The sequence below is a fragment of the Dipteris shenzhenensis genome, chromosome 26 (genome assembly GCF_047967505.1).
Source record: "Dipteris shenzhenensis isolate YYH24624 ecotype China chromosome 26, Dip_SZ_1.0, whole genome shotgun sequence".
Taxonomy (NCBI): Eukaryota; Viridiplantae; Streptophyta; class Polypodiopsida; order Gleicheniales; family Dipteridaceae; genus Dipteris; species Dipteris shenzhenensis.
The window spans coordinates 49,491,485-49,619,569 of NC_141621.1; the positions used below are offsets into that span (position 1 = coordinate 49,491,485).

Here is a 128,085-nt window from a genome sequence, read left to right on the forward strand (position 1 = left end):
GATCTGTGTCAGCTCTTTGCTGTCCTAATCCCTAGTCAACCACATCTGATACCATGTTAAAGTAGCGCATATGCAGAAGCATGCAAGAACGGTAGAGAGAAAAATAGATACAGAAGTAGGCAATAGCAACTACATGTATCCAAGAATACAACCTCAGCCTAAGGTATGCCAAAGGGAAAGAATGTGAGACGAGAATGTGTGGGGGGAAACCTTTTATAGATCCCTACCCAGCCTGGTCGGCCAGCAAGGAGCTGACCAACTGGCCGACCAACAGGTTGGCCTGACCCGACCCAGACAGGATTGGATTAGATCGGTCGACTTGGTTCGGTGCCCAAACCGGGCCCCAACCCTGCCCAATCCTAGGGCCTATGTGGCATATGCCAACCAGTGGCCTTTGACAAGCCTCCAATCAGCCTAGAAGCTATCTCTACTCCTCTCTCTCCGAGTAGGGACACCCACAAAGAAGCCCTCTCTCACTATGAGATGCCACAACTTTAACGCCCTCTCTGCAGCTCAAGTATGCCAAATGATCCAAAGAAGCAAGCTGATGAAGAACCATGGACCCTCCAGCAGCGTGCCTACTGCATTCACCTCGATGATAGCACCTGAGAGCCTAGATCCTTGAAGCCGAATGCCACCTCAAACAGCAAACGAGACCTCCTCGGCTTTGATTTCCCATGCCAGTCTGCACCTTTCCAAAATGATGAGCTGTGGAACAGACCGCACCCCAATATCCCTTAGTGAACACATACACATCCAGGAATCTTGAACATCAATACACACTGCGTCCAAAGTCTTTGCGACGTCAAGCAATAAATCTTTGAACATATGTGGTCCATAGCTCCACAGCGTTGCTTTGCTTGCCAAACTTTCAAATGATAGGAGCTGCAATCAGCTCGCTCTCCCGCCCACACGTCCTCTCTGGCTTTGACACATGGGGAAAGTCTTCCTTGTTGTTAAAGGCTGGTACTATCTAGTATTCTCGAGTGATAGCTGCTGGCTTGGAACCACCTGTTTGGTTGGAAGATGAATCTGATGACGTGTCTTCTTCCTTAGCTTTTTCCTTGGATCGACAATCCTTAGCCAGATGCCTTCTCTTCCCACATGAATAGCACCTACTCTGTCCTTTCTTGTGTACTGTCGAAAGTGCTTCAACACCACCTTGAGTGACCCTTAGCTTTCCCTAAGATATGAGGACCGTTAGCTGCCTTGCTGTCTTATCCAAGATGAACCCCTATGCTGTCAACGCCTCAGGTTGGCTGTCCAATAAGATGCCGACCAGTAGGACTCCTTGGGCAGGCTGCTCCAAACAGACTGCCGACCAATAGAATGAGTCCACGCCTAGGCAGACTGCTCTGAACAGTGCCCTGCTGCCTCCGCCCAAATGGCCCAAACTCCTCTAGACATTGGTTCTATTGTCAAAGAATGCCTCATATGCACAAATCCCATTTTACAAATGGCCAAAGGTTTGTTTCATTTCAGTAACTTCTTTGGCCTTTGTCCACAAATATGATTCCACAATTAATAGCGCTTGCGACTCGCGAAGGAGTTCGCATTGGTCTTGACTCTGCATTAGAACCAACCAAGGCTAAGAACGTCATGGATTTGAGATATTCAATTTTATGCAAGTCCAAAGTAGTAAAATCAACAGTAAGGCTCATGAATTCAAGACAGCTAGTTTGCAGTCATGCATAGAAATTACTTTGATTTAGAGACATGATTGTGCTATCCTTGATTAGAGCGATAATCTTATTTGGGCATACTCGGCAAACAATCTCATTTTCATTAACTTCAGCTCCTTACATAATCTGCCACTTACTTTGGTCAAAAGCAGCCAAAACATTTGGAGATGAGTTGCTGACCTTTGTTATTTTACCCCTTCCAGGTCTGGCTGATTCAGACTTGATTGCTATGAACTGAAGATTTAGAAAACACCAACCGGCATTTAGCAACAGACAGCCCCTTACATAATCCATGACCCAATTTGGTCAAGCAGTACACATATAGAGATGATTGCTAATCTCAAAATTTTCACCCCTCTTTGGCTGCTTCTCACGTCCTTTCGTAGGAGGTCTGCTGATTCATGGAAATCACAGACAGGCATAGCAGATTTAGACATCATACCAGCCTGCTTTGGGCAACAGATTCACCATATTTACAACGCAGCTCACTATTCATCATATGACTCAATTTCATCCTTCGTTTGAGTTTGTTTGAGTGGATCTCACCTATCTTTCCGTCATGCTAGCAGGAACATCTCAAATATGAGGGACACTGGCTACTGCAGAGAGTCACCAAGAATCCCCAAAGTGCAATTTTCTTCCTTGAAGACATGACAGCAGTTTGCATCTATACTAAGAATAGTTCACTGCCCTTTGACACAAGAGCAGTGGCCGCATGACAGCCATTACAAACTCCCAGATTTTTTACAACACATATGGGTGTCCCCTTCAACATATTGATTAGAGCACATACAATAGCCAGCTTCTCAGTGTGCACACACAACAAATCTTTCTTTCCATCAATGGATATGTCCTGTAACAATCAATGGAGATGTGGAACATACCCTTCCTCCCACATTTTGAGGGAATGATCTTAGAGTTTCGCAAATATTTGTTTGCTTTGTGAATGTGTTGTATCCCCCACCAAAAAAGAATGAAAAATTCCACCATGGTCAGTCCACCAACTGTGTCCTGGCTTCTTCCATGCTTGTTCTTTCACTCTCAATGCCTCAACCTCCTCATCCTGCTGCATGTGAACATGTGCATAGATGTTAGACATCAAGATATAAGCTGCAGGATCCTTTTCATCCAACTGCAGTGCACGGTCAAAGGCCTGTCTTCCAAGCTCCACATTACCCCACTTTCGACAGGCACCCAACACATTATGCCACACCACACGATTAGGATGGAAAGGCATCTTCTTCACCATCGCTACTGCCTTGTCTAATTGACCTGCACGACCAAGCAGATCGACCATGCAAGTATGGTGCTCGATAGTTGGAGTGATGCCATAGTCTGTGCTCATGGTCTCAAAGTATTTCTCGCCTGTATCCACAGAACCTGTGTGACTGCAGACAGTGAGAACGATAAGGAATGTGACTTCTCCTGGATTTATGCCATCTCCTCTCATTCTCTCAAGCATATGGAAAACAGTGTCACTCTCTCCTAGATGGGCATATCCTGCTATTAATGCATTCCATGAGACCTCATCTCGAAGTGGAAGCTTGTCAAACACTTCTTGTGCTTCTCCAAGCCAGCCACATTTAGCATACATATCCACCAAAGTGTTGCCAACAAAAAGATCTCTTTCCAACCCCTTCCTTGCAATCACAGTGTGTATATATTGGGCCTTGTCTACGGCTCCTATGCTGCCACAAGCTTTCAAGCTGCAAACAAACGTGACAGCATCTGGTGAGAACCCCTCCAGTTGCATCCGTTCCAAACAGTTCAGAGCTTCCACACCAAACCCGTGCTCAGCGTATCCTGCGATCAGTGCATTCCATGACACCTCATTTCGAACTGGAAGCTTGTCAAGCACTTCCTGTGCGTTTGCAAGGGAGCTACATTTAGCATACATGTCCACCAAGGTGCTGCCAACAAAAAGATCTCTTTCCAGCCCCTTTCTGGCAATCTCAGCATGTATTTCTTGGCCCTTATCTATGGCTCCAACGCTGCCACAAGCTTTCAAGCTGGAAAGAAATGTGACAGCATTTGGAGAGACACCCTCCAGCTGCATCTGTTCGAAACAGTTCAGAGCTTCCTCAGCAAGCCCATGCTCAACATATCCTGTGATTAACGCAGTCCACGAGACCACATCTCGAGCTGGAAGCTTCTCGAACACTTCCCGTGCTCTTGCAAGTGAGCCACATTTGGCATACATATCCACCAAGGTGTTGCCAACAAAAAGGTCTTTTTCCAACCCCTTTCCAGCAATCTCCGCATATATTTCTCGGCCTCTTTCCACATCTTTCAACCTAGCACAAGCCTTCAGTACGGCCACAAACGTATACCTGCTAGGACGTACTGAATCCTCTTGCATTTTCCGGTAGAGGTTGAGTGCGTGCTGTGATTCCCCACATTCAATATAACCGATGATGAGAGATGTCCAAGAATACACATTCCGAACAACCAAGCTGTTAAAAACCTGCTCAGCATCACACATGCTTCCAACATGCACCAACATTGGGACAAGGTAGTTTCCAAGAGATCTATGATCTTCCAGTCCACTTTTACGCATGTAGGCATGCAAGCGCTTGGCACAAGTTAGATTTTTTTTCTCCCTGCATTTGTGCAAAATGTTTGCAAGGTTCTCAACCGAAGGCACCTGAGGCATGCGTTCCAAAGAAGTGAGTGCCTGCTCTAAGCTACCTATCTCCCAGCCAATATTCTCTCCCAGTTCTTGTGCATTAGAAGCATTCATTTGCACCTCAGACCCAAAAAAACCGGCCTTGCAACACGCCTCCACCAAGCAACCGTCTTGAAAGATTGTCCTGGCCTGAGCAATGGATGCTTTGGGCGTGTGCATTCCCTTGCTTTTGTTCTAGAGCATGTCTTTAGCCCAACCTGGAGCGTACCAGCCGTCTAAAGATAGCGAGGCCTTGGTAATCTTATGTAGAAATCTGGAGACCTTGGGTTTGCCTGTTAAATCCGCAACAGGCTCGTCAGAAAGGCATTGCAATCTACAGCTTTACCCGGTTCAATTCAGAATCGTGGCACACTTACTTTTCTCTTTCGGTTGTGATCCCGGGTACTCCTTCCATAAGCCTTCGGTACTTGAAAATTTGCCAAAAATGTATCGGTGCTCGTCGTGCGATACCGCCAACCACCGCTCCACTCCATGGAGCCATCGAAGAGTCTGGGGGTGGTCTTTCGTTCCTCCTAAGTTCTTCCCGAAGAGATGATGAGCGGTACATGGGAGCTCTCTAGGCACAAATATCCCTACCATGATCGTTGTTGTTACTCCGGAGGTTTAATATCAAGTTTACCTCACGACTATAATTTTCTCTCATTATGCGAGATGAACTCCTTCTTTGCATGGTTGCCACGCGGATTAGTACTAAGCGTCGTCGTCATCGTGATTCTCGCGAGGACAGTCACATGGTGAGCTTGGTGAATACTCAGTCATCGGGGAATCGTGGGATGGGCTCTGATGAGAGTGGACGTGCCTGACAAGACCAGCTCGTGCTCCTATGTGTCCAGGAAGCTACGTCGTCGATGAAAACAAAGGTTGGTTTGAGTCAAGGAAGAAGCAAGCAGTCTCCTGCAAAATGGCTTTCTACTACGGGCAGAATATAGCAACACGAACAGTTAGCACTGCCCCGCTAGGGGAAGAGCTTTCCAAAAAGGAACCTTGTGCGGTAAATAGTGTTTGGTTCCTATTTTTGTACGATTCCTCTTGGCAACTCCTTTCTGAAGGCCATTTTGCAGGCAATGCTTGAATCACCGTGTTTTTGTCCGATTCCTGTGCTTAATTCCGTCAGGTTAAGTTCAAATTTACTCAACGTTCTTCCACTTCTGTAAAATCTTTGGCGTTTCTGTCTTATTCCGGTGCACAAATCAATTATGAGGGCTCGAATTAACTGCGGTTTTTGAGAAACGGAGGATTGATTTCAGGAATTTTTGTTTGCTTCCTATTCTTGATCAGAGTTTGGGAGTCCTCAACTCTTCATCCACTTGTAGCAACCGCAAAATTCGTCTCTGGCTGTTGCTCTTCACGACTCTCCATTCAGAAGCAAGTTTCTAGTTTTCAATTGCGTTTTTGTAATGGAATGGGGAGAAAATGTGGTGTAGTAGCTCTCATCTTCATGCAACAGTATACAATAGACTGTGTATCTCTATCTTCTGCAGAAATCAATTCATCGATTGGACTATGCTCAACGCTTAACCTTCTAATTTGAGATCATTTCCTTCTCGAACATGTGTGTGCTTTTATTTGCTTGTTTGCGTGTAGAAACGAAGTAAAGAGGTATGGGTAAAATATGTCAAGCCAGGCTTTTTATCCTCCAAAAACTTCAGGTTATTTCATTTTCTAATATGAGTGAGAGAGAGAGAGAGAGAGAGAGAGAGGGTAGTGCTATCGGCACCTTGTCCCTCTTGTTTAGTTGAACGAATGTCTTTTTTATGATTGCCCTATATGGGTGGTAATATTCCAACTTAGTGTTAAGAGCAACGTGATAATGAAGCAACAATGCAGGACGCAGAATGCATAAAATACATGATACAAAAAGCGCACAGAATGGAAGAGACAAAGAGACACCGATATATGTGGTTTACCCAGTGTGGGCTACGTCCACGAAGAAACAGCCAATCTTGCATCTTTCTTATCCAGCAAGCGAGAAGATACAAGATACGCCCCCCCTTGGAACCCTCCGGTGACGTCCTACGAGGGGCATCGCACCCCGTACCCCCCTTCCATGGAATGGGTATAAGCACACTTGGGTCCAAAGCACGGCCAAAAAATAATATCTGGAAAAAAAGGTCAGGCTCCACATACAACACTTAGCTAGGGGATTTTGTGGAGCATTTGGTTGCATCTTTGGGAAAAGTTCTACTCATTCCCCTGTCAACAAAATCCCCGATGGGTCTTGAGAGGCTTGGATTCTTTAGGATAGAGGGCAAGATGTTTAAGACATTATCAAAGGCCTAGTCATTCCCCATAAGGTTAGGTTTGGCCCTTTCTCAGATTTGTGATTTATCAGTAGGACAACATGACACTTTGCACGTAATTGTCCATCCAAAGCTCAAAATGTGGCACTTGCAATTGGTGAAAAGATTTTTTGCATGCAAGATGGTTCAATTGATGTTTCAAAGCCGATGCAGGAGTCTGCATGCACCATGCAAGCTCCCTCAACATACAAATCATTTGGAGAAGAAAGATAGGGGCAGCGGCCGATACTGAAAAGACGATTAGGAGCATGGAAGAAAAGCAATGGAAGACGCTTGGTAAAAGGGGAAGGCAGTGGTGGAGTTATATGATAGACTGGAGTTCCCAAAGTCTTTGCAGAATCTCACCCAAAAGATCCAAGGAAAGATAAAAGAAGGTGGGGCTAGAGCTTTGTGTTACAAGCGTCGTGCAAGAGGCAGTGCCTGCATGGGGATGATTAGGAGGATGACTCTGCCCGAGGCAAAATCACAAGAAATGCCTACTTGAGGAGAAACCCTAGGATAAGAAGCCGCTCAAGGATATAGGCTCATGAATTCAACCTTTGGTGCATCCAAACATATCAAAGATGTGGCTACGAATTCTAGAGGTAAAGAACATAGCTTCCATTTCCTTAGAGATGCTTAAGACATATGTGAATAAGTGTAGAAAATAAGGTCTCGATTCTCTCTTGGAACCTGCATGGATGCTGTGAAAATACAAAATAGAAGGGCTTTGTGTCGCAAATGTGAGGGAGAAGAACCCAACATAGTCTTGCCCCTAGAATATAAATGTGGGGAGGGTGACAATTTCTTATTCTCTTTTCACCCATCCGGATTCGAGGTGCTCGTCAATTGTCTGTGTAGGGAGAAAGGGGGATCTGCCATTTTTGTTCACAATTCTTTGGGTGTTAAGGAACTTTTCTGAGATGATGAAGGTTGGTTCATTGCCGCATCAGTGTTGAATGATGGTTTTGGCTTTAATATATTGAATGTTTATGATGCCTCTAGCCCCCTCGAGAGAGTGAGTGTTGGTGGCGGATTGTAAATTCTAAGGTGTCAGGTAACATATGGATTCATGAGGGAGGGACGGGGGGGGACTCAAGTTTTACTGAGCTATATGATGATGATAGATGTCATTTTTATAAGCCCAAATTCAGTCTTGAGCTTGAGTCTTGGGAGGAACTTAGCTTGGATCAAGGTTGACTGATTGTGTAGATCTTGATCTTATGCATCTCAGGGGCTTCTTATGGAATAATCATCATAAGTGGGGGGATTTTAGGGTGGGTAGGATAGATAGGTTTAACTCCTTTGGTGAAGGGTGGTGGATACAAGCTTTGATGAGGGGGGAGTATGTGTTGACAACCAGTTTGTTGCCCTTCATGTTGAAAGAACTTTGAGAACTTTAAGTGTCATGGAAAAGGATCGATTACTTGGCTCAGATGGTTCACAACTAAATTTTTTACTGCTTTTTGGGATATTTTAGCATAGGATTTAGTGGTGATGGCTAATGCTACAATAAGCAAGGGATATATCTCTAAAGATGTGAGTGTTAGATTTGTTAAATTATTTCCAAAGTGATAGAAAAGAATAAAGGTGGGAGACGAGAGGCCCGCCTCAATGCGCAACATGTCTTATAAGATTATTGCTAAGGCATTAGCTCTAAGGATTCGGGAGATTTGTATGGTGGTCTTGATCCAGAGTAGAACAGGTTTGCCAAGAATCAAGATATCCTCAAAAATATCATGAATATTCTTGTTGCTCTAAACTATGCATGCCCCACTAGTTAGAGATGCCTACTTTTTGGGTTTGACCTCTATAAAGCCTACAATAGGATTAGATGGGACTTCATTTTGGTTGTGCATGACCGGTTGGGCTTTCAGTCTAGGTTCAACATGATGGTCTCACAGTATTCAAGAATGCATCTACGGTTCTCTACATGAGTAGAGGAGCTGTGGGTAAGGTTCGATGAGATAGTGATGTTTCCTAGTCCCATTATTGTCTATGATTAGCTTATCAATGAGATAGGGTTGTTCCCATTATTGTCTCGTGATTAGCTTGGGTCTATTGATCAATTTTGAAGCAAGGCTTTGGTGAACCAATCAATCTCTAGTCCTGAAGCTATACAAGAAACGGGTAATGTCGTGTAGCCCAGGATGGTGGAGGGCTATGTTCAAGGATGGGATATCAAGCTAGATAGATAGTCTTACAGGGAGTCATAAAAAATGACAACAAAATCATGCGAACGACAACATAACTCCTTTTTTACAAAAAATATAAAAAGTGTTTTTTTCCAAACTATGGGGACAAAATACACAATTTTATGTCAAATGTCTTTTTAAAATAGCTACTTTATGGAAAAAACATTACTTACATCTTACTCTAAAACCTAGAAACGTCCAATATTATGAATTGGAAAGAGTGTTCTAACCTATAATTTGGAAAACATGACAAATTACAAAGGAGAAGTAACTATTCTGTTCAACTCGGAAAGTCCTTGGACCTTTTGCTTTAATTTATCAATTAATTTTCAATGCTTAATTGTCCAAATTTTTATAACTCAAAACCATACACAAGAATTTCTACAGCTTTTAATTTAAACATTTCTACACATTAATGAATTCCACTTTTCTTTTATTTTTTCTTTCGTTGATGGGAATTTTTTGACGGATGGAAATTTTTCGATCGATGAAATTTTTGGACGATTTTTCCACATCAGCGGGAAATTTTGGCACTGAAAGTTTCATTGGATGAAAGTGAGATTTCACACATTTTGGAACGCTTCGTTTCCCCCTTTCTGGATGGAAATTTCACTCTCTTGACTGAAATTTCAATCCGTCACCCAATTTCGGATTCCAGAATTCAAGTTCACATCCCAATTTTCAAACAACAATTGTTCTTGTTTTCATGACTTAGAATTTATTTTTTATAAACTACTAGAAGTTATGTTTTTTCGATGGCGTAGATCGAATAAAATAAACTCAAAGCTTACTACCATCTAAATATTAACCATTAGGTGGAAATTGAACCATTTGGTCTGAATGACAATAGATTGTATTACTTTCTTCTGTAAACTTTGACCATTTAGATAGTTTAGTTACTATCTATATTTTAAGTTTTAATAAACCTCTTCTATGAGCATGGACTCCATATACTTATTTCTCTTAACATAAAAAATATACTCTTATTCAAATATTGGAATGAACTACATTGATTGAGATGATTTATTGTAGAAAATAAAGCATATTTTGGTAATTATAAGTAAAGGATGTATTATAAATTTCATAGTCATGCATGAATTACTAGTAGCTCTTAAAATATTAGATCATGTCATTGACTTGGTTTTTTTATTTTTTTTGTTTGACATGAAAAGCAAACAAAATCGCAGCTTTAAACTAGCAATATTTACATTTTAAAAAAAAGTTCAAAAGTATATTTAGTTTGCAAAATTTATGAATTTAGTTCTCTTTAATGTCACCAAAAGATTATAAATTTGATTAAAATTTAGGTGTAGCAAAAAATCTAGATAACGTGTTGCAAACAACAACTCATGACTTGTTGTCATTTTTCATGACTCGCTGCTAAGATAGATATATATATAGATAGAGAGAGAGAGAGAGAGAGAGAGAGAGAGAGAGGGATGCATTTACATTTACATACATACATACATACATACATACATATAGATATAGCTATGGATTTATATACCTAAGACTACCATTGTAACCGGGGGATGGAATGGGCTTCCTTGAGCTAGCTATCTTGAAGACACTTCCTTTTTCTAGAGAAAGCTAGGACCACAGCATAATTCCTCATGTTATTATGATTCATGAACTAGATAAAGTGATGCAAGCAAAAGGCCCTAGATTTATGGAGATGTAGATGGACCTATAACTTATCATACTTGCATAGCCATTATCAAGAATCATAGCAAGTATTTTGATTAGAATATATATGATTTGGCTTATGGAGGAATATGCTGGTGTATGTTTCATGCTTGTCTGAGTAACACCTAGGGAGTTTACCTTCTATATGTCTCCATTCCATCGTGCTCAATGATAGGGTCAAGCTTCTACCAAAAGTAGTGATCATCGTTGTGCCTTCCGAACCATGTGGAATAGTTGCCCATTATATGGCTCTTTAACTTGACTTTATTTGGTCGATATAAATATAGATACATAGATATGGATATAGGTATATGGCTAAAAATTTAGGAAATATGTTTGGCATGTTTGGTCAATTGTCAAGTGTGAGCGCTATTGTAAATTTTGAGGTGCTTTTCAATACTTAACGTAGACTTGAATTTCCTAGCAATATATTTGCATTGTTGACTTCCATGGCACATTCTATGTTTATGAGTAGCATTTTGTGTTATACTACTTGTGCCTATAAGTATGCATAAAGGTATCGCCATGTACACACTGTTTGAGCACTTTCCCAAAGAACTATCAAGTGAATTCGTAGCATTACAAAGATAAGAATCTCACACTCATTATTTATGTGCGTGGAGACGTGACATATGATCATTTTCTTAACCTCTTGCCTCTATCTTTATTTCCTAGCATGATATCAAAACAAATTTTCAAAGGATGCGGTTCAACAACCTATTACAACTCATGGTTTGGACCCTTGCTAGTGGCTATTAGGAAAATTAACTTTTATGGTTGTACTTCCTCCTAGACCTGTGAGCTTAAAGAGATCTTCATTTCACCATTGAATTTTTTTTAAATCTCTCCTTTAAGCTTCTTATGAATCTCTTACATCTATGTAGCTTAGGGTTGCAGGGCTATCTTGCAAATTTAATGAAAGAAACTAGGGAAGAGACCTTTAAAAATACTATAATGTAGCATCATGCATTGAGTGGTCAGAAGCAAAAATCACAGTCTAAAATTTCTCAAGATAGAGCTCATGAAATTCTATTCTCAATACAAAAGCTAAAAGAATGTAGATTCTTAAATAGTACAACAAGCTGAAAGAATCATCACCTATTTGGTTTGTAGAGGAAGTAAAAAAAGCTCAGCTAAGGAACAAAACCTATGTGGTTTGTAGAGGAAGCAACAAAAGCTTAGCTAAAGAACAAAACCTCAGAGCTTGAAAAGGCGAGGAAAGCCAACGAAGGCAAATGAGCTATCTTTCAAGATGGAAATGAATTGATTGAGGACCTTCAAAGATAAAATAATAGACCCTTAGTCTATAATTCTTTTTTTAACTTTGTCTTTTGGTTTATCAATGCTCGTTGAACTAGTTGTAGTAGGAACTTCAAGTTGCTTTCTTATATTTAAGAAATAATATCTAAATAAGAAATCTTGGGAAAAAAAGGTTATGGTACACCATGAATAGGCATGAAGTAATTGTATACTCGTTGTCCATAACATTTTTAGAAGACAAAGCATCATTTACATCTTATTGCTCTTATACTCGTTGTCCATAACATTTTTAGAAGACAAAGCATCATTTACATCTTATTGCTCTTATAACCCCTCTAGCAGTTATATTTTGATTTTGGTATGTGACTTGCTACACGTTTGTTTTTCACGCACTAAGCGAATGAACAAAAATTAGAAATGGAGTTGCTTGGTGATCAGCCTTGTAAACACAAAAATAGAGTCGCATAATGAGACAAGTATGGGAGGCTTTTCAAAAAGGTAAGTCACATAATCTCCTCCACCTTGTTCCCTCTCACTACTGCTCTACAGCTACCCTTTGAGTTTCACACATTTGGATGGTAGCCCTCATCCTCAAGTTCTTACAAGTGAAAATTAAAGGTTAATTCATTTCAAATCCCCTTTATTTATTAATATAGATAAGATAGAAATGGATTAACTCACCTTAATTTTAACTTTAAAAGAATTCCCATTGTATTAAGGGGATTACCTCTGGCAACAAGTAGCCCCTCCCTCACCCACCTTCTCTCTCTCTCTCTCTCTCTCTCATCAAGTCTTTTATATAGTCTTTCCTATAGGCATGCTAAAAAAGGAAATTTATGGGAGTTAAGCATGGTATTAACATAAAGTTTATATTCATACATATAAATCCCAAAATGTTTGAATTTTTATTTTATTCAATGTGCCCCTTCATTCATTGCCTTGTCTAATCTCTTTTAATGATCATACTGGCCCAAATCACAATCAGGTGTACCCTCTATTGTGAGGTTTAGGGAATATATTGCATATGAGTGACTTGCTTGATCAATAACTTTTATGTAGCTCGATGGATTTTGAAAAACTTGGTGTCTATGATAAACTTAGCCAAAAGTAATCTATACATTTCAAACTTGAATATGAGACAAAACATTAAACCACTTCCAATGCTATTTTTCTCATGAAGCATGTATCTATACTATAAAGGATATTAAAATTTATTCTAAGATATCAATGATTTGTCCTGCATATATATGCAAGCACTTGTTCATTGAAAATTGCATCAGTCGAGCTTCTCACAAACCAAAGGAAAAGTCTAATGCCATGTGCAGAGGTGTGCAATGTTAGGCAACAATTCCATGCACACATTTGAGGGTATGCTCCATAACTTGTCCATATTTTCTTGGAAAAGTATAATTAGTAATCTTTGCCATATGTAGAGGTGTGCAATGCTAGGGTGTAATTCCATGCACACATTTGAGGGCATGCTCTAAGTTTTCCATATTTTCTTAAAACTAGAAATTTGAAAAACAAATGCATGACACACTTATGGAGCTACTGTATGGTAGATTAAAAAAGTTGGTCTTTGATGACATTTATAGCTCAATCTACCTAAAATCCTAGAAAATATTAATTCATACATGTGCAATTCTCTTTGAATAAACAACATCATTAATGTTTTTGCATTGCTTTTGCATTGCTACCTTTTCCATTTACTTCCATGCAATGATGCCCATAAACATGTCCAAGGTGATAGGATTTGTGAATGCACAACATCAAACCCAATAGCACATCATTTTGTCTCTTGTTTTCTTCAACCATTTTATGTCTCTTTTTAACTATTTAGGGCTCAATAGTAGTTCCAATTTGGTGATGTATATGGTCAGAGGATGCAAACCATGGTCATTTCATTTCCCAAATTTTTAGATATCTTGCACTATTTTTTCCATCTATGCACCTATCCCTTTTCCTATATACTTGTGTCAATATGATTATTAGTTCATCTAGCTTGATAGAGTGCCCTTGCAATCAGTGTAGCCTCTGAGGCCTTCAAATGCTTGGGGGAAACTCTCGACTATGTGCTCCACAAACTTAGAGGCTCCCATATGAAAGGCATTTTAAATTAATCTACTCTTGATCACTTTCATCTTACTTTAACGATCCATGATTGCACCTTGATCAAGCATTCTAATATTTGTTAGTTTTGCCTTTAGATTAATGAGGGTCACCAATGTTTTGCCCTCATATATGGATGTCAATGTTAACTACACATTGGATGCTTTTGTTAGGTGCATCACTTGGACAAATACCATATTCATGTTGCATTTCATGCTTGATTATGCACGTTTCTATCAACAAGATCCCACAATCTCCTTCCCCATAAATTTATTCTTGGTTTGGCATTTTCATATGTGGAATTTGTTCCCATCAAATGCCAAGGTATCAGAACCCTAAAATCTACAACAAACATCATCTCGGTGATGATATTAATGCACTTGGGTGAGGAAAACCCAAATGATGCCCAAAGACCTAATATTTGGTGGTACATGGTATAATCACACCACTTGCTCAAATGTGGCCTTTGAATAATGTACACTGTAGACAAAATTGTCGGAGTTTGGGTAAAAAAGGATATGCCTCTCCAAAGATTGCATTTTATAATGCCAAATTGAAGTTGAGAAGTGCTTCTTCTTTGTAAACATTACATTCTTTAGGCATGCTATGATGCTTTTATTATATGTAGCACTTGGACAAATAAGCTGTCTTTGGGCATGTTGTGAAGACATCAACTACTTTGGCATTCATTTAATGACTAAACCAAAGAATTTAAAATAGGTTATATCATTCCTTGGGTTTCAAAGTTTTTATAGAATGCTCATCAAAAACTTTGACCATGTCTCCTAGACCTCTATATCATCTCACCCAAAAAGGAGAGAAATTTATATGGAACAAAAGTAAGCAAAAGCATTTCCTAATGTTCAAGCTTTGTTGTAAAGGCACCCATCTTAAGGGAACCCAAAGAGAACATCTCACATTCACATGGATGCTTTGAAAGTCACTATTGAATTCAATTCTAGCTCAATCAAATGGAAACCTTGAATCTTCTAATATTTTATACAAGGAAAATGTTATTTTACCCAGGATTAGAAATTATAGCCCTACCAAAAGGAAAAACTTGGGCATGGTGTATAGTGTGCAAAAGTTTAAACACTTTTTGTTGAAAAACCTTTTTGGATTCTATATAGATCATTAGTCCTTCTATCTTTGGCCAATAAAACTTTTACCCAATCCATGAGGTCAAAGGTGGATGCTACTATTTTAGGAGTTTACATTCACTATAATTCATATGGCAAGAAATTCTCATTGTGCTATTTATCAAGGATGGTATCCCAAACATCCTTGACAAATATCCTCAATTTGTTGTCAGATGTACAACCATTCTTAGTAGTGCATGTCTATAATAACCTTTCCCAAGGACATGAAAAAAAATCACTTGAAGAAAATATGTTATTAACCCTTTGGGGCACACTTTTATAGCATGAAAATTTTGTAGCAAAAATGCAAATGGATTGGTGCTAATTGAACACAATACGAAAACAATTTTATGGGAGGCACATCAAGGAGTTTTAAGTAACTAAGCAATAATTGTAGTTCAAAAATAATGTACAAAGAAATCCTTTCAAGCGGTTTATGGTTGTGCCCAATGTTGTACAAATGTGAAAAAATAGGATTTGGATTTCATGGTACCAGCTCTATGAAAACATTATATGTGTAAGTTTGGATGCCCAATTGTCATTGTTTGGAGCAAGGCTCACATGTCATTTGCTGATTCATTAATGGGCATTTGATGAAGAACCTTCTCATAGAATAAAAAACATCCACCACTTGTATAAGAGATTAAGAAAAAATCTTAAACAAGGTATTTAAACATTAAGTTATCGTGGTTTCCTTGACATGTAAAGTGTGATGGTGGCTATATTGTTAACTTTTTTGAGAGATTATCCTAATTCCATTTGTTGCATGTTGGACTCTTTCTCCCAAACCTTCATTTTTGAACATTATTTTTGCTTTGTTTGACTATTTAGCACCCGTGTGCAACTCCACCACCATCATCTAACCTTGGACTAGCTTGCACAAGCCTTTGCAAGCTTATTTATTGCTACCACTTAGCCTCAAAGGCCCCTCCTACATATCGTGAGAGGCTAGTGTGACTATTTGTGCCAAGGTGTCTTCTAGGTTCCAAGCTTGCCGATCTTTGTGCTTACCTTGTGTGTGTGTGTGTGTGTGTGTGTGTGTGTCCCAAGGGGGCCATTATGTGAAAACCCCATATAGCACATGCAATCAAGGGGTATTTAAAAACCCCCATACCTACATATTTTTATAACCTATATACACCCCTTTTGCAAGCTTTGAGATGATTAAAGTATCCCTTATGTATGAAAATTTTCACTTTTAAATTAAAAAACCCCTTATCTATGTATATTTTCTTTAAATCCATAACAATATAAAACCCCTTCTGTTGACTACATGTGCTATCTTATATATTTCTTAGTGACCTCCGTGAGGTGTGTGTGTGTGTGTGTGTGTGTGTTTGGAAGGGGGGACACACATTGTGCACGCAAGCGTGCACACAGGCATGCGCTTGTGTGTGTGTGTATGTGTGCATGTGTGCATGTGCGTGCATGCATGTGTGTGTGTGCGTGCATGCATGCAAAGCATGTGTGTGTGCATGTGTGCTTGTGTGTGTGCATGCAATTATGCATGTGCAAGTGCAAGTGCATATGCGTGCTCGTGCGTGTGTGTGCATGTGCTTATGCATATGCATGTGCATGTGCATGAGTGTGCGTGTGCATGTGCTTATGCATATGCATTTCTATGTGCATGTGCACACACACACACACACACACACATTGATTAGTAAATGTATCTCACACACACAAAAACTTATTTCTTTACACACACACACATGTATACTTCCCCAACTATGAATTATTATTTTATGTACCCCCCCATGACATCTCCCCTTTGCACTCTCTTTTTAACCACCCCACACACCAAGGCCACTAATCGTCCCATACCTCCTCTAATCCCTTCTCAACCCATGCACTCATTCTCTCCTTACTCCACTTGTGACTTAAACTTCACTTGTGACTTAAAATTTTTATATTTGATTTTTTACTTATCTAAGAATCCATATGGTTGTCTATATTCCTAAATAAAGCGATAACAAACCGGGGGAAACGGGTATTACCTATCTACCCAAACGTAACTACAATGTTCTAACACTTAGTTTGTTTAGATGTTGGCAGGTAAGTGGACCGCAACCTCAGAACCTAGACTGCCTGAGGGTTCGACATCTTTTTTCAATATTATGTTTGTCAAACTCAATATTATTAAAAATTCTTAATTTTGGTCGAAATTTTTGCAAACTCAGGTGTCTCAACATTTTTTTGTTATAAGTTTCGCTTTTTTTAACTTTTTATCCAATTGATATTATTAATTGTATGGCTCAATTATTGATGGCAAATTTTCACACACACACACACACACAATGTATACTTATATGCATACTTCTATATGTATATGCATATATATTTGTATATGTATATGTTCTAGAAATCATTCACTCCCTCTCTCAGTTTTCTACAAAAACATATGATAGCAAAGATCAATGGTGACATTGTAGATACACAAAAAGGACTCTAATATTGGACTGCAAAGTGGCTCACCCCTACCACGTTTGTTGCCATATACAAAAGACAAATACCATCCTACTATAGAATGAGGACAATCAATAGAGAATAAGCTAGAAGACTCAACTAGGACCCACTAGCCAATCAAGCGAAGTTGGCAAACCCATCAACCAACAATACAACACTTATGACAACTCTAATGTGCAATGTGCACTTGACCCATCGCACACAGTAGCTTGATATCAAGAAAGAACCATCACTTGATCAAAATGATGCCTTAAGCAACAAAACCACCTTTTCTTGATTGGATTTCCCCGTCGAAGTACACGCACACTCCCCTCAAACCATAATCCAAAGTAATAACACAATCAGGGCTACCCAACATAGCCCCCTTAATCCGAGGATGGGACAAAAGACAACTTTCATAAAATCTCTTGAACAAATGTGAAAGACACCTAAACAAAGTAGAAGATATTTGACCACATCGGGCCAAACACAAGCAGAATAAACCTGAATAGACAAAAGAATTAAAAGCTTGACCACCCACACAAGTCAAGGCCAAAAAAATTCCCCCACATAAGGCAAGATTCTCAAGAAAGATTGTTTGTCCGTTTTAAAAAGCCCTATCATCCTCATGGTCAGACCTTGATCAACCATAGGTAACCTTATAAAGTCTTCACTTGGTGGGATAATCTTTGACAAAGCAAGCCTTCTATCACTTATGCTGAGCATCAAAATCTTGCTTGTAAATAAACTTTGCCACATGTTCCTCTTTGCAATATTCGCACAATAGTTTCTCTTTGCTGTAATTACTCTTCACCTTCTTTCCTTCTTGGAGTTTTTCTTTGTTCACAACATATGCAAGCTTTGCTCCTAGTACTAGTGCCTTTTTTCTATGAGCTTCTTTTAATAGTAATGAAACAACATCATGGAAATCCATGCTAATGAGTTGACTCAGAGAATTGTCACCAACTTAGCATACCTTGGAGGCAAACTCAAAAGAAGAATGGATTTAGCATCATCGTCATCAACTCTTACTCCCAAAGCTGATGTTTCATTATTGACTACATGCAATTCAATTGCATACCCAAATACACACTTTCTCCCATGTGCAAGCCAAACAACTCCTGCTTCAACATGATTTTGGAAATTTTTATATTTGCTCCAAACAGAATCTCCAATGTACTTTGGTTCTATGCCACTATCTTTGGTGGAAATAATTAGCTTTAAAAGCTATTCCAACATAATCAATGATTTCTTGTCCTCCCATGCCTGGATCTATTCTCAGACCTAGTTTTTGCTAGGCTTGTTCTCTAAGCTAGAGCAGACTCCCCACAATCCCTTTTGTATGAAGAATAATTCAATAAACCACTACTAAGAATAATTCTTTTGTAGATCTTGTGATTGAAGATTCTACTACAATAGGATTGTCAACCTTTGACCAAGGTATTAATCCAACAAGCTTATCCAAATTTCACACACCCTTAGGATCTATTGCTCAAATACCATTATCACAAATTTTGAGAAACAAATCAAACACTAGAAATCATCAACTCCCTTTCCCAATTTCCTACAAAAAGGTATGACAATAGAGATCGATGGTGACATTGTAGATACATAAAAAAGACTTTGATATTAGACTATTAAGATCGATTACCCTTATCAATTTTGTTGCCAGATATAAGACACAAGATTGGATTCTTATTAGTAGCTAAGGACAATTAATAGAGCATCAGATAAATGACTCTACTAGAGCCTAATAGCCAATCAAGAGAAGGTGACAAACCTATCAACCACCAACGCAACACTCACAATGACTCTCGTGCGATATTCTCTCGATCCATGGCACAAGGTAGCTTGATATAATTGGTTTGCCATGTAACGGTATGTGCATGGTTTTTTAGCAAAAACCGATGAGCAGAAAAGTCCGAGCAATAATTTTTTGACACCAACCATGTTAGTATATTTCTCAAAGGAATATATAATTCTTTCTTAATTCCTCAAACATTATCTATACATGAACAAATAGTGAACACTTTAGAAACTCTTATAAATCCCTCCCTACCATACTCTCTTTTGAGGATTATGGTAATTCAATGAATTTAGAAGAGTTTCCCCCTAGCTTTGGCAATCCCATATTTGAAGTATTGAGATGCTCTCATGTAACAATGTATACCATGTTCCTTGGATGAGTAGGGAAGAGATATTGAAAACCCTCATACCTGTAGCCATTATAATTGATCATAAATTCACCTCTAGAATATTATCAAATATGTTAAGGCAAGGGAAGGATTTTCAAAATATTCCCAATTCTCCAAACCTAAATACTTTTAAGGAAATGTGGTCCTTCCTGAACTCCTTCCTACCATAATATGAATTAGGGAGAAGTTATATCTCTTATATACATCTTTAAATATCTCTTATATACATCAAAAAATTATACTTTAAATCCCACCATTTCATAGATTAAGAAATTTTAAACATTCTTCCTTTTTATAGCTCCTCAATCCAAGCTAAGGGGCAAAAGTTATGACCCCTTCTTTATAGGCCCTCCAAGGGTATTACGCCAATGGAATAGGGTTAGGGCTAGGGAATTTCCCTAAAAATGACTTGAGACTACATATTTTGGCCCCTCCCACCTTTTCTCCGCTCGTTGCCTAGGGGTTTTTGCTCAAAAAATGGAAACCCTCACCATGTAACTACCATGCAAGAGAATTGCCACATTGATGCATGGGCACCCCCATCAAACCATAATCCCCCTTGAGGATTACCCAACATATGTATGTGTATTATGCATGTGTGTGTGTGTGTGTGTGTGTGTGCATGTGTGTATGCACACAAGTGCACACACACGCATGTGTGTGTGTGTGTGGGTATGTGTATGTACATGTGCATGCATGCCCACACGCGCATGTGTGTGTGTTGTGTATGTGGGATACTTTATATTATTGGATATCTATTTGGTTATTGTTCATGCATGGATATTTGTTGAAAATCATGTATTGTTTTGAGTACATTTTTATATTTTTATGTAATTTTTGGATACATAAAAACTATTTTCTCAAATGATTGGACAAGATATCGGAGCACCCCATCCCTCCATGTTGTTGCCCAAAATTGGGCAAGGTTTGGATAATATACACACTGGGGTTCTCTAGGGTTGGTTCATTGCCTTGTGTAAAATATTTAGTCATAGGATCATTTGATCATTTAATATAGAGTTAGTAAGGCACAATGTGGTAGTTTCTTTTCTTTTTTTGTATTTTTTAGCCCGTTATATTGAGGATTTACTAAGGCTGAGAAGAGGATGGGTGGTGCTCAAAGACTCCTCCTTGGTTGAGACATTGGCTTCCTTATTTACTGGTAATATTTTATGTCTTTATCTCATTTATATAAGCCCAAGTAGCCCTTTCTTGCAAGCCCAACCTTACATTTCATATTCGAAGTGTGCTCATTTGTTATCGCAGTCTAACTATTTATTATCAAACATACCCAAGCTTGTACTCAAGCTTGGGATCATTGGTATTTGAGCAGTGATCACTTGTACCCAAGCTTGGGATCACTTGTACTTCATTTGTATTCTTTTTACTTCAAGTTGAAGGATTCCTTGCATGAACATAAGATGCTTCTCAAATACTTCCACTGATTTGACATACTGACACCAAGAAAACTGACCCTCTTGCTTGGGACCGTGATGGGACTGTTAGTTGTGAGTGGGAGTTTACCTACTCATGAAGAGTCATGCAAGTTTATACGAAAGAGTGCCTCTTCCTCCCTAGTTTTATTCCAAGATTGGGAAGTTCTCCAAAACAAGGCAACAAATATGCCTATCCTAGATCGAATTGAAGGTGCCTTAAAACTATTTTTGCTTTCACATGATATACACAAAGCCATCTACATTATCATGCCCTTTGATCTATAACCTTTGTTATGCCATTACATGTTGAATACTAGAGATGTGACATATTGAATGTTTGCTGAATATTAAATTGGATAGCGACTTGAATCTTCTTGATCTACAAAAACATTTGATCCTCTTTTGTAATGCCAATTACTACAATGAAGGATACACATCATGCACACAACCAATTATATTGAAAGTAAAACAATCAATTGGAGCAATCATTAACATCAAGAAAAGTCATCAAAGAGGCACCTCACTTGAGATTGAGAGAGAGAGAGAGAGAGAGAGAGAGAGAGAGGCAAAAAAGTTGTGTATTCATAATCAAGCTAAAAGATTTTTACACTATAACTTCTGTCAAAGTTGCCTCTCATGACAGACATATAGAGAAATCTATAAAAATTCCTAAAGCCACTACCACTTCATGTTAGGGGGAAGGGAATAGCACTTTGTATTTGGAGAAAGAGGGTAGAGAAAAATATTCTACATAATCCTCATCCTCCACTACCCAATGAACCCTCACCTCAACTTCTTACAAGGTCATCATCAAGGCACCCAAGTTCAAGGAGGCCTTGATTGAGGATGTTGATCTTCATGTCCATAGGTTATGCATGAAAATAAAAGGGACTGTGAGCGAGATTTTTCAAGCATTAACCATGGTCCTTGCTCTTGCTTCCACGTACATTGGCAACACACTTCACCATAAAAACAAAACCAAAAGAAGCACCCACATTAAGGCTACAATGCATATAGACAAAGCAATAAAACATTGGTTACGTCCATTTTGTGAAGCAACATAGATAGCCACTCTCATTAATAATCAACTACCATTTCACACAATTCAAAATCCAAAACCAAATTGAATATCCAAAAGCATCAATGTATATGTCTATAAAGTTAATGAAATGCCTTCCTATCCAAAAGTCATCAAAGCGGTTATATTATTTGCATTTTTGTCCACATCATCATCACCCGTACCTCTAATGTCCTCCCTACCTTGTTTCCTACTGCTAATTAAGGGTTGAAAATGGGATGTGAGTGGCCCCTCTAAAGAAAACATACTTTCTAGTCTCTATTCAGAAAAACATAACTTTCTAGCCTCTATCTTCACTTCCTCATAGTAATCAAACAATGTGCAATCAATAGGAACAACTATTCCTCTAGGGACCTCTAAAATCCTAAAGCAGCTACTGGGCCCTTTTCCATACTTTGTCTAGGAGCCCTTCTCTTAACCAAGTAAGACACAAGGTGGGTCAATGCATGATCCAATCGTTGTGGAACTATTTTAGGGACAGTTTTGGGGCCCCGACACGATTCGCTGGTAGGCAATATTTTGAATTTTGGGCATACTTGCACTCTTCCAGGAATTCTTCTTGACGTGATGATTGCCTTACTAGTGTAATAATGAGACACAATCTGTTAAAAGTTGTTGTTTTGAACACTATAGAGCTTGTCACATGTCACTACATGAGTAATCTTGCCCTCTTTGCACAATCTTTGTGCATCAGATTATTTAGAGTTTGTCTTGTCAGCTCGCTAACTGTCATCTACCCATAGCTCGACATCTATCATGTACGTGCAACTCTCCTATGCTAATCTAGATTTGTGACCACTGCGGTGACATTGGCTTGGTGCGACCACTACGCTGGTTCTTGGAGGTGGCTATAGCTACTCCTAATTAAACCAAAGAAAATATATTTCTGTTAATTGGCTTGAGACCCACATTGGAGTCCCACAATTGATCATATGTTTTTCATCAAGTTTAAGACAAGTGAACGTATGTCCTTGTGTGACCATCACATTGGTTCTATTTTAGTGTGGGTTGCAGTTAATCCTAAACCAAAGGAAATGTATTTCCTTGCAACCATCGCACTGGTCCTATTTTAGAGTGGTGGGTGCACAAAGTTAAACATTTTCCTTTGTGCAATCTCTGTGTTGCATATTTGTGCATCAGATTGTCCACGGTCTATCCTGTCATCTACCCATGGCAAGCCACTTGCCATTTATACCTAGCTTTTCCATGCTAATCTAGATTTACAACCACCACATTGATGTTGGCTTGGTGTTTCTTAGAGTTATTTTAGGTGGCTACTCCTTATTAAACCGAAGAAAATGTATTTACCTTATAAAGGAGAAACAAAGAAAAATAATTATAGCAATCTCCACAAGTAAGTAGGCTCTACAAAGAGCCAAATATGCCATTATAAAAACTATATTCTTCCTACTAGTATGACATAAAAGCCTTAATAAGTCCTACCTATCATCCTAGCAATGTATAAATGGAATAGGAACATGCTTGAAAACCACAACATTTTTTTGAGCCAAATCTTATGGACTACGATTGTGCGGAGAGTTCGATCTTGCTAGGAAACTTATCTGGAGTTATTAATTGGCTGGGGTTCCCTTTCATGTCGATATGGACTCCAGTGGCATGCCACATATGTATATTCTTGTGCAACTATCATGCTAGTTCTTTAAAATAAGGAAAATGTATAAGGATGGAGATAGTAATGTGTTTGAGAGATTATTGATTTGGAGAGTGCTTTTCACCTTTGGTTTGAATGAATATATAGATTCGACCGTAGCTTGACCTTCAGAATTATCCTCATGTGAAGTATTTTTCCTCTCCATAAATACACCGCCTTTTTTCTTATTCCATAATGTTTCTTGTGCTTTTCGAGACATCTGTTTTTCCCATGCCTCTTTGCATCATGCCTCCTCTTGCAATTCTTGTTATCATCAATTGCCCTGTTTGCAATTCTATGCCTAATTTTCCAGCCATGCAAAAATCTCTATGCATGCTATTTGGAAGGTGCAAGAGACATGATGTGATAGGACAAGTGGGGCATATTATGGAGAATGAGAAGACTTCACAGGAGGATCGTTTTGGTCAATTTGTTGTCAACTCTATAGATTTATTCAAACTAAAGGTGAAAAGCACTCTCCAAAAGTGATAATATCTCACTTACATTGCTAGCTTGATCATGACATTGTCTCTTTCTTTTGTCATTCACAAATACGGTTTGGTGGACAAGTTATGTTCTCATAGGGTTTTGGACCTAAACCAAGGAAAATGCATTCCTTCATGCTAGAACCAGCCCAAAATTAAACTAAACTAATTTAACTACTAGTAAAGTAAACTAATTCAACTACTTGGAAAGACAAAAATTTCAACCATTGGGATGGTCATCAATTCTTTGGGTTGCAAAACATATTTCTATTTCTATTTCTATTTCTATAATTATGCAATCACAAAACTCAGTTTAGGACAATCACATTAATCAATTGAATTATATACTGTTGTTCAAACGATCAGGTTGATTTTGAATGTGATGTACTAATTTCGCTACTACTAGCAAAAAGCTTGGAAGCTAAACTAAAAATTTTAGCTACTCTTAAACCAAACTAATTTAATTGGTTGGAAAACAAAACCATTGCTGGTCATCAAATGCCACCATGCTAGCATGCAATAGACATGAAATGGAGACTTATAACAATGATGGAGTGGAGAGTGAAATGATGCTGTGGTAAATGATTAAGTGGTGGCATTCAGAGCTTTAAGTGTGATGAATTAATGTGGCATCAGATCTTTAAGTGTGATGACTTAATGTGGCTTATTTTTAGCCACAGTGGGCTTGTAGCCAATTAAATAATCACCTAGCTTGCATGATGGGACAACCATTTGATCAACAAAGTTTGTAATTCCCTTGAGCCACTGCGGTGACTGGAGGCTTGATGGTGCCATCCAAATAATCATGAGCCATCTTAACAAGCCACCTTAAATTAATCAAAATTTGAGGTGCCATCCAAATAATAATGAGCCATCTTAATAAGCCATGTTAAATTAATCAAAATTTTAGCCAGTGAGGAGATTGGAGGCCTAGTGGTGCCATCCAAATAATAATGAGCCAATCTTCAATTAATCAAAATTGAGCTTCCAATTAATCAGATGCTTGGTCCGAGGGTGGTCCGAGGGTTGGGGGTTTTGTGCTTTCCCCTTGTCAAAATAAAGTGCCACGTTGGAAAATTTTATTATGATGCCCTTTCTAAAGTGATCAAGTAGCTAATTGCTGGCAATTTAATAGATGCAACTTAACTAGAAGGATGACAAGATTGTCAGGTGGCTCGGTGAGCACTGGATATTTAAGTGCCATGTAGATTCATCAACTTCACTGCTCCACCCTCATCTCCCACCTCATCTCCACCACCTTTGTCAAGTTCACGCTGGTTTACCATCGCCTCTACCACCCTCATCGACTTAAATATCAGTCTCATAAGAGAATTATAATGAAGATATGTATCCATCAATCTTACAACTTATCACCCACATGCTCTATTTTTTTTTTTTTTAAACTTGGTCATGCCCAAAAAAAGACCTTGTACAGAAATTGGTTGTTTAAAAAGGGCCACCGACCCACAGCCTATGCATGCTCTGTTTTAATAGCATTGAGAGCTAGTCTCAAAGAAAATTCTACTTCTTGAAAACAATACCCATGACTGTACTTATAGTAAAAAATCATCTTATTTCTCCTTCTCCATATTCAATTAATTATTGCTACATTGATGACCTACCACACCTTCCATAGCTCTTCGTTCATCCCACCCTTATCCCCCAAAAGTGCTACCATTTAAAGAGCATTTGTTGATCTCTTTGCCAGCAACATTTACAAATCCTCTCAAGCCCCGTCTAACCAAACAGGCCACATTACTTGGCTACTCATTTACAATGTTTCTTAAGAGACTCCGCATTATCTTATTTTGAGAACCTGAAAAGCCACACCACCTGGTAATCAAATCCTCTCCCAAACATTTACAACCGCTTGGGTTCCATATTCTCTTAAATTTAACCAATCCTTTTGCACACATCCTCTTTAACTTATAAGAAGCAATTACCATTGGACTAAATAAGCTTTTGTAAGCCCACTCTGAAAGCCAAAGTGAGCTACTAAGTGAAGCATCCCCTTGTAGCTGTCCCCCAACCAAATGACATCCTTAAAGATGAAATTCCACCTAACAATCATCTTACTATGTAGTTCAGATTCAGGAGTTTTGACTTCATAATTAGAGAGAATTATGTCTTGCCAAGGATCCTTGAACCCCCTAGGACCATTTAACTCAATCAAATACCTATCAAATATTGCCCATGGTTGACTCCAATGAAGTTTAAGCAATCATTTTCCCGTAGTTTTTGACCATACCCTCTAACCCAAGTCCACCCTCCTTCTTACTAGTAGCCACCATATAATTCCAATCTATGGCATGGCATTTCTCCCTCCATACAAGATTTCTAAGATACCTATCCATTTTATTTATTGCATTATCAGAGAAAGGAAAGGCAAAATCACATGTGACATAGACATCAGTACTTGTTTAGCAACAACTACCCTGCCAACACCGTATTAGATAAAGTGGGACAAAAGTTGCATTTTGGGAATTTTGAAATTGGTTGGATTTCATTAAATTTGGGAAAGGTTTCATTGATTGTAGGAATTTTGCCAATATCAAAATTTTACTGATATTTAGAAATTCCAGTGATTATGAAAACTTCATTGGTTGTGAAACCTTTCATTGGGTATAACAACCAAAACAAAGCTGTTGTGGCAGAATTTGAAAAATGTATTTGGTGGTGTTAATAAACACCGTTTGGGGATGACATGGATATTTTACTAAAGGTGTTAATAAACACCAGTTGGTGGTGTTAACAAACATCGTGCAAAGTGAACCACCAGAAACAAAGTACTTGTTGGTGAAAGACAGGTTCTGAAAATTGTCATATTAATAAGATCACAACAACTGAGAAACATCACATGAGATAACATATTACATTGGAAGTTTGGGAGATCAAGAAGAAGAAAATCATCACCATTTTCTATGGTCTAATACCACACTCTATGGAATCTTAATCTTCTTAGGTCTATTTATGGCTTTTGATGTCCACGACCAAGACCACGGCATCAACGCACTCCCATACTTGTGGATCCAACTTGTTCTCTACCCAATACTTGTTCCAACAGTCAACATACATATTTGCATCACTGAGGCCCTCTCTCTTTACCAATGGTGCCCAATATTGAATCAATAATTTCTTAAAGTTAGGAGATGTAGCATCCATCTTGACATCTGATATGGCAAGCCCACCCAACCCATATGGGCTATACAGGGTCTGATGGCCTCACCAAGATGAAGTCACCTTGCTTAATGTCCACCATTGGTCTAAAATCTTTCCTCGACTGACCTTTTAGAGGCCCAAAATAGTGATCATTCCATTCCTCATAGCCTTGGAACTCATTAATGCAAGCATCTATATCATCCTTGTCATCATGTGACTATGTTCTTGGCCAAAAATCTTTGTACACTCCTGTCTTTGAGATATTTTGCTATTCGAGCTCATTGATTATGTTTTCAGTAGTCTATCACTGGCCTAATGTAGAACTCATATGATGCATTCTTTCCACTTGCACATCTCTCCCAAAACTTAATGTAATCCTTCATCCCTGATATTACTTGGTCTCTCACAAATTCAGCCATTGGTAGTACATACGGACAACCTGTTGGCAACAATGGTTGTCCCTTTGTATCTTTCTTCCACAGGTCAATTCCCCCTTCAATGGGCATCTAGTTTGGTGATTTTGGATGCACCTTGTACTACATCATAGGTCTATCACCTTGCATGAAAAATCAAAATTGTAATGGCTTTGCATGTCCAACTAGCATTTCTTGCCCATCACATAGCTAGCCATCCACATAATCCTTGAAGTTAGGAACCCATGTAAGAAGAAATGGTGATGGTTAAGCTGATGTACATTTTTTGAATATGTCCATCAAATGAGGGAAAGTGAATGTTTGTCCCACTGGCAAACTCTTCGAGGACCTGCTAAACATTGCATCAATGTACTCATGTGTGTGCCCTACCATTAAGAAGCCCAATTGAACTATCTTGAAAATGCCCCTTGCTACAAGAAGAGAAAGATATGCAAAGAAGTATCTATTTTTGTTCTCTAGATCACAATTATCAAGCTGGAGTAGCAAGTTCTTTGGAAAATTTTGGTATGGTGCCTCAATAACGACACTTCTATTTGAAGAGGGTGGGATTTCACGTGTATGTGCAGCCCTTGCAATGGAAGTTGTCATGGAATCCATGTTAGACTTCGGGTCACCACTTGATACAGTCTCTAGATTTGCATTTGTGATCGTGGCATCTATAATTTCACACAAGCCAGGTCCCCTTGTGGAATACCTTTAGAACTGTAATGGGAGTCCAAAGCATTTCTTGAGCATAAAGCATTTAAAAGGCAAACACTACTTCTTACAATGCCATCAGTAGCAAGGTCTCCGAGGTCATGTGTATCCATCCTCTCGAGGTTGCGCAAACAAATTGAGAGCGATCCAATTGCTAGGTTGGGACCAGATGGGCACAAACCATTGAGGATGAAGTATCCATAATGACCATGTCCATGCCCATGGGTAATCATTCCAATGAATGAAACCTGTAATTGCCATGTGGAGTTGGTGTCCTTGGACCTCACCCAAAGTCTTGGAATTGCAGTCTTTTTTTGGTCCATCTTATCATGGATTATGCATACATACTTTTTTGGATCCATCTTGGAGTACCTACACCATGCATAGTATAGGTTCTTGCAACTTTGTTGCTGTATCATATGCATCTTTCTCTCCTCCATCAGTGAATTTTGCTCATCTTGACTTTTTGTGGCTAGCTAATTGAGCCTTGATCCAACTGCACAAGCTACATTTAGAGAATTCACTCGTCTTAACAAGTGCTACATTTTTAAGTCTGGTTTCCAAATCCTACCAAATGTGGACATGGATACGCTCTCATAACCACATTGATTAAGCGAAGCATTGACCTCATGCAAGATGTCTATCTTCTTATATACTTCAGGTATTACCTGTTGTGTCTCTCTAGAACCAACTTGCATGGTTCTACTCTTGTGAGGCATATGCTCCGTGCTATTATCCACAAAGTGTCGAACAAGAGCCCTACCCATACCTATGTGCTCCCTGCTCTTCCTCACAAACCCTGTATTCCCATGCACATATTGTTGCATGCCACCCTAGAATTGCTCCCTATATCGATAAAGTGATGTCCTTGGGATTCCATGCATCTCGTACCACATCCCGACCATTTACCTTAAAGTTGTAGTGTATTCTGCTAGCGCAGTCACAATGCCAAGCCATTGAAAACACTTCGTATATAAAGTTTGTTCGAGACTCCAAGGAGTTGCCTCAAAAGTTTTTCCTTACAATCATTAAGAAGTCTCGCTCAGCATGTTGGCAACACCTACTCCCATAGCAATCAATGGAAGAAACCTACTGCACCGACGCTAGTGACATTTTGTACATTGACGTGGGAGGATCTCTTTGCTTAGGCACCCTATTAGTGAAAGTGTATCTTCTTTTCTTTGAAGTTGGAGCATCATTTTTCAACATTTGATCGTTGACCACCTCATCTGTGCTAGTAACCTAGTCCATGGGCACATATTGTTGCAATGGGCTTCTATCAAGTAAGGCAATTTGCTTGATGGGCCACTTAACTAGGCTGAGAGAGCTGATCTCTTGCATAGAAGATCCTAAGTCACTTCTTGTAATTTGTTCTTTCTTCTCAATACCCACTAGAGTCACCTAGGAAAACATACAAGATCACATCTTCCCACAGGGTCTTTATTTTGCTCTCATCCCACAAGACAATTTTCTTCTCTTTCCAAGATTCCGAATGTGATTATCTATTTCCAATGAAGAAATTGGCATTACCTCAATGTAAGATTGCACAGGCTCAAGTGTTGGTGCAACCGACTCATCTAAAGAATCACCAACATGTTTCAGAGAGGTCTTAGGCCACTTGACAATGCTCGAGAGTGCCTCACTGATAAGCACTGCATCCATAGTGGGAAATGGCAAGAGCGTGTCACTATTGATATACTTCTCCACTATCACTGATACATTTTCTGCCCCAATCTTCACGCCACTGCAGTATCCCTCTTCACTGATACATTTCTACCCCAATCTTCACACCACTACAATAGCCCTTTGGATCTATTACACAGGCTGCACCAATTTATTGCACCACTTCGTTCCCCACCATCATCATGACCTTGTCCCCACACCTGATAGCCACCATCACCTACCATTACAATTATGATGTTGTGGAGAATGGCATCGGTGCCATTCTCCAACCATCATATGTTGTGGAGAATAGCACCAGTACCAATCTCCAATCATCATTTATTAGGTTCCTCCAAATTTTCTATGAGAAAACTCTCATATGACAACCTTGGCATCTGAAGAATGGGACTAGTTCCACTCTCTACAATCAATGTGTGCCACTCTCAACAATATCATGGAGGATGGCACCACTGCTATTTTGCATAAACTCTCATGGAGGATGGCATCAATGCCATTCTCTACAAACTCACAAGAACATTAGCATAAGTTTTGGTGAAAAGTCCACACGGAGGATGGCACTAGTGCCATTCTCCAAAATAATCATATGATGGTGGGGAGAATGGCACTTTTGACATTCATCACATAGAGAATGGAGAATGGCACTAGTTGTAGTTCTCTTCAATCCATATAATGAATGGTAGTGGTGCCATTCTCCACAACCTCATGTGATTAATTGGAGAATAACACCAATGGATGTTTGCTTCAATCCCTTTCTCCAAAGGATCAGATGAAGTTGTGGATAATGCCATTCTTCGCAATCCATGTGTTGAATGGTATTGGTGCCATTCTCCATGACATCATATGATTATTGTATAATGGCACCAAGGGGCCATTCTTCTTCATAAGCATGAAACCTTTTATAGTGTGAATATTTGCTTGATTGTGGGTGTAGTATTTCATAATGCATATATGATGTTCCTTCCCCTTGTCTCTTTTATTAATTGAAGTTACATTTTGATTGTAATATTTCCTAATAAAATTATGATTTTTTATTGTTCATTTCATTGCTCATTTTACTATGTTGTTTCCATTGGGGTTCTTTTGTTAATAGAAGATTGCAAGAATGGCTAGCAAAGGGAAGAGAAAGGTTTGAAAGGTGTCAATTTATAATGGAGTTAGTTCTAGAAGAGGATGGTATTTAGATATATACAAGGCTCCCTATAGTGCATTCCTTAATGAACATCCAAGGAACAACTTTTGAAAATGTGGGGAAAGTTAAGGAGATGGAGGATACCAAGGTTGAGAAAGATTCCTTGTCTCAATATTCATACATTGGATGGCACCATGTATCAATTGGATCTTGCTTGTTTTGATCATGCGAGGATGCATGCTATTGGAGAGCTGAGGTAAAAAAATTATTGCTTTAGCAATACCTTGAAATTTCTCAACCGTGCACCAAACAGTGTCTCTATGGCTATCCAATTGTTTGTTGCACTAGCTGTCAAGTAGAGGTGGTGATTATATCGAGCATCCAATGCCCTACCGATGATTCCAAGAGCATTTTGATTACGACTTTTCCATTGCAAGTGGCTACTATCTGATTCTTCCTTCTCTAATGGAGAAACCATGAGCCATAGCCCCTTCTCCGTCAAATACAACCAAATTGTCAGTTGCCATGTTGGAAAGTTTGCCCCGATGAAGGAAACTAGCTCACAGCATTTGACGTCAACTCCATGATGTGAGGACTACGTAGAATATCAGAGCATGCAATTGAGCAACTTCCTTACAACACACTCTATGACTGTATGTGCAGATCGACGTGCTCTGATACCATGTAAAACTCTAAAACAATACGAGTAAAATGATCACATAATGAAAGAGAAAGTTTCTTCTATTCTAGCACTGAGTAATGCAAACTGACTACATCTTGAGAGAGCGAGAGAGCTCAACAACACGAGCCATTTGAAGTAGAAATCCAATGAAGATGGCCAAAAATTAAGCACAAATCATGGGAGAACTGTCAGGAGAGAATTGCGCCATCATGTCCTCCAGAAACTCCTTCCACCCAACTCTATGCATGCAAGTGGCCATGCATGGAGTTCATGTGGTATCAACATAACCAGCCCCCATAAAGCCTAAGCCCACCAACCAAGGCTTGGTTTCAACACATATATGGTAAGGCTTTCGAGAATAGATAAGACTAGCACTCACTCTATAATGAAACATTTAATGAAAGAGAACGTGCACATTCATTGACTAGCTTTTGTGAATCCCATGTGCCATTTGAGCAACCCTTACGGGGATACCCAAAGCAGATGAGATGCACAAAAGCAGACTCATAAACAAAATCGAGGAATTATGAAGCACTTTATTTTAACAAAAAACCTCTTTTTAAATGAACAAACTCGTACTTGAAACAAAAAAAGAGGAAAACACATTAATAATTTCAGCCTCATATTCAAAGAGCACATGCCAAATAGAATGTACATGCACAAGCATATTGAAAACAATCACCCCAAACAATCCAAATTTCGTAAACCACCTAGGAAATAGTATAAAAAATTTCAACTTGTAATGCCGTACTTACATGGCCTCTCATGTGTGTCTCCTTAGGCATCAAGTTCATTCTGTCTATTTAATGTGGAATTGATCATTGCAGGAAAGACAAATTAACTTGTCAATTTTTATAGCCATATTGGAGGGCGCTTGAAAAAGCACATACAAGCTAAAAAAGCTGAAAAGCCAATAAAACAAAAATCTAATAGCCTAGAACGCTGAAGGACGGATGAACACCATGTGTCAATTTCTAAAAGAGGAATTTACCCATCCAAAAGTAGAGCTTAGGAATTTCAAAAAATCCCCCAAAAATTTGAATAATCATCAAACTTCACTCAATTGGATCCTTAATTCCTTTGGATCTACTTGAACGAAAGATATTAGCTCTGAAACCGGATCACTCAACCATTGAATTCCATATGCAGTATAAGCCCATTCTGTGAGTGGTTGTTTGATCTATACTCAAACGAAATTTATCGAGCATAAGTTGTCAAAAGAGATTTCCTATGTAGTACATTGATCAACGACCGTTTGGAGTATAAGCCCATTCAATGAGTGGTTGTTTGATCTATATTCAAACGAAATTCGTCGAGCATAAGTCGTCAAAAGAGATTTCCTACGTAGTACAGTACATCGTGTTTCCCATGTATGTGGTCCAATGTTTTATCCGATCCGTTAGCGATCGCCCTTTGTAAGGCATCATAGCCAATTGCACTCAATGCAGCCTAAAGGGATCTCTAAGATTGGGAGCTGATAGGAAGAACTATTATCGAGGTTGCCTTGTGGTGGAAATAGGAGAAGGTGACGAGGAGGTCAACAATGGGGAGCTAGTGTAGATACTTCTAATGGCTCGTCTAGCATTAGCTGTTGCTGCTCATGAGTTATTATATTGCAGGGCTTGAGTGTTGCAGGACTCTCTATCATGGGCTACTCATAGGTCTGACGTAGCTTGCAGGAGTAGAGATGGATGGAAATCTTTGCCTTATCTTTTATTATTGCTGCTCTCTTAAATTTTTTGTTGTGTGCAGACCTCTTTGCCGCAAACAAACTATGTGGCAAGTTGCTTGGGAGGCGCTACTGTGTGTGGCAACTCAACAAAACCGATCCAAGGTCCTTAGGGCTGAAATACCTCATAGGCTCAAGCATAGAGGTGTATGACTCCTTCAATCAACGAACTCTAGAGAACTGTGAAGAACTTGCAGAGAGGTAGGAGTGTTATAACCTTGTTAGAGAAAGCTAGAAAAAGCTCATGGAAGCTAGCTTGGAAGCTCAAAGGGGAGTTCACTCACCCAAAAGTAGAGCTTGAGAATTTCAAGAATTGCCCAAAAAAACTAAATAATCACAAAACTTTGCCCCAATTGAATCCTTAAGCACTGTCTCTAGGAGAGCTAGTGCTAACAAAGGAGAAATTGAAAGTAAGAAAATGTTATCCTTAGTATTCAAAAGCATTTGAACTCTCAACTTTAGAAGGCAATGCCCCTGATAATGGCACAGTTGACAACCTCTTCAACCCATGAAGGCATCTCACATGATAATGAAACACTTGTGAGATGACAAAGTGTTTGAATCATAAAGACATCTCATATGATGGAAGTGTACATATGTCTCCTCTTTGGTCTTTCTTTTAAAGTCGCTTTACTTTTTGTGCTTGAAATGCTTAATGGGAAGTTTAATGGTACCTACCCTTTTCCCCCACAAATCTAGTGAGCTCTTGTGGTGGTCAATGGTTTTGTCGAGAAAAAGACATTGTGAAGTGTTTGAGGGTTGAAAATGACATAAAATCCACATTTTCACCAAATGTTGTCTTTTAGGACCGGTTTTTGACAAGTGGCAGCTTGGAGGAGAAGAGTTTAGGAAACGTTGCCAAATGCTACCCTTGGACTCTTGGACTATCAATACCTCTTGGATTACCACCCTTGGACTCTTGGACTGTCAATACCTCTTGGATTACCACCCTTGGACTCTTGGACATTTATGGATTCATGAATTACCACAAGCTCTTAGATTACCACACATACACCCCTATACATAGTTGTACGCAACACACACTTTTTTTGGTGAAACCAGTGACTATAAAATTAACATAAAATCAATGTACATGACATTAGACTCCAAAAGAGAGCCTAATGGAAGCACTCAAAAACAGTGAGAAAACACTTCAAGGCTAGTAGCATCCAAATCCCTCACAGCATAACTATCATATAAAGATTGCTTGAGGGACATTCTGAAAAAAGCATATGCCTGAGGGAACTGTTGTCCCATCCTAAAATGCCATCTCTGTGTCCAAATAGTCCACAGTACCCAAAAACGAGCCCAGTGAAAGAAAAGGAGGAATGGAGACATCTGAGATGAGAAGCATCCAAAGATCTAGAAGAGTTTCCTGAATCTGATAGAGGGAAACAGAAGCCGCAGCAAATGAGAAACATGAGTGATCAATATCCGAGAGTGCGGGCAAGACCATAACAAATGGGGAGCTGTCTCACGATGATGAGAGCAACGGGGACAGGAAGAGGAAGCAATACGGCATGCTTCCAATTTCACCCCAATGGAAAAAGCTCCCACTATACATCTCGAAAAGAAAAGCCTCTGTTTCAATGGCAATTTAGCTTTCCAAATTTTCTTGAGTTTTGATTACCACCAAGATAAGGGCCTATCCAAATTCCAAAGAGTGTTGGCATGCTTATCAATCCATGGCGGTGGAAGAAGAAATGAGGATGTCAAATTGTGCATTGAAAGTGAACGGGTAGTAGGAGACAAGGAAGCCAGATTCCAGTCCAGTACAAACAACGGAGGAACATGAACACACACACACACACACGTGTATACATGCATACAAAAACACACGTGTACATAGTGGCTGTGGTGAGAGTTTACAAGACTTGCTAAAGGCTTAACCTGGTGATTAAATTGCATAGCATCCTTGGAGGGATTAAAAAAAAAAAAAAACCTTACTCGAGCCAACATCGCATACAGCAGGATTTGATTGCGGGCTGCCGCGGTGGTAGGCAAGCCCGCCGTGGTAGACACAGGCTAACCACACCACTCTAACCACTATTGGTTGAGGCGGGAGTGACGTGTAAAGTAGTAAAGGAAAATGAGGAGAGTGAGGGCTTATGCTATATCTAGAATTCCTTTACGTTGCATTGGTGTTGACGTTGGCGGAGCAACATGTTGATGTGTGTTCTCTTCACCAACACGGCCGGCAACATTCTTCTGGAGCGGTATGTCGTATGCCAGCCACTTATTGCCAAGGTTTGGATCGTGTTGGACAGGCTCCCCACGGCTGTTCCAATCATGAATGTGAATGCTTTTGCGCACTCGAATAAACCTATCCGTAGTCCTTTCTACGAGCTCTATGTTCAAGAAGTTCGGAAGTCAGCGCTGGGGCTTGTAGTTGTTAGATTGATTGCCTGGACAATTTTGCCTTTTCAAGGGAGCTCCGTCCAGGTCAAAGAACATCGCTAGGTGAAGAACTTGTGGGACGAGCGTTTATAAAAAATGTTAAATGTCGTTAAAGAAGCTACCGAGATGTTTATACTCTTCTGAGCGCAGACAATGTGTTCTGTAAATTTTGAGTGCGGTGTACATGCCTCAGACAGGTCCAGCCAAGTATAGAAAAGAGAGATATTCCTCGTGCACCGTAATACGATGTGGAGTGCATTCATCACAAGACGGAAGAGAAGACAGCTACAAATGTGTGTGTGTGTGTGTGTGTGTGTGTGTGTGTGTGAGAGAGAGAGAGAGAGAGAGAGAGAGAGGCTCTTAGATGTGCAAAAGAGGTCCAAGGCCCTATTCGAGTGCTTGGACTCTTCTAGGTGCTTGGGTAGATGTGGAAGGTATCAAAAAGCTCTATAAAGGTGAAGGACAATATGGTAGAGATGAAGAGAGAGAAATGGTTGGAAAAAGGTACAGTCATCAAAGATTGTGAGCTGTTAGCGTGGGAGGAATTCAAAGAGCACTGGCAGAGGGTAGATGCTGGCATACGAACCAGACAGCCTTGCTCGTGGCATGAAGCCAAGACCGGGATCCTTCTTGAAATTGAAGAGTGGAGTCCTTGCCGAGGAGGAAGGAGCTCTCACATTCAGAAGCCACTCACTCCGAACTTCAGAGAGATGAGGAAACTGGCGATCCAATTTGGAGAACATTTCTTTTTTATCCTCTACGTACTTGCCAGGAGGCATCTCTAGCCACCATGGACGGTTCCTACGCTTCAATTTTGAGAGGCATCCCCTTCCTTCATGAGCCTTAAGAAGGATTGTTGAATACATGCAAGCACCTAGATCCATTATAGTCCATGCTACCATGACTGGAGGCATTGCCTCCAACCTCCTAGATAGTAGAGCTTGTGGGTGGCCTAAAAATCTAGAGATTAAAAGGAGGAGCTCGATAACGTTGCATACAATATGAGAAGCTAGAAGCTGCTGTAATCTTCGTCTGTTGAGATTTATCCTTCTGATTTATCTCATGTATCGTTGGAAAGGAGCATACATGAGTTTTCTGTAACAAATGACGGTCCAATTGACAGATTACATAAGGCTTTGAAGGCCCCTTGGCTTTCCTCAGGTAATTGATGCAACCACATTTCCTTTGTCAACCATGAAACAAAGGCCCTATCGGCTTTGGGCATCCCATAAATCACATACATACTCTCTTTTGAGCCCAAAAGAGTCAGCCAATGCAGTCTCATCTTTTCAGACACTGATGCAATTGATAACTGATACGGAATAACCAGCCAACGAGCCCCTCTTTTTGCAGAGTGCTCCTTTCGTAGATTTGGAGCCGTTCGAGGGAGTTCAGGGGCTGGGCTGAGCCACTTCTGGCAACCAGAGAATCGTAATCGTTCTCTTTCACTCCCAAAAAATGAGGTTCATTCAATGCAACAAGGAATTCCGGCTTGGATCAGATCGTGAGGAATGACTTGAAGCTTGTAGAAGTTACACCTTGCAAGATTTACAGACAATAATATTTACAGCTGTGTCAATGGGACAACATAGTTTTATCAGTACAACTATGTCAACGCTTGGATTAGGATGATATACAGACAAAACCATTGTGGCAATGAACAACTTGGAGCTTGTAGATCTACAGCTTCCAACATAGCTCTGTCAATGGAACTATGCCAACGCTAGGACCATGGAGGAGAGACTGGGACAGTTGTGTTATCTGGTTCTACTCAGATAGGGGACTCTCTCTCTCTCTCTCTCTCTCTCTCTCTCTCTCTCTCTCTCTCTCCACTGTTAGAAATTGACCAATAGAGGGTACGCACAGCGGAAGACTGATAGAATAGCCCAGGAGCTCACACAGTGTGTGTGGTGAGTGCAATCACAAACTTCTTAAACTTATGTGCTTCAAATAGATGTGCAGACTCATCAATATACAATGATCCAAGTAGATATAGAAGCTATGAAAAGAATATATATTTCCGTCCAAAACTATGGACACAATACAAAGAGAGATAGATCCAAAGTTCCACCAAAGTGTGATCCTTTGATCTTACCACCACGTACTTCTACTATCTGCCGGATATCTCCAGAACTGGAGCCCACATGTTCCACCTCGAGCGTGTGTAGACTCTCTGTCCAGATCTCACCTCCTTGCGCCCTTGTAGACAGCCTAGGCTTCAGCCCTGTGTAGAGCTAAGTCTGCAGCACCTTTGCTCTTCCTTTGCCTCCTGGATGTAGTTGTAGGCCCAAGGAAGGGGCTCTGGCTGCTCCTTCTGCTCCCTTGTGTGCTGATTGCTGGATGATTTGTGAGGCTCCTAGATAGGCCCAAAGGCCTTATGAAATGACTGACTGGCAGCCCCTTGCTGGCAGACTCAGTCTGTCCCAAAACTGCCCCCCTGGGGCCTTCAAAACCGGGGCTTTTGCCCTCATTTCCATGCAGGGGCATAGCCCCTATGCAGGCCGACTTGTGCAGGCCGACCAGCCCTAACCAGCTGACCTGCTGGTTGGCCTGGTTGGCTGGTTCTTCTGCCCTATATAAGGGCCCTTATGGTGCTGCTGCCAGGCCCTAAGGTCAGCCCTCATTGGGCCCCAACCTTGGGCACTCCTATGCTCAGATGGCTGTTCATCCAAGGCCACCATCCCTGCCCCAACTTGCTGTAGCCCCTGTCCATTCAAGGCGCCATCTGTTGCAGCCATGCTGGTCCCCCAGGTACCTCTCTCTTCTCTCTTTGATTCCTGCCCACAACATGGCAGACAATACCCTGCCCATGTCTGAGTCTCTCAAGACCCAGGTCCACCCCCACAATGCTCTCCTCACACACACGCATGCATGCACGCACTCACTCATGCACGCATGCGAGTTGCCTCCAGTCCAAGGATAAAATAGGATGGATGGTATGCAAGCCACTTGTGATATAATTTTCGCAGTCATATGTGACAACCCACACATTTTTTCTGGGCACTGCAAGAAAAGTGTCTCGTTCAAGCCAGTTTAGATGTGGAAATGATACATATCCATATTTTATTCATGTTGGCGAGAGAAATGAGGCACAAGAGGCTAGAGACATGAGAGGGAAGCTTATTGTCGAAAAGGGAGCAATATGCAAGTCTGCAGATTCAAAAGTCAAGGATGTTTTGCAGTAATTTACCACGGCATCCCGAAGATGGAGGGCATGCATTGTCCTCAATGTGTGATTCATTGAGGCTCGGATGACCATCCTCTTGGTGGTCTGCAAAGTTTCGATCATTGTAATAAGATAAGAAAAATAGTTGCGGACAAGACCCACCAAGATTCCTGTTTGGGGGGCCCAAGGAATGTGGCACCAATGTGTTGCTGAAGATATTGTCATGAGTGGTTGCTTCTGAGGATGGTGTCCACATATCTAACGATACATTACAAGGCATTTCTGCAGCAATAGAATCTTTGAATGAAAAGAGGAGGTAACGTATATTAGGCCTATCTTTGTAGGGTTCATTTCATACAATTTAATGGTATGCCGTTTTTTGGACATTGAGCCCATGCTATAAAATGTTAAAATACAGCCTTGGTTGTTGGATACAACAAAGGTGTGCAGTGCGGCTGCGTGGGAGTGATGACTTCGTCAACATTCTTGGAACTAAAGAGGAGGTCCATGTATGAGTATATACATAGTGTGCTATTTCCTGGGCAATTAGATGACAATGAGAATGTTAGGCGATGTTGACAGTGGGACCAGCCTCACAAGTTGACTTGGTGAATAGATTTGCAGCCAAGAGGTAATTTAGATAAATTTTTGGATTTGCACTGATCATTGCCATTGGGCGGGCAACAATGGCTGCTCACATGTATAACCTATACATTCAAGAATTGCAAACTATTGCTATGTAGTTGAGGATCGCATAAATACCATCTTGGAATATTGAGTCAGGCTAAAGAAAAGTTATCCTAAATTACCTTTTAGAGGATATTTATTGCTGATGAGGCACAAGTAAATTTGAAGGCCATAAGGACAGTGGACTATGCCAACCCTGATATAGTAATCCCAGAGAAAGAAAAGTCATGTATCTTCTAGTTGATAATAAAGTATATTGAACACACATGAGGTTGCGTAAAAGACACATTTCAAGAGGAGCATAAAAAGAGGTGCAGACAATGGAAAAATGCAAGCTGCAGAACAAGCATTGAGGACTTTTCAAAGTTGGTGGTATTCAGTTCATGCACTAGAGTCCATGACTATAGGCATGGATGTATTGGTGGAACGCGCGAATTTCCCATTGGGGGTTTTCATGGTAAAGGTAAATATAAAATGCTAGGCGTCAACTTCCTGATCCTTGGCTGGGATTTGCCTCATTGATCATGGATGTTTCTGTAGCTTTTGGAAGATAATTATGTGGTCCCAAAGGCAAATTTGGCTACAGTCAATCCATGGTAGCTGGATAGCTGCAACGAACCAAAAGAAGAAGATTGAGCTATATTTTTCTGTGGTAACTGACATGACCACATCACTACTGCAATCATGTCACATGCACCCCTGCACTTGGGTGTAAGGCGACACATTGGCTACATCGACAAGTGCATTATAGTTCCCAGATAGGAGATTTTGTTATATGCTGTGACCCCTTTGTGAGCCCTTGTCTAGGGACAGTCAGGCACAAGCTACGTAGGTCAGTCTCTTTCACTAGTACCCACTGGAGAACAGTAGGTTGAGTGTTTCCATTTTATAGTTTAGGTCTTAGCCTAGGTTAGGAGTCCCTTTAGGGTCCCCAAAGGCTGGACAGGTAAGCAGGGAAGGCAGCCTGCAAAGGCTGCCCAAAAACTCCCCTGGCAAATGAGCCAGGGAGGGCTTTTTATAGGCTGGTTGTAGGCCAGCCAGTCTGTAAAACAGACTGAGTCGGTCTGTTTACAGGCTGGGTTGGCTCAGTCCAGCCTTATAAAAGGGCCCCTTGGCTGCCCTGTTTTCTCATTCAGTTTGCTCCTGCCTTCAGTCCTCCTACAGCTCCACTTGAGCCTCCTGTGCAGCCCCTGAGATCCTCAGATCTGGCCCTGCTCTAGCCTCAGTCCCTTGGCCATCAGTTCAGCCTGATCTGAAGGTGACCACGCAGCGCAACAGTCGGAGGTTTGGACCAGCAAACGGGGAGAGGTTTGGACACTGTTTCCTCAGCTTTCTCAGCTCTCTTTTACAGTTTACACAGCTCACTCTCAGCTCTATATTTCAGTCGTCTCTCAGTTCTCTCATAGGATCTATCACTTCTAGTTTTCACTCTCTCACTCATGCAGTAACCCTGCATTCCGGTAGACAGCACAAGCCTCTTCCTTGCCTTGCAGAAGCGTCCTACATCGCCAGTGTGGACAGCATCAAGGTCTCGGTATTGGTCGGCGTTGCCTCTCAGGTCCTTGGGTCTGCTATACGTGTGCACAGTGAGCTCTTCAGAAGCGCGTTCCGTGCTCTCTCGAAGAGTGTTCTTTGTATTTCTCAGTTCTCCAAGTATAAAGCAAATTCTCCCCTGATTGGGGGAGGGGGCCCTTAATGGGTACAGGGACCCAATCGGTTGTTGACTCTACTCTCTCTCTACCGTCATCTCCTTTCTCTCTCTATGGTAAACAACGCTCATTCCTCACTAAAGGTTTAAAGAAGGTCTTGTTGTGAATTACACGATCAAATAACCGTTGCATGTTACATTGGTATCAGAGCTTCGGTCTGTATCCAGCTTGACTACCGCGAGTGTATGGTTGTGCTGAGATCCGGAAAGGACACACAATCAAGCGCCATGGAAGGGTCAGGAAAAGATTTCAACTGCGAAGACTTTGAAGAGGAGAAAGACTACCAACAAGATACGCTTCCGCCAAATGCTCAAGAAGTGATGGTGAACCTTCTAGAGCAGAATTGGGTCCTGCTGCAGCAACTCGAAGAACATTCATCCCAGCTGGAAGACTCATCTTGGTATAATGCATTATACCTTTTTGTAAGCTCAATACATTGGTTAAGACCCTAGGCAGCTGGTGGCATCTAGTAATAATGAGGCTAGAAAACCTAGGAACATAGCTTGCCAAACACAATCTTAAGAGAAGATGCCTTGGGGAGATGAAGACAATTAGGACGAAAAGAGCCCAAGCATTGCAAGTATGGTAGATGATCTTGATAGCCACCAATTTGAATACATTTATGTCGCACGTCAAGAGGGAGGAAAGGATGCACAGTTTCATGGAGAAAATGCACAAGCTCATGGAGTAAATTCTTGTGGTGGAGGTTGATGTGAATTATGTCATTTGGGCAATTAAGGAAAACTAATCCAAATAGCAAGCTGAGAGGTTGTGGGTGTTTACAAGATACACAAGGGAAGTGTAACAAATTAGTTTTTTTTTTTCAAAGAAAGGAACCTTCTATTAATGCTTGAAAAAACCTCATACAAAACAGCAGCCCCGAAGGTGTTGAGTATGGGAAAAAACCCCAACTCACTGCCTAGGAAATCTACAGGAGCTAACAGCCAAGTGGGGGGGCTATACAACCAATGAATCCCCGCGGAGTGAATATCTAGAAAACTCATGCAGGCCAAGCCTTGCAGAAACGTGCGTGCCTCGTGACAATCGCCCTAGACATTGGGGTCCCGCGCTGCTCCCTGGTGGAGCACAGGGTGTAGATGATATCCTGCCAGATGACAACCAAGGTAGCCAAGGGTGGAACCGGACACTAGACTACAGCGAGCAACCCAAATGTTCCACGACGTGACAATAGCTACTACCTCCCACACGCTATCCTCTGGAGGGGAATGAGGATCCGGGCTATCAAGAGGGACCACCTCATGGAGCTCTATCCTCTGAATGCTCTAACCTTGTATTGAGTAAGTTGGAGAGACCTCATCAATCTGGAACGCGTGATAGTCCTCAGTCAACCAAGCCACCATCCCCCAGTTGTGGTCCGTTTGAAGGCTCTGCATGTGTGTCATAATCGTGAGGGCTCCCATTCAGATCCTCTCTGTGCTATGACAGCTCCAAAGACAATGAGGGATCGTCTCCAGAACGAAGCAGTAATTCACAGCTTTGCAACAAGTCTTTCTGGGAGAAGAGCCATGACCTCTATGCCTGGAGCTAATAATATGAAAGGCTCCCTTTTGTCACTTTCTTTTGTATTTTTGAAGGTCTGAAACTTCACACTGTAATGTGTTTGTTTATTGATGAGTGAATATGATTATTTATGGTTCAATCTTGGCAAATTATAGGCAAAGTTGCCATTTAAGTGAGGGAGTAAAGAATACAATGATGTTGGGATGTTTCTATTCAGTTACATTTTTTAGTGGATTTTTGCAAAGAGCTACTCTTATGCAGCACATATTTCCAGATTTCATGGTGTTCTGGCCGAGGAGCGCTTGCATTGGAGGTCATTTTTGGTGAAACTTGGCACAGACAACCTTAGCGGTGCTCACAACGAGGAGCTCTTTGTTGCATCCCACAAGTATGTTTACTTCTCTAGATGATTGTTCATGAGCTTTTAAAAATCAATTAATTCCTTATATTATCTTGGCATTTATGTTTTGGAGCGACTAAAATGAAATGAGCTGTTTGCACAAAAGGATATAGGTTGGATGAAGAGAGTTTGGATGATCTGGTGATTACCTTCTCTTTAAGTGTTTACCTTTGTTTTGATCAAGTTTTCCCTTTGTTTTTGGAGTTCTTCGGGAGATTCACTAAGAAGGCCTTTATGTAAATGTTTGCTTATGGATGTGGGTGTGTGGATGTGTGAGAGCATATGTTTCGACAATGTTTTGCACCCATTGTTAGGCACATGATGTCGGTGACGCTGTTGTAGCTATGCATGGAGGAGTTGACAGTGTTTATCCTTGTGGGTGACTATCATCATGTTAATGACTGCACTTTTTGGGTTTGCTTCTAGGTGATAAGTTGGGCCATCTTTGGATTTATCTACATATGTATGTATATTGGTTGCTCCCCTGTGCCTACGTCTCCCCTCCCTTTCCTTCTACGATTCTCACCTCAGTCTTCATCTCTTTCCCTCTTGTTATTCTTTTGTTTCTCGCTTTCATCTGTAGTTTGGGGACGAATGTGGCAACCCATGTATGGTACTGATTTTTCAAAGACCCCATGATTATGCTATCAGCCAGGTTCTCGGTAAATGCTTAAACACACACATATAATTCGAGGGCACGCCCACTCTTTTGAAGCGCTTTTGGATTATGCAATTGCTAGGAGTTTGTTTCTTCTTATGCTTGCTTCTTGAGGATTTTGAGCATGTCATGTTTCTTAGCACATTGCACACTAAGACTTGATTGAGGCCCTGTATTCTTGGTGCCACATCTTGCCCTTTAGGGAATCTTGAGAAGGCATGAAAAAGTCGCAGTGGTAGTCTGATCTGAAGAATCTAGGGATACCTTAGGTAAAACTCATATGTGGGTAGCCTAACCATTTGTGTCTATACAAACCTTATTCCTCATCATATAGCCCTTATTCCTCAACTACAACCACTCTAGAAGATGGCTCCTTGATGCTAGACCTCTTTTCAGCTATCTGTAGGCTACATCTTCAATGTGGGGAGCTTCAATACCCATTTTCTTTTTAGTTCTTAGGTTTGTTCTATTTTTGGATATCTGCTGCTCTTGAGGTACCTATTTAGTTTTGCTTTTTTGCCACTCCTTATTTTATTATTTATTATTATTTTAAAATTTAAAATAATAAATAGATAACTAACTAATTAAAAAATAATGTATGTTTGCTTATCCTTGAGTTGGTGTTTATTTGTTTACTTATGTGAGCTGGTTTATCTTTCTTTCATTGTATTAGCATTGGTGTGTCTGTTGTTTTTGGTCAGCTGATCGGATATCCGGCTGACAGAAATCTCTCTTCCCTTTGTCCTTTGCATTTGGGTACTCTCCTGCGGTGACAACGCAGTTCTCGTCTCAGACATCAAGCTTTGGAGTGGATTCCTGCTTTATTGACCCCACCCCTCAGCTTTTATTGTATCTGATTTTTTTCAACCTCATAGTTCTTTTGGTCTTTCAAAGACATTAACAAACTTATACGCGGGCAGTCTGGATTTCTGAGAGAGGGGTGCAGAGGCCACCCGCGACACGGAGACCTATTACAGCTTTCTACTGCCCGAGATGAGGGGTCACTATGAACATAGCTAAGTGGGTTCAAAGATCGAGGAGAGCACGTCCCCCTCCGCCACCACAGCATGAGACAGCCCAACAGCAAACGCAGATCCGAGACAATTTCACTGCTCATAGACGAGACACCATAGTGTCGGGTTTCGGATTTTGAGTTCCAGCTCCAGTCTCAGCCTACTTCAGATAGCACATGATAAAATTTGTACTTGATTTTGCTTGAGCTATTGAGCTTTTTTTATCTCAGCATAGTACTCAGAAAGGGTCTTAGTGCGCCCTTTGCTCCAGCCCTTTGTGGCTTGTATGAGTTCTTTTCCCTTTTGGTGTGTTTTGCACTTTGTCCCATAGGCCCGCGAGGCCTTCCGCGGACGTTAATACATCTTTCTTTCTTTCTTTCTTTCTTTCTCAGTGGATATAAAGATAAATAAAAAATTCAGGCAGAGATTAAAGAGCACGAAGCCAAACGCAGCAATGTGCTAAAGATCAGGATAGGAGACATTCTTGAAGGCTGGTTCGATGAGGATGATACATACAATGAGACTCAAAGCAGCCACCCCTAGCATTTAATGGTCAGAAAAGGCGAAGACGATACAAATTCCACAACTAATAGCCAGTTTGGAGGGAATGCGGTGATTACACTTGGCACATCGGATATACAAATGAAGCTTCGTTGCCAATCTTATAAGCTGAAAGGGACCAAGATATAGATAGCCGAAGAAGTCACGGGAGCTGCAATGAACCAAAGGCAGCAGAATCAGCCAAGCTCAAGGCTGCTAGGAAGGACGGAAAATAGGTCATCAGTAGGGCATGGCCCTCGTCAAGGAGTTTAAATCAAAATGAAAGACCTACAGCCTTAAATTGATGTATGGCCGTTAATTGTCTTATTTCGCACTGCAATATAGATACCTTATAAGTTGGTGTTGCTTTATGCACTCCTTGGGAGCTTCCTTGTGCCCTCCCTGGATGGATGTATCAGCTGGTTTTTTGCTGTCCCATAGACCTATTGGTCTCCTGTGGACATCAATATACTCTCTCTCTCTCTCTCTCTCTCTCTCTCACACACACACACACACACACACACAAACACACTCCCAGCCCCCTCCCAGCCCCCCCCACCGCCCCATCCCCTCCTAGCCATCGCCTAGCCCTTAACCTCCCTTCCTAGCTCTCCCACCCCCTCCCAACCTCCTTGCCTAGCCCCTAGCCTCCCTGCCTAGCCTCTAGACATCCCGCCTAGGTCCTACACACCCCGCCTGTTCGTGGGCTGCTGCAAGCTCACCTGTGGGTCATGGACCTGCTCTAGGCCCATATGGGGCAGCTCCCCCATAGGTTCTTGGTCACGACACAGATCCAGGCCCCCATGGGGCAGTACCATCTGCTGTGAAGTTGCTCCAAGGGCCCCCAAGGGCAAAAAACATCTTGTAATACAGCTCCAGGTCCCAAGGGGGGCTGCAGGGGCTGCAGGGATTGATCCAGGCTGTTTTGGGTTTGCTCGTCCCCCACAGGATTGCTACGTTAAGAACCAACCTCTCACTGCTGCTCCAGGTCCCCACATGCTAGCTAGATCAAGAACCAAGCCCAACACGGCTTCAGGGGCCAGCAAATGGTATAGGAAACTTGCTAGGGGGCTGATGCACCGCTTGGAGAGAACTGGGAATAGGCACCAAAGCCCTTGGACTGCCGCAGGTTCCAAAAACCACTCCAGGGCCCTAAGAACCTGCCAAGAAACTGTCAATATCTTTGAGCAACTCCTCCAGAAGCTGCCAGCAATTTTCTAGATGCTCAAGAGGTAAAAACAGCAAACACAGTACACTACAGCAAGTTTTCTGATCATGCAGTAAAAAAAGGACTGTCACAGGAGTACAATTGTGTATGTTGGGTGGTGCATTATGCCGACTTGAGGGTGTGTAGAAGATAGCTGGGGAAAATAAGCCTTTAATAATGCTATGGCAGCTTACTTAGTAGGGACACCTCGTAAGCCCACATCCGATGTCCTTGCTAGCCTCAACAAATAGGCCTAGTCTTGATTGAAAAAATTGACAATTTGGAAGCCACAAATATGGCCCTGCTAGCTGAGAAAGCACACGTTGATGACAAGACACTGGCTGAAATAAAGAAAAGGGGGAAAAGTGTAGGAAGAAGCAAGTTGCATGCAATGGGAACCAAATTGCAGCAACTCAAAGATACGAAAGTGACTCCGGAGGGGACATGCAAAGCCATGGATGAACTCAAAGCAGAAAATGACACAAGTCAGGAAAGATATGGCCATTATGTGGGCCACCATGCAAGGAAAAAGGGCTGAGCTCACACAGCAAATCACCGAGGGAGAAGCGGATATGATAACATGGAAAGAAGTGGTTAAAAAAGGCACCTCAGGCTTCAAGGAGTTCATATCAGATGCTTTGGAGGAGGACAAGAGACGGGAAAGTAAGGTTTTAAATGTCTTTTGGTAAGAGGCCTAACAGTGGGAGATACCCCAATGACAGACGCTAACTTTTGTTTAGCAAGATGGGGGAGAGTGGGCAAGGTTGAGATGCCGACAAGGCCGCTAGGAATGAAACTCCGGACTGCAATGGACATGTCCACCCTCATGAGCATGAGGGCAACTTTGAAAGGAACTAGGATATACTTGGATGTTGATCTCACACTCCTATAGCAAGAGCACCAGAGGGAGGGATGGTACTTGTGATGGCAGCAAGACAAGTAGGGAAATGGGCTGCCTATAGAGGTGGTAAAGGAGAGAGCAGAAAGGGAAGAAAGAGAAGAAGGGGAGGTGGACAACATATGACGTTGTTGGACCCATGAGATGAGAACACAAGATAGATTGAGTATGGTAGTGTGGAACTGTAATGGTTACCCTATGGTTTGACCCAGGGGGCTTCTCAGAGGCCTACACCGATAGACATGATTTTCTACACTTGGACACATGAGAGCCGGCTGTCCACACTGACAGGATACACTTGGGAGTTAGCTCATAGGAGGGATATGATGAGAGACAGTGGGATACGAGGCTCTGGAGGAGTGGTAGTTCTGTTTAGATCACATGTGAGACACCTTATATCTGAAGATTTAGCAGCAGCATCTTGGACCACTAATACCAGAGTGTTTGAGGCATGGGCAAGGTCTGCATCATCTCCAAGGGGAGTCACTCACAAGACAAGTAGCTCATATAAACAAATTGTATCTAAACATGGGTGGGAGCCAACGGGTCCTGTCCTAAGGCTGGCGTGGTGGTCAATATTTGCTGAATGCCAAAGTGCCAAGTGGAGGGAGAGGAACAATGAGATCATGTACATTTGACACAAAGGTTGAGGAGCCCATCAGGTAATCCATTGTACTCATTCCCCCTCCATGAAAGAAACATGTGAGCCCTTCGGATAGCCATCTATGAAGGCCATTATATATGGTCAGGTCATATATTGCTCCCATCTCCAATAGGTGTCGTTAATATCCTGTGACCTGTGGTGCATGCTCTGAATGTCTTGCTATCCCAAGCTTTGCTGGGTCAATCTCTGATACTCTGAGGGGGTGTCCGAAGTCAAAAGCAAACCGACTTGTTTGCTACCTATACACGCATTGAAGTCACCCAGGAGGAAAATCTCCTATGCCTGAGAAACTCCGTGATGTCACCATATGCATACGATGATGTATCCGGGGAGAAGTAGCATACTGTAATGAAAATCAAAAAACAGGTAGTTAGGCGTCCCCAACTAAACCTCAGAAAGCATCTACTAGGACCCGCGCCCATACTTTGCCATAGTCACACTTGACTAAAATAAAATAATTTCCATAGCAAGAAATATCAGAAATACAATTCTGTAACGCCTATAGTAGAGACACATGGCAATGGGCTTTGGGACAAGCTGGTTTTCGGAGGCAGTGTTCCACTCTTGACTACATCTTCACCCTACGGGCCCGTAATCGAGGCAGTGGGATCGAGATAAAGTCTACACTTGCTTTGTAGATTAGGCTTTTGACACAGTCCCACGAATCCGCATGATTAGGAGACTCTAGGAGATGTTGATCCTAGGAGACATAATCTGGAGGGTGATGAGCCATATGAGTCAGTCAGAGGGACGCACCCTTACAGGCCTGTGAGATTGGATTGACGGCACGATCGGAGTGAAGTAAGGATGCTCCCTCTCATCGACACTCTCTGGGCTCTACATTGATGAGATCACGACTTTCATTGTAATTGCTTAGAAGGAGAGGGATTCTTGCGTGCCGATCTAATGATACTGATATTGATGTACGTAGATGACATAGTCCTCATTTCCTCTTCAGGGGCAAGCCTACAGAGACACCTAGAGGTCCTAGAGGTGTTTTATAGGGAGAGAGACCTGCCGCCAGTCAACCTTGGCAAGACCAAGGGTATGATCTTCAACACCTCACGAGCAATACTTCATCGACATAGCTTCACTTATCGAGGAGAAAGAAAGAAACAAACAAAGTTTATTAAAGTCTTCGGAAGACTGATGGGTCTATGAGACTGATAGAAAACTGATACAATAAGTAGAAAGGGTGGAGCTACTAAACGAGCATCATTACCCATGCTGAATGCTAAGTGCTAAGTAGTACATAGCAGTGATGGCATCATCGTCCTCATCATCATCATCATCCTCATCCTCGAGTCAGTCACAAGGCTGGCTGGCTTTGGTCCATGCAATGCGGCCTCCCAAGGGTATATGTGTGTCAGGGAGGATAGCAGCCTCGCTGTAGTCTTCCCCAAAAGAGGGTCCGCATTCCAGAGGATCTACTGCAAGATGAGGAGATTCTACTAGTTATTGCAGGGATTTGGTAGCAGCCAGAGTCAGTACCCTGCGAGGGTTGGGCTTCGTGGGTGGCAGATGTGATTCAGAGGAGTAGCAAGGAGTTGCAGTCTCACGTCCTTAGATGAAGGAGGGCCCTTCAGGAGCGAGAGTGTGCACTGCGACGAGACCTCGCCTCCATAGAGAGGCTCAGGGAACAGGACCCAAGATCCTAGTGGCTTAGTGATAGACATGAGAGTGTGCACCTTGAGCTCTAGGACACAAAGGTTCGGCGGGCTGAGTTTTCCTACCACTCCACCCGGGCCCGTTGGGTTCGGCAAGGGATAGAATGGCGAAGTAGTTTTTTCAGACCACTAGACCTCGATTGCCAGGCACGCAGCTACAACGTTTACTGGATCCGTAGGGCATCTTGGACACTGATCCACAGAATATTCTAGAGCTGACCACGGATTTCTATAGCCAGCTCTTTCAAGCGGAGAGGGTGAATCCAGCTTGCCTCGTGGCTCGTGAGTTAGTTTGGGACCATGTTCTGACAGTAGTCTTGAGGGAGTTGTGCAGGAGACTGTAGGAGTCTTTCACAGATGAGGAGCTTTGGGAAGCTCTTAAGGCCCTCCCGATCTAGAAGTGTCCTGGTGAAGCTAGCTTGACTCCGTCCTTCTTTTGCAACTTATGGGAGATTATTGCTAGTCCTTTTCGATCAGCCTGCCAAGAGATCTTCGACACTGGATCCCGTCCTCAGTCCCTGAGCAGGGGGTGGATTTGTTTGATCTTGAAAGGAGATAGGTCAGACATCCGGTAGTGGAGACCGATCACCCTGTTGGACACCACATACAAGATCCTTGGGAATTTCTTGAGTTTGCGATTGTGGCCTCATCTCATCGACATTATCCATGATACACAAATTGGCTTTGTACAGGAGCACAGCATCTTGGACAACATCTTCACGTACTGGGAGGTAGTGGATTGGGCAAGGGAGGAGTCACAGCCTTTGGCCATCCTTCTCTTGGATTTTGAGAAGGCTTATGACAGGATGGAGTGGTCTTTCATGGAGGGCACTATGCAAAGGTTGGGTTTCTCAGACAGATGAATTCAAGGGGTCTTTGCGCTCTATGCAGGGAGCTCCCTTCCCAAAGCCAGAGGTGCCATCTAGGGGCATCCTGCTCTGGGATGCTGGGAGGATCAATGTGCCCACTGCCACTCCTTCCCCAGTCGACCCACCACTCTGATCTGCTAATGAATCCCATCCAGACTCCCATCCATCTTTGGGTCTCTCTCAGTGAGTGCCTGAAGTAGGCCTCCAAGCCCTACACGGAAGAAACCAGGCTGCTTGTTGCCTCGCTGAATCATCATCCTCAAGGGGACCACAGTCCGAGAAAACTGACCCAACCATATCCACATGCAAAGTCCCTCCCACCAAGACTAAGGGATGGCTAGGTCGATCTCCCTCATCCGCTGTCCTGCCCCTCGCATATGCGCTTTGGCTCCAAGCCTGGCCTCTACCTCCATGGGTAATTTGCTCCATCTGCCAAAGGAGCAAGCCGAGCCACTATCCCACTGTGCCCATCCAATGTGACTAATCTGTTCGAGCATACATCCATCCTCATCCGTGATCTTCGGGGTGCCAAATGAGGGGCTGATGCTTGAACTCCTCTCTGCAACGAGGCTGAGCACGTGGATGAGGTCCCTTGCTAATCTCTGCTAGACCCTATGGAGGCTCCTCATCATGGGAAAACCCTTCCCTGTAAGGGGGGCCTCTAAAATATCCATCTGTGTGAATGTTGACACTGCCCCCAGTGCGTGAGATGTTCGTGATAAGCCTTCGCTATAAGAGGAGCTTCCAGTTGCACCAGGGGTGAGGCTGCGCTCAACCAACTTGCCCAAGAGGGCTTTGCTCTACATCTCTAGATCAATGATACCCAAGCCTCCCAAAGCCTGCGGCATGATCACTGTCTGCCAAGTGACTCGGGCTCTAGTGTCCCTCGTGCCGTCTGATGCTGCCCAGAGGTAATTCTGAACCAAACGTTGGAGCTGTCCAATGCACCCTCTGTGAAAGCACCAGTAGGAGGCAATGTACCAAGCCGTGGCAAGAAGGACATGGTTGGCTACTAAGGCATGGCCCGCTAGGGAGAAGCTTGCGCCAAACACTTTCAAGAAGCGAGGCAATCTGCGTCTCTGATGTAATATTGAGACCCACCTGACACCTGAGATATCTCGTTGTCTGGCCTTGTGGTATCCGACAGAAGCCAAAAGCACTCCCCCACTCTCGAAGCTCCAGTGTCTCCTCAAAGCCTGTGAAGAAACCGATGGATTTTGTCCAGTTGATCTGTGCACCCGAGGCCTCACAATAAATAGCCAGGGCGATAGCGTGTGGGAGGTAGTAGTTAGTATCATGACATGGAACATTTGGGTTGCTCGCTATACTTTGGTGATGGGTGAGCATTCGGTTCCACCCTCAGCTACCTTGGTCGCCATCTGGCAAGATATCATATACACCCTGCACTTCACCTGTGAGCGTGGGACCCTGGGCTCTAGGGCAACTATCGTGAGGCGCGCATGTTTTTGCAAGGCTTGGCTTGCAGAAGTTTTCTACATTTTCACTCCACGAGGGATTCGCTGGTTGTATAGTCCCCCCACCTGGTTGTTAGCCCCTGTACCAAAGATTCCCTAGGCAGTGAGCTGGGTTTCTCTGGAACGAGTTGGTTTCTTCTTTCAGCCTTTTTGGTTTTTTCCCATACTGAGCACCTTCGGGGCTGTTGTTTTGTGTGAGGTTTTTCAAGTATTAATAGAAGGTTCCTTTCTTTGCAAAAAAATTAAAAATAAAATTCTCATTTACCCAAAATTTTGTTTAAAGTCGCTTACAAATCCCCTTCTTTCCCGTGTTCTTTTCCTTGTTTTATAAAAATTTTATTTTGTAAGATTGTATATATTCTAGTCATAAATATAGATTTAAATATATAAATAAATTATATATGTGTATGTGTATGTGTATGTGTATGTGTATGTGTATGTGTATGTGTATGTGTATGTGTATGTGTATGTGTATGTGTATGTGTATGTGTATGTGTATGTGTATGTGCATGTGCATGTGCATGTGTATGTGTATGTATACATATCACATAATACATACACATATACATATAGATAAGGCTTTCAACTATGGAGAGAGATGTAAAAGGCTTTCAGAGCATTCAAAATATTCTATTCTTAGAGAATCTTGTTGTTGTAAAAGTAAGAGATTCCAAAGATTTATTGATGCTGATTTAGAACATGTGGTCACAACAGATATTTCCATTTTGCTTTCTAGTAACTTAAGAGACCTTTTCATTACAGGCATGAAATTTCTATTGTACTCTTTAAAAGAGTCTTGCCTTTTAAAAGCTATTGATAAGGGAATTTCGAAGTGTGCTTTGCAAGTAGAAGAAAGTTTAGGAGTTTAAAATATCTTATCAAAATGGAAAGGGAAGATTTTGAAGAAAGTTGCTTTGAAACTAGAAGAAGTCCCTTCAGTTAATTGCTCAAAGCAAAGGAACCATCTTTCTAAAGAAGATGAAACTCTTCTTTAAAAAGGCCAGAGGAAACTTGTCATTTTTTATATGGATGAATGTTCCAATAACTTTGTTTTTATTTGCAAAAAGTTTTACCTAGAATGTCTTTTGAGAGAAGTGAACTCGCCGCCCCTACCTTAGTTTCTCAAAAGGATCTAATCTCAAAACACCATAGTTTTTGCAAGTCTTTAGGGTTTGTTTGCAATCCAAGTATCCCTTTTCTTTGTGCTGCTTGTAAGTTTCACAAAACTCCAAAAAGCCAAGATTTATTGCAGTTGCTTGTGAGACTACTTTAATAGATGTCTCTAAATGGCTAAGCTACTGCTTCAAAGCCATGTTTCCTAGTGTCCATGAACTTTGGAGGGGCTTAATAAAGGAGGCAGATGTATCCAAGATGGATTTTAAATGAGTGTGAAGGAGTGATTCCTATTGTAAAATTAATTCCTCTCGAAGCATTCAAGAAAAAGAGTCTCATGTTCTCCTTCAAACCTATGACTATGCTTTATACGAAGATCGAGCTGGAAGATCTGAAGTTTAGAATCAAAAAGCTAATGGCTGAAGTGTTTAAGCTGAGATTTGACAAAGATAGATGCAAAGTGCTAAAAGTTGAGAAAATAGCTTTATGTTTTGACTTTTTGTGGCTAAATAATAAAGATCATGACATGGATTCTAAAAAGAAAAGATGCACAAAGGTAGTAAGTGTTGAAAATGTTTGCTCTTGGATAGATTTTCTTTTAGATAATCTTTACATCACAATAGGTGATTCTTTGTTTCAACAAATTATAGGAATCCCTATGGGCACTAATTGTGCTGTATTTTTAGCAAACTTTTAGCGTTTCACTTATGAATTTGAGTTTATGCAACATCTTATTTCTATCAATACCTGCCCTATCATTTTACATAAGCTTAGCCACGTAAGGCGTTTTATAGATGATTTATTTGTACCTTATGTTCCCGACTTTCAAGACTTTATGTACAAAGACGCTTGTGCTTTTGGAGAAGGAATCTCTCCTCATGACTCTTGTGAACTGAATTGCACGTCAAGAGGAGATTCTTGTGTTTTCTTAGATCTTATAATTTCTCAATCTAACGTAGGATTAGAGGTTGATATAACAACTTGAATATAGTGGTTTACACATTATAAAAACGCCTCACATTGACTCAAATATTTCTGATTTGGCAAAATATGGAGTCATTTCTTCCCAATTCCATGGATTTTCCCGCCTTTGTACAACTAGGGAGTCTTTTATCACTCAATGTGGTAATTTGATCACTTTACTAATACACAAGAGGTATCATCCAAGAAACATAATAAAAAAGTATGCATGATCTTAGATATGAAGTCTTTTATCTAAGGTGTATCGGCCTTAGGCATGTTTATCTTAGGCAGTATAGCTGCTTATGCTTGGGCACTAATGACGACATAAGTGTTGCTTTGCTTGCTAAGTATGTCTTCCTTTTGTTTTTCATAAAAGTTTTTGTTTACCTCTTTTTTCTCTCTTTCATTTTCTCTTTTATATTCTTTGTAGATTTTTTATCTTTAGAACAAAAAAAAATCTAAATTTGTATGATTGGACTTATTCTAGTCTTACAAAGGTATATGTTTAGAATGATTGAACATAAGCTGAAAACAAAAAGAAGGGAGCTGAACAGCCCGTTTTTCTTTTAGTTTTAAAAGAGAGTTTGATGGTGTATGCATGTGCTTTCTAACTTAGGAATGTGAATGTGGAAGCAGTACGTAAGTGTAAAAGGTTCATTTAGTTTTTTATGTTTAAATAATTTATTCATTCTGTAAATTCTTTCTTTCACTTCTACATATGAGAGAGAGAGAGAGAGAGAGAGAGAGAGAGAAATTTTATTCTTGTTTTTTGGTCAATTATGTTTCTTGATTTGCTTGTTTATTTTTGCTTAGTCACCTTCTTCCTTTCTTCGTTATTTCTTGTTTTCTTTCTCTTTTGCTTTTTTTCACGTATTTTAGTAAGCACTGGGTTTGCTTAGAAACCCAGCATAGCTGCTTATGCTTGGGCACTGATGACGACATAAGCGTTGCTTTTCTTGCTAAGTATGTCTTTGTTTTGTTTTTCGAAAAAAATTTGTTCTCTCTTTTTTCTTCTCTTTTGTTTCTCTTTTATTTTTTGTGTAGAATTTTAGAACAACAAAAAATCTAAATTTGTACGATTGGATATATTCTAGTCTTACTAATGTACATATATATACATATACATATACATATACATGCATACATACATACATATATATTAAATACAAAAGCATACAAATGTTTAAGAGAACATGGATTGTGCTTCAAAATGGATGTGTTCAATTCTTGGATAGATTGTTTGAGCACTTTCATGTGTGCCTATGGTCAACTGCGATAATCAAGAATGTGAATTACATGGTTCATTTGATGGAGAAGCTTGCGGCGAAACAATTTTCGTTCTACAAAATTATGGGGCAAGATCAATGCTACAAATCACTTACAGAGATATCGAATAGATCGGACAAGCCAAGCGTTCAATGCATGTTTAAGCCCTTGCTTGCCATTTGGGCAAATGATAAAGAGTTTAATCCTAGTAACACCTTGCTTATTGATGATTGTCTATTTAAGGGCTGTGTAAACCCGGAAGAAAATGGTATATATCCAGATGCTTTTGACATAGGTGAGACTCATGACATATTGAATGTTGAACTTCTCCCTTATCTCCTTCGATTGAGAGATGCGTCAGATATAAGAAATATTATACAATGCCCAGACTATGAAGATTTTTGTCTTGCCATGAGGAAAGCAGAGATATAGATCTAATTCAAACAACAATCATTACGTAAGCACTCGTGAGGTTTTGCTACCATGACGATGTGTACATATGAAAACCAACGCATAGCAATTAAGTAATTCACACGTCTAGGCCTAATCGTAATGCATTACGTTAACACTCAACAACCATTACAAAAACAAAAGCAAAAAATAGAGACGTGGTTTTTGCAAAAAACTCAGATCAGTCCATGATGAGTTTGATAGACAGCTACATGCAAGTTCTCAGGATGTGTTTGAAGAGCTACTTCCATTGGCCATTAAGTGGACTTCAGAACAGCCGATAGAAGATCTGCAATTACAGCCTGCACATGCTGATGCACAGCAGCCTTTGGATGCTCCAAATCAGGTCCAGGATCAGCCTATCACACATGATGTTGAAGAAATTTTCAGCGAAGAGAGCTGCTTCAAAGGGAGCTAGAACAGTCCTAGGTGGCTGATTCAAACTCTGCAGGACAGCAGACTTTCAGCCCCTCTGTCCAATAGGACAAGGGCTGGTTCAAGAGGAACAGGAGGAGCAAATTATGCCGATATAGCTTGGATGAGTTCAATGTGTAATACAGAAGAACCTGGCAGCTTGATGATGCTCATGACATTGAGCATCTGGGCATTGAGTTTATGCAATCGGATGAGGGCATTGTTCTCAAACAGGCCATTTACATAGAGGAGCTGTTACAGAGGTTCAATTTTCAGGACTGCAAGCCCATTTCTACTCTCATGGAGCCATGGCTAAGGCAGTCCATGCATGATGCAGGTGAATCATTTGATGCTGATTTAGTTAGGCTATTGGATGCCTCATTTGTCTCTGTAATACCCATCCAAATATTCAGCTCAGTGTATCTCAGCTGAGCAGGGTATGTGCATAGCCTAAAGGTAAAGTGTGTTTTCGGATATCTGCAAGGTACTCAGTCTCTCAGTATGTTCTATTCCATGGCGGTAACTGTGAGTTGCATGCTTTAAGTGATTTAGATTGTGATGGTGATTATGATACTAGACACCACCAGTGGCATTTGTTTCTTCATTGGCAGTTCATGCATGTCTTGGTGGAGCAAGAAACAATCCACTGTGGCAATATCATCATGTGAAGTTGAGTACAATGCAGCTTTCACTACTACAGTGGAATGAGTATGGCTGAGGAGATTGATGACAGATTTTTGTGGTAGTTTGCAGCCATCTGCTCCCGTTCTCACTGACAGTCAGAGTGCTATTGTAGTGGCATGGAATCCTGTGTTTCATGCCCGCACAAAACACATTGAGATACATTATCACTATGTCAGAGAGAGGTTACATGCATGAGGTCAATTTGATCTATTGTCCTACGTATTAGAGTGTTTTTTATCTGTTCACCAGGCATGTTCACACTATCACTACGGGGCTGATTTGTATGATGTTTAGTGGGTTTGTGTGGACACCTTTCCCTAGTGGGTTTGCTCCCTAGGTCTAGTTAGGTCTTATTTTTGGTGTGAGGGTACATAACCCTATGTGTGAGTTGTACTCGTTTCATTCTTGCAACTTAAAATCTCATTTTTTTTGGCAACTGCTCACTCCACTCCCATTCTCACAGGCACCCATTCCTGAACGCAACACTCCTCCAAGTGGGCATGTGCTTCCTCTTAGTTCAGCCTTGATGTCCTTGTCATGTGGACACATCATTAACATAAAGACTTTAAAGCTGTTGATTGGTTTGGTAAGGAACATGCATAGTCAAGGCATTTTGACAGAGTTGTCATTGCTTTTAGGAATGCTTGAGATGTGATAGAAGGTAGTTTACAATATAAAGAATAATTTTGAAAGGAAGATGGGCTTGGCTGCTAAATGCATCAATTTCCAGTCAAGAGTGCTTTTGTATAATGTGCAGATGCTCTGTAGTGTATCTCGTTTCTGTATTGTTTAGTAGTCTCATAGTTTTGTTTGCGCTTTATTTTGATGTAACTGTGAGGGAGGCTAACATAAGATGAACTGAAGAAATTGACTACCTTTTGCTAACACTTACCATGGTTTTGCAGGTCTGTGTTTATAGTCTATACTGCCATTGGGGATATCTGCATTTTTGTGGTGGGTAAAGATGAATATGATGAGCTGGCTTGTAAGTTTTCTATTTCATGACTACAAAGTGTCCATGTGTCGATGGGAACTTAAGCAGTAACAGAATAACAGAATTGTTGCTAGTGTCTGCTAAAATGGGTATTGGCATTCTTTTCCAAGCAGTTCATCCATGAACCTTCATTTAACATTGTGTCCTAGTGGTCTCAGTTAAGTCCAAGCACTTGGTGCTTTATACTATCAACTTATAGCTAGGTACCTTTTGTTTATCTTCCAAATCTCAATCTGTGGAAGAAATCCTCTCAAATATTCCAGCCATTATGCAAGATACAATTGGCTTACAGTTTACTTGATTGTAGCTATTTCCTCTCCTTCATTGATTCTGTCTGGTGCTCTGGGCTAGGTTCTTTGAGTGACTCCTTCAATTGAGCACTTGCGATAAATGAGATCATACATTTAATGCGAGGCATTTAGCTGGGAAAACGATTGCAAGACCTGTACTTGTAGATACTGGAGATTAGCCCTTTTCATTTAATATACTGTCAAATAAATGCCGTGTGAGCTGTGACCCTACCATACGAATCTTACTTTCCAGTGATAAGAATGCATGGTCATAGTATACAATCCTCTTCGTCAAGATAATATGCAGAGGGGAAAGAAATGAGTGGAGAATGTGTGTTATCTTAAGGCTCCTCATGGCCAGTATTATCCATTTCACTTTCTAGCTGCGTCTAATGGCATTTAGGGCACAGCGATGAGATCGAGGCTCAAATAAAGGAGCCAGATGATGCAGCTGAACTGACAGGGCTATTGAAGAGCCAGTTCTTGTTTAGGTATATTGCAGCCACAGCAGTTTGCATGAGCTGTCACATTTGTGCAGGCCGACATTTGCCCTCACACTGCTAACTGAGAACGTTGTATGTATTATGAATCTGAGAAGAAGGGGAAAAGAGGGCAGGGACAGTGGGGAGGGTTTTGGTGAAATCATAGTTGAATTGAATTTCATATACTTTTTTATTTATGTTGACAGTGCGTGCTCTTTCCTAAGGTCTTGTCTCCATGCAGTGGCAGAAGTGGTGTATGCCATAACTTCATCTGTGAAGGATGTTTGCAAAAAGGCACCCACTGAACGCACCTTTCTTGACAAATATGGTAGAATTTGTTTGTCTCTTGATGAGATAGTTCTCCAGGTAAAATTTGCTCATAACCTCTTACAACAATTGGGAATTTGAGGTTGTAATTGCAACATAAATAAAGCAATCATATATGAGCTTGCAAAGGAAGGGGTTTGATTCCTTTTGTCCTGGTTATTGTTTCAGGGAATGCTTGAGCATACCGATAAAGATCGCATAAGAAGACTGACCAGGTTGAAACCTTTTGCTGACTCCTAAGTGCTGATTTTGGGATGACGCTTGTCCTGATTCCTATGGCATGCCTTGTGTATGTTTTTTCATGCATAAGAGGAGTAAATCCTCAACTTATTGTTTCATCTAGTCTTCCAAATAAGTCTCCTCCCAAGGGTATACGCATTTTATAGAACTGCTGAATTTCTATCCTTTCTTTTTCCGAAACTGTTGACTATACCAATCACATTTGACATACGTAGCCATACTTTTTCCATGAGGTTGCACTTATTATGTGGAATGTAAGGTACATACTGATAGTTGCCGACTTTTTCCATGAGGTTGCACTTATTATGTGGAATGTAAGGTACATACTGATAGTTGCCGATACACCCTTCATATGAAGTCATTGATGTAAATTTGGTATAGTCAGACGATCTACTGTCTTGAAGTGCCACTTTGGTAGTATTTTTTGATATACACATGTCATCATAACAAGGTGATTTTGACCAAGGCAAGGAATGGTAAGTTTTCCATGCATGCTTTTAAAGTAGATTATTTCATTCCCAACGTTGGATCTGCTTGCATCAATTTATGCCAACGTGTAACTGTGATCTTGTGAGATGTGGCTACGACTTGATTTAAGTGGTTTCGACCATTTTGAGTGTTTGTAGCACATATTGAGTTTAAATGTTGATCATATTCACTCGCATATTACATTGCTCAGTGGTAAAAAAATTGAAAAAAAATTTTTGTATTTAATTTGTTGAAACTCCCTCAAATCATGTTTGCATGCATTGACCATGCTTGGTTGGAATGTACTTATGTTCTGAAAGGTCATATGCACATCATCTTTATGGCTGCAAGTGCATTTAATTCATTAAGTCTATAGCATATTTGCGTTGGGGTGTATGTATAGGTCTAAGAAGTGTATGCACATAAAATAAACCTCTTGAGTTCTGCATTAAAAGCAATATGTCATTTAGTTCTCCTATCAAGTGGCTAAAATGAGCAGGACACACGGCATGTGATTGCAGTTTGCCATGTTTGTGAGATATACTACGATTTAAAATGGTGAGAATCTATTTCCTTTAAAAATGGATCACTTATAGCCCTAAAAGAATAATACCTAGGTTTAATCTAGTTTTCAAAAGAATATTGTTAATGAGTTTTTAATGGAAAAGGAAGTTTGTAAAACGCTTGAGAGTTGCTTAAACAAGCATTTTTGTCATAAGCTAGGGAACTTACATTCCACTTTCACATTTTATAGGCCACGATTTAAGTTATGAATGAAACTCAATGTTGCCCTTTTCTTTTGTCCACTTTTCTTATGTCATAAGAGCACACAACTAAATGTTGCTTCCACAACCCTAGATGATGTGCCAATGCCATTAGTAGACTAATAGTTTTTCTTGGCCCATTGTACACAGTACACATAAGGTGCCTATCAAAACCAACTAGTTGGTTCAAAATTGGCACTAGTAGTACCAAAAATTGAGCGCCCGTGGCAAACCTCATTGTGCTATTCACATATCTTTTCACCAACTAATTTTGTGAAAATCAGAGATTTATTGATATTTGGTGTAAAAAATGATCTCTCTTTGTTGTCTCTCAATTCATTGAGGCAATCATACGAGCCAACAAACATGTCGTGTTTAGTCGAACATAAGTGTTTATAGAGTGCTCAAACCATTAGATCTATCATTAGGGAATGTATAAGGTGGTTTGAGATAAATGATCTAAGATTTGAGGAGAGTGACATGTCATGACATCATGCGTTAAAATGACAGAGTAACATGTCATGACATCATGGGTTAAAGTGACAATTAGTGATCCTCAATGAAATGGAGGGCAATGGCACGGAAGTAGGCATGAAGCTCTTAGTAAATCACACAAAGAGTTGCAATAGCTGCATCTCTAGTGGACGAGGTGAATGTTATTTCTAAGAAATTGTCATTAGGCCAATTGTCGAGCAACCCAATTAGCCTATCATGACGAGCTAATTCTAGATTATGTATGAGTCACTACTCATCCACTTACAAGGACCATTCATCAAGGTGATTATTTTGCTTTCTTCATAGGTGTAGTAGAACCCTAGGAGAACTAGGAGCTCCACATATTTCCCTCCCTTATTGTCCATACTCTTTCCTCATAGATAGCTTTTGTAGTTAGGGACAAGTACTTATCGACATGGGCGACAACTAGCAAAGTACACATTTTGATGTCCTCTTCACGCACAGTCCAGAGCAAAATAGATGCCAAGGGTAGCCACCTTGGGGCTGTTGGATTTAGCACTCATATATTATATGACCATTGCAGTGGGAACTATTGTTTTACTTTACTCACATGTTGTTGTGTTGAGCAAGATAGACCCTCTCCACCCTCTCCACCTTGTCCATCCTTTTGCCACGTGGTACTCTCCAGCCTTCTCTAGAGGAGAGGGAGCTGCACATGTGCGCCTTCTCCAAGCCTTCCTCCTTCCGCAGCTCTTTGTGCCTCCTCCACGCTCTCTCTCCTTCCACGTGGTTGCGTCTTCTCATGCAAGCCTCCTCCCCTCCCTCCACATGGCAAATTTCTCGTGCCCTCCTCTCCTCCCACTCCACCTTCTCCTCTCCCTCCACATATCTTGTCCTCTCCCTCCTAAGTCGAAACAAAAGCAACACGAAGAGCACGAGTATGCGAAGCAGGGAAGTGATAAAACGAAGGAAGGAAAAATGACTCGAAGGACTAAGTGTGAAGTCACTCATCCGTTGCATTTATAGATCAGAGATGAATACATCAAGAAAGGGAAATACATCGAGCGGGCGAGTTCAACAGCCTCGCCCGTTGTTGATAACAGAACTATGGATCTTTTGAGATTCTCTGTATTGGTAATTACCACAATTCCTCCCTCAATCTTGAGTTTTTGTTGTGGGTACAAGTCCGATTCCTGTGCATAGGAAGTTGAATCGTTCTTTGGCGAACGGCTTGATGAACAAGTCAACAAGCATATCATGTGTCGGGCAGTAGGCAAGTTTGAGAGCACCTCGTTGCACTAAATCGCGAATGTAATGGTATTGAATTTCAATGTGTTTGCTGCGTGTATGGTGGCAACCATTTTTGCTGAGGCAGATGCAACCATGGTTGTCGTTGTAGAGGACAAGTCAACAAGCATATCATGTGTCGGGCAGTAGGCAAGTTTGAGAGCACCTCGTTGCACTAAATCGCGAATGTAATGGTATTGAATTTCAATGTGTTTGCTGCGTTTATGGTGGCAACCATTTTTGCCGAGGCAGATGCAACCATGGTTGTCGTTGTAGAGGACATTGCTTGAGAAATTGATGCCAAGTTCTGTTGATAGTGCTGAGAGCCAGACATATTCCTTGGCAGAAGTGCATACGAAAATGTATTCCGCGTCGGTGGAGGAGAGAGCGATTGATCTCTGTTTTGTCGATGCCCATGAAATCGGTCCTCCAACCAGAAGGAAGACGTAGCCACTTCTGGATTTACGATCATCCGCGTCACGAGCTCAATCGGAGTCGGCATAGCCAAGGAGTGTGGGGGATTTGGCGTGGTAGAGAATGCCGTAGGAAGAAGTACCCTTGAGATAGCGCAGTACGCTTTTGGCAGCGAGCCAGTGTTGAGTAGTCATGAATTGAGCGAGCTTGGTGACGGCGGTGGAGATGTTGGGTCTTGTACAGACCATTGCATAGATGAGTGACCCGACTAAACTACGATATGGAACATTCGACATGGATTGTTGTCCAACTGGAGAGATGGGACACATTTCCGTGGATAATTTGACGTTGGGATCAAGGGGAGTTGAGAGAGGAGCACAGTCAGTCATGTTGTATTTCTCAAGCATGAGGTTGATGTAACGTTGCTGATGGAGCCATGTGTGTCCTTTTTGTTGATTGTGATTCATGGCGAATGTTGATTGGAGCTCTTGCTTGAATAATTGAAGTCGGGGCAAATTGGTGCAGAGGAGGATGAGATCATCGACGTAGATGCAGATGTAGAGGCTCGGGTCCCTGTAGGAGTGTTGGAATCCGTGTCGAAGAAAGTATGTGTCAATTTTTAAGTACCAGCGGTTGCAAGTAGATCTCCTCATTGAGATCTCCGTGTAGGAATGCAGTCTGAACATCCATTTGGTGGATAAACATGTTGTGGAGCGTCCTCCATGCAAGAAGTAGTCGGATTGAGGAGATGCGAACAACGGGGGTGAAGGTTTCCATATAGCCAATACCTTCTTTCTGGGTGAAACCTTTGGCGACAATACGTGCCTTGTAGCATGAGATTTGACCGTTACGGGTGTACTTTAATTTGTACACCCATTTGCAGCCAATGGCGAGTAGACCGGGGGGGAGGAAGATGCTTTCACCTCTGACATGGAGCATACTTTGGACAGAGTTTCTAGGAGTAGTTCATATCAGTAGATGGAGGAGTCGTCGTCAAAGCGCATGGATGGTTGACGAGTCTGGGAGGAGCGATGAAGAGGAGTTGTAGGGGGAAAAGAGGGGTTGGACTCCACGTGTGGAGAAACTTGAGGAGGTGGCGGTGGGGGAGAGTTGGGTGGGAGTGGCTCGATATCTGATGGCGTTGGATCAATAGGCAAGGGGGCGGGTGGAGTGCTGCATTTGCCAAGGGGCAACACGTTGGCATGGGGAGGAGAGGACATGCCGAGCAGGGGCTCTTTTCCAGGGCAACGGACATGTTGTGGGTTGCATGAGGAAAGGTGGCGTGGCAAGAGGGGGTGTGGCAGGATGAATAAGAGGTGCAAGACTGATGGGTGCGAGGGGATGGAGCACGTGGCAGGGTGCCAAGCGACAAGGGGGGCAAGGAGATTATCAACGGTGAAGTCATGAGCAGAGGAGGCGGGTGGAGGTTTGGGGATGCATGTGTCAGAGGCCGGGGTTGTGGAGTTGTCATCTTCAACGAAGATAACGTTACGAGAGACCATGAGGGTACGAGTCAATGGCTTGAAGATTTTGTACCCACGGCAATTGGTTGGGTAGCCGACAAAGATCGTAGCCTTTCCTTTAGGATCAAGTTTTTGTCGGTTTTCGTTCAGAATATGAATAAAAACGAGACATCCGAAGACTCTGAGATGGTGGCTGGTCTTGATAAGCCGATTGGAGTAGTTGGGGTGCGATTGATCAAGTATACCACAATCGAGGCAGCTTCAGCCCACAAGTATTTGGGCAAACATTTGTGGTGAAGCATGCAGCGGGACATTTTCATTATGACACGATTCTTGAATTCGGAGATCCCGTTCTGCTCCGGAGTTGGTGGGATCGTGAATTCTCTGTAAACCCCGGACGAGGTGCAGAGTTGATCAAATGCACGGCTGCGGTAGTCACCACCATTGTCGGATTGGAATCGTTTGATGCGACGCCCAACTTGGTTTTCCACTAAAGCTTTATATTCGACGTACTTTTCGAGGACTTCATCTTTGAATTGGAGAAAATAGATGTAGATATAGTGAGAGTAATCATCAATGAAGGTGACGAAGTACCAGGATCCGCCTAGTGGAAGGTATCTCAATTGGGCCGCAGACGTCTGACTGAACAAGATCAAGAGGGTTGGAGGCTCAGTTGTCAGGATGTCATTGAAAGGGTTCCTTGTGATCTTTTCTAAAGATGTAGCCGGCACATTGTCGGAGTTCGTTGCTTTTCTTGTAGTCGAACCCCTCTGGAAGAACGTGTGTTGCTATAGCTTCAAGCTTTTTGGTGCCGATGTGCCCAAATCGACGGTGCCATAGGACATCGTGATTTGCCTTGGCCATAGCTGCAAGTGCATGGTGAGGTGCGTCAGGATAGGCTATGGTGGCATTGAGTCGATAGAGACCGCTGCGTGTGCCTTGAGCGTATGGAGTCCCATTATGCAGTAAGGTGCAACGCCCTCCCTTGAAATGGACTTCAAGGCGGCATTGATCAAGAACACCGACAGATATAAGATTCTTGGCAATTTTTTGAACATGCAGAAAGTTGTGAGTAATACCTCGTTCTCCGTGAGGTAGGTGGATATCGACGGAACCTGTGCCCACGGCATTGATTGACCCATTGTCCCCGATGACAACGTTCTTCCTGCCTGGAAGCGATCGATATGAGGAGAAGGCTTTGATGTCGAAGCACATATGGCAACTTGCCTTGGTGTCAAGGTACCAATGTGTGTCATCCTCAGAGCTTCATGACATTCCTCGGAATGCAAAAGCAATCTTCATCCCGGTGGAGTGACTGACTGCAAGTGCGGCAGAGTCTTGGAGGAAAGCCATTAGGGCTTTGGGGCTGGTTGGAGAGGATGCGTGGACGAAGTGAGCATGCAGTTGCTCACGTAATTTGAGATCTTCAGCATGTTTTGGACATTCCCTCAGTAGTAACAGATGGTCGGATTTGGACTTCTACTCTCGAGCAGGTCGCTTGCCAAAAGTCGCACGGTCAGTTGTGGGGGGGTGTTGAGGGTTAGGCCTTGCAAAGGAGAAGAGAGGCTTCATGGGGGCGGCTGTTGGGGTGATGAGGAGGGCGTGTTCGTTTGCATGGGGAGAGCTTTTGCAATGTGCTTCTTCTTGTAAGAGGAAATTGGTGACGATTGGGTTGGTGAGTTCGTCTCCACGGCCTTCAGTGGTCATCACCAAGGGGTCGAATGACTTGGGTAGGCTATTGAGGATAGTGAAGGCAAGCTGACTGGCATGGACGGGGGTACGGTCTACTTTGAGGAGACGGGCGACGTTCTTGACTTTTTCAATGTGGGTCGCCACTGAATCACCCTCCTTTAGTTTCAGAGATGCAAGGTGAGGATACTTCCTATGTTATGCTCTTCGTAAGTGGTGCATAACATTTCCCATGCTACATGGGAGGTGCGACACTCTTGAACCTGGCCGGCTGGGAGAACCCCCAAGGTGAGGCAAATGATAAGTTTTGCTTGTCTTTCTTTTGTCCGGAAGGTAGCAATGGCAGATATGTGTGCAGAGAGTAATGCCTCCGATTCTGCTAGCTCGACTGGTGGGACTGATGAAGATGAAGGTGCAGTGGGTGGAGTGTGCGTTGGGTCATTGGCTCCATTGGTGGACTATAGGGTGACAGGGGTGGATGATTCTCCATCAATTTCTTGAGGAGGAGTACGGGAGACGAGCACGGATTCAATCTCCATTCCAGTCACGATTGACCAGAGGTCCTTTTCCTCAAGGACCATCTAGATTTTCTAGTCGAGAGCCATTGGATGGAAAAAGGGGAAGAAGGAAGAAAGGGAAAGAAAAAAGAAGGAATAAGACTGTGGGTTGGGGCTTGGGAGGGTAAATGAAATTGTGAGCAGAGCCAGAGGAGTGCATGAGCGTAAGAGCTATGTAGCTTAGTAGGAACTCGTCCGTGGGCCCATAACCATTGAGTGGAAATGAAAGCAACATGAAGAGCACGAGTATGCGAAGCAGGGAAGTGATAAAACAAAGGAAGGCACAATGACTCGAAGGATTGAGTGAATGTGAAGTCACACATCTGTTACATATATAGATTAGAGATGAATACATCAAGAAAGGGAAACACATCAAGAGCGGGCGAGTTCAATAGACTCGTCCGTTGATAACAAAACTATGGATCTTTTGAGATCCTCCGGATTGGCACACCTCCACGTGGCAACCCTTCCTTAAAGTACTAAGAAGAAGAAGAAATAAGATGAATCGTTCCACAAAACATCCAAGGAAGTGTGCGAAAGAATTGAACAGCCCATAGACAACGTGCTATAACAATCTGAAGGTTCACTATAGAGTAGTGCTGCGAGAAGAACAAACATACTAAAAGGAGACTAAAAGTCTTAGAAAAATGGCACTCAAAGCTCAAAACAAAAACCCCACTCCTATACAAGGTTCAAAATGAAAACCCCACACTCCCACACAAGGGTTCAAAATCAAAACTAGAATGCTTGGCCAGCTGCTAAGTATATGGTCCCACTACTAAGTATATGGGCTATTGTAAGGAGCCAATAATAGGCCAATTATCTAATGGCTTAGAATGTACTACATGTCTTCGTAGGATTTTAGAGTTTCATAAAACGCCTAGTGCTGGCCAAGTTAAGATATTATTATATACTAACACATAAGATCCACTGTCATATTCATATAGAGCCTCACTCTTGATAGGTTTCTTAATAGGCTTTAGAAGGCTTCAAGTCAATTGTATTAAGATCAAGGCAAGGGGATGAATCCATTACGTATCAATAGGATTAAATCCATTACATATCAATAGGATATCTCCATAATGTATCAACACGACAAATCTATAACGTATCAATAGGATAAATTCAATATGATAACAAATCATAATAGGTGCCTCTCATACCTTCTCCCCTTCTAGTCATATATATGTGGAGAAACAAAATGTAACACCTTTCTTATTTAAAAGGGCTTATAGTGGCCCATATTGGTAATGAAGTAAATGTAGAATAACCTTTATAACGGGTGAAAGTATCGAAGATTGCCAAAGGCATCCTGAATGGTAGCCTTCAATTGTAGGGAGATCAAGGCAAGGGGATGTGTGTGTGTGTGCGCGTGCGTGCGAGAGCATTCGTCCGTTCGTGCATGCGTGCGTGCGTGCGTGCGTGTGTGTGTGTGTGTGTTCTCACATAAGAAGGTTCAAAAATGAGAATCACTAGCGGATGCTTGGATTGGTAAGAGACTAGTATGGATACTAGATCATCTTTACTTGATCAAGCTATATATTATGCAATTATAATTTTCTCCATTCACAGGCTTTGTATGATAAGGAGAGTTATGGATATTTGTTATGTTCTTTTTGTACCATCTAGAAAGAGTTGGCTTGTAGCCTTGTAGGTTTACAATGCATGCATGATTGAAAAAGAAAAGAGAAATGGATGATGTTAATGCAATGGAGACAGTTTGCTTCTACGACGAATATGTCAAGATCTTTAACATTACACACCTTCATTCAGTCATGTATAGGCCTATGGTTGGTTGAAAGAGGACAGCGAAGGCCTATTAAGGGATTTTCCATCCAACTAGAAATATTGATTCTTGTAAGCACGATGATCATGATGGACACTGTAAAGTAAGCACATGTATCCACATATGAGCATATGATAGACATATAATAAGCTTGACATGAACTCCGATACTGATCCTAATAAGAGCAAGGTCCCTTGCATGGAAAACCAAACTCAATAGGCTCCACTCCTTCATCTAGCTCCAATTGCATAGAGTGCTAAATAGCAAATCAAACCGGTCTGTCTGAGTCCCCATGGGAAGGCACTACCGCTAGTTAGTCACTAGCCAAGGACTGCAATTGTATGTCCAAATGAAATTCTTCACTGGCGGACAAAGCTACCATCGTGAGAGATGTAGGGGAGACGTTCAGTGATTGGCTGGCCCCAATGAATGGAGGGAATTTTTTGTGGGTGAGAAAGCCCTACACTTCTTGCCCACAATCTAGAAGACCTCTGATGAGGGAGACGTTTGATGAGCGGCTGGCACTAATGAATGGAGGGCTGTTTTTTGTGAGAAATCCCTACACTCTGTACGAGCCAGCCCCTAATTTGGCAGGGTAGTGTGGAGGCCCTTTCCATGGGAACTCCATGGTTGGATGGAATTGGAATCCATGCTAGATCTCCATGGCATGGGGACCTCCTCTCGAAGGGGTGAAATATAAATAGCAGTTATGGCATGGAATCTAATACTAAAAGAAAGGGGATAATGACCGAAAGGAAAACTCACAGATGGGATTCAAAATTTTGAATACCTTCTTGCCAAAATTTTGAATACTAAGGGTAAAATTGACGAAATTTGGTGTAAATAGGGTGGCTCATCAATGTTTCCTATTTTATTGCAAAGGCATTGGGAAAGGAAGTGTGAAATTTGTAGAAACAAGAATGGAGATAGATTGTGAACACAAGATAACAAGAAGTGAACACAAGTGAACTCCCACTAAAATGTTCAACCAAATGAAGTGCAAGTACTTGGTATATATAGTCCAAGCACTATCACACAAAATATACTAAGCACTAGTCTATCCTACACCACCATATCATTGTATATCTCTACAAATCCCCCCTCAATGATATGGCTGAAGTATTATGGAATGATCTCAGAATTACTTGAAGTACGTAAAAAACCTTAAGTACCATGGTTGCACAAATTCACCCACATGTGGATATAGCAACCTATGGGAGTACAAAGAAAAACAATGTCATTTTACAACCCCCCTTGACATTGTTTAAATGTCTCTGATCCCCAAGCCGTGTCAAAGCCATCCTGAATACAATCCCGCACATAATGATAGTGATTCTCAATGTGTTTCATGCGAGCATGAAACACAGGATTGTTGCCAATGGCAATGCAACTCTGGCTATCACAAAAGATCAGAGATGCCTCACCATCCTGAGCATGATGCAAATCATGCAGTAGCTTCCTTAACCACATACATTCCATAGTGGCTACATTTGCCGCTTTATATTCAGCTTCAATGGAGGGAAGAGAGACGCGGTTTTGCTTCTTACTGAGCCATAATATGCATGCGGAGCCCAATGAGAAGCAATAACCTGAAGTCAATGTCCCCTGACCAATCTAAGTCTCAAAAACCACTCAGCAATAGGTCACCATCTAGAGCATAATGCAGCCCATAAGAGAGTGTACCATGTACATATCTGAGAAGCTTTTTTGCTACGTTCCAATGCGTGATTGTGGGACATGCACGAGCTGACTGAGTAGCCTTGTGGCATAGGCAATGTCTGGTCTAGTTGAACACGTAAGTAGAAAAGACTACCCACCAACTACCTGTAGAGTGTGCCATCAAACTTTTCAGCCTCATCATGCTTACTCAGCTTGATTCCCTTTTCTAATGGATTGGCCACAAGTTTACATTTTTAATTTCTACAACAAGCCCTTGGAATACTTTGTCTGTGACATGCTGATCCCCCCTTGGGTTTGCCAAAACTCAATGCCAAGACAATAGTGAAGTATCCCCAGATCTGTCATATCAAATGTCTGACATAAGATGGACTTCATTGCTGCCATTTTTTGCAAATTATTGCCAATGAGTATAATGTCATCCACATATAGCACAAGAATGACAATCTGCATTTTCTTGCAAAACATGGAGATTGGGCTTCGTATGTGTATTCACAAAGCCCCGAGACAACAAAAACTGATGTATCTTGTGATACCATGCACAAGATGCTTGCTTGAGCCCTTATAATGCCCCCACTGATACACTCGAGGAAATTTACCAGGGTTGCAAAATTTACATCAATACAAATCTAGAATTTTAGCAAGATCATTATTTGCATCACTATTGTAAAAAAAGAATTGTATTTCAATGTAAATATCGATAGATTTCCATTTAAAAAAATGTCGGCTATGATTCTCAGTATCTTGACTTGTAAGAGAACCTCTCGAACTCCTAGCATGCCACACAGCCTTACAAAACATTGTTTCGAAAGGAGTATGGTGTGGTTGTAGATGTACCTTAGCTAATGGAATCCAAGCCTTTTGAACTTTGTCAATTCCCAGGCTCTCCTAAGTGGACTCTCACAAGGCTTGAGGCCCATCTAGGCTTTGGTCCACTTTTTTCCCAAAAATTCAATAGTAACAAAGAGAAAATTGATGCCCCTAGGCCTCTATCCGTGCAAGTCATTGAACTTTGATGGATTCGGAATCTAGGTTCACAGATTGTTATGTTTTTTGTTTGTGAACGGTTGATTTGGATGCAACAATGCCACTATTTTATCAACATAAAATGTCTACAAATTATAATTTGTGATAGAAAGCAAATTGATATGATCAAAAAACTAGCCCATTGAGTTTTCAAGGTCCATAATTTAAATTTTGCAAAAAGGAAGCTAATATGTTTCAAGAGATGAGGACAATTTTTGAAATCCCCTCAACCGTGTGCTTGGTCATTAGTGTTTCATTGGGGCACATATTACAATTAAAAATTTTCATTGAGATTTAAAGTAGTGAACAAAGGGGAGGTTGTCAAGGATAGGTTAGGTATGGCATGTGGCATGTCCTCCAAAGTTCAATATATGAATCGTCCATCAATGTACCACCACTAAAATTGTGCATTCATCTTATTATAGAAGAGGGAATTTACTTCTCGATTCTTCCTTCATAGATGTAAATATAAGTTCTTACATTACAGCTACTAGTAAGCCAATCAGCTTAACAACATATGAACACTTTTAGAAATTGAGCTAGCATGCTATGTGAACTAGGGATATATGAAAAGGTACATGAAGCCAAAGTCTCCATGTGATACACAAATCATACACACCTAACTCACATATACGCATTCCACCAATAGTATAAGCATCAATTAAACAATGCAATTGTTCATCATAATTGTTGGGATTATGACTCTAGGTGCTCCCGCATGGGAAATGTTTGTGGGCCCAATATTTGAGAGGGTTTCAAGAAGCCTAAAGCCTATTGGTCCATACGACGTGTTCATGAACGTGGTGATTGGCCAGTCGATGTGGAGTCTTGGCAGGTGATGGGTTGCATGGAAAAAACATGTGGAGTTTGCATGGGAGCATCACATGGGTGGATGGAACTTTCAGTAGGTCGGCAAAGCATTGCTCCTCTTCATAATCGGAGGGCTATGGCATCTTTTGGTCCTTCTGGGCCTGTGTAGGCCCAGCTATGAGTAGTTGTAGGACTCATGAGAGTCGCTTTGCAAGAGTCATTAGCAAGCTTGGCTTGATGTAGGAGTCTTTAGTTCAGATAGTTTGAGTCCATATATCTTGTATTCTGTTGAGAGGAGGCTAGTAGACATGAGCATAGGGTCATTTTGTTCATGTCGTGTGTCTATTTTTCACAATATAGTGTTTCTTTGGTTTCTCCAAAGAGTTGTAATTGATCACGGCCTTTTGATTTCTTGTTTTAGGGAGAATCGATGGTCTTTGGAATTTATATCACGTATGAGCTTCTATGTTGAGTATCTCATTAGCATTAAGATGGTCAACTTATGTGGTTGTTTGAGTACTTTGCAAAGACTAGGGTTGTTTAGCATATAGCTATAAATTACAAATCCAACAATAATGAGCTTTCCCAATTCCCATTGTGAGGAAAACTATTCTAGGATTGGTCAATTATAACCTATTTGAATGATAGTAAATATACTCATATATTTCCAATGGATTGCATCTGAAAGACAATCCAAATCCAAGCATACACTCTTGAAACACATAGAAATGTTTCCAAACTTTTCAAACAAGAAAATAACACATACTAAATATGAAAACTAGTAAGCCAATCACCTTAGGGATACATGGAAAGGAGAGTTATGCTTTGTTGTGCTTTCCAATATACGACTACTTTCTTTGTTGATCTATGGTAGGTAACACACACACATGGGAGAGACAATAGGATACAACATATATGAAACCCTAAATGTGGGTCAACCAAATTCCATAAGGATTATTCACATCATAACAAGACCTATTAGTAATTTATAGAAACATATGTAACACCGTATATCCAACCAACCACATGGTAATGATCCTCAATTAAGAAACAATGGACGAGCTAGAGAATACCTTTCCCCAAAATTGATGTCTATTGAAAGAATACCAAATATAAATGTGCTTGGACCTTTTGGTAATCCCCTAGATTCTTGGCCAGTGCAAACCACACTCTGGTTGTCACAAAAAGATATCTATAAGATCATCTTCAATATTATTTGAAGATCCTCTAGTCTCGTATCAACCAAATAGCCTCACATACACAAGGGGCAAGAGTGATAATACTTTGCATTTACTATAAATAATACCATGATTGCCTGCTTCTTGGTGAACCAACATGCAAAGTGTGGCTTTAATGTGAAGGTGTATCCTAAAGCAAATTTTCTCTTGGGGCCATCCCCCTAATTTGCATTTATCTTTGAGGTATGATAGCTTATGGTAGTCATCCCATAAAGATGTTAAAAAATAGATGTCACTTTAATCCAATGGTGGACACACGGCTTTTCCATTAACTAACTCATAAGATCTATTGCATAGAAAAGGGATCCTAGTTCAAATCTCATATTTTCTTTTTTTATGTAGACCATCCAATGATGTGATAGTATTAGGTAAAAGTCATTGAATGTAGCAATGATGGGAGAAGGTTAAGGTAAGAGTCATTGATATGTCCAATGATGGAGGAGTGTCAAGTAAGAGTCGTTGAGATGGTCCACCCACATATGTTTGTGTATGGTTGTATACATGGGTCATGGCTTAGGATTATAGGACCCCTATTTGGGCCTTGAATAGTCCTTATAAACTACAAGGAACCAAATTTAGGATCCAATACATATTGTATCATGTTCTTCTTTTTGAATAAAGAGTACAACTGTTTATTACACTGGGTCCGTTAACAAGACTGTTCACTTTTTGGAGGCTTTCCCTTTGTAATCTGTAAAGCATAGCAATCACGTAGCACAACGCAATTACGAATCTGTTGAACACATAAGGCCTAGGAAATCTAGATGACAATGCGATGCATCCCTTCAACCCTTCCAAGCTTGATACTCGACCACCCCAGGGTACAATAATGCCAAACGTTATAGGCAGCGTGTCCAACTACTATGAAACATCATTGTTGGAATAAAGCCTATTCAGCATGCAAATAGTACCTCCATGTGTGTTAAAGAGCGATGTCTGAAAGCAAATTGATAGGATTTTGTCATTCATTGTTCCCGAACGCAGGGCCTTCTAATCACAAGAGGCTTGGTTTGAACATCACCTAATCAGCTGGAGAAAGGAAACTGTTGGAACTGTGGATACGGTCCCCATGGTCTATTTTTTGCTGACAATTTAAATGTGTAATTTCAATTAGTGGAAATACTTTTCACGTTTCTAGGAACAAAAATGAAAGAACCAAATGAAACAAACATCCCAAAAGGTTGGAAGAATACTAAGAGAATTCAGTGATACTCATGTATTTCAAATTTCAATGGATAAATCAAAATTGGCAAGAAAGTGAGTATCAAAACTCATTTCAAGATTGAGTCTTAAAAAGAACACTAGATAGCACAGCCAGGTATCACATGGCTTATTCCACTCTGCCTTAGACCTATACATGATTTCCCATAGGATACAATACAAGTTTTCTTTACTAGACAAAGGTGGAGGAATTCTAACATAAGGTAGCCAATTGATTGAAGAATCTGGGTCCTCACTGCATTGGTGGCCACCAGCTAGCACCAGCTTCAATTTGTTTGCCATCCATCCTGCAGATTATCGTGTTCTTTCAAGGCACCGCTTAGCAAATGTGAACAAATTTCCCAAAAGAATAACCACCGATTGCCTTCATTATAGCTGTTCTGACTCACTCAGACGCAAGGCCTGTAGAGGCAATTTATGGCTTAGTGTCCCTTGAAGGAGCTTTCATACATTACAGGGAGTCATACAATATCCTTGAGCACAATAATTCTAGCTTCTCTTATACATACCCAATAAAAGTTCTTCATTTAGGCAATGTTTGTAATACAAATAAGTTACTGAAGTGAAAGCCAATGCAGGGATGGTCATCTGAGGTCCACGCAGTCCCCACAATGCAGAATGTGTCACTGACACAGCAGACGTTCACTACTTTGTCTGATAATATTCGATTACATCTTAAAATCTTATACAGGTCTTTACAATCCTTTTGAGAATCAGTCGAATTCACGATCAGGAAAGAACAATGGAGCTATCAGAGACCAAATGAAAAGCACTGCTGTTAACCACTCTGTGGCAATGCGAACCCACACTGATGGCCAGCCCACATCAATAAGTTCCTCAGATTCACTACTTGAGGTTGTCCACCCTGTAAGAAGCATCCCTGAGTACATACTTGCAAGTGCAAATATGACATGGAAGAAAGAGTACACATAGGTGACCGGCCTTGAATCAGTTTGGCTTTTGTCCTCACTCTTGCCATTTTCCAAGAGAGGTTCTTTTGCACCTGTACAGCATATCAAGATTCTCTCTCTCTTTCTCTCTCTCTCTCTCTCATCCATCTCCACACACACACACACACAGAGGATTAAGGTATGGAAAATAGGAGGTTTGCTTCAAAACAAGATCAAAGCCTGAAGGGGGATGTTTGATGTGTAACATGGGAATAAGCAGGAGCTGCAACTTGTGAAACTTGATAGGACCAACCTTTGTCCTATAAATTCTATTGGATCTCCACTGGCCAATAATCACATAATATATTTTTTCTCTCTCTCTCTCTTAAAAAGTCTTGGAGCACCGCAACAAAGTAATCAGACTAGCACACAAGCAAGCTCAACAAGTACTCACTGCATAGCAAGTTGGTAAGATTTTTCTTTCACTAGATGTAAAAGACCACTAGTAGTTTATAGAGATCATGAGTCCCATAGATCCTGAAGGGTCTCACACAGACTTTAATACAACCATATCATATCACATCCATCTCTCTCTCTCTCTCTCTCTCTCTCTCTCTCTCTCTCTCTCTCTCTCTCCATCCATTCTTTCTAACTCGTCCCTGATGAGAACAGAATGGTTAGCTTGCCGCTAGGAGCAAGAGGGAAGCCTTTATCAGTAAATGGGATTTGATTTCACAGATGGTGGTATAATATGGCATTATAAACCACAGGAGTGGCTATGTGTTCAATCTCACATAAAGCAGCTAACCAGGGGGATATCCTTGTGCTTTTTCTATTCTACCCTTCATTGGGGAGCTGTATTTTCCTTGGCGTCAGTGTCACTAAGGATGTTCTTTTCTCTTGGGGAAAAAAAGACAGCATGTGCATGAGAGTTCAACACACAGCCCTGCAAACCATGTCTGGAGTGCTAGCAATGTCAAAATCCCTTGTCATAATGCGTACAGGTGTGCATGTGTGCACATGCTTTTTGCTGTGGCTGCAAAATTTTACATTGCTTTTTTTCCTGTTTAAGTTCACACAACTACTCCATCTAAGGAAGCTCTGATATGCATGCTATTCATAAGCTAACAATCTCCCTTAAGAGGGCTAAAAAGAGAATTGCATGTGTAAGCAACCCACAAAAGCATTATAATGATCCATGTTCCCTTTGAAAGGAGCCAAAGGCATATCTACAAGACTTCTAAGTGGATATTGTTTCATTTGATAGACCATAAAATAATGCATCAAGATCTTACATACTTCACTTAAAGGGTGGCTCTAGCATAGCATGGAGTTGCAATCAAGTAGGCATTTGGGATAAGCTCCCCCCAATATGCTCATCTAATGCAGGTGGTTACACTGCACCAAAAGGAGGGCAAGAGAATAGTCTGTAATAAGGCAACTCGTCTAGATATGAGCATGCTCCACTGTTAGCAGCATCAACTTTTGGGGCACTAGAAGAACGACTGGGACCAAAGTGCAAGGGAAGAGACCAAGTGTAAATGCTATTTTTACGTTTAACGCAGTTTCATAAATATTGCCATGTTGGTTTTGAGGATGGTGTATCTGTATGAAATGTAGATTTATATTCAACATATTGCATAGAACTATCCGTTGTTGCTGCCCCTAATGATTTTTGCAAGTCAGCAAAAGTCTGAAAATTCTCCCAACCTAAAGCTCTGGTGGGCTTCCAGCCCCAAAGGCTGGGTGTGTAGCAAAAGAAGGGGAGGCTCTTCTCTCGGTGAGCTCTGCATCAATCCACTCCCACTCCCCAGGGTCCCTCTGCAAATACTTTATAAGGACACTTCCATAGAGACAAATCCTCCATGAAACCAAGGGATTTGATCTGGGTTAGGGTCTAGATACCAACTTTAAGCCAAGAAACACTACTACACATGACCCAAAATACGGACAGGCTCAAAAAAAACACCCACAAGGATATCCTCATCCCTGGAATAACCTGTCCCTAGAGTAAACATAAAAAACCAAGGCATCCCCATCTGAACCCTATCACAATCCTATAACCTAAATTGGGATACCTTACCTCATAAAATCCCCAAGACAAGTAGAGCAATGGTGAAGCCTGTCATTTGTAACAACCCAATCCAAGGGTATGTCTGCATCAATCTGTTCAGTTCTCCTTTCATTTCCTCTAAGGTTACTTACTAATTGAAATTTATGATCTTATGAGGACTTTTTGAAATCCTTCCAAGAGCCCACAAAGAAAGCAAGACCTCTGTCCCTCTAGATCACTGCATATAACAACAAGCACCAAGAGGTCTGCCATGATCATCATGTATGTTGTCATTCCACATGACAGGCTGCCTATCCATCTTTTCCAGAGAGGAAGGGGGGACTCTCTGAAGAGTACTCCTAAAGCTACCCTACGCTTTTATGAATGCAGCCATAAGAGGGGAGGAAGGAACCCTAACATGAGCTGAAGTAAAATCCACCTAATACTATCCCTTCGATCCCTACCCATGAAAGGAAAACAAGACTATATGCAAGGAATGGAAAAATCTTTCCAAGATTCTCGTCTTGGCAAAATCCCCTTGACCACCACCTTGCAAAGCAAGGCCATGCACTTCAAGTTTGGATCAATGATATTGAGACCCCCAAACCACCCTAGCCTAGTGACTTTCGAACCATCTAGCCCACTCCATAAAAAGTTCCTTATAAGCCTTTTGAGCTGAGTGATGCATTGCCTAGAGTGGCACCAACAAGAGCAAATAAACCACGTCGTGGCCAATAGTACCTAGGTAACAACCACCACCCTGGAAGCGAGGTCAAGTCCATTGCTGGAGGCATAGAGGTTGAGAAGATCAAACTTACATTCCCCAATCAAAAGTATGATCCATTGTGCTCTAGAGGATGTAGTTTTCCTAACTTTGCGCGATTTTTAACATCTAGTTTGTGTCTTGAATAAAAAAAATGTTAATAAAGTCCTCCATTGATACTTGAATGAATTTGATTACGAGTCAGCTACCTTTGGCGGCGATGAGGTACACCACCGAGACCCTAAATATTTCCGTTCATAATCCTCATTGGCAGGAGGAAGTAGGCTTTGAAAACCTTACCCGACCTAGTGGCAGACACCCCTCCCTCCAATGTTAAAGATCTCTTGTAGTAGTGAGAGGAGGGAAAGAACACCCACACCCGTCAAGAGGACACTCTATCGATGGGAAAACCAAGAACCACGTTGCCAAAGATAGAGAGAACAAACTCTACCTCTCCAAAATCAGCCAGAGGAGAAAGAGTTCCCTTGAACCAAGCACGGCACCGAAGTCCGTAAGATCCCTGTCTATAAGAGGACTGAGGAGGCAAGAGCCACAACCTTTCCTCAATCAATGGTGGGTGTCTGGAGAACTAATGAGAAAGGGGACTACTCGGACGAGAGGCCAGGACTTGGAAGGGAATCTAAAGGAATATCATACCTAGTCTCAACCAGAATTGGGTTAAGGGCATCACTGGTTGTAACTTGAACTGGGTCAGGGGCATCAATAGCTGCGACCAGAACTGGAATATCACTAGCCCTGACCAGAGCATGGCCCTAGGCAAGAGAAGGGGCCTCTTGATCAGTCGGTAATCGAGGAGCACCAACTCTAACCACTATCCAATGCAGGGCAACAGGTGCTGATGGAACACTCTGACAAGGATGAGCATGGGCCGCACTAGAAGAGTTCTTGGGGCTCGGGCAACGAACTCACATTGGTTGGGCACAGTGGGACAGTGGCCCAGCATGCTCCTTTGGCAGATGGAGTAGATTACCCATGGAGGCAGAGGCGAGGCTTGGAGCCTTAGCGCATATGCGAGGGGCAGGGCAACGGATGAGGGAGATTGACCTAGCCATCCCTGAGTCTTGGTGGCTTCGCGTGTGGATGGACAGTAGATGGTTGGGTCAGTTTTCTTAGATTGGGGTCCCCTTGAGGATGATGCAACGAGGTAGCACACAGCCTGGTTTTTCTCGTGTGGGACCTAGAGGCCTACTTCAAACACTCACTGAGAGAGACCCAGAGATGGATGGGAGTCTAGATGGGATTCATTGGCGGATGATCAGAGTGGTGGGCTGATTGGGGGAAGAGTGGCACATTGATCCTCCAAGCATCCTAGAGCAGGATGCCCCTAGATGGCGCCTCTGGCTTTGGGAGGGTAGGCCCTTGAGGGAGGTCCAATGGGATTTGGGAGAGTGGTTTTGGCCCTCCAAGATCGGCCTCGTCAAGCAGGTGGACGATGTGCCCTTCTTTTCTTACACCACACGGATTGGCAGGAGGCTTCAGATGGACTCTTCGATTTGGACCCCTTCAAAGGAGAGGCATTGGGTAGCCCAGAGAGTGCCCCAGGAGGTCCATTCCAAGTTTTGGACGCGTTTATTGTCCAGTTTGCGACCGAGGAAGATCTCCTACTGCTTTTGGCTAGCAGCCCACGGAGGCTTGCCCATTGGCCCGTGGTTGGAGCAGATGCCGGTGGAGTAGTAGTGTCATTGTTGCTCTGTTGGATTTTTGAAGACGATCCCTCACTGCCTCTGGAGCTGTCATAGTGCAGCGAGGATTCGGATGGGAACTCTCGGTTGAAGCTCGTTCAGGATCAGCAGAGCAAAGTTCTGGAGCATTTTCCTGATGCTCAAGAGAGGGGTAGCACTTCCACTCCCTCAATGACCTACATGCAGAGCCTTCAGAGAGACTACACCTAGGGGATGGTGGCTTGGTTGACCGAGGGAGGTCACGTGTTCCAGATTGATGAGGTATCTCCAACTTACCGGATACAGGGTCAGAGCATTCAGAGGATAGAGCTCCATGAGACAGTCCCTCCTGATTGCTCAGATCCTCATCCCCCTCCAAAGGATAGCGTGTGGAAGGTAGTAGCCAGTATCACGGCATGGAACATTTGGGTTGCTCGCTATAGTCTAGTGATGGGCGAGCATCCGGTTCCACCCTCGGCAACCTTGGTCGCCATCTGGTAGGATATCATCTACACCCTGCGCTCCACCTAGGAGCATGGGACCGCGGGCTCTAGGGCGATTGTCACGAGGCATGCACGTTTTTGCAAGGCTTGGCCTACAAGAGGTTTCTACATTTTTACTCCACAAGGGATTCGCTGTCTATATAGTCCCCCCACCTGGCTGATAGCCCCTGTACCAAAGATTCCCTAAGCAGTGAGCTAGGTTTCTTTGGAGCAGGCTGGTTTTTCTTCTTCCAGCCTTGATCCAGTTTTTTCCATACTCAGCACCTTCGGGGCTGCTGTTTTGTATGAAGTTTTTCAAGCATTAATAGAAGGTTCATTTCTTTGCCAAAGAAAAAAAAAGAAGAGTTCTCGGGCATTTTCTTCTTCTTTGAGCAATCTCTAGCGAAATGCCCAAAGGTCCTACATATCCAATGTTGATCCTCCCTGCCCACGATCTCAACTCTATGTCGAAAAGAGAGCCATTAGGACGTTGGAACATGATGTGGCCATCAAAAACATTAGGGCCAAACATGATGACCCTAACTTTGGGAACCCGATCCAATCTAATCACCTCCGTTGTTGCAGAAGAGGGTAAATCAAGAAGGCTGAGGATCATGAAAAGTGAAGTCATCTGCCTATCCTCCTCTACAGCTTCGCATGGAACCAAGCATCAAAGGGCTAGCCTAGAGCACTGTACTTGCGGCTCCAAGAGAATCAAAAGCCACCTGAATATTGTATCACGTATGCTCATTTTGAGCTTTGTAACAAATTTTTTTATATTTGTATGAGGTTCTCTAAGACAGAGAAAAACTTCGCTAGTTCTTCTACTCTTTGGCTTGGTTGAAAGAAGACTCTTCTGCAAGCTTTAATGCTGTGAAGTCGTGGGTGTATACACAACAGAAGCCAAGCCTTCTCCGAAGGGAAAGTCATGAATTGTCTACACCCTTACATCTTCTGATATTCAATGTCGAGCTGCAATGAGTGAGGCATGAAATCTTATTGCCTCTATCACAGCTGCTATCGTTGTGGCAGACGAATAGTTTGTCACTTTGTGGAAACCCTCCTTAGAAGATTTATGTGACAGCCGCATGCATCTTGAAGACTATAGGATATAGCAATTTATTCAAAATCATTAAAATTTTATTCTATACATACATGCAACCAAGTAATCATTCAAAATTACACTACATGAGCTTCTCCTCAACCTAAGGCACACCTAAATGAGAACATTAGGCATGGGTTAACGGGCCTCCAATGTTGTGATAAAGTGATGCCATTTGAGGGCACACTCCATAACTTTTTTTAATTTGTTGAAAACCAAAACGGATTGAAAATTTAGAATCCAAACTAATGGGACTACTGCATGGTGGTCTCAAAACATTGATATTTGTTGGTATTGGTATCTAGATTCACCCTAAAATGGAAGAAGTTGAAAAAGTGCAATTTGTGCATGTAAAAATGTATTTTAATAAATCCAACACTATTTACAATTTTGAATTGTTACTTTTTCCATGCAATTGCTTGCTATATGGCTCATAAGCATGCCAAAGGTCATTGCATTTAATAATACACAACATCAAACCCGATAGCGTGCCCTTTGGCCTATTTGTGTTTTGAACATTTTAGGCCACATTGCACTTGTTTGGGATATCCAATTCTGCTGATGTGTATCGCCGGAGGGGGAAAAATCAGCGGCTGAAATTTCGCTACTCCTGCGAATTTTAAATTTTCACACCTCCCACTCATCAAATCTTGAAAGATTAAGTACCTGCAACCTACCCCCGCCCTGCAAATAAAAAAGGCCAAGGTTGAGGTCAAAGAGTAAGGCAAAAAGCATCTGATCCCTAACGTATGATCTGGAAGGGTGAGACCGTGAATGTGTACAGGTGATGGAGCTCTTGAACTCCACATCCTTTTGAAGCTACGACTTATCTTTTGAAAAAATGCACGTTCTTGTGGCTAGTGGAAAGACCTAAGGATGATTGAATGGGTGGCCATTCGGTCAATCAAGGATGGAGGGCCGATTCAAACAATGTTAAGATCCATCCGTTGCCAAGAGTAATGAGGGTAGGGGCATAGGGAGGGGAAGAACTAAGAGGGGATGGGCTAAGAGGGGAGGGGAGGACAATTGTGGGAATATCTATGTTTGGAGAATATTAGGAAAAGTAACTCTCTTCGGGTGCTCCGGTGCTTTTAAAAGCATACGAGGATAGAAGTTGGATAAAAAGCATAAAAAGGACGGAAGTTGAAGGATCTGCGTAAACCACAAAAAATTGAACAAAGTTTACAATCAAGACAAAGACTGACCTTGGTACTGGCTACCACCAAATACGCATAGCTGAGGAAGAAGCCTATAAGACGGGATCAGGACCAAGTATGGCCATTTTGAGTTTTTAGAACTCCCATTTTAAGGAAGAAGCCTATAAGACAGGATCTAGACCAGGTATGGCCATTTTGAGTTTTTAGAACTCCCATTTGGACTCACAAATTCTCCTGCACCAACAAATGATGAACGATGTCTTTCGTGAATAGCTGGAGAAAGTTGTAGTGGTATTCTCAGACGATATTGTGGTATACAGCCATTCTCTTGATAGGCATGTCAAGCATCTTGACATTGTGTTAGCGACCATAAGGCCTGAGAAGTTGTATGCAAAAGACTTTCTTTAGTAAAGAACTCATGTACCTTGGACATAAAATTTTCTGATAGGGCATGTGCATTGACTAGGAAGATTAGGAAAAGTAACTCTCTTGGGGTGCTCCGGTGCTTTTAAAAGCATATGAGGACAGAAGTTGGATAAAAAGCATAAAAAGGACAGAAGTTGAAGGATCTGCGTAAACCACAAAAATTTGAACAAAGTTTACAATCAAGACAAAGATTGACCTTGGTACTGGCTACCACCAAATACGCATAGCTGAGGAAGAAGCCTATAAGACGGGATCTGGACCAAGTATGGCCATTTTGAGTTTTTAGAACTCCCATTTTAAGGAAGAAGCCTATAAGACAGGATCTAGACCAGGTATGGCCATTTTGAGTTTTTAGAACTCCCATTTGGACTCATAAATTCTCCTGCACCAACAAATGATGAACGATGTCTTTCGTGAATAGCTGGAGAAAGTTGTAGTGGTATTCTCAGACGATATTGTGGTATACAGCCATTCTCTTGATAGGCATGTCAAGCATCTTAAAATTGTGTTAGCGACCATAAGGCCTGAGAAGTTGTATGCAAAAGACTTTCTTTAGTAAAGAACTCATGCACCTTGGACATAGAATTTTCTGAGAGGGCATGTGCATTGACCATGAGTGGATCCAAAACGTGCATGTGGCCCGTTCCTCAAACGATAAGGCAGCTTCGAGCATTCCTAGGATTCATTGCCTTTCTTACGAAGTCGGTGAGGGATTATTCGTAGCTAACCTTTGACAAATCTCCTTAAGGGACTTGGACTTTGGTCAAACAGTACTATCTCCTGGTATGATAAATTTGAAGAGGCTTTCTAGACTAGATGAAGGAAGCACCTATATTGGCATTACCGGATCCTAGCCAACCATTCATGGTCAAAGGCTAATGCTAGTGATTCGGGGTAGGCCTGGCTTTATTTCAAGAGGACGGACCTGTAGCATTTGGAAGTAAAAAGCTATATGATACCCAAGTTTAGTGGCCATCTCCTGAGAAGGAATTATATGCGGTTATATAAACATTGAGAACTTGGAGACATTAGTTGTATGGAGCCGAGTATGTTGTATTGACGGACCATGAGTCTATCAACTACATATGTGATAGGCCTGAGGTGAGGAGAAGAAAGGCATGGTGGGCTAAGCGTACGCAAGACTTTGATATGGAAATTAGGAACCGGAAGGGTGGTTTGAGTTAGATTGCCGGTGCTTTGAGCCCGATTGGTGAGATAAGCTATTTGAGTCTTGCCGAGATAGGGGCTGACCTTTAAGACTCCTTGCGAGGGCTATGCTGGATGATAGTCGTTTCAATCAGAATTGACAACAGGTCCAAAAGGGAGCTCCATATAGATAGACCAAGACTTAGTGAGATAAGCTGTTTGAGTTTTACCGAGATAGGGGCTGCCCTTTATGACTCCCCGCGAGGCTATGTAGGACGATCGTCGTTTCAATCGGCATTGACAACAAGTCTAGAAGGGAGCTCCACATAGATAGACCAAGACTCAGGGGTCATACCATCCGTTCAAGTGGCAAGTGGTCAGCTCTATATTCATAATGGCTTGCTGTTCCGGAATGGGAAGGTTTGCAGTCCTAATGACATAGAGGTTAAGATAAGGATCTTATATGAATGTCACGACGCTCCAACCACAGGTTTTCCAGGAATTGAACCTATGACTTAGTAAAACAGACATTTCAATGGCCTAAAATGAAGGCTGAGATTACTGACTATGTTGTGAAATGCGAGCACTGTAAAATAAATAAGATGAACGCCTTATGGCTAGAGGATTGTTGCATCCTCTAGACATCTTTGGAAGTAAATGGGAAAGTATTCCTATGGACCTCATTGTAGGATTGCTGCAAACCAACGGGGCCATGATGCTATTTGGGTTGTGGTGGATATATTGACAAAGATGGCTAGATTTTTGCACACGAAAACAATTGTAAAGGGCCCTTGAACTAGCTCATTAGTTTTTTGAGTAGTTGTTTGGGCTGCATGGGTTGCCTTGCGATTTAGTCAGTCATAGAGATTCAAAGTTCTCTAGGAACTTCTAGCAGAAATTCTTTATAAAGTTGGCATAGGACTAGAGGACTTAGAACAATAGCCTGGGCCCAATTGGATATATTTAGCCATGACACTTTCTTGGAAGTAGGATGCTCTTGTAATAAGAGTGGCCAAGGCTACTCGGTTCGCATTCAGTGTGTTGATACCATTCATTCGTGTAGTCTGGATCATGAGCATAGACTCCTACCTGCTACATGGAGGATCCTGAGATACTATGTTGAAGGTTCCTGATGGACAATTCCAATGGTATGGGATGCCTGTGGTATGGGATGCCAGAGCTATAGGCATAGCCTTGTGGGAGTTTGATCCCTAGCTTGTGTGCTCGAAGGTTGTTGGGAGGTGGGCCACTTGTTGTTGATCTTTATTTTGTTTTAATAATCATGTTGGACTATGTTTAGGGTTGAATCCTAGCAGGGGTGTTTCAAGGGTCCCTTACAGGCTTGCCTTCTTCATGAAGAACTCCTTTCTTGACTTGGCATGCGATCTTGATGATCAATGGCTTTTCCAATGTATCATCCTTTCCCCCCTTATGAATTCCCCCCTTATGAATCCCCCTTCCCTTCCTATGGGGCTTCCCTTGCCTTCCGCTACTGAGTTGGTGCTATCAGCAGACGACCTTAGTCACCATTGGGGTTATGGCTGCCCATGCCACTGATCACCATCAAGCAAACCTGCCCGTCACCATCAAGGCCTATAGGAGGCCCTTAACCAAGGCCTTTGTTCTACAAGGTAGCCTAGCAAGCTGCAGCAATATTGCCCATGCAAGCCCTCCAACTCAAAATCCCACCATGTTGAACCCCCCTCCCTTCCTAGCCTCCTACGAAACACACTCCTCTCACATTCCCTCTCTACATCTACAAGAAACCAGTCCAATCCTCTAAAGCTCTATGGAGGTTGAATGGAGTGTCACGGGCTCAGAGGGAGGGTAATGGAAGGCAAAGGGTGCTTGAGGGTGACAGAGGGATCAAACAAAGGGTGACAGTTCAGATGGAGAACTCATACGGATGGAACTAGATGGAGGCAGATAAAAAGCAAGATGAGCCAAGGGGCAGAGAGTAGGAGTAGGGGCAAAGAAAAAGACAGAAAGAAAGTTTATTAACGTCTACGAAAGGCCAAAAAAGCCTATGAGATCAAGAGACTGAATTTAACATAAGTAACGCTCCATGTGAGAAACTCGAGGTGTCTATCACACCCAAAAACAAAAGAAAAAATAAAGTGCCAGAACATAGGAATGACATAAAGACTCGATATGTCAGCAATAGTTCCTGTCATGTCCTAACATGTATTGTGAACCAAGTGATAGTCATGAGTAGTCTGAGCTCCATGTGGGCCTGACTACGGTCCCCCTCAGGGGTCCTGGTGTCTCTTGAGCATGTCTGAGATCAATTATGCATCCTCAACTCCTCTCTAAAGGGCATATTTTGGGACGGCTTGAGGTTGCTTGTCACCCAGACGCTGCGATAAGGGTACCCTTGATCAAATGGGTGCTTGCAGGGCCAGTGTCCAATGACTTGGTGTACCTAAAAGTCAGGGTCTCAATCTCGGCGTCTCCCGACCATCTGCTCACTCGTGAATAAGTGAAGCGCAAAGCACGCACACACTTTTTTTTTTGGGTGAAATCCATGTGTTTATATTACAAGAAGTTGTCCCCAAAGAGGGGACATGAAATTACAATATCAAAAGATTTCATTGTAAGACAAGTAAACATAGTAATATATCTGATGAACACCCAAACAATCATAAAAAGATCGCATGAGTGACATTCCGAAGTAGTGAAACTTGGAAAAGTAGAATCTAAGAAGACTCTATGATTTTTGTGTTACCATAGAGTACAAAGTCCCCATTATCGAACCCAAGTGAAGAAAATATCAACCTCGGACCTCCATGGGTAAATCCCGAACAACCAAAAAAACGTGCCAAAGCAAGCTGTAGGAAACCGAGCTCGGAGAAGCTGTTGTAGAAAAAATAGAAAGCCACAAGTCATAAGCAATGAGAGAAAAGGTGGAACAAGGATTCCCTCAGACATTTGTGACAAACAGCAGGAGAAATATATCTATGTGCCAAGAGTTGGCCAAATGGAATATTCTCAAATATCACCCGTCATAGAAAACTTGTTGACAAAGGGGAATTTTGTAGGACCAAAGCTGCTAAAATCTTTTGCGACACCACTTGCATTTCCGATTCATAGACCAAATCTGATTTCCCCAATGTGAAATCCAAGGTGGAGGCATCATGACCTTATACAAACAAGCCATGTGATATCAGCCAACCATAATGGGTAAGTGAGAACCCTGGCGATGTAGAGTCCAATCTGTAAGTCGATAATTAAGCTCTAGCTCTGGTACCGGTAAGAAATATTGAAGCATTTGGGGAAGATATTGCCAAAGGGGTCGATAATGCATTCCCAAACTATATTGTCTGGCTGTTGATGGAAAGGATAATAATGTACCATCTACATGAAGCACATCACCCACCAACCAAATCCCTTTGGATGAAATAAAATATGAGCACCTGGGTTCTTGCAGACTAAGGGGACAATCAAACACCTTTGACCAGTGCAGACTCTCAACACGCAAGAGAGCTGCAACCATGCCATTTAAGATGAAAGAGAATTTATTTCCAATCTGAAAACAACCTAGAGGCAAAAGGGCAGCCCTTAACTTTGCCATCAATATATCCCATAATGAAATCCCCGTGAGTGGGATGCCAGTGCCCAAAAGCATGAGTAGTCAATTGTGAAAGTGACGCATCATAGCAGCCCAAGGTTGGTCACCCTGCTGAAATTCCAGTATCATCTTTCCCTTATGTACCAAAATATGAATGTGAATATTCAAAATATTCAAACCGCCGTCATCTTTGGCAAACAAAGATGCTCCATAGAGAGTAATCTAATGCTCTTACGGCCATGCTTTGAGCGCCAAAATGTCTCCATACGAATGGACATAAAAGACATAATATCCTTCTTATTAAACATCATCAGAGGCAAAAGAACTGAATATAAGCAACCAAAATTGACTACACAATACATAGTAGAACATGCAGTGGCCAAGTGGCTAACTTCCAATATTCCAGTTTCTTTTTAAGCTTTGGAAGCAAAAAATCTGTTTGTTGGTGGCAAGTGACTGTCCATCCCAGGGGATAACCAAGATGACAAACAAGCTGATACACATAATAGCCTTCTTATCAAACATCATCAGAGGCAAAAAGAACTGAATATAAGCAACCAAAATTGACTGCACAATACAGAGTAGAACATGCAGTGGTCAAGTGGCTAACTTTCAATATTCCAGTTTCTTTTTAAGCTTTGGAAGCACCCAATCCGTTTGTTGGCTGCAAGTGACTGTCCATCCCAAGGGATAACCAAGATGACAAACAAGCTGACACAATTTCTCCAGGCTGCAGAGAACAGTGACAGTCTTTATCACGCAAAGGCAGAAGCTTTGATTTTTGAAAGTTTACCTGCAAGCCAGCAGCCAATCCATACAAGGATAAAGCACTCATGGGTTGCAAAAGATCCCTCTTAGTATTCTTTGGAGTGAAGAAGGAATCATCTGCATAGCTTGTGAAATCATGGGTTTTCTTCCATGTATCTCCAGACCATGCAAGGTATCAATACCCACCAGATGATCAGTATATCGAAGCATCAGATGGATAGCTATTCCATAGAGCAATGCACTAAGAGGGATCCTTCTTATTAAACATCATCAGAGGCAAAAAGAACTCAATATGAGAAACCAAAATTGACTGCACTATACGGAGTAGAACATGCAGTGGCAAGTGGCTAACTTCCAATATTACAGTTTCTTTTCAAGCTTTGGAAGCACCCCATCCGTTTGTTGGCGGCGAGTGATTGTCCATCCCACAGGATAACCAAGACGACAAACAAGCTGATTGGGCAACACAATTTCTCCAGGCCACAGAGAACAGTACCAATCTTTATCATGCAAAGGCAGAAGCTTTGATTTTTGAAAGTTCACCTACAAACCAACAGCCAATCCATACAAGGATAAAGCACTCATGAGTTGCAAAAAGATCCCTCTTAGTATTCTTTGGAATCATCTGCATAGCTTGTGTAATCATGGGCTTTCTTCCATGTATCTCCAGACCATGCAAGGCATCAATATCCACAAGATGATCAATATATCGAAGCATCAGATGGGTAGCTATTGCATAGATCAATACACTAAGAGGGCATCCCTGTCTCACTGAGCGATGCAAGTCCCCTAATCAGAAATGTCCCCAGGCAAGATGCCAGCCACTTTACTGTCACTGTACATCCAATAAAACCTGCTGCATTCTATTGCCAAATCCCAGAGATTGCAATGTCTGAGAGATAAAGTCTCACTGTGTTGTAACAAATGCCTTGGCAATGTCTACTTGCAGCAAAAGTACATTCTGCTGAGTGTACTTTGCATCATACACACACACATGGGATGAGGGAGGGGGCAGGAAATTTTAAGCCTCTCCTCCCCACCTTTTTACCCCTCTCCGATTCACACTCCACTAACTAATTGCTTTTCACATGAATTTTGGACATAATAGCTCCTCACTCTTTTAATCCACACATATTTGATTATTTTTTCAATATTTTCATCAGTTAACCTATACTTGTAGTCTTTTTTTTAAAGGCTACAATAACTACGTAGCTTTAAACCCCCACCTTAGAAGCCCATTGTATTTCTGATCACAAGATGAAAAACATCTGCACCATTTATTAACCACATTAGTATAAGGGCACGAGCACCCAGAAAGACAACATTCCAGCCACTAGTCTGTGTCCACATTTTTGTACCTTTGAATGGCTGGTTTATAATATAAATTAATATTTAGGAGGATGCACATTTAATGAGGGCAGCCCCCTGCAATCATGCCAGAGGAATGGCAGAACTGCAAGGCTGCCCTCAATAATGAGCCCCCTCCCCTCTCACCTTGTTTTTAATCACCCCCTCCCTTACCCTTTTCACCCCCTCTCATGCCCTCCCCACTAGTTTTGCATGGCATAGTGGACAACAGTTCAAGAAACTCGCACTATGACGTATACAAAAAGACGAGTGCAAAGATAATGCATCACACAAAGGCAAGACAAGTGCATGTACGTTTTATGTGTAAACTATTGTGATAAGCTCAAATAGTGCCAAGTATAGACAATAACCAGACTGTCATATGCCACACCCATCATATCCAGGTTAGTATCACCTGCTCGGGGGGAAGATGGAGGTGAAAGAAATGTTGTTGAAGACCCAGCCCTGACAGCCGAGTACACAACTGACAAGATAGTTGTTAGCATCCCTAATATAAGTGTGCTTGTCGATACCGCGGCAGAATGATTATGAAGACCATTGCATGCATAGTCCCGAGGTTCACTTGAAAGCCCGGTGTAGCACACATAAGCACAGTAAATGGATATGACTGCTGCTGGTAAGAGGCTTCCGTTGACCTATTAGCAACAGGTTAAAAAACAGAAGGGGGCTGTCTTTAGCAAAATAAAATGGCAGTTAGGAAAGCCATGACAATAACCAACCTATCACAAGAAAACCAAAATCAATTTTTAAAACCATCTTTTTGCACCAAAAAATTATCCAGATTTGCATAAACAAATAACATCAGTAGAAAATCAAGCCTTCAATAAAACTACAGATCTAATGTTAGATGCGGAAGGTGGGCTGCAAAGGAAGCACTTCGGTGGCAAACGATAGTGATTTTTCACATGAAAAGAATCTGTCCTGGTGTATGCTATGTGACAGTCCTGTTGGGGAGCTACCTCTATTACGACCTCACGAGCAACAAAAGCTGAACGCCCTGAAATTGATTCAAGAGCTGGAAATCACGGGCTACAGCACAATTCGTAACCACCCAGCCTGTCCCTATAGCACAAGCCAAAAGATATTGTACGTTTTCCTTCCTGCATGCTTTGCTACAGAGCCCACACCTCCCTAGATGAGCCTAGATGCCACATGTCATCATTCTAGGGCCTGACTTTAATACACCATTTTACCCCACCCTTGGAGTTCTTTTAAATCCATTTGCCCCTAGGCACATTTCACAATTGATGCATTAAGACCCTTTAGCCCTAGACTCACCTAGTCTGTACAGTTCACCCTCACAAAGAACCTTGACAATAATTCCTTTGACCATTTACATAAAGCACAATAAAAGATATACAAAGTTTGGTCACCTAAAGGAAAATATCCACCCCCCTTCCGAGTACCATCCCAACTAAAGCATGACAACCTCTCTCTTAGCTAGCTAGAAGAGTTTCCACAAGATTGATGTAGAAGCACTTAAATTCCATCAATCGAGCAACATTCCAGTCCCTCTGCACCCACTAAGCAAATATCTATGGTAACAGTTGAATTATTCGCAGGACCGTGGACACTTATGCACGTTACGTCACACATAAGCTTCACTAGTCTATGATTTGGAACTGATACGTTTCAATCCTCTGAGGAGAAACGGAAGCCAGGGTCCAAACGTGTCCAAACCAGCTTACATCAAGCACTGTAAGAGCTGCCAATATAGTTAGACTCGCTTATCAATATGCCCCCCTTAAAATGAGCAAACGGGATGCCACGATAATAATGCAACTGACCCATATCTGTCATGGCAAAAGATTTCTACAAATCAGCCCGTAGATGGCCCAGTGATAAGCATGTCATCCACATAAAGAATCAAAATGAGCAAATTTGCTCCACACTTCTGGACATAAAGTGCCGTTTCTGTGGCTGTTTCTGAAAAACAACGCATATTGAATGTGCATGAATCTTGGTATGCCATGTCCGAGGTGCCTGCTCCAATCCATAAAGGGCCTTATGCAGCCGGCATACCTTATTTTTAGATTCCTCAACCTCAAAACTAGGAGGTTGGCTGACATAAACTTCCTCAAGCAAGTCACAGGTTGTCTTAATGTCCAGTTGATGAACCTCCCAATGCCTGTGAGCTGCAATAGCTATGACACACCAAATGGTAGTGATGCGTTGGTGTGTGGGAAAATGTTTCTTCAAAGTCGGACTTTGTAGCAGTCTACTTTCTTGATGAGATCAAGTACTTTGTGTCATGGTTATATGCAAAATCATATTCAAATCATAATAAATTAAACTATCCTCAATGTCGTAGCAAAAGCCTGATAAGACCACTCAATGTAGTAGACACACCTTGAGGATCTAGCACAATCTTGTCAACGTTAATGCATCTATGCTATCCCATTCTTCCATCTTATCACCATCTAACTCCTTGCATAAAAACGCAACTCTAGCCTCATTCTTGATTTGAAAAAGAGATGCCTACTGATCACATGCAGCCTTTGCTATCCTACAACACCAATAATGGGGGATAGACCTCTTCGCTGCCAAGGCAATCAAAGCATGTGCTTGTGCATCTCTCCCATCCCATCAGATCTGATCCTAAGTAGAAGGAACTGCGGTAGCAATGGTAGATAATCTAGATGTAGCAACAGTCCCACCACCCAAGGTAGTGGGTGTAGTAGCAACGGTGCCTGAGATATTGGTCTCACATCTATTCTTGCAACATATCCACAAAGGTTTTTGGCAAACACAAGTGGCGCACCATGTATGACCACATGATAGTTCGTGCCATTGAGCTTATCCTCAGTTGAAATCTTCCCAAGCAAAGCCATTGCAAAATCCCTGAATAAAGAAATGTGACTCTGCACAAATACAAGTGCCCAAGACTCAAGGCTATCACTGCAAATGAGCTTGCTGCCCAGAAATCTAACTGCAATGTCTACAAATGTCAGGTAAAAATGACGACAAATTTCTGCAAGTATGATTGCCCAAAATGTTACTCAAAACGGGAGCCAAATGCACAAATCTGCCCACAAATGCACAAAACTGGAAATGTTGGCCTGCATATGTCTGGCTGCAAGAGGCTAGCCTGCAAAGTCCATCCTAGAAAACTCTGAGCAACAAAACTTTGTCTTGCAAAACTCTGCAAAAGTGACTGATTTACACTGTGGGTACCTGAAAAAAAACCCCAAAGGCACAAAGGCCAAATCCAAGAACAAATGGAGAAAAGCCCCAAATTCTTAGAGGGCAAGTGTGCCAAAAAACAGGGCAAATACAGGAAAATGCAATATGTCACCATACCAGTGCAATCTGAGTCCTGACTGCAATGTGCTGTCAATAGACCCAAAAGCCCCAATGTATAACAGGTCTAGCAATCAAAAAGTCAATTGAGTTGACTAAATCTGCCAATGCAAGCTACAGACTGCAAATGGGGGTTGAACTGCAAGCTGAACTAAAACTGGAGTAGAGCTGAGCTTGCAAAGTGGAACCTAAACTGAATCACTTGCTATCAAAATCCGTATTGTATGGACAAACTGTCACAAATCTGTACGGATTGACAAAATGTGTACAAACTACTAGCCGCTGAACTGTATGGATGATGGGATGTCAGAAATTTGCAAGTCCATACAGTCATACGGACTATACAAATATCCGTATAGTTATACTGCCAAGTATGACGTGTACAGACAAGTATGGCAGGTGTATGGATGTGTTTCCTATAGTGGCACAAATATATGACGTCGTTCAGCAAGGCGTACATTACGAAATGATCATGGATCTGTAAGGAGAAGCAGCGCAGGTCTATACGGAGCTGACAACAAATTGAGGCGATTGTGAGTGACGATTTGACAGCAGTAGAGAGGCGTAAATAAACAGATGAAATGGCGGCACAAATGCTTTGCTGTTGGCACCAAATTCACCTGAGTAGAGCTGCAACCATTTGTTGAATTTGTGCTTGAGCAGAGCTGCAATGCATTGCAATGCTCCAAGATGGCACAGGACTGGCAGAAGCTAGTCACGAAGTAAGGAGGCAGCAGGTCAGATCAAGCACTACTCTGATACTATTGTTGGTGGTGGAGACAGTCAACACACAGGAAAACATGAAGTTGAAGCAACGTACGTGTATTACAAGAATCATAGACTAAACTGAAAGTACAACATAACATGATAATACACTAGCACTAGGATTGCGTATCGCAAGTGGACCAAGTGTCCTAACTGGCCTACAAGGCTATACCAAGGCTAAAGTGGCAACACTTCCTGTTTCATTGAGAATCAAGATCGAGGCCAAACTCCTCTCATAGGCATTATGCTGAGAAGTAAGTGCTAGAGGGACACACTCTCCCAAAAGCATCCACATGAGGTTGGGATGGGCCAAATGACAGTATTGAAGACCGGCCTCTATCACCTACACAGTGGGCTGCTCACTAATAAGCTTCCCAAAGGTGGAAGGCTCTAGGTGGTTGTGCAATGAATATTTTGCATGTTGGCATCTTGTGTGGGATTGCAATAAAATTTCCATGTATCAGTGTACCTTGGTGCTCTACAGACAAGGATGTAGCATTATCGTGCCTTATGAGATCACCATCCTCAAAAAGAAGCTGATTGTATTTTCCTTCATGATCCTCAACTTCTGTTGTGGCAAGTTTGCCTCATCCCCAACTGTAGCCTTACCTTGTTCTCCTTCAATAGCACTTCCATGTGCATCTTTTTCATCATCTTGCATATGTGCATTACCTTGTTGCTGTGCACCAATGCACTAATGGAAACTGTAATTATTTAGATCAATATGGTTGTGCAAGGGCTGCTCACCATCAATATTACTATGCCCATTTCCAAAGTGTCATAACAGCCATCTTCCTTTTGATGTCCTTTGTCTTAATAATTTTGGCTTTCAAGCACCTCTACTATCATAGTATAGCCAATAAATAACATGCTGCATTTTTTCACCAAATCCCAAACATCGCATGGTTTGCAAGACAAAGTCCCATAGTACGGTATCAAATGCTTTAGCAATGTCTACTTGTAGTTAAAGTACATCTTGCTAAGTGTACTTTGCATATTCTATCCCAACACAGGTATTGGCAACATTATACGGCATATGTCTATGAGGAGTGATGCCCTATTGGGTAGGATGTAGACCATCATGCAGGAAACCTTTGATTCACTTAACCACCATTTTAACACGCATAAGTGTAATAGGTCTCCAATCAGCAAATGATTCACAGTTCTTTTTTGGGAGCAGCTTGACCAATCCTATTTCCAAGCATCTAGCATTTGCTGATTTTGCCAAGCATATGATCATATCAAATAAAATAGGCTTCGAGGGAATCCTAGTATGTAGACAAGAACTTTACAGTGAGACCATCCTAACCTGGCGACTTCCATTCGCCACATGATTCTATTGCATCAGTCAGCTCCCTTTCTGTGAAGGGTGACTCAAGCTGCATAGCCTATGCAGGAGAGATAATAGGAAGGACATGTTGTAAAAGCTCTTGTCTAGTCAACAATACCTCCTATGAGTGGATATCCAAATGGCCACATTGTTGAACAAAGTGAGTCACACAAGCCTGAGCAAGTTGCACCCATGAGGAAGTTCAGTAGCCATCCAATGTCGAAACTCAGCAAATGTTTTCAGATTGCCTCTTATAGTGTAAAACTCCATGCACGCACACAGACTTTTTTTTGGGTTGAAATCCATTTGTCATTATATTACAAAAAAGGTCCCAAAGAAAGGGACAGCCAGTTACAAGCATCAGAAGATATCATTACACAAACACAAACACTTTTTACACATATACATATACATATATGTGCATTGTGCATGCACACGGGCACATACACAAACAGAAACACTTTGTTGTGTTTTTTAGGTGAAACCATAAAGAGTACAACCTCACATTCACTTGCTTTATCATTCGTTGTCTGCACTTGGAGATAAAATTTCAAATTTAGTTGACGTGCATGTAAGTGTGTGTACACACATATAGACACACTCACATGCCTTGTATTTTCAAAGGGGGGGGGGGAACTGTAAAGAGTAGCATGCACGCGGACACATACACAAACACAAATGCTTTGTGTTTTAAAGGAGAAACCATAAAGAGTACTACTGCACATTCGCTTGCTTTCTCGTTCCTTATCTGCACAGGGAGAAAAATTTTCAAATTTATGTGTTTACTCAAGTATATGTGTGGGTGTGCATGCATGTGCATGCACACACATATAGACACACTCATATGCCTTATGTTCTCAAAGGGGGGAACTGTAAAGAGTACAACCTCACTTTTTTGGGCAGAAAGAGTACAGGGATGAAACAATGGAGAGACCAGTGATGGCCCTAAACCTGATACATTTAGCACTTCTACACATAATCATTCAGAAAATAATTCCATGTACAAAAGACTAAGAAAGTGTACATCAAACCTGCCTACAAAAAAAGAATTTATACCTTGGGATGGAGAGATACTATTGAGAATCCAACTGCAAGAATCAGTGTCATTGTAATAAAGAATAGATTTAAAGAGCAATTTTCACCAGAAGGGCTGAACCAATAGTAAAGAAGCCCTGATAGTGCAAAGGTTGCCAGATAACATACTACAGATGAAACTAGCAATGCAACATACCTGCATATACAGAGTTAAAAGGATATGACTCAGACATGTATAGGTTTGGATATCAATACTATTTTTCTCAAATCCTTTCATACGAGCTCTCATACCAGAATTGTTCATCTTTAGCAACCCATGCTGAATTCCAGTTATGTGTGAAGTCCAGCAAGATAATCACTTGGACCAGCAAAAACAAGCCAGACCCAAATATCGACAGCACCCCTGCACAAACCAATGTCGAATGTTTCAAACATGAATTATGGGAAGTCAAAGTATAAGGTAGCTTGTGAGAACAAATAAGATTTTTGAATCGCTTATTTCTTTTATTGGTCCAATTTTCAAACTTTGTTCATATGCAGAAAAGTAATTTATATTCAGCAAATAATAGGGGTTTTTTAAAGATAAATATTCCTCTCTCCAAATGTTTTCCAGTGCAAATTAATTATGATCTTGTTATTCCAGAATTACTTCTTTTAGCACAATGAAACAAGATAGAATCCTAAGAAATCCCTCATACAAAATCCTTCAGAAAACAAATAAGGCTGTATTCCATAGCACAACTTGCTGAGGCATGTGTTTCTTATTTTGCTCAACTTTTGGGCAGGTCGATTCTCCATCACGAAATGTGATGTCAGCTTGACAGGACTCCTTCAACATGTCAATCCAATTCTATCTCCACAACAGGCTATGTAGCTTGAATTTCCTTTCACGGAGAGCAAGTTGAAAGATGCCATTCAAGCTTGTGGGAAATGGAAAAGTCAGGGTGGGAATGGTCTCACGGTGGAATTTTATCTACAGTATAGAGATTTCACCTAACCTTTACATACTGTTGTTCCTACATTTTTGCTTCATTTTCACTTTATTGTTTGTACTGGGTAAAAAATTACTGTAAACACGGTATCCGCATTTTGCAATGGTAATGGAATTGCTGATCGTCGAATATGGTTAATCATGTGTCGGACAATCAAGAGATGCCAGCTAGTTGGAAGAAAGGCTTGGTGAAATTTCTTTTCTAGATTGGAGATTTAGTGTTCTAGAGTGCAAAATTTTCAGAGGGCTAATGTAGTGGGGCGCTTAGGTTCCCTCCCAAGTTTACCAGTTAGCTGCCAGCTCACCGTTTCCTTTACTCCCATCCTTGTCAACATGAAATTCCCCCTTTCCCTGGAATCATTAGCCATTTCATGCTGCATGTTTTTGGGAATCCGTGGATTGATTTGGTGCTTCGTAATTTCACGTAATTGGAGAGTGGAAGTGCCATGAAGGTCCTGTCGGTGAATGTGTAAAAATAAATCATGATCCCACTGTCTTGAAGGAGGCTCGCACTCGATTGGCCTTTGAGGGTATGTAAAATATCCTGACAAATAATTGAGAGTGACTGGGAGGCCAACATTTGGGTCCCATGTAAGGCTTCTGTGCATCTGGATCTCCAAATCTGCCCTGCAGTAAGACTAGTGATGATCTCCCAAGCCCAGTCTATACAAGGAGCCTGTGGAGACAGGTATTGCATCTAGAGTAGGAAGCTAAGAACACCTTTGGAAATGAGAATCACCCTGTCTAAATTTCATCTAGTAGACACAGCGCTTCAAGAATGGACAGTTATAAAGGACATGTACGACATCAACAACGCAATAAGAATCCTTGACCTCAAGACGAAACTCTACAACATGCATATGGAGGAGGGGCACTCAGTACAGAATCAATAAGATGAAAGTAGTGAGGGGTCATCCCTCAGCAGCTCGTCAGCAAATAGATTTGGCTCGGATACCAGGCATGCTCCCCAGGAGCTATAAAGGTCTTGTGACAACCATGATTGCAGGGCAGCAGTTGGCACCAGCTACTTTCAAGGAGCTAGTGCCCCTACTTCCACGCAAAAAAGCTCGAGAGAGGAAGTTTGACGAATCCAGAGACACAGCATTTGTTTCACAAGACAAGAGTAAGGGCACAGCAAAGGACAATGTTTGCTCAGGATGTTCTGGGAGCAAAGATGACACCACTTTGTGAAGGACGAAGGCTAGTGCTAAAGGAGAAGGATAGATTCATGTACGAAACTGCTGCATCAATGCAATGCCACTCTCCAAGGTCCCATAGAAGGTGCAGGAGTGGACAACCACCATGAAGCCAACGCATGACAAGCGAAGAATGAGGGTCTATCCACCATATACCATCACTGAATCCTACCACTCTGATCGTATGAAGAACGACAGTCATCAACAAATGGGATATAGTACCTTGAGCCATCACACCCTTTTTTGAGTTGTTCCCAAGAGTCAAATGTACTTGCTCTGTCAGACCAGGCTCTTGCTTGTTTTCGAAAAATCATTTTCAAAGATTTATCCACAGAACCCTCAATATAAGTAATGCGATGACAATAGTCTTTTGAACTCAACTATCCAATTTGATTTGCATGGTGGCCCCATGCCTCGTTCCCCTATAATTTCCTTCATGTAGTATTGGGATGCTGAGGACTTTGACCATATTGTTTTGTCATGCCCTTACTTCTCGCCATAGTTACAAACAATGTCTAAATTAGGCATTGACATCAGACCTCAATCACATTTTTATCTTCCTCGAAATGACCTGCCTCTAATTTCATAACCTCCTCTGTTTCCCTTGAAAGTCAAGAAGACTTTGCAATGATTATATTGATTGGGTTTTCCATCTGCCTTTATCTCGACCTCTATTTGACGTAACCAAAATGTGTATTCAAGTGGGTCTCCCTGTCTGAATTGATGTACTTTATATTCTCACAGCCTTCTCCGAGTTCATTATTATCACTTGAAAAAGTTTTTATGCTTTTCTAGGTCCACCAGTTGTACTGACCAGTTGTTGGTGTCTCCGACACTAAGCACCTAAGCATGGCTACTATCATTTGCATCCAATAACTTGGTGAATCCATTTTATGTATATTAACACACCATCATGTGTTCTTTGCCTCCTACATACTGGCAAACATGCCCCATGCTTCTTTTGATGTCTTCACATTTTCAGTTGATTTGCAAAGGTTGTTTGATAAGATAAAAGGTATAACTGACATTCTTGTCCCGTACTATGTATTCTTTTCCAGCCTCTTTGCCTTTTCATCACTTTCAAGCTTGACTTCGACTGGTACAAACACTTGAATTTGACTGCTGTTGACTTTGACTTTGACTTTGTAGGTTTTGCTATGACCGTTGACTTGGCTGAGCTCTAGGTTACCTTGAAGTGTGGTTGCAGTTAAATGCCCTGTAGTGCAGTTTTAGGTAAATCCCTTGTAGTACACAGTTCATGCATGAAAAAATGTGCAGTCAATGACCTGGCAGAAGTGTTTGTTGCACGGCACTTGCAGGTCCTTTATCTGCAACTCCCCCTATTCATGCAGTGGTATATACCTAGATGAGTCCAGGAACATGCCCAAACTCATCCTCTAAAAACACAACATAGTGCAGTTTCAATCTCATGATAGTCACTCATAAGGTTGAAAACCATAAACTCCATCACGCATAGCAGGGACTACCTACTATGACATCCCCACTGATGTCATCAGTGCCCAACAGTGGGTGTAGACCATAGTAAAAACATATGCTCTCACACATACAAATCCACACACCCACACATACTTGAGCATCCATTTATACAAAGTCTTCGTACTGAGTTTCTGTCGTCACTCCAGAGGTGAAGGGCAGACTCAGCAATGACGAAGGCTAGCAATAAAGGAGAAGGCTAATCAAAAGGTAGTCCAAAATTCCTTCATTCAAGCTACAACTACTTGTAGTCCAAAATCCCTTCATTCAAGCTATAACTACTTGTAAGTTGAGAAGGCTAAACTATTTCATTTTAGTCTCTCACAGACAAGCATCTAAATCTAGCTTATAGGGCAACATACCACTTAAGATAGAAAGAATTATCGCAAAACCAGCACGAAGGTTCTTAACTGCCATTCTTGCTATTCATGCAGTGGTAGGTTTCCTTACCCTGTTATTAGGCTCAGCTGTTACTAATAAGATCTGTCATTCTAAGGACTGTGGTGACTATGGTATGTCTTTTATTGACGCGCTTATCTTGCTAGCCACCAAACTTTGAACCAGAGCTGACTCGTCCACAGGCTTATCCTGTTCCACTGCCAAAGCCACAGTGCTTGACAAAATTTTGAGCTGTTGACAAAATTTGCACCTCTACCTGATGAAAACAGACATTTGAATGTCTGCTCCTGCGGTTGCCAAGCTTCATCTAATGAAGCAACAGCGTGTTTGGCATTTGCGCCACCCTGCAATGCTCCTTCAAACAAGCTTCTGTGGTCTTTTGGCTGACGTTGTCAATTTTTAACTGCTGGTATATGCTGCTTGCCTCCAGGACACGTTCTCTTAATCTGTTGATAAAACTCAATGTTCTTGTACGTTTCTGTTATAGACATTTGTTCCCTTTCGCCACTGCTATTACATTTCACCTGCAGGCTGCTAGCTCTCTTCCAGTATCTCAACAAAGATCCCTTAATGTGTTACTGACATCTTTCTTTATGGACTATCCTCTCCCCTCATGTTGGATGGCCTTCAATGCATACCCAAGCCTATGCTCTGGGCACTCACACGTCTTTGATGTAGAATGACAGGCGCTCTCTGACTTCTGAAAGTGTTCTCGTCTCCTCAATGTGCATGCTTCTCCTGACTATTTCCTTTCTATTCTTTGTATGTTTTCAAATCTACTCCCCTTTCTTTGAGCATCTTCCCATGCACCTGAAATCCAGCGATTTTGCTGGTTCCAAGGCCAGAAATGGCCCTCCCATGTTGTGACGCCAGCCCTCTTGGGTTTGGCATCTCAATCCAGATCTGGAGAATTCTAGGAGCCAACCTCAGAAGTGGACATTTCTAGAGGGCAGCAGCAATACATTCAATGCAGGGTCAGCAACCAGTTCACCCTTCTGCAGCGCCAGGTTTCACCTACGCTTCACTTGCAGCTGGAGGTGTCCAATGCACTGTGCAAGTTTGCATTCAGCACAATTCTGCGCTGCAGGTTTTTGCCAAATCTGACCCAGGTGAAATTTAAGATCTATGAGAAAAGAACAAGTAAGGTATGTTCATTGAACATAACTTCGAGCAAAGAGGAAAGTGCATATTTTGGGGCAAGCTTCACACGAGCCAATAAATCCTAGCTTGAGAGTTGTCCATGCCTATTGCAAAATGGCTGAGGATTTATATAAATATGTCAAATCTCAGAAAGTATATACCTCATGCTGATGATCAAAGGCAGAACGTTCCCACCTAACCATCCATAACGTGTCTTCGTTAAAGTTTAGAGGTTCAAGGAGACAGAAACTTTACAGCAGCAATGGTAGATGATTTCCTAGTCTCATGTTTTATCTACTAACTTAACCAAACAAACTTCTCCAGCAGCTGTAATAGAACAAAAGCAGACAGCGATGGAGTCGTAAGCTTACCGTATACTGAAACGACCCCATTTGGAAGGAAAAACATCAACACAGTCAATATGAACCAGGCAATCAACTTGAAAGTCCATCCTCCATGATGCCAAGAATCTCGCCAATCCTTCTCGTCCTTTACTCTTATCATAATTAATGCAAAAATTGTGAAGAAAAAGAAAGTGCCAAGGCTCACACGCAGGACAGCCTGAGATTCCAACCATTCATTGGATCGTGTTGTTGAAGAACCATTTATCCCTGTTAAACCACAAAAGAAAACGAGGATGATTAGAAGGAGAAAGAGTGTTACTTTTTTCCCCTTTTTTGCAAGAGTGACATATGGCTGTTCGGCATGAGAACCAGTAAAGATCCAATCTACTTATCAAGTCGATGAGAATATCAGACTCCAAACGTGAACTAGCATATGTGAGAAGTTTACGGAATCAAAACTTAATTTTGCGCGTACTTCGCATGAGAAACTTACAAGGGATCCTTCTGATCAAAGGTGCGCCGCATTCTCGAAGAATCCATGCAATAAATAAGGAGAGAGCGAATAATCCGCAGTACGCGATCCGAGCCGACCTTTGAGTTAGTTTGCCGGCAGCTGAGGCGAAAGCCCCACAGCAGCAGGTGCCACAACAAGATAATGCTGCGCCCATTCCCAATTCCAAGGCGTGGCGAAGATAGGAACTCCCACAGAATTCAGCCCTTTTTGGAGAACGGCGGTCACTTTAGTAGTGATGATGGTACAAAGTCAACGTCAAGGTAGAGCGTATTCCCTTTTTTATTACGGCGGGCAGAAGTTTCCCTTTTAAGCCACGTGTCCAAGTCTCAAACATTGATTTTCAAGGGTGTCAATCATCTCCTCTCTTCTCTTCTCTTCTTCTCTTCTATCTATCTATTCTATCTTCTACCTTATTTTCAAAGAAACACGTGTCAGCCTCTCAAGCCTTCCACGTGTCCTCTTCTTGAGGCTCCTCTCCTCTCCTCTCCACCGCCTTCAAAACAAAGGGATGTAAATGCCACAAAATTTATTAAAGCACCGAGAATATTTAAACATTGGAACACAATTTAGTAAATGCAAGAAGTGAAAGAAAGTTTAAGGGAATGTAAAAGCCTACTACATAAGGGTAGGGAGACAAGAATTGGTTCCTAGTGAGTATTGAATGGTTGACCAATGACAATCAACTAATTATCCTCCACCTCATAGCCAAGCATCGAAGGTAAAGTAGCCACAACTAAAATAAACAATCCAAATAAGGAGAAAACTGCACACTGCCCAATTATGTAGTGATGCGTATCTATAGCTTAGGTTAAATAGGACCAAATCAACAATGCAGCTGCGAGCTTCTTACTACAGCACTAATGAACCCATACTGTACCATGTAGCAAAGAGTATAAGTAGTCAACAAAAGCCGTATTATTATCCCCATAGTAGAGAATGCTAGAATTACCAGCTACAGTGAAATCCATGCCGTGAGTGGTACGCGAGTAGGGGGTTAGGTGCAGAACATCAGCATGACTAGGCAAAAAGATACTTCATGGCCACATGCAAAGGGCATCAAAGATGGGAATCATATGGTAGTTTGATATACAAACTCTCATGCCTGTACTACCACCATTCATGGAGGTGACTGGAGTATGCAACAAGTGACGCTAAAAATGTTTACATCCAATCCTATAAGAGACAGACTTGCCGTAAGTTTTGTATATGCCAGGGAGCCGTTCAATTGCTCTAAATGATTGTAACCACCAAGACATTACCTAATTATCATATACAAGCCTATCGACTCGAAGCTAGCGATGTGACTAAGAAGGAACCGGTTTACGAAATATGCTAGGGGACCATCAAAAACAACCCGTTCAGTGGAATATGCTCATAAAATAAAGCCATTAGTAACTATGTGGTGCAAGCAGAATGAACAGGTCCATGCACGTCGATTATCTTATATGTAAAAACAAACAAGGAAGTATTACTGCGGTTTGTGCTGGGGGGTGTCCCGTTTAGTGCAAACATAAAACAACCGGGTAGCCAATGCGCACCCTATGAAACCTCTAGGTAAGCTGCACTAGGTAGTAAGCTTAGTGAAACGAGCTAAAGATCATCTTAACAAGGATAGCGCTGTGGACGATTGCAGATCATCAAGGGCTCCCAAGAGAAGAGAGCATGACTCGAGCTAGTGCGGAGGGAAAGTGTCATAGGCAGGTGCTAGAGTATTAAAATCAAGAAAATGACCAACTGCCAACCCGTGAGCAGGCCAAGATGTTGTGTTGATTTGAGGAGGAGGCAATCATAACCTCAAAACCGTAGAGAAACCCAGCTGCCAGCAGCAAGTAGGCACGGGAAGCAGGTCCAGTAAAAACAACAACACACCGTATGTAACGTTGCTTCTCCGAAATAACGAATGTCTACCATAAGGAGTTAGTGACCACAACAAGCAATAGCCCAGAACACCATAGGATACACACACAAAGAGACAAAGTAACTGACACAAAAACATCACAAACTTGGGGATCAGTCATTGCGAGCCTCTAGTCTACTAGATAGCTCAACCACATAACAAAGAGAGTAGCGAGAAGACGGTTTGAAAGTGGATATCTATTTTCCTACGTAAGTATAGCCAAGAGTCACCGGAACTATGTAGTTGCCATACTACTTGAAGTGAGAAGTAAATAACATGCAATGCACACCACCATATAACTTTCAAGCAATATGTGAGTCCAGCAATGTAAATAAAGAGGCAAGAGATACACATCATCACACCTGAGAGATTGCCATGAGCACGTAAAGGTTGAAGCTTTACCTTCTTCCGGTTCATGAAAGATGCAGCAGAAATAGTCCATGAGAGCCAAGAGTTAGTAAAGGAAGTGGGCGTTGAGTGCAGCAATAGGAGCAAGCAAAGGGCAAGAAGGTGAATCCTCCAAAAGAAGAAGAGTAGGTGGTGCACACCAACACTGCCAAACTGTATCCAGCCAAACATAGACACCTATCCGTTGATGAAGGAAGGACCATGTGCACACACCATAGCTATATCCTATCCTTTTCATTATAACTAAGGTGGGTGGTAGAGAAGATTATTTAACACGTTATTGTAATAAGCTACTCCAATGTAGGCAGATGCAACAAACTATCAAAGAGCATCAAATTAAAGCTATGATTAAATACACCATCATATATGAGAGGTAAGGAAATCAAACTAGATTAATCAAATTTTAAGTTCAATCAGATTCAGGGAAAACCATATAATACCATACATTGCCAAAGCATAAGATAAAGCATAAAGAGGAGGATAGTATCTCCGAGAAGCACTTATATGATGTCTTAGAGCTTACAACAACACCAAAATGTAATAAGAGATACACATAAATAGTATAAAGTCCATCCATTGGATCTGATGCTAATGATATGAAATAAAAAGGAAAACACCACAAAACAAAAACTCAAATGTCCATCGGCAGTAGTGTCTCAATCCAAATGGTAATCATCATCCTTCCCAAACTAGAAAGTCTCAGTAGATCATTCTTCCCTCAGATTGACGATACCCTGCATGCCACATTAAATAAACTTGCAATGTCTCAACACGCATGAATTACAAAAATCACAAGAGGTATTTTACATAAGAAGTCTTTGTGGGTAGAAGGACAGCCTAGCTTGCATAAACTCTCTCTGTTTTTGTTTTCTTCCTCTTTTTACTATGTCTTCATTATCGAGTATCCAAATTCCTATGTAAGAATACAATTGATAGCCTTTAAGAACTATTAAAGGAATTCTATCCAGTTATACCCTCTTGAGAAAATCCATCACATAACATTGGCACTAACCCTTTCACATCAACACATATCGTCATAAGTCATTTCATTCCATATCATTCCCATCTTATGATTGGACAATGTGAAGATCTAAAGAGTCCTGATAGATTTTTTCTAGGGGAAGACTATGTGCTTACTTTTTGCAAGGAGCCTTTTTGCTATTGAGAGTCTATGATGCGCAAGGATCAGTGCAAGTGGGAGTATGCTATGCAATCAGAAATGAGTTCACTCATGAAGAATAAGACTTGGGACTTGGTTTCTTTACGACATGGAAAGAAAGCATTGCCATGTAAATGGGTCTACAAGATGAAGGTCACAGGTGATGATGTGCATAAGTATAAGGCCTGTTTGGTTGCTAAAGGGCTCAAGCAAGAAAAAGCTTTTTTATTCGATCTTCTCTCCGGTTGTGAAGATGACCACACTTAGATGAGTACTTGGACTAAGGGCAGTACAGGATATGCAGCTTATCTAGATGGATGTCAAGACAGCATTCTTGCATGGGGATTTGCACGAGGAAATTTACATGGTGCAACCGGAAGGCTTTGAAGAAAGGGCCAAAGAGCATTTGGTTTGCAAACAAAAAAAGAGCCTCTATGGCCTTAAGCAAGCACCTAGATAATGGTATCAAAAGTTTGATGCTTTCATTTGGTCCCAAGGTTTTAGAAGGAGTGAAATTAATCACTGCCCCTACATTAAAAGGGCTAAGGATAATGTATGATACTCCTAGCACTTTATTGTGGATGATATGGTATTTGCTAGCAAGAACACTTATGAGCTAGATGCATTAAAGACCAAGTTGCATGAGACCTTTGACATGAAGGATTTGGGACCTTCAGGTCATATTCTTAGTACACGCATCATGCGTGACCAAAGTAGGAAACTCCTTTGGCTTTCACAGAAGGAGTATGTTACAAAAGTATTGCAGTGTTTCAACATGGAGGGGGGGAAGGCAGTGAGTATCCCATTGCCTCCATATGTGAAACCGAGTTAGGCAGATAGTCCCAAGTTAGATATGGAGAGGGCCATGATGGCCAAGGTTCCTGGCTACTCATTCCAAAACTATTCCTGTTAGTAGTAGGTTCGTGATCTCTAATTGTAGTAGCATTGATATATTGAGACATATTTGTAAATTCAAGTTATTTTTTATAATAATTATAATTGGAGGCACCCAACCGATGTGTTTGATTTTTTCCAGCTCCTCCTACACCATGATGATGCACTTTTTATTTGTCCTATAGGGCCCACATACCTTCGGTTTGACACCCTTCCTGAATAGTTATGGTGTGTATTGCAGCTTCAAGGGAGATTACTTTCATTTCTTTATATGACTAAGCCAACCAATCCCTTTATTCTTTTAGTAATGCTTTTGATTCATTTCTTTGTAGGACCATAAACTAGGGTTTTGTCTAGGCTATCTACATTTTTAGATTTTGACTCTCTTATTTTTTGGAAATTTTTATAGTCATATTTCCCCTTGTATAGTTCTTGAAGTAGTGAGATATGGCTCTTAGGCCCTCATAACAATGCAAGGTACTTGCCTAGCTTCTTCCTAGTCATTGATAGTGCTTGGCATGTTGTTTTGATTGTTTCTTGTTATAGTTCTTCTTTTTATTTCATATCTTCTATGTCATCCTTTATTCACACATTAGTCTTGAAATTATGAAATTTTTTACTTTGAGAGACTGATAATTAATTCTCTATGGGGTTGTGATCACAAATAATGGTTACTCTGCCATGTAGACTCCTATAATACCTTTGAATTCCATTGAAAGTTAGGTGTTTTAGTGCCTGTATGGGTTTCATTAAGGACAATTCCACCATCCTACTTTAAAATTGAGTGCTTTGATTAGGTGACAAAATTATAGATAGAACTATGACTCGTGGACTTGAAAATACTCCAAATCCATGAATTTTTAGGATTACAGTTTGGTCTCTAATCAGTGTTAATGCGGTTTACTACACTAACAAAATGTATTGAGAGTGGCTTATCCCACACTTCTAACCATCACATAATAGGTCAATAGACAGTGATGTTAGAACCAGGAGAAGACAAATGTATTAGAAAAACAAGATAAAAATAGCCAATCTACTCAAAAAAATACACTACTCATTTCCATAGAGAAGTTTATGACTCAACTCTATTGCAAATGAGCTAAAATAGTTTGAAAATTCCCTACAAATACTAATATGTGAGTAACCATTAAATCTTAGCAACATGCTCTTCAAATACACTCCCAACCAAATGGTCATCCATAGACGTGCGATCTTGGGCATACAAAGTGGAATGCATGCATAATGCCTTAGGTGAAGGTGGTGACATAACTCCCCTAAATGCCTTGCTAATGCAAGTTCTTATAATGTACAATCAATAAAAGGCTTGGCACAAATGGTCACCAATGGAGTCAAACTTGTTAGAGCCAGAGCGATCAGACCACCAACACATTGGCACTCCTACATGGAACAAGAAATCATTGAACCCACAATGATCAAGAAGATGCATTTTAAAGTTGGACTCGAGGTACATATTGGAGGAAGAGGAGAAATTTACTCCAAAGATGACATCAAAAGGAGTGCTCAAAGATCTTGCTAACTATGGTGATGGAGAACGTCATCTTTGGACTAATCCTGCTTTTTAAAGGCCTCCATTGGAAGAAGAATCATGTTATCTAGGATTCGTGGAAGAAGAATCATGTTACCTAGGACATTCTCATCCTGGGGAAAATTAGCCTTTGACATAGCAATGGGGATACTTGAAGCTGGCAGAGATTGGAGTCGAGGAAGGGTGGTGTGATTTTATGCATACCACTACACAAAGTTGGAGATGGCCAAGTACCATTAAGGCTATGGTAACTGTGACATGGCCACTATCTAGGTAAGACATTAGATGCCCACTCAAGCACCATGGATGATGTAGCCTCGAGCATCCAACTTCCTTTGGGTTTCTGTTAATTGCTATGTGAGGGCCTAGCTATTACAATTCAGCTCTAAATTGTCCATGTGCATTTCCTCCATCTCTACATGCATCAGTACTTTGTCAGCCATCAAGTTCAAAACTTAGTGCATTGCATTGACTTTCTAGTCACACCACGAGTTAGGGGCATCAAAGGGATCAAAACTATTAGAGTCTAGGTCAAAGGTGGGGCATGAGGTGGACTCTCTAGAGAGACAGGTGCATTCAATACTACATTAAAAACAGCTAGACCATCCATAGCTTGGGCTCTTAAAGCTCAAAATTAGGTGCAAAGGGCATTGAGTAGCTATCAAAGGCTTTTGATCTCTAGTCCATGTTTTTATGTTGCCTCTTGAGTGTCCTTGTGCTCCTTCTTGAAGACCATCTTTGTTGTTGCCACTTAATCCTCGGTGATGTCAAAGCTTTATCGGAGGACTTGCACCTACTCCTTCAAGATACAAACTTTTGGGGGCTCTATTGATAATCTTTGAGCTAAGTCTTCCAATAAGGCTAGAAGGACCACCATCTCGGACTCATGAGAAATATGTAAGATAGCATGTGCAATCAATAGAAAGGGTTTTATCATCTTGTGGAGTTATGTTAAATATACATATAGAAGGGGTTTAATATCAAATTATTTCATATCACCTAAAGGTGACAAATTTGGATCCATTTCATGAGAAGAGTTGTCAGATTGCGTAGTTTGCGGTTACTCCACGTGTCGTAGGGATCTTGGAGGAATGCCGACAGAGAATCCACTCTTAAGAAACTCTTTGTGAGACCTTTGCAAGAACAAGCCTAGCATTAATGTCATGCAAGTGCCTACCATATTGTGTCAATGTGATTCCACATGGAAGGAGGGGAAGGAAAAGAGAAGAGAAGGGGGATGGGAGTGGAAGGAAAGGGGAAGGGGAAGGTGAAGAGGGAAGAGTGGCAATCATAAGGCAACACTTTTGGGATATGTGTGATCAAGGGCTTGCTAGGCATGTGTGCATCCACTAGCAGTCATATGGTTGTGTGTGTGTGTGTAGAAGAGGCCCACTTAGTGCCATAGGCCATGACACAGGAGATGATGTAATGCAAAGGCCCCCACATGGGGTGGTGCCTATGATTGTGGAGTTCCTATGATTTAGGAGTTACCTCCTTTGATGTAGGAGAGCTACCATTGATTTAGAACACCCTCTCTCCATTTCTATAAAAGAGGGACTTCCCTCTCACAATGAATAGAACACCCATTGCTACATCTTTTGTGTTCTCACCCCTCTTGCCACAATGCATCTATTCTCCCCCACATTCCAACATTTGGTATCAGAGCCATGATCCTCCTTGAGCTTTTAAACTCCTAGGCTTCCACCTCATCATCTTCTTCAACCTTCTTTCATATCTCTCCCATTTTTTACAATTCTGCCCGAATCTTGCAACATTAATTTCTCTAGATCAAACCGTTAACTTTCAAAATGCTTCTGGCTCCAAATTTCCCATGCTAGTGCGCACCTCTTCATCATTGGGATTGACGACATTTTACTATGAGCAGCCATGCCGCTTCATTGTTTGCTCGCCAATCTAGCTCAAAATTCTGCCTATTGGGAGACAATTTTGCAAAACCCTCTTAGTTATAGTTGGGAGACTATGAGCTTGCTGTTGATGAAATTTAAGCACCAATGCTTACTGGAATAAGGAGAAAATGTCAAAAAACTAGTCAGAATATGCGCATCTCTCCACGGTGACACAACGTGAAATTTTGCCATTCCTCTCTACATGAAGTAGCCCTCAATAAGAGCTTCCATTTGCCTTTAAAAGCCCTCTCAAATCTCTTATCTACAACTTCAATTGAACCCTCCAACTTCAGACTATTCAATTTGGGGGTAACAATGATACCTGCTTCTAATATGAAAAATTGAATATGGTTAAGTGCTAGAAAGTTTCATTATTATCTCAGTTATCATTGGTCTTTGGATGTTTGACCATTGGAAGTGATCTGAGCCATTTTTCAGTCGTATCTTTGGAGCACTGACCTGTAGTTTGACAGTTTTGGTAAATGCTCATAATGCATTTATGATATATTTTGAACTGAATATGCTTGAAAGCTATTTTTTGAAGCAATAGATAGTGCACTTCCTTTATGCTAAGAGTTTGGGGTATGTAATTATCTCTCCAACCAATTATACTTGTGGAGAAGGAGACTTCTTTGTAAGGAACTAGACACTGCCACATTAGTGGTAAGACCTTCCCAATATGCCTTCATCATATTGTTCCTCTAACATTGATTACGTATCTCAGAGGAAAGCATTCTTAAAGAAGCCTAGAATGAGAGTAAAGCCCTGTAATGGTGAATATTTCATCAAGGTGAACACCAAGAAAAAGATATGTGCCTTCTGTGGAGTACCCAATCATACTATGGAGTATTGCCACCTAAAAAGGTTTTCTCTACAGTTGCTCTCCAAGAGATAAGCCCAAGAAGAGGAGAGGAATAACTCCCACTACATCTCCAAAGAGAATGAAGCATATCATGTGAAGAAGAGCTACATCAACAACAAAGCAAATCTTGTTGAAGGAAGAATTCCATCAACAAATGAAGAATCAAATTTTGTGGTAGATTCAGACTGGGCTTTCTAGAGTCCAATACCAAATGAAGAGGTGAGTGGGATAGAAGAGGTGCATCATGGCAAGGAGTGAGAACACATGAGATATAGAAATGAGTGTTCTATTGATTGTGACAGAGGTGACTCTCTCTTATAGAAATGGGGAGAGGGTGGCCTAAGATCATAGACACCTTCCCTACATCGGTGGCAATCAGCACCTATATTATAGGAACTACCTAAATCAAAGGAGCCTCCCATGTGGGGGCCTTTGTACTTATATCATCACCTATGTCATGGTCTATGGCACTAAGTGTGCCTCTTCTACACACACACACACACAACCATATGACTGCTAGTGGATGCACACATGCACCTAGCAAGCCCTTGATCACATTTATCCCAACAAACACACTATGGAAAGCAAAATGTCTCACTCAGTGAAGATAGAGAGAATGAGAGAGCATGTATTCCAAAAGTTGCAAGTACACAATGAAGACCAAAGTCAAACTTTTGGCCATTTTGTACAGTCCACTTTTAAAGGGAGGGCCAACCCTGTACTCTCTTTCACCTCTTTGACTCTCTTTTTAAAAGCACTTGGGCCCAGACGGCTCCAAGGCAAATATCATATTAGCTACCTCACATCCTCTCCTACTTCTCCGCTTAATCTTACAAATACGTAGCACTTAAATGAACTGTCAAACATGGATGTTAACATGCCCCCTTCCTACTCACAATCCTCCTTGGATTGTGTCCGATGCAGGACTTGAGGGCATTGTTCATGATGTGATGCTGATCCAATAATATATAGGAGATTCAAAAAAATGGATGGAGAGGCTTCAAAAAGTGTCTCAAACATGTCTCAAAGGTTTGGATATGAAGATTTTGGATACGGAGGTATAGGCGCATTACTTGGGAAAATTGGGGCCTGGTGTTGAGGTCAAAGACTATCTCTAAGTGCAGCCCTCGAAGATTTTCCTTTGTGGTAGGCTCTTTGGTAGAAATGTCCCTAAACAAAATGATAAGCAGTGTGAAAAAATGGACTGTTATGACAACTATCGGCCGAGACAAAAGTTGTGTTGAATTCCTCTATCTATGATTCCCTAATGCATACAAGTATCCCACTTTTGGAAAATCAAGCTTAGGAAAATTGTATGCTATCTTAGGATCTAAAGCTTGCATTTTCTCAAAATTTGGCCAAGGCCATCTTTGATGCATGGCCACATAAGTAGGGTCGACATGTCAGTTGATGCTAACTAAGCAGTACATTTGCCAAAAATCCTCATGCTTCAAAAAGGGAATTCTCCACTAAGGCTGAACTTTGCTTGCCGCACCTGTAGTGGGCACTTGATTAGGGTCTAGCCTCTGATAGCTACCTCTTGTACTTCTAAGATTTTCCCTCTGCCACTTTTCAAAGCTCCTCTAGATCAGATCAGTCAGGACATGTACTTCCATAATGACTTTTTAAGTGAGCTGGAAAATCTAGAGCTTACCCTTTTATTGGTTTATGTCTATCGCATCATCGATGACCTTGAATGATGTGATGGCCTCATACCAAGTGTCATGGTCAGGTGTGAGCTTGTGAGGCTGCTCGTCTTCTTTGTGGGGGTACTTGTTGCTGACTTCTTCTAGATCCTCCTCCTCATAGGGACCTTTGACATCCAAGAAGAGCATGGGCTTAAGAAATTAATGCCAAGTTGTTATTCCCATATCTTGACCCTTCAATCTGAGTGATTGTTGCTACGTGTTTGTGGTGGGTGGTGATGTGGTGTGTTGTGGGGTGGATGGTTGTAAGTGGTCAATGATGGCAGTGATAGTAGAGGTGGGGTCTGGGTTAGGTGCCATGTCGGGATTAGACAGTGGGGGAAGTGGGCGAGAAGAGTTAAGTAGGGCCCATGCGATATCAACATCTACTTCATGTAGAGGCATTGGGTATGCTACATGTGAATCATCAAACTAGATAATGCCAATTTGAATCATGTTCTAAATGCCTTTAATAATATTATTGTAAGGTACTATTATGCTGGTAGGGGGGTAGTTTGATTTTTTGTCCATGATCACTGCCTACTGCTTTACGCTATATGAAGAAGTAGTCATTCCATTAGATTTATACTATAGGGGGTCAAATAGCCGAAGTAAAACATTGAGGAGGATGACATTGTGGTGGTTGGCAATTTCCACACTAGTGAGGAACCAAAGTGCCATAGCCAATATCACAAGTGCCAGGTCTTTGATATCCTCAAAGGGAACGTGCTTCTCAGTGTTGAATTTGACTATTCTCCCCATCCTCGATTCCATACATTGGTACTTATGGAAGGGATCCAAAAGTATGGAGAGATCAAAGGCCTAGCATGCAACATCAATGTTAAGGCAGAAGTGGAGCATACGGACCTACTCACTCTAGAGGAAAGTAATGTCAGAGTTGTTATTGTAGTGGGAAATGAGCTAGGCCACTAGCTTGAGATCTAAGTAATAGGGAAGCTTTTTTGCTACTATTTAAAAACCAAAGGCTTTGCGATGAGGCACCACCTCTAGATCCTGAAGGGTCCTATAGCATGTTGCTTTGTGGCGTAAGAGTCTGAAATCTTCATTGGGCTTGTAGAATTGGAAATGCACATTCCTTGTCCTCACTAACTGCAGTCTCTACTTCAAGCACCTACCACTAAATCAACATGAAGGAAAGTTGGGCATCTACAAGCGATGGAGGATTCATTAGATATGGTTTACCCAGTTTGTTGTATATTCTATGATTTCATTTTCCCTTGTCATTGTTGTGTGGGATATTCAACTGTGTGTGGCACTGCACACGATTGAAGGGATCCAACAAACCCATAGCCATACAACTCCATTCAAGATTCTTTGGTTTGAATTATTGCTCTTGTGCTAGTACATGGTTGAATAGCTCTCCATTGAGGGTTTCCATCATGGGGTGGAACGAAGGAGACTTTTGCATTGTCGACATTGGAAGGAGCCCCTACATTGAGAAGAGTGGCATATTCATGGGTGGATTCATGTTGTTGTGTCTCCATTCCAATCTTTGAGGTGAGGCAATGAGGTGTAGGAACCACAATGGGACGAGGATGCCACTAGGTACAAGAAGGGAGGATATCTAATTTTCTATGAAGGAAGAGACTCAGACGTTTGACTAGTAACAAGCCATTGTGTCAAACCTAGATTTCATGATCATGGATGAATATAATGTGCAAATGGAGGTCTTCATGTGTGGCCTTGTTGTTGCTATGTAGGATATTAAAACTATGTGCGGTACTACACACAATTGAAGAGGTCCCGTTTGGTCTAGGCAATAATACATTAGCTATTTGTGAAGAGGCTTAAAATCCACGTTTCTTGTCACCTTCCAAAGGGACTTCCACAAAACACACAGAATAGGGAAGGCTTCGGATTCAGGCTCAATGGTTGACTGTTTAGATCTAGTGAAGGAAACGAAGGGTACCAACGAGATGTTCATCTGCTTTGGCAAAGGAGAGATGTGTGTACTTGGGTACACAGATTCAGATTATCCAAGGCATGTGGATAGCAAGAGATCCACTTATGGTTATGTGTTCACCTTTACAGGTGGCGCAATGCCATGGATGTCTCACGCACAGAAGTGTGTTGCTTTGTCTACAGCAAAAGCTGAGTATGTTGCAGCCACACAGGGCTGCAAGGAGGCTACATGGCTTGATCAGGGATACTTGGGGGTTCATAGGGGATTCATACACTTGTACCAACATTGCATAGTGATTCCATGAGTGCTATTCAGCTAGCATGGAGTCCGCTTTTATGCAAAGACCAAACACATTGAGGTCAAGTACCATTTCATCAGGAAGGTACTTGAGGACAAGCACATAGAGCAAGGTTCATACATATGATAACCTATAGATATGATGATGATGAAGAGTGTACCTAGTCCGCGGTTTGAGTATTGTCGTGCCTTGATGGGCATTGGATAGTTTGTCCACTAGTTGTTCTCCCTTAAAGGCACATTGTCCTTTAAGTGGGAGGTTGTGGGGATTAAAGGTCACTGTGCCTTAACTTCGGTAATGTATACAATATCAACATATATTTATGAATGACATAGAAGATAAGGATGGTTTTTTGCACCCAAAGATCTGTGTGTTCCTCTCTAGCTCTCACTCTCTCTTGTTTTCCGCTTCCGTTGTGAACCCACAGATTTTTCAAAGCTCCCCCTATGAAATTTTCAGCCTCCCTTGATATGTGCTGAGCTATCTTTTGTAGGGTTAGGGGTGAATATGTTATTTCAAGTGATGGTCCATGATTTCACTCTCAGTTCCAAAATTAACCAAACCCTATTGACCCCCTAATTCAACTTGGCATTATGTTAGGATATAACCCTACGTGGATAATTTTGCATGTGGAAATAGAGCTAACACAGCCCTAACTGTTTGGGAGCTGGGCTGGCACAATTAATGTGCTAGCTGGCAATTTGGTTAGGTTGTCAGAGAGTAGGTGTGCCAAACCTAATTTAGCATGTTGTGGCAATAAATTAGGTGCTAACCTAGCATGCTCTTTTTGGCACACTACATTGACTAGGTTTCTAGGATTTTCGGGGTTTTAATGGTTTTTATGTAAGGTTTTCGAGACTAGGAAGTGCTACATACCTATTCTACCTAGGAAAGTAAAGAAATAACAAAAACAACATATTTACAAGCATATTGGGGGGTGTTTCCAATATGTGATAGTTTTCTTCGACCCGCTTTGAAATTCACACATAACACTATTTTTAATGTCTTTGATAGCATCAATGGCTTAGCGACCACCTAAATTACCTTTTCCTATGATTTGTTGACTTAAAAATCTAACAAATCAATTTGCATCTCTCAAAAACACTTCATGACTCCTCTTTTTGCTCACACCTTTCTTGTACTCCAAAACCAATAGCTTTTTATTACTTAGCATTGGGCTATAGGAAGATCATGAGAGAGACACTACAAGTAAAAGCGTACCTAGAACGTCCTCGATAGCCGTGCCAAAAATGTATAGTCTTTGGTAGTGGCTCAAATGTCATGGAGATCTGGCCAATACATTAATAAGATACTCCCTCCAAGCAACTCTATGTGAAGAGCAATGCATGCAAATGTCATCCTAGTATCACTTTAGCAACTCCCAACTTGTCGTAATCATGAATCCATACAAGAAGAAAGGGTAAGGTAGAGGGGAAAGGGGAGAGGAGAAGGGAGAAAAGGTATGTAAGGAGGGGAAGAGAACATGGCATTCACAAAAGGCATGTAAAAGAAACAAGAGAAAACTTCAAGGAGAGCTTGTATTCCAATGTGAGCATACAACAACTTCATACCAAATTTAACCATTTGGCCTTTTATGCATGCCACCCCATGCTCTCTTTCTACACTTTTATTCTTCTCACTCTAGTTTTACAACATTCTTGGGCCTGCCTCATTCCAAGGCAAAATTCTAGCAAAATCCTGATGCTAAAAATACATCAGAAGGTGGAAAAATCCTAATGCTAAAAATACATTAGAAGGTGGCAAAATGCAGCAGTGTCAATGAATGGTTTTAACATAAGGCATTTAAAAGCAAAGTGCTCCTCTAACTCAATCTCCTTCCGATCACATAACATAAGTGCAAATGCAACCCTCTCTGCCTCCCCCTTAGCCACCCACTCTCAATTTGTAGTCGATGCAGTGAAATCTTAGTTTGGACACTAGGGAAATGGTACGTTAGTTTGGACACTACCTTACCTAAGGAACACTTACAACTAAGCATCGTCTCAAAACTTCAACATGCATGAGTTACAAAAATCACAAGAGGTATTTTGCATAAGAAGCCTTTGTGGGTGGAAGGATGGCCTAGCTTGCATAAAATCTCTGTCTCTCTCTCTCTCTCTCTCTCTCTCTCTCTCTCTCTCTCTCTCTCTCTCACACAACTAAGCATCGTCTCAAAACTTCAACATGCATTAGTTACAAAAATCACAAGAGGTATTTTGCAAAACTCTCTCTCTCTCTCTCTCTTACAAGTAAGCATCATCTCAAAACTTCAACATGCATGAGTTACAAAAATCACAAGAGGTATTTTGTATAAGAAGTCTTTGTGGGTGGAAGGATGGCCTAGCTTGCATAAACTCTCTCTCTCTCTCTCTCTCTCTCTCTCTCTCTCTCTCTCTCTCTCCCTCCCTCCCTCCCTCCCTCCCTCCCTCCCTTCCTCCCTCTCTCTCTCTCTCTCTCTCTCTCTCTCTCTCTCTCTCTCTCTCTCTCTCTCTATTGCGTCTTCATAATTGAGTATCCAAATTCCTATGTAATAATACAATTGATAGGCTTCAAGAACTATTAAAGTAATTCTATCCAATTATGCTCACTTGAGAAAATATATCACATAACATTGGCACAAACCCTTTCACGTCCACTCATATCGATATAAGTCATATCATTCCCATGTCAGGACAATGTGAAGATCTAAAGAGTCTAAAGGAAACCCATCTAGCACCTTTAACTTTCTAGATTGAAGTCTTTGAATTTGAATCCTTAGGATGAGCAAGTAATATAAAATAACAAAGCAAGAATGAGCTAATGATGGCATGTACAACAAAGGAGATTATGAATATAACCACCCTTTGCAAGAAGTAAACTATGATCAAATGGGTGATGCAATAGCAGGGGGGGTTCAAGCAATCCTTGACAGAGAAAACATGGCCTCCAAGCCAGCACCTATAGCAAAATTGGTACATAAGCATTCAAGAATAGAGGAACCTTGCAAATATTTTCAATACTTTTTTCAGTCTCAATGTGAATCAACATAATGGAGATGCAAATAGAACCAATGCCTTCTTCAAGTGTCAAGAATAGTCATCCTAGAATGGAGAAGGTGAGAATCATCGATATCTCAAAAACTGAAAGCTCATGATGAGATCACCGATGACCTTGAGCAAGTTAAGGCTGACACCCATATAACGGCACCCAACTATCCATACCACCTCTCTAGCATCTCTATCCTAGAACAAACATGGCGTCATCACTGGTATCCCATCTACAATGGTAATCACCTTAATATAGGATGCCCAATGGTAATCACATTAGTATAGGATGTCCAACTTAGGATAACAACATAACAATACAAAGGAATGTGAGTCAGATACAGGAGTCATGACACCATGAGCTACAAGTTAACTTCAATAAAGTAATTGCTCGGAATATGCACATAATACATGCAAACACCACAATAATAGCCCATTTAATTTTAACACAAACTAATAGAATGATTAATAAGGGAATTTTAGACTTCCCCCTCAAGTATCTCCTATGACAAATCAACCCTCCATTTTGGTACATCAATTAGTGTAAATGATAGATGGATTGTCATAAGAGATATGGAGTTTCATAAGAAAGTCACCCAATACCCACTTGCTCAAAGAGAGAAAGGTCGGCAAAGAAGACAAATGTAAGAGTAGAAGAGGATAATTCCAATAAAAACTCATCAAATCTTCCACTTCTTCTCAACCATCCTTGCCAAATTTGGGCAAGTACCCCGATCCTGACAAAAAAGACGATCTGTGAATTGCATGATTTTGGATAAATAATGGGCCAAAGTGGGAAGCAAGCCTAAGGAAAGAAAGGATTTTTGTATTTCTTAAAGCTTCACCTCCTAATATTGTGTACCTATCATGGAAGACTTGGAAGCCTCAGAATGCCATAAATTTGTAGAATTGGATTGCTAGTGGCCATAAATTTGTAGAATTGGATCGCTAGTGGCCATAAATTTGTAGATTTGGATCGCTAGTGGATGGTGATAGAATCTCAACACTGGTAATAATGATCGGTTCATCATGGAAGGAAAGATGTCTCTAGAATACACACGTCCATGTGTGCACATAGACACATTTTTTGTAAAAGTGTATGCACTTGTGTGCATTTTTTGGGTAAAAGTGTGCACATATGTACACAAACACGTGCAAATGCAAGCATGCATGCACACGCGCACACACACACACATGTATGTGTTTATGTATTTGTGTATGTGCATGTGTGTGTGGTGGGTGAGTTGGGGGCATGTGTGCACGTGCATGTGTGTGTGTGTGTGTGTGTGTGCGTGTGCATGCGCAAGCACACACGTGTGTGTATGACATAGATAGATATATAGCGGAATAAATCTTGAGACTTTAGATGCTCTAAATGAGAAAACTTAGCCTCTCATCAATATCATAATCAAGACACTCATAATGCCACCATTCCCTTGGAGTTTTAAGGCTAAAACCAATGGGTGCAATGCTTGATGGAGGGGTTGAACTCAATGTGACATTGATAGATCTTTACAAGCTGTTGGGAAGCTTGTCCTTAGAGAAGATAGATTATAACAAGATGATTGTAGACCAAACCAAGGTATGCCTATTGTGAGTGATCTAATCAAATATGCAAACTTTGATTCACTATTACGTTCATGGTGATGCATGTCCCTAATGCTTTAGACACTTACCATCAAGACCAATTTTTGGCTTATGACTAATTAATGCTTCAAATGGTGTTTTGCTTTGTATAGGTTTTGTAGGTAACTAGTTGAACAAGTAATTAATCGTATTGATGGCTTCTACCCAGTATTGAGTTGGCATATTTTTCTCATTAGTCATTACTCTAGCACTATCTGGTAATGTTTGGTTCTTTCTTTCTACAAATTGCATTTTGCTATGGTGTATCAGCATAATTAGATTGTCTTTTGATTCCTTTATCCTACCAAAAATTCATAAATTTTGTAGACATGTATTCACCTCCTTTATCTGATAAGAGAACCTTGATTTTCTACTTGTTTCATTTTCTACCATAGCTTTGAATTTTTGTCTATTTTATTTTCTACCGTGGTTTTGAATTCCCTGAATTTGGCATTGCTAAGACTTTTGACTTTGATTTCAAAAAACAAACCCAATAATATCTATTGTAGCCATCAATGAATGTTACATAATGAAGCAATCCATTTACGATATGGTTTGTGCATAACCCATACATCAAAGTGTATCAAGTCAAGAGTACCTCTTGCTCCAGTTGTGCTTTTACCAAAGTTGGCTCTACAACATGCTTCATAAGCTTTTCTAACAAATTCAAGTCTCAGAGTTCTAATTGTCATATTTTTAATGTCTGAGGAGTGTTAAACATTTGAAGGTTGTTATGTCATAACTCTGAAAGCTTGTATCTACATGATGACTTGTTATTCATGGTAGTCTTTTGAATGATCTACCTTCTTTTCTACTTTTTTAACAAGTTTATATCCTTTGAATTTGTCTTTGATTATGCATTTTTTTCTATCAAACGTAACTCTATAGTGCTTCTTTATCATTCATCCAATTGAACAAGAGGCTCTTACTGAGTTTAGAGCATAGGGTGCATCATTTACCAATCCTTGTCCTCCTATAAAATTGTCCATAGGTCCTTTTCCCTTTGCTATACATTTTTTCATCCATAATTTCAATAACAATATACATGTGTTGGCTTTTAGGTTCACTATAACTGTCACTTTACTGATTTGCATAAGTACTATGACTTGTCTATGAAAATTTTCTTTATTGGCATTGTCTTAGCCGCTTTGATCATAATGCTTCTTTTGGAATGCCCAAATTTTTGACAATATTTGCATTTAATGCCTAGCACATTTCTTGAAGAATTCCCTCTTCCTTGGAAATTTCTTCTATTTGAATGATTCCCTCTTAGATGATTATGTTGATAATTGGCTTGATTTTTATTGTATTGTTGATACTAGTAATCATTTTATTGTTGATGTTGATTTCCACTTCATATATATGTTGATCTTCTTCTTCCTCTAACTTTGTTGGATGCTTCAAAATCTTATTCACTTAATTGCCCTTTTTGGCTTGAATGGATCGTGTCCTTAATTCTTCAACTAATAAGACTAATTTTAGTTCTTCTAGTGTTGGCACTTGGTTCTATATTGCAATGATTTGAAGTATGTTCTAGGATCCTTAACCAACTCCATTGAAGATCATTTATACTACTTCTTCAAACCATAGTCTCTCCTATGGTTGCACTAATTCTTCAACTAATAAGACTAATATTAGTTCTTCTAGTGTTGGCACTTGCTTTTGTATTGCTATGATTTGAGGTAAGTTAATACTATTTCTTCAAACCATAATCTCTCCTACGGTTGCACTTTGTGTATTGATGTCTTTACATAGGCGTGTCCAGTTTCATAATTGTGTCAAAATCTTTGATTGACTTGATAGTTTCAAAGTCCTAGAAGTATTGTTTGATTCATATAAAGTTGTAAGCATATCCCTTGCTTCGTTTGATGTCTTCATTATGTTTGGTTGTCTAAGCATAACCTCTTGTAGATTTTGTTATATTAAGTGATAGGCATATTTGTGCTTTTGATCCCATTCAGATTGTGCTTGTGCAATAGTTTGTGTCGATGGATTACCAACTAGCCTTGGTAATGAACCAGCTACATATTTCCATCTATCTTGTAAGACAATAATCGTTTCCATTCTAAATTTCCAAGCACCATAATTTTAATTATCAAAATCATTTTTAAAGCTTTGAGATCAATATTGCTTGTAGGAGTCATGATTCTCTATGGAGCTATTTTGAAATGAATACTACCTCAAAAGAGTAATGAGCAAAGAATTCCTTGAAAGTCCTTTGGATTATTGTTGGAGACTTAAAATGGATTGCACATTTGATTTGTGATCACTTGAATTGAGCTCATTTGAAGTTAAGAAATCTTATATAGAGATGCAAATCAACCACTTGTTTGATTTGTTGGAAGATGTGCTAGAGCTGACACCACTTATTAACTACTCAAAGACATGGACTTATATTAATAAAATTGCCTTTTCAATTATCTTTTTGGAAAGTGATTGAATTTTGCTAAAACCTTCATAGAAATGTTGTGTTTTATGCACTGCACTTGCTATTGAAAAGCACTCTAAAAATGCCCTTGTAGAACTCAAATTATATCTCTCTGAATTTTGTAGAGATTTTAAGGAGAATACAAAATTGTCCTTTTGTAAAATGAGGTAAAAAAACACCTTGTATCTCTTTAAATGATTTATATGTCTTCAAATATTTTATAATGAGTGAAAATGAACATAGATTTGATTTAAACTTGTTGTTGTTAAAGACTCTTCGTGAATAAATGATTTTTTGTCAAATGACCATGTTTTCAATTGAGGTATCACTTAAATATGGAGTTGTGAGTGTACAAAATACACAATAATGTGAAGTTAAATGCACATTTGATTTCTAGCCTTTCAAGCCCAAACAAGAGGTCTTTAAGTGGAGAGGATGAAGATGGAGTTGGGAGTGTACAAAGACCCACACACACTAACATGAAATGTGAAGGAGGAGATATAGACACCATATGACTAGCTATAGACTATTTTGTACTATGAATACAAATGAATATAGACCTATTGGGTCTAAAGGCTATTCACACCCATATAGTCCATAAGGACTCTTTTTTTAGCATGCATTTAAAAAACAAAAACAAAAATAGGATGACTTGTATTCAAGGGGAAAATCCTAGATTACAATAAGGGGCCTACGCTACACTGCAGCACTTATAACCCAGAGAGACACCATATGGCTAACTATACACTATTTTATACTATCACTAAAATTGAATATAGACCTCTTGAGTCTAAAGGCTATTCACACCCATATAGTCCATAAGGACTCTTTTTCTATCATGCATAGAAAATAACTAAAACAAGCAAGGCTGACTTGTATTAAAGGGAAAAAACTAGATTACAAAAAGGGGCAAACTATAAAGGGCATATTGCTTGTGGCCTACCCTACACTGCAACACAAGAGCTTAAATCAAATAAACACGGACCCACCAATGAGTCTTTTCTACCAAAAAAGATACCCAAATTTGACAACAATGTCACACCTCTCTACTTTTCTTGCTCAACGAACCATTTTGTGTAGACCACCCACGGAGCGTGATGCTCAAAAAACTTTGAGAGCCATTTACAAAGGAGTGTCGAATTCCTTCTATCGACATTCGAGAGACCCATCAACCACATGAATTGGAAGCCTTCATGGCCTCCTAAGGCACATAATGCCACTTTGTTTCTCCCTCTCCTCGACCCACGAGAAGGCATCCTCTATCCCCCTACTAGTGGGATTTTCTAAATTGGCAAATTGATGCCAAGTAAGTAGTCGAGGTAGACAAAACATGCTTAGGGTTAGCACCTTTTCATTCCACCACATGCATACCCCAAAACATTGCCTCAATTTTTGCCCAATCCCATCCTTAAACTAATCAAATATTTGTCTGAGAGTGATACCGATTCGTAGCGAGATCCCCAAGTACCTAATTACCATTTCCCTTACTCCTTAAAGCAAACATTCACACCCAACTAGAAACAAAGTTATACACTTCACAAAACCTAATTAAGACCTCACAAAGATTAACTAAACTATCCTTGCACTGTAATGATAGAGAAACCTTATCATCAGCAAACAAGTGAGAGCACATATGATGTCTAGAGGGTAGCACCAACCCTTTAATCCTTCCATTAGCAACACCTTTTTTAATGTGCTAAATTAGAGGAGCCATGACTGCAAACAACAAAGGGGCTACTAGACAGCCTTGTCTCACCGATATGTGAAGCTCTAACCAACCAATTGTACCTCTGTTCAAGCATAAGACCAACAAATGCATTTCCAAATAAAGCTCGCACGATTTTGCAAAACCCTGACCAAAATTCTAGCACAGCCAAATGAGGTTTGTCAATTTCAAAGCCCATCAAAATACAACTTTGCCGGAAAGCAACAGCTTAGTCTAATGCATAAGACACATTTAAAATGTTCTCATAGATATTCATGCCTTTAATGAGCCCATTTTGATCTCTATCTACCACCATCATAACATCTCCTTTATCCAATATGCCAACGCTTTAGGCACAATTTTATATGAAGTGTTCACAACATATATATAGGATGCCACCTTTAGCCTATTTTGATGCTTTAGAAAAAGCCTTATCAACCAGACATTCACATCCTCTGTCAAGGTATCCTTCTGCATAGAGGTGTTCACTATAGTTACGTAGTCAATCTTAAGAACCTCAAAAAATGCAACAAAGAATGTAGTTGTTACACCATTAGGCCTAGGTGACCAAGGATTCGTTGACTAGCACAAGTACCATCTAGCCCTAAAGCATCCTCTCAGAGGATGGTACAATTTCGATGATCATTGGCAACCCTAAACTAGGAAGACAAATAGGACATGGTGGATGCATGCCATGTACCGTGCAAGTTGAAACTAGTAATACCCACCACAAGTCAGGTAATCAGCATGCATTTATGAGAGAGGAGGTGGATGCAATTGAGGGAATTCTAGAATCAAATGGCCAAATGATAAGAAAGAGTTTACAAATGTCATAAGAAAAACTTAGCAAGTAGTAATGGAGCTAAGTGTAAAGGAGCAACGTAAACTTGGCAAAGCAGCAATGTTGGTTGTAAGGAGTATTACTGGAAAGATGATTATAAAGCAGTTTGCAAGTTTTTGAGAAGATAGGGAAAACAAGCTTTCAACAAATCAAACATTTCTATAAATCAAAGAGGCCACTAACTATGGGAATTAGAAAATTACAAGCTATAGCAAATGATCTCTTTGAAAAAGGGACTACATTTCAATAGTTATACAATCCAAAGCAATTTATTACTATTGATGGAAGATTATTCCATGTAAGTTGAATCCTTTTAGACGTTATAACCCCAAAAAACTCACAAATTTGACATTCAATTATGGAACTTATATGACTTGGTTATTAGTTATAACCACTCATTTTGCATTTAAGACAAGCTTCCATGTCCTAGGGTATCTTTCTATGTTGTCTCTATATCGGATCTAAGGATGGCATGTTTACTAATATATGTATCTCACATCTATGAAGCTTTTAAAACACCTATTATCTCACATCTATGGAGATTTTAGAACACCTAAAAGGGTGAGGGATGGGATTACAATAATAACTATTGCAAGGAGGAAACGGTTTTCAAGCAAAGGAATGATGAATGTTGAAAAGTCTAGCCATAGGAGAATAGGATCTGCCTTTAGTAATAGAAAAGGCACGATGGTATACTCTTGGATGGAAAAGAAGCCAACAAGTCTATTTCTAATGTGTTTGGGATGGCAATAGATGGTGTGAAGAGAGATGGCATTTAGATTCATGTTTCTTCCCATAGATTACTCTTTGTATGGTTCTTGGTGATAGCTGTAGCATTGACCATAATACAAGGATGGTAATGGTGCATGCACTGTTTTGGACGATGGAGGATAATGGATGCAGTACTCACAAATTTTTGGACTACATGGAGGCAAAAGTTTGGTGTGGCGAGGAGCTCAATCATTTAAGTTTATGGTGCATCTTCAAGAGTAGCTTGTCAGTAATGCATTTACTAGTATTTCAAGCACAAAATAATTGGAAGAACTCTATGAATGGTTTGAAGGTCATACGATTGCGACATATAGTTGTGAATTTTGGACAGGGATCTAGTAAGTATGTATGGTATATGTTATAGAATGCAATATAAGTTTGTATGGTATATGGATCATTTACTTTGAGATGCATATGAAGCTTTGGCTCAATAGTGATAGAGGGAAGGGCAGTTAGCATGTGTTGATGATATCCTAGAGCATTCAAGGGTGTTGTGATAAGATGAAGCAGTATGGATGTGTCTACTATTTGAAGATGCAATGATGATCTGGTTTTGTTGTAGGAGCTAAAGTGGGGAGCTGATGATGTTATGTGGATGGCATTGGGCAAGATTGGCCATTAATGGTTTGTCAATCATCTTGTGAGAAGTAAGAGGCCTTTGTTGTTTTGATGAAGAGAGCTATAGCTACAAAGCGTTTTTGAGATGATGAGCTCTTTCAGTTTTGGTGTCTTGGTTTTAGATTAATTTAGCAAACATTTATTTGGCAATTAGAGCTGCCATGGGCTATTTTTAGCTATAGCTACAAAGCTTTTTGGGGATGATGAGCTCTTTCAATTGTGGTGTCTTGGTTTTACTTTAATTTAGTGAACATTTATTTGGCGCAATTAGAGCTGCCATGGTTGTGCTAAAGGGTGGGAGATCCATTTGAAAGTTGCTAGGAGGTGCTACAACAAGCATCTAGTTGCTTGCATGGAGAAGTTGAGGGCTATAATGGTCTCCTCTCTGAGTGATCCCTACAGTGCAACTCTTTTGGTGGAGCTAGAGGAGCCCTTGTGGGATAATGAGTTGGAGTAAGCTAAGGCAGCTAGAGTGCAAAGCTGATTACTGTGGTTGTCTTTGGGAGATTGTCACTCTAAACTATTTTTTTAGTATGTGAAAAAGAAGCACATGATTGAGGCTATTGACTAGGCGATGGATGTTGAAGGGAAGATGGTAATTGAATTCTGGCATATTGTTGAGGTACTCAGAGGTGAGTTGGCAAGTACCGTTGCCTCTGCAGGGGTGAAGGATGCTGAATGGGAGGGTATGGTGGCCAAGCTCTTGTAGGATTTTTCCTTGAGGGCCTCCAATGTGCAAAGGCTTAGTCTTGAAGACCCTAATATGTATTAGCTCTAAAGAGATGTAATGGCGTGTTATCAATAGCTCGTTAATTGCTAGCCTATCCATGCCATTCAAGGAATAAAATTCACATCACAATCAAAGCATGCAAGTTATGCAACAATTGCATAAGCAGCAAGGTATCCCATAAAATAATTCATGGTTTTAATGCTCAAATAAAAGGAGTGGAGACATAGTTGAAATTTAGAATTGATCTTAGGTTAGCACAAGCATTCACAAATCACCTTGATGTAAATTTATAACTTGGGTCTTTAACCAGTAGACCATCGCATCAAAACCCAATGATCAAAATTACTTTAGGTGAACTGTGAGTATATAAAGGATTTAGACATTACCATAACATTTTCATCTCTCTCTCACTGTAGCTACTTATGTTGCTCAATGAGGGTATGGTTGTGCATCTCTTTCAAATCTCAATGTAAAATGCCTACAATGAAGATGCAAGTGACGTTGCTTGAGAAAGATGCCATTGCTTCCTTCATCTGAAAGGCTTGCTCAACCCATTGAGTCCCAATAATATAAGCTTGAACACTTCTCTTGCCCCATGTGGTAGACCCTTCATTGGTCTCATGTGACAACATTGCAACAAAATGACAAAATTGAGTGAGAACAGATACAAGGTTAAGCATGTCTTCCTATGGACCAAAAAATGTGGTTATTGAAGTTTAAACTTTAGGATACTCCAATAATATTTATAGGACAAATGTAGACATATACATCATACAAATAAATTTCCCCAAAACAATTGTGACTTGTTGTCATTACATTGAAAGGTCTTGCAAGACTTTAAAGAGACTTTGTGGAGTTTTAAAAATTACAAAATTCAAGTTTCAGACTTTGTGGAGTTTTAAAAATTACAAAATTCAAGTTTCAAGGGTTCACTGTACGATAATCCAAAAAATCTTGCCTTTTTTTAAATAAGCAAAGATGACTTATAAGGAGAATGACCCCACCATGTTGGAATTAATTTGAGAAACTATACCAAAGTATGCAGAAGGACATCTTTATGAA

At 41.1% G+C, this 128,085-nt stretch overlaps 2 protein-coding genes and 1 pseudogene across 4 annotated transcripts; 1 reads left to right on the forward strand and 2 right to left on the reverse strand.

The window, feature by feature from the left end:
• Window positions 1–1,403: 1,403 nt before the first annotated feature.
• Window positions 1,404–5,249, reverse strand: LOC147885218 (pentatricopeptide repeat-containing protein At2g13600-like; annotated as a pseudogene). The gene is made up of 3 exons (XR_015543588.1): window positions 4,725–5,249; window positions 1,820–4,640; window positions 1,404–1,567 (listed from the first exon to the last, which is right to left on the reverse strand). The product of XR_015543588.1 is annotated as a pentatricopeptide repeat-containing protein At2g13600-like (transcript).
• Window positions 5,250–35,922: 30,673 nt separating this feature from the next.
• Window positions 35,923–60,437, forward strand: LOC147885219 (SNARE-like superfamily protein). 2 transcript variants are annotated; one of them, XR_015543562.1, is made up of 6 exons: window positions 35,923–36,054; window positions 43,593–43,706; window positions 58,505–58,584; window positions 59,607–59,731; window positions 59,861–60,165; window positions 60,226–60,437. XR_015543562.1 is itself a non-coding variant. In XM_087397636.1 (5 exons), exons 1-5 carry the CDS (start codon window positions 36,002–36,004, stop codon window positions 59,930–59,932), a joined length of 444 nt encoding a protein of 147 aa, XP_087253762.1. In that variant the 5' UTR covers window positions 35,923–36,001; the 3' UTR covers window positions 59,933–60,207. The 2 variants fall into 2 exon arrangements, 1 of the variants encoding a protein (XP_087253762.1); XM_087397636.1 differs by lacking the exon at window positions 60,226–60,437 and having other exon boundaries at window positions 59,861–60,207.
• Window positions 60,438–74,788: 14,351 nt separating this feature from the next.
• On the reverse strand, window positions 74,789–102,956 carry LOC147885220 (uncharacterized). The gene is made up of 6 exons (XM_087397322.1): window positions 102,681–102,956; window positions 102,215–102,454; window positions 96,915–97,026; window positions 96,645–96,819; window positions 90,588–90,828; window positions 74,789–75,791 (listed from the first exon to the last, which is right to left on the reverse strand). The coding sequence occupies exons 1-6, from the start codon at window positions 102,853–102,855 to the stop codon at window positions 75,502–75,504; spliced, it is 1,233 nt and encodes a 410-aa protein (XP_087253448.1). The 5' UTR covers window positions 102,856–102,956; the 3' UTR covers window positions 74,789–75,501.
• Window positions 102,957–128,085: the final 25,129 nt, after the last annotated feature.

Bases quoted from the DNA above. Each gene is read 5' to 3' on its own strand.
- LOC147885219 (XM_087397636.1), top strand. From the start codon at position 36,002: ATGTTGATGTGTGTTCTCTTCACCAACACGGCCGGCAACATTCTTCTG. The intron at 43,707-58,504 runs GTATGTTTACTT...ATGGTTTTGCAG, and splicing joins CTCTTTGTTGCATCCCACAA to GTCTGTGTTTATAGTCTATA. The intron at 59,732-59,860 runs GTAAAATTTGCT...TTATTGTTTCAG, and splicing joins TTGATGAGATAGTTCTCCAG to GGAATGCTTGAGCATACCGA.
- LOC147885220 (XM_087397322.1), bottom strand. From the start codon at position 102,855: ATGGGCGCAGCATTATCTTGTTGTGGCACCTGCTGCTGTGGGGCTTTC. The intron at 102,455-102,680 runs GTAAGTTTCTCA...GTGGTTTAACAG, and splicing joins TTTGATCAGAAGGATCCCTT to GGATAAATGGTTCTTCAACA. The intron at 75,792-90,587 runs GTGATACTAACC...TATGCTGTACAG, and splicing joins TCCATCTTCCCCCCGAGCAG to GTGCAAAAGAACCTCTCTTG.